Source organism: Stegodyphus dumicola, chromosome 8 (genome assembly GCF_044657685.1).
Source record: "Stegodyphus dumicola isolate Sdum_Otavi_A_Nest chromosome 8, ASM4465768v1".
Lineage (NCBI taxonomy): Eukaryota > Metazoa > Arthropoda > Arachnida > Araneae > Eresidae > Stegodyphus > Stegodyphus dumicola.
In genome coordinates this window covers 11,545,987-11,690,165 of record NC_140775.1, presented here as the reverse complement: position 1 = coordinate 11,690,165, position 144,179 = coordinate 11,545,987, and the positions used below count along the sequence as shown (strand labels likewise).

The following is a 144,179-nucleotide window of genomic DNA, read 5'->3' as shown; positions in this document are numbered from 1 at the left end:
ATCGCGAAAAAGTAATGAACATTTCCACATATAAAATAAATAAAATATCCAAAAACTTTTACCTCTAAATCATCTATTACATTATACACGTCACCAACGAATTCATACCGCAACCATTACAAATACTTATTGTCAGATATTTAAATTATTTCCATGCACGTTTACTTCAACTAAAACGTATACCAAATTCCTACAAACATAAAATTCACAAAATAACTATCATTTAATTAAAATATAATTAAATTCAAGGCTAATCTTTGGAATATGGTAACAGGTAGTTTGGCGACATTTTGGTAAGGCGATAAAGGTTACTAGCTAGGACTTTAGGAGTGTACATGGATAAAGTCAAGAGTGTGCGCAATGCCATTTTTGTGCAATTCTGGGATGTTTTTTTAAGTGAAAATAGGTCGACGTGTACATGGATGATACCGTGTATGCGCAATTCTTAAAAACGCGGCAAGCAGTGGGCGATTCTGCACTTTGTTCCAATTTCGCACCTAATCTTCGTCATGATTAAGCACTTTTGTTCCATAAAAGTTCTAGCATAAGCGTAATTCAGCTAGCCGATTGTTGGGAAAAAATGTTGAGTAGGAAAAAAAAAAAAAAAAAAAAAAAATGCCTTTACTTCGTGAAAACAAATACAAATAGCGTCCAAACAAAAACTAGCCGGTTGCTGTAGCAGGGTTGGTCGCCAAATTTTCGCCAAGTTACCATAATCGAAAGTTTAACCCAAATAATCATTTTAGAGATCTAGTATCAGGTGGCCAAGTTCTATGCAATAGACATTTTTTTTAATGTATATTGTATAAAATAGTAGGTGAAATAGGTGTAACATAATAATGTAGAGTACTGTTCTGTTATCGGGGCCGGATTCGAATATCGCCAAAGCTGACAATCTGGTCTGTCAGAATACTCGAAGCATAAAAATAATCACCAAAATATTTAAATTACGATAAATAATATACCAATACGATTAAGTTAAAGTAAATTCCAAGGGAAAAAATATTAACAGATATTCATAAAATTAGAAATTTTTGAAGTAAATTAAACAACCTGCGAAAGTAAGCAGAAGAAAAAATTCATTTGATAGTTTTTCGTTCAGATTAAATACTTTCTCGCCCTGAAAAAATTGTCCGGAAGATATTATTTCATCTTTAGGCAGGTCCAAATTTTCATATACATGGTAAATACACTAATAATAATAACACAAGTGACCCTTAAATCTTTGGAATTTGCCTTCTCGTTGAGAATTTTTAAAAGACATTCTTTTACTTTTTCTTAAAAAGTTAACATTGTAACGACTTTAGGAGTAAACATTCCTGGGCCAAGCAAGTCCCTTATCTTGGGGTGATCCTCAATAAGTCACTTACATGGTCCCCGCACATTGAATCTATTATCCAGAAGTTTCGAGTTCGTAAAGCCAAACTATACCTCTTAATTGCTCGAAACAGTATATTATCTATTGACAACAAGTTACTTATTTACAAGTCCATTCTACGTCCACTTTTGTGTTATGCAAGTCCAGTTTGGGCATATACCAAGAAAACTAATAGGAAAAGATTGCAAGTCTGTCAGAATACTATTCTACGACAAATTGTAAATGCTGAATGCATGTAAGAAATAATAGAATAACTTAGTCAAAATATTTCATGAAAGGCAGCAAAATATTGATAATCCCAGTATTAAAATCTGTGATTACTACTATGACAGTTTGGAAAATATGGATAGGCCTATGGCCCAACTAAATGTATGGATCATGCAATATGCAAGTCTAATAATTTTACATATGTGTTTATTTATGTATTTATTTTCATTCCTCTTATCTGCTACACTTCAAATTTTCTGTCTGCATTCTCACTTTTGTGTATGTTGTAGATATATGAATATAATTATTTCAAGTTCATGTCTTAATATTTGATGTTGTGTACTTGATAATTCTTAATGGATTCAATCTGCCTATGTTTGCACTACCTCATTGTTGTCAAAGCCACCAGTTTCTCAACTTTTCTGCTCTCACTAATTTAGACAACTCCATTGATATTAACACGTTAATAATACTCTTATCTGACCTTAACAAAAACTATTCGATTTATCTTTCGGTAATTGTATACTACCTTTCGAAATGATGAAACTGTTCTACAAGAGGTAGAGCCTTGGCTCAGGCACCCTGGTGTCTGAAACACCATTCTACAGAGAGACAGCAGTAAACATTGCCGACACCATACGAACCAATTTCTTGGCGAGTTTAGTAAAACATTTTGCATTGATGTGTGACATTCTTCCGTCTACGACAACTTTCACATCAAACATTGGTACTTTAGTTCAAGCCCATAACAGTGATTCATGGACCGGACGTGGTACTCTACTTGAAGCCCAGAACCGTTTTCAATGGAAAATTATATTAAAATATAATCCAGAACATTTCAAGTTCAGTATTTAAGTCTTTCATATCAATGGAAATTTGGCTTATTCGGCATGATAGTGACTGTCTTCCATGGTGTTGATAGTGACTGTCTTCCATGGTCTGACCTATATCGCCTATGCGAATATATTTCACATTGTCTTCCTAAAATTGGGTGCGCGAAACATCTTATGAAAGAGCAATCGGCTAATCATTAGAATATGGTAACAGGTAGTTTGGCGACATTTTGGTAAAGCGATAAAGGTTACTTACTAGCTATGACTTAATCTGAGAAGTACACAGTTCGAATCACAGATTATTTTGTCTCAGAGAAATGAGAAGACCATGAGACATGTAATGTGACATTTTTCGGAAAATTCCAATGGGGATTTTAGCTAATAAGCACTTAGAAACAATTTCGCCGATAAAGTGCAGAATAGCCCACTTATTTGTTTGGCGCTTTTTACAAGAGTAAGGAGAATTAGATTTTTGTCAATTTTCTTTGACTTTTTAAGTGAAAATAGGTCGATGTGTACATGGATAAAGTCAAGAGTGTTCGCAATGCCATTTTTGTGCAATTCTGGGATTTTTTTTAAGTGAAAATAGGTCGACGTGTACATGGATACCGTATATATGCAATTCTTAGAAACGCGGCAAGCAATGGGCGATTCTACCCTTTCTCCCAATTTCGCACCTAATCTTCTTCATGATTAAGCACTTTTGTTCCATAAAAGTTCTAGCATAAGCGTAATTCGGCTAGCAGATTGTTGGAAAAAAATGTTGAGTTAAAAAAAAATGCATTTACTTCGTGAAAACAAAATGGTGTCCAAAAAAAAAAAAAAAAAAAACTAGCAGGTTGCTGTAGCAGGGTTAGCCGCCAAAGTTTCGCCAAGTTACCATAATGTAAAGATTCACTGAGCAATCTCTTTGCCGTGAGGCGGAAAAGAAAAAATTGTGATTAGGACGAAGGCCCGAACCGACGTTGAAGTCTGCAAGTTTCCTGAATAAATCCGCGAGGCTGTGCAGTCGCTTGCTTTGTTCCTCAGTTTTATCTTCTTCGAATTCTATCATGGTCTGGACTGCTTGAAAGCCTGCTAACATTTTCTCTTCTACAGACTTTGCTTGTTTTATTTTCATTGCAGCAGCTTGGTTTGTTTCAGTAAACTGGAAACTTTAGGTTCTCTGAATATAGATAAAATATCTGCAATTTCTTCTGCAAGCCGAAGATTTTTCTTGAGTTTATCACTGTATTTTTCAGTTCTAGGAATGTTGAAGTTTTCTTGATAAGGTAAATGTTATGAAATCTTTTTTAAAGGGATGTGTTCTAATTTCTGTAATTTTTAAAAAATTACAGAAATTACATAATTGTTTGTATACCTTGCACCCTTTGCAGGAGCTAACATGGCTTTCTCGGCAGAAATGATAAATGGGCTTTAAAGTGCAGGTATTTGATTCGTGATTTTTTGAGCATTTACACCAGCATTAATTTTATATTACGCTGGGTAAGGTTGTGCTCTTCAGCCGGACATTTTTTTAGGGGTTTTCTTTTCAATTGTGATGTTCTTCCGTTACTGTACTCGGAAACCCTACTGTAACTTACTATACTTACTCCACTGTAAACCTTACTGTACTCGTGCTTTTTGAAAATAACTTTAACGGTGGTTTCTGAGCTGACCTGATAAGTATGAAAACTTGTGTGGGCTGTTTAGAGGTAATGCAAAATTTGTTTATAGTCGTCTGTTGTTTGGGTGAAAAGAAAAGTGGACCGAGCTTTAATCTCAGCTTCAAAACCGTTTTTGGCGTCCAAAACGAAACTAATAGGTTGCTGTAGCAGGGTTGGTCGCTAAATTTTCGACAAAAAATCGCCAAGTTACCATAATGTAAAGAGTCACTCTTTCTTCTGCTTTAATCCTTTTATTTTCCGAGGTGATCTGGAATGTATTTATGTTTATTTATGAGTTCAGGGAGTTATATATATTTGATAATGGGAATTTCATGTCTTTTGTTTCGGTGCCTGAAGTTTTTTACAGAACTTATAAAGGCGTTTTCAAGCCAGAATCTATCCGATGAGGATTAGCAAGTCTCTTATAATTACCCAATTGGAGTGAACTGGAAATTGCAAGAACTTTACTTCTTTGCTCGTTAACAGCATCGTGAAAGTTTTGAAATGGTTTGGTTTATTTAATTTTGGGGAAAGCCCCCGAGGGATATGTACCTAAGGCGAGAAATACCCTCGTGGAGAACTTTCTAAGGGAAACTAGCTCGTATATACGCTACACATCGCGAAACCAATGAAAAAGCCATGAAGCCAGTCCGTTCGCTAGATTCGAACCTCGGACCGAACTACCAGTGTTCGGCGACTTTTACCGCTCGGTCATCGGTGCGCTGGTTTTGAAATATGTAGTCTATTTATCCGCTAACAAGTCTTTATGTTAAATTATTTGCCTTTTCTTCGAATTCGTCTTAATATTTTGTGGTTAATATTTTGTGGTTAATATTTCGTGGTAATATGGTTTCTGTATGTTTGCGCCTTGTGGAACGCTGGTATTCTGATCATCAGTGATAGGTTGATCTGTACGCGGTTTTTGTTCTGATGGAAATCTTGCCGAGTTTTCCTGAAAGAAGATTGGGAAAATTTGTATTGACTTCGAATTGAGCGTCTGAACTTTTATTATCTTGTAAAGTATCCTGATTTGGGATGCCAACAGAAGCCTTCATCTTTCCGATTTTTCTGATTTGCTGCTTGAGATTTTGGTATCCCATTTTAATTCTACATTTGGTTCTATTTAGTTTAATTAAGTCGCTGATTTTAAGTTTGTGGCTAATTGCTGACCTGGTAGAGAAATTCGATTCGGAATCGTCCATACTGTAGTCACTATCATGGCGTTTGTTTTATTTATTTTTTACCTTCTATACGTAAACCACCTTTTCTTGTACATGACATAAGATCTTAAGTCATTCTCCCTGCGGCTTTGCCGATAGTAGAGCGTTGCTTTTTAGCTGTAATATTTTCCTACTTTCCTGCTTATAACAATTTTTCTCAAAAACAAAATGGAAGAATAAAACTGAAATTTTTCTAAATGAATTTTTTCATTTTTATGATTCTGAATTTTACTTTTATTCATTATCATAGATTTGTTGTTGTCAATGGCTGATAACACGTATTATTAAAGGATAGAAAGAAAATAATTATTCTACTTTTGATTTTTTTTTTTTTTTTTTAATGTAAAATGGTACATAAAAGTAAATTCTGAAATTCTATTTAAAAAAAATAATTCTGATGATGAACTTCAAATACTTATGTAACTGTTTTTTTTTTGTATTTTATATGTTTTGCAATTTAAATTGCTAAAGCTTCATTTAAAATGCTAGGTTCCAGTATAAAGCTTTCGGTTTGCAAGTTCATTATTATTACTTTCTTTTCCATTGTCTCTTAGTTCTGTATGGAAAATGCAGGCTTTGATTCCTTTAAAAATATTTTTTTAAAATTAATTTAAGAATACAACAGAATTCTAAATTAAAAAAAAAAAAAAATTACTTTCTTCTTAAACTAATTTATACAGATATAGTGTAGACCAGAGGTCGGAAACGTTGTTGCTGTGGAGTGTCATACCAATCTACGAATATTATTCAGGGTGCCACATAGCATCAAATATTTGAAACATTTCGTTTCCCGAGGCAGTGTATGCAGAGTATAGCTCTGAAAATGTTAGTTCAATAAGTTCCATTTCAAAATTACCAACTTCCATCCACTCAGGAAATTGACAAATCGGATGGGATTATTAACGGGTCTATTAAATCTGGTTTGATTAAGAAGGAAAATATAGGCATACAAGCTCTAAAGTCTTTGCATCTTTTGGAAAATTCCTCCTTAAGGGCTTCAACGTACATTTTAAGTTCACCTTTGTCTAAGGTCTATATTGATTCAGAAGTCAAACAACAAAAATCAGCGTTAATTCACAAAATTTTCACAGGACTAGTTTCGATGGTTTTACCGAACCATCATCTTCAGCTGCAAAACCGCAAATGAACAAGATAGGAAATAATGTTTAGATAAGATAAGAAAGCCTGGACAAGAATAAGCAAGTGGCGCCATCTGTTGGCGAAACCAGAACTAAAACATAATTTCTCTAAAAGCCGAAGGCAAATTTGGATTGGAATTAGGATCGTTAACTAGAACAGAAAGATTTTTATGAATGTGAAATGCCTCTAGAAAATCCAGTTCTCCAATGGAAGATGTTTTTTGAATAATTTTGGCAGCAGAAAAATTGAAAGTGTGATTTTCGGACCAACAATGTTGAGCAACAGAAGACTTCTGTGTTTCCTTTTTTCTAACATATGCCTCATGTTCTTTGACGCGAAATTTTAAGGCTCTCTTAGTTTGGCCAATGTAAATTAAACCGCACTGGCAAGGAATCCTATAAATACCCCAGGAATTCATATCCGGAATGGGGTCCTTGAGTATAGAAGTTGGAATTTTATTGATGGGAGAGTAAACAACCCGAAAGTTAAATTTCTGCAAAATATGAGCAACTTTATAGCTAATTGATGGAAAGAAGGGAATGACAACAGAATTTTTATAATCTCCTAAAATAAGAGTGTGGCTTTTAGTGTGTTGAGATGAGAATTTTTTAACTGCTTGATTAATAATGTTGGGTGAAAAGCCCCTGTCAATAGCTATTGCTTTTAAATAATTTAGTTCTTCATCAAGGGCTAGTTTGGAGGAGCAAACTTGAAGAGCACGGAAAACATAGGAATAAAATGAAGCTAACTTTTGTTTAGTCGGATGACATGATTTAAAGTGTGGTGGAAGGCAAACCGATGAAGGTTTACGGTAAACTGTAGTACTGAAGTTGGATGTGTTACGTGTGACCAGAATGTCGAGAAACGGAAGAGAATTGCAAGCCTCAAGTTCAAAAGTGAACTGAATAGCAGGATCAATAGAATTCATTGTTGAAAGAACTCTATTTAAATCATCTTTATTACCTTCAAACAGGGTAAAAGTATCGTCTACGTAGCGGAACCATGCCGGGAAGTTTAAAGTTTCAAACAATTTTGATTCATTATAATGCATGTAGATATCAGCCAGGATGGGACTGAGGGGGCTTCCCATGGCTAATCCCTCAGTTTGCTTGTAATATTTATTTTGGAAAACAAAATGTGTTTGTTTCAAACAGAGTTGAGTGAGAGAAATTAGCTCATCAATTTCGATGCAAGAGAAATGAAATTCGTGAAGTCTGGTTTCTAGACATCTTAATGCACCCTCCACTGGGACATTGGTGAATAATGATTTTACATCAAAAGAAACCAATTTTATTCAAATCAAATCTAATCAAAAACCTTCGAGTCGCGTTTCAAAAATTCTGTTAAATTGCAAACTTGCCTTACTTCGGTCCGTGATAAGGGATACACGTCAACAATTGTCCAAAATTGAACATGAACTCTATAAGCTTCATCTGGAACTCGCTAAAACTTATCCAAAATTCACTGCCCTTGAACAAAAGTCTTGGTCTAGAACGGAGAATGCAGTTAACCGTCATAAAAACACCCTTGCAGTTAAATTCGAAAAACTTCTTTTACAGTCTTCCAGTTCAAGTAGTTCAAAAAATCTTCCCATTGTAAACATCAAGCCAATAGTTAATATTTCTAATGTTAGTCTTTCAGAAGAACAAGAGAGAATTCTAAAATATAATTTTAACTTCTCACAAACCCGTAAACCCTCGATTCCAAAGATTTTGGCTCCTATCGAAAAAGCTTTCAAGTTCAGTAAAGTTTCAGATTCACAGAAAGAAATGATTAGGCATCTTATCGCTCATAATGTGAAATTCAATAATAAACCTTTGAAACCAAATCTAACTGCGAGAGAAAGAGCTACAATGCGCGAGATTCATTCTAACCCGGATATTGTCATTTCAAAGGCCGACAGAGGTGGCCAGATAGTCGTCATGGATAAGAGCACTTACATCGATGGTGTCATTAAACTCTTAAACGAAGGACCATATAATCCGATCCCTAAAGATCCTTCACCTTCGGACTTATCCAAAATTAAAACTGCGATCAAATCTTCGCAAATCATTTCAAGCAACTTCAAACATTCGCTTATCTCATCTGTTGCGAATTGTGCCAGATTATATGCTCTTCCCAAAATTCATAAAAGTGGTATTCCTTTCCGCCCTATTGTATCAAATTTAGGTACTGCCTCGTATCCATTAGCTAAATATTTAGTTTCTAGATTTTCCACTCTATTAGACAATAACATTTACACCATAAAAAATTCAATAGAGTTTGTAAAAAAGGTTAAAAACATTTCTCCTCGTAATTTACTGTTGGTTTCTTTTGATGTAAAATCATTATTCACCAATGTCCCAGTGGAGGGTGCATTAAGATGTCTAGAAACCAGACTTCACGAATTTCATTTCTCTTGCATCGAAATTGATGAGCTAATTTCTCTCACTCAACTCTGTTTGAAACAAACACATTTTGTTTTCCAAAATAAATATTACAAGCAAACTGAGGGATTAGCCATGGGAAGCCCCCTCAGTCCCATCCTGGCTGATATCTACATGCATTATTATGAATCAAAATTGTTTGAAACTTTAAACTTCCCGGCATGGTTCCACTACGTAGACGATACTTTTACCCTGTTTGAAGGTAATAAAGATGATTTAAATAGAGTTCTTTCAACAATGAATTCTATTGATCCTGCTATTCAGTTCACTTTTGAACTTGAGACTTGCAATTCTCTTCCGTTTCTCGACATTCTGGTCACACGTAACACATCCAACTTCAGTACTACAGTTTACCGTAAACCTTCATCGGTTTGCCTTCCACCACACTTTAAATCATGTCATCCGACTAAACAAAAGTTAGCTTCATTTTATTCCTATGTTTTCCGTGCTCTTCAAGTTTGCTCCTCCAAACTAGCCCTTGATGAAGAACTAAATTATTTAAAAGCAATAGCTATTGACAGGGGCTTTTCACCCAACATTATTAATCAAGCAGTTAAAAAATTCTCATCTCAACACACTAAAAGCCACACTCTTATTTTAGGAGATTATAAAAATTCTGTTGTCATTCCCTTCTTTCCATCAATTAGCTATAAAGTTGCTCATATTTTGCAGAAATTTAACTTTCGGGTTGTTTACTCTCCCATCAATAAAATTCCAACTTCTATACTCAAGGACCCCATTCCGGATATGAATTCCTGGGGTATTTATAGGATTCCTTGCCAGTGCGGTTTAATTTACATTGGCCAAACTAAGAGAGCCTTAAAATTTCGCGTCAAAGAACATGAGGCATATGTTAGAAAAAAGGAAACACAGAAGTCTTCTGTTGCTCAACATTGTTGGTCCGAAAATCACACTTTCAATTTTTCTGCTGCCAAAATTATTCAAAAAACATCTTCCATTGGAGAACTGGATTTTCTAGAGGCATTTCACATTCATAAAAATCTTTCTGTTCTAGTTAACGATCTTAATTCCAATCCAAATTTGCCTTCGGCTTTTAGAGAAATTATGTTTTAGTTCTGGTTTCGCCAACAGATGGCGCCACTTGCTTATTCTTGTCCAGGCTTTCTTATCTTATCTAAACATTATTTCCTATCTTGTTCATTTGCGGTTTTGCAGCTGAAGATGATGGTTCGGTAAAACCATCGAAACTAGTCCTGTGAAAATTTTGTGAATTAACGCTGATTTTTGTTGTTTGACTTCTGAATCAGTATTTATTCTGCGTGTTATTATGTCTTAATTAAGGTCTATATATTTGCAAGCGCTTTACATTTGGGGAAGAATTTATAGCTAATAGTATTAATAATCACGCAAAAATATACTTAATTTTATAGCAAAGCCGGTTAATCTTTGGATTATGGTAACTTGGCGTTTTTTTCGCGAAAATTTGGCAATCAACCCTGCTACAGCAACCTGCTACTTTTGTTTTCGACGCCATTTTGTTTTCACGAAGTAAAGTCATGTTTTTTTTTTTTACTCAACATTTTTTCCAACAATCTGCTAGCCGAATTACGCTTATACAAGAACTTTTTTTATGGAACAAAATGCTTAATCATGACGAAGATTAGGTGCGAAGTTGGGAGAAAGTGCAGAATCGCAAACTGCTGGCCGCGTTTTTAAGAATTGCACATACACGGTATCATCCATGTACACGTCGACCTATTTTCACTTAAAAAAACATCCCAAAATTGCACAAAAATGGCGTTGCGCACGCTCTTGACTTTATCCATGTACACTGCTAAAGTCCTAGCTAAGTAACCTTTATCGCCTTACCAAAATGTCGCCAAACTACCTGTTACCATATTCCAAAGATTAGCCGCAAAGCCTATCAATACCCAAAAAGTTCAAGCATTGTTTTGGCCCTTTCCTTGCAATCTTTAGTTCATTAGGATGTTTAGTTACATCAGTCAGAAACATCAATTTGCCTTCTTTATCGTTCAGTTCGGAAAAATGTTGATTCTTCTCATTAAGAAAAACTTTAAATGTGTTCCATGTATGACACTAACTTATTAAAGGCATTACCTCACCCAATGGACATGGCTGTATTAGGGGAGATCCACATATTCGTTTTCCATTTCTTTTAAGAGATTTAAATTGCCTGTGTAACCAATAAATAACGAGACGCTATGAAATTAACTATTTTAGCAACAGTGGTTATTCCAGAAATTAAGCGCTGTGACGAAATTTTGGCAACTAAACTTTCCTGACGGCGCAGAGAGTAGAGACATAGCCATTTTATCTTTGTCTGATAACTCTAAACATTTCTAGATGGCATTTTAGAAGTTAATAGCGTAAAGCATATTTCAAATGAGAACTAATTCTGTTAAGTTATTGTTACAGATATTTTTATTGTATCCTCTGTTATTATTGATTCGATTTTGTGCTAGCTTAGCATTCTAGATAAAATATTTATAAAGTATAATATTAAAGTAATTGGCATAAGAAGACCTGCCCCTTTAACCCCCACTTTTGAAAAATTAAATAATTATTTTAGGTACTGTGAGTAAAGTTGTTTTGTCTAAATGAAAATAACAATCTTACATGTATTTATTTAAATGAAATATTGATGTAAGCCTAAGTTACAAAATTATTTTAAAAAAATATATGTTATTATATTGAATCGGGAGAAAAATATGCCAATGTAAAATTTAAAATTAGGCTGAAACTCAAACTTAGATTAGCAAAAATTTTGCCATATATAACCATACACGTTTAAAACTATGCCAATTTAAGGTTATTTTTTGATTAATTTTAAATAGCTGTTATTATAGTTATCTTAGCAGTAGTACAGTTCTCTTAGTTAACATGCAGATAAAGAAATGATTAGAAACAAACAGGCATTTAAAGAAAAAAAAATCCCTGCAAATAAAAAAAGGAACTTTAAGAGTAGCGCATTTTATCTATTATTTTAAAATTGAGTAAGTACTATTAAATTTTGTAATGTTCAGTGTAAAATGCATACTGCAGTAACATTGTCTCTTCCAAATTATAGCTATCTTTCACACACAGCTCATTTTAAACGCTGGTTCTTCAAATTTAAAACGCTAATTTCTATGTTGTCAATTGCATCTCCGTACTCAGTGGCATAATTGCTACGTCATCACTCCTCACTGCCTGTTTCAGGGGGAAACGCTCTATAAGCTAGCCCTTCTCTTTAGTCCTGTATAACATAAAACGTTCCTAACATTATTGGAAATGTTTGTTAAAAATTTTTTTAGCACCTAAAGAGAAAATTCGTATTTTCTATTCTATTTAAACAGATAAACAGCTATATCCAGAGCGAGACATGAAGCATTAAAAAATAAAACTAAAATTATATTTTTTACGGGTATCAAAAAAATCTTATGTCAATACCACATGACTTCCTTGTACGGCCATACACAGTTTTTGTTGCTTCAAACACATTTTTTCCCCCTTTTTCCCGTACCACTCTATTTGATATCGCAATATCAGGGGTATAATTTGTAACTTTTAGTTTGACACATGATTCTGCTCATATGGCAAACTGAATTCATCATTTAAACTTATTTGTTCGAAGCATTCTAACTTAACTTACCGATCACTCGAGACAAATTGAAAATAAGACTGAAAACTGCAAATTTCGAAATTAAATAACACAATCCATTTTTGTAGTACGGAAGTTGAATTTCTTGAACTTTTTATCTTTTCATAACGTATAAAACTTTCCCAAATATAAGTATAGGAATTTCAATGACAAAATCCTACTGCGAATATGGGCATCTGAAAGCCCAAATTTGAAATTTGTTTTATATTATCGATTTCATATTTTGTAAACGAATTTTTGAATTACAAACTCCAACATTTCAAAGCGAGCAATGGCAACGTTGTACAGAAAAAAAAAAAAAAACATTTTTATCTGCAGGGCGTGAGACTGTGAGCGCGTGAGATCGGAAATTCTAAAGATATGCTCAATTTAAAACTATTTTGCGATATTGCTCTTGAACTGAATTTGGTACAGCTTGAGTATAGGACCACATTGGCGACTTTTGGCTTGGTGCACTTTTTGGGCGGTTGTTTTTCTGGTAACCCAGCAAATTCTAGAATACTCCTCTTCGGCAACCCTGTCGCATTCCCGCGTGTTTTAAACTGGAAAGTGACATTTTCTTCGAAGGAGCAAAATATTGTTGTATTCAACAAATTTCTCGAAATTGTAAGGGACATAAACTAGGCAGAGTATAGGATTTCTTTGTAAATTTACCATGATTTTGTAAACTTTACTAACTTTCCAGCATTTCTTCTATTTTTAATTTAAACATGTATTCTGAACTCCTGTTTTCAGTTTTATAACTTAAAACTTGCATTTTCAATATTGCTGCTTAAAATATGCCTCCATGTACTTGTGTATTTTCAAACTTTTCTTTACTTTTAATTTAAACATGCATTCTTAATTCCTATTTTTAATTTCATATTTTTAATTAAAACATGTATTCTGAGCTCCTATTTTCAATTTAACAGCTTGTAATTTGTGTTTTCAGTATGACTGCTAAAAATATGCCGTTATTTATTTTCAGTTTCACTGTTTAAATATATATTCTAAATTTGTATTTAAAATTTTTCTTGTTAAAATGTGCATTCTAACATCTATTTTCAATATTACTACTTAAAATGTGCCCCTACTTACTTATGTACCTTCAAATTTGCTGTTTAAACATATATTCTAAAATTTTTCTGGGTAAAACGTGCTTTCTAACGTGCGTTTTCAATTTTAACGGCTTTTCCATGGCTTGGCGATATTTTTGGTCGCCAAGCCAAAAAATCGCCAATGGGGTCCTATACTCAAGCTGTTCCCTGAATTTTATGGTTTCAAGGCAAAGAACATAATATTTAATAAATAAAGGTAACATACATAATATTAAAAAAACGCCAATTTGGACGTAATTTAAAATCTAAAACCTTTCAGATTTTTTTTTTTAATTTATTAAGAACTTTTTTTTCTTAAAATGTGGATTTACAGTATATTCTTTGCAGTCTTGATTGTTGAAGTATTTATAATTTGTAATTAGTTTTATACTGTTAGAAAAAATGTAACCCGTTTTGGTTGATCTTTACAATATGGTAACTGGTAGTTTGGCGACATTTTGGAGGCGATAAAGGTTACTACCTGGCCCTTTGGTAATAATGTGAGCAGTACTCAGTTCCGATTACGCATTATTTTGTGTGAGGGAAATGAGAGATCATGGGATATGTCATGTGATATTAATGGACGAATTACGGTTCTTTAATCGGAAAAGGGGGGAAATCGGGAAAAAATCTGGAAATTTTGTATTTGGCTTTATTCTGTGTTGTGTGAAACAGTGTTCGTGAATTTTTGGATCCCATGGCCGTAACTAAAGTGAATTCGAAATGGGTATTTACGTATGCATTAATTTAATGTATGTGCTCATTTATATTTTAAGTAGTGTTTTTGAATTTAATTATATTTTAATTAAATGATAGTTATTTTGTGAATTTTATGTTTGTAGGAATTTGGTATATGTTTTAGTTGAAGTAAACGTGCATGGAAATAATTTAAATATCTGACAATAAGTATTTGTAATGGTTGCGGTATGAATTCGTTGGTGACGTGCATAATGTAATAGATGATTTAGAGGTAAAAGTTTTTGGATATTTTATTTATTTTATATGTGGAAATGTTCATTACTTTTTCGCGATCAGGTAATTTCATATATGTTCTTTTTACCGGGTTTAAAGATTGAGAAAATTGTCATGTATTTCCAATTTATGAGAAAAAAGCAGTGTACATGGATATAGTGAAGGGTGTGCGCAATGCCATTTTTGTGCAATTCTGGGATGTTTTTTTAAGTAAAAATAAGTCGACGTGTACATGGTTTAGTGATATTTTAATTAAATGATAGTTATTTTGTGAATTTTATGTTTGTAGGAATTTGGTACACGTTTAAGTTGAAGTAAACGTGCATGGAAATAATTTAAATATTTGATACTAAGTATTTGTAATGCTTGCGGTATGAATTCGTTGGTGACGTGTATAATGTAATAGATGATTTAGAGGTAAAAGTTTTTGGTTATTTTATTTATTTTATATGTGGAAATGTTCATATTTGGAAAGGGAAATACTTTTTCGTGATCAGGTAATTTCATATATGTTCTTTTTACCGGATTTAAAGATTGAGAAAATTGTCATGTATTTTCGTGAAATTTTTCTAATTTATGAGAAAAAAGCAGTGTACATGGATATAGTGAAGGATGTGCGCAATGCCATTTTTGTGCAATTCTGGGATGTTTTTTTAAGTAAAAATAAGTCGACGTGTACATGGTTTAGTGATATTTTAATTAAATGATAGTTATTTTGTGAATTTGTGGTGATGGCGATAAGGAGCGCGCCTTGCGCCCTCCGATAAGTGTGGCAACCCTAGAGGAGAAATTTCTTACGAGTAGCGAGCAGAGCGAAACAGGCAGGCTGTCGGGGAGTATGCGCGATGTTCCTAAATAAAGCTTAATTTTTATTGTGCACTATGTCTTGTTAATATTTATATTAATGCAGTACGAACATAATCTGTGATATGGAATTCGAGGATTGGTGGTAAAAACATAACCGGAAATCACCATAAATTTTATGTTTGTAGGAATTTGGTACACGTTTAAGTTGAAGTAAACGTGCATGGAAATAATTTAAATATTTGATACTAAGTATTTGTAATGCTTGCGGTATGAATTCGTTGGTGACGTGTATAATGTAATAGATGATTTAGAGGTAAAAGTTTTTGGATATTTTATTTATTTTATATGTGGAAATGTTCATATTTGGAAAGGGAAATACTTTTTCGCGATCAGGTAATTTCATATATGTTCTTTTTACCGGGTTTAAAGATTGAGAAAATTGTCATGTATTTTCGTGAAATTTTTCTAATTTATGAGAAAAAAGCAGTGTACATGGATATAGTGAAGAGTTTGCGCAATGCCATTTTTGTGCAATTCTGGGATGTTTTTATAAGTAAAAATAAGTCGGCGTGTACATGGTTTATGTGTATGTGTTATTTTGAAAAACGCGTAAGGAGTATGGTATTGTGCACTTTTTCCCAATTTTGCAGTGAATATTTGTCATGATTAAGCAGTTTTGTTAGATAAAATTTCTAGCATAAGTGTAATTCGGCTAGTAGATTGTTGGAAGAAGTGTTCAGTAGATAAAAAGAAAAGAAACATGTCTTTACTTCGTGAAGACAAAATGGCGGCGGGAAAAAAAAATAGAGGGTTGCTCGCCAAATTTTCGCCAAAAAAACGCCAAGTTACCATAATGTAAAGATCAACCGTAGTTTTATAATGATTGACTTCTAATACGTTTCAATAATTTAAAATTAGAATCTTTTTTTTTTTTTTTTTTTTTTTTTCCCACTGACGTGAAATTATAGTATCCAGTCTGCGATTTTAGCACTGTTAGAAACACTGTTTCTAACAATTTACTACCCTGATGATTCCTGGATATTTTACTTTTCAAGAAGTATGTTTTCAAAGAAATAAATTCCCGTCTACAGGAGTGATTAGCGAAAGAATATGTATTGTCTATTGTCCACAGACGTTCTTTGGATCAGCGACGGGCAGCCGATGCATTACAATGGGTATATATTTAGGTGCCTGGAAAATTTGAGCAAGCAGTACTCACGGAAGAATGTCAATACATACTCTTTGTACTCACGTTCCGCTTTTTCTCAAGAACTGTTCCAAACTATTGTACCTCAGTCAAAGAATCTCTAAAGGGAATCTCGGAGATACTTAGAGATTCTTGCCTCAGTCGTCACGTTTAACTTTTCCAAGAAGTGGTTGTGTCAAGGACTTCGAATTGGGGGATGAAGTGAAGTCAAAGAGTATGAATGGGAGCAAAAGGCAAACTCTGGTACACATAATATAAACCAGCCTCGATCGCTTCAGGAAAAGAATTTATAAAAAGGAATCTACAAATGCTTTGCTTCAGGTGACTTTCGAATGGAAGCCAGTATACGGCGAAGAAAACGCTCAGGGTGCTGGTCAAATTCCGTCTACTTTAAATGAAAAACGAAGCATAAATGTGCTATCTGAAAATTACTTTTTGGTGTTATTTATAATCGAAATTTTTATTTCGCACTGCGCTTTGCATTTTTTTTTTTTTTTTTTAAATTTTATAGAAAAAATTTTCGCATTATTATTAACCATTTTCGTACTTAAATGTTTGATAAATGGTTAATATTATATTAATACTTCTAATGTAATACCATATTAAATTATGCTTTCATTTTAAATGTATTTGGTAATACATTTTCATAAATAAATTCATAGATGTAACATTTATTATCATTAAAAAAATTCAAACTATCGCGTAGCGTAACCGAAGCACTTAGTAAGCCTTCGCACAGTAGTCACCTCCCAAACACTGACCGCGTCTTTAACGTCTGATCGGATATTCTTGTTGTCTACTGATTATTTTATTTATTTACTTATTTGCTAATGCTGAGATTGTTATTTCAGTTTTGTAACCGATTGGAACGTTTAAAATTGAAAACAGATAGTGAAACCTGTCGTCTCTACCACCTAAGACTATCAGTATATTTAAGAACATCAATAAATGACCTCTAGTCCATCAGAGTAAACCTGGAAATGTAAGTGGTCGTATTAGAAAGAGTTCATTATATATGCTTATTTGTTTTTTAAAAACTTTTGTCGGAAACGGTAAAAGTAATCGGTACTTGCATATATAATTATACGTATATGCACCCACACATAAAGGTCTCTCTAAGACGACTAGTAACACAAACAATTTTCTTTGCGGGTCGTCGCCTTAGAGAAGTGATGTTTAATACTAGAATTTCTTAAACTATGTGTCGTGCCTCGAATGGGGTCGCAAATCGATATTTTGAGATCGCGAAAATTCAGTTCGACAGTTTATTTTAAAGAAATTGCCATTCCTAAGAGTTTTAAAGAAATTACATGAATTGACATTCATGAGATTAGACTTTTAAAGACATTACATTAATTGATATTAATGAGATTAACTACCTGTTATATAAAGTGCAAAAGGAATTTGTAAAACTATCTCGCGATTCAAACCTAAAACTTGAGTTTTCACAAAAATCCTTGATGAATTCTGGATCGGAGTTAGAACTAGATTTTTCACTATTTCTGAAATGGCATTAAATGTTCTTCTGCCATTCAGTACCGCAGATATTTATAAAACTACTTTTTTCAGCTTCAATGCTAATTAAAACCAAATGTCGTTCAACGTTGAAACATGCTGAAGATGCTTTATGTCCAGCAGTGTCAAATATCGTACAAACATTTAATTTGTTCTGCAGCAGAAATCAAGCACATCTGTCAAATTAGAATTTTCTTTGATTTTTGTTTGCTTAAAATAAATCCTAAAGCTGCTTTTTATATGTATATTGTTTACCAAAAAGGTAAATTATTTACGGGAGGATGTTTATTTTTATATCTTTATATTTAATATCTGGGGTCGCTAAAAAAATCTGTGATGAAAAGGCGTCGCAATTGAAAAAAAAAAAAAAATTCAGAAGCCCTGTTTGATACCAATATATATTATAATTTTTATCATTTAGAGGTGGTCGTCTTAGGGAGGTTGCCTCAGTGAAATAAGTCTCTCTAAGGCTACCAGCTACACTTCCAGAATTTTCTTTAAGAATGGTTCGCCTTAGAGAGGAAATGTTGAATACCAACATATACTTATGTTCTCAGAAATACTGGTGTCTTTTAGAGGCGGTCATCTTAGGGAGGTTATTTTGTCACGAGTTGGTTCTTTGAATCCAAAACACACACGTAACCTATATGCATATATCAACGTTTCTGAGAATGAAGATAATCTCTTTAACGCGACAACGCTCCCTCACACTTTTCTGACAGCAAAACCATTTTTCACCGTGTTAACGCTGAACATGGAGGTAGGAAGTAACCCTTTTCTACCTCCATGAAGGGAAGCGCTGAAGCGTGGCCTTCGAGAAACAGTGAGGAAAAAAAGTTTCTTTTCCCCTATCCTTTCAGAAATAAAAGTTGCCAAACAAGCAACATACCGCGCCGTTCTTGTTAATGTTTTTGTCGGATGTTTGTGTTATGGTTTTAACGGATGGTATGCCGCAGTAATGCAATAAATGATATTTTTAATATGGTTTACTGTTTTAGATGCCTACAATGAAAAATAAAATACCGGCACTGAATACGCAAGGTAGTAGAGAGTTGCACTTGTAATCGAGTTTAATGTTTTGAGTGAACTTTGCTGACTGTTGAATAATTCTGAAATAGTTTCTCCTGTAAAGAAAAACTAATGTGTGAACTTTTATTTTCCATCTTTAGTTTTACACTCGGAAGCAATGTGTTTAAAGATTGAAAGAAAAGTAATTAATCTCAGAGTTGATAATTTGGATCAATGTTACAGCAGATACACAAAGATATTTTTGTAGTCTATTGAAACTGTATTTTTGAAAACTTTATTATACTTTAGAAATATTAAAACTATACTTTTTTCAAGCTTTGTTGATGTAAATGTTTTATCACTTGAATATAATGTACTAATAAATTTGAGCATACCTTACTTAAAATTAAAAAAAGTTCTTGCATGATTCAATTTTGAATTTTTTGGTTAGTATTAATGAGATGTGGCTGGACAGAAGGAATATTTTATCTTAAAAAATGTGCTAATTATATTTCGCCGAACAAAAAAGTAAGTTTTTTTTAAATAAAGTAAACATTGAAAATATGTGCAATAGTTATTGAATGAATTAGGCAAGACATGGAAGCCAAGAAATCTTTTTTCCATTACTAAAGTACTGTGTGAAAATGTGGATGATCATGTGGTAGCTTACACTATATATTTTTTTTTTGTACAAGTGTGAGACTAGAACCACATTGTTACATTAAATATTTTGTGCTGTTTTGTTAAAACATATATAATCAATCATTTTTATGCATATTTAAATTTTTATCTTATTTTGATGAAGAAACCTTCAAATGATTTTTTCCATAAATTTCTTTTGAAATAGAGTTGCGAATAATTAATAGAGTTTATGTAATATTAAATGTGCTAATCTTGGGAGTATAAGATAAGAAATATAAATTATTTATTTTTAAAAAATTATATGAAGTGAAACTTTATATAGTGGTTATTTCCTTAGATGACCACCTCTGACAGTGACACATTTGTGAGGAAGATAATTAAATAACAGTACTTAAAATCACTGATAGTTCTGTAAGGTTACAAGAAACTGGCATTCCGTGGATTTTTTAAAGGTGGTCATCTTAGGAAGGCTCACGAGCTGGTTCTCTAAATCCAAACACACACACGCATATATCAACATTTCTGGAACCTAATATCATACCTTTAACATGTCCACCCGCACTCGCATTTTTCTGAGAAATTGACTCTCACTCGCATTTTTCTGAGTTAGTTGATTTAGGAAAGTTTTACTGTATAATCAGTTGATTTAGATGTAGTAATTTTTCCATGGGTACAAATTTTGGAAAAGTAATTGAGAAGTTTTATATGGCAATTTAACCAAAGCTTTTGATATCAATGAGTCTTGTGAAATACTTTAGCACTTTACTTTCAAACATAGTTAGACTAATATTTAAACATTATTTTCCTACATTAGTTATACTGTAAAATAGCAGTTGCAATTTTTTGCAGTAAATTTATTTGTTTTTATAGATATTTTTAAAATAGATAAAACTGTTAGTAAACAAATGTGACCATATGTGTTGTTGCTTAATTGGAATGACAGTAATTTTAGCATAAGGCTGTGTAAATTGCTAATTACTGCACTATACAAATTTCATTTGGCAGTGTAAATACAGGAAATCAGAACTTTTAATTTTTTTTTAAGTTTTAATTTTGTTAAATCAATTATTTAATAAATACATACTTATAATTACATGCACTTGAGTTTGACTGTATTCATACTTATTCACAGAAATGGAATTTTTGCAATACAAAAGTTAATAATTGAGCTTTTTTACATCGAAAACTACATATTGTATAAATACCCATTATAGGTTAGATTTTATTTTATGCAGAGCTTACATTGCGCCGAAACCCGTCTCCGGTACTTGTCAGTTTTCGATATAAATTATAATTTCAGCCAAAGCGCACCGGAGCCCTAAATAAAAGGACTCCTTTTATGTAAGTGCACGAAAGTTTTAACACATAAATTTTGTTTTAATAGTAAGCATGCCTTAAAAATCAATTCTAAGTCCTGAATGCAAGTCTGTCCTTCCCTCGCACTCAAGCCTTGCATAGAGGCTAAGTCCTTTAAGGAGAGAAAAGCCCTCAACCATATGTCAAAGACTTATTCTCCAGGATATACAATGAATTTATCAGCGGGCAAATTTTGTACTCCTCAAAGAACTAAAAGTGATAGCCTGGTCGTGCACGTTCCACATTAGTGACTTCCTACTGCAGAACTCCTGTACACTTTCTCAATGATGTAACCAAACGGGGAGGGACTACTGCTGTCACTTGTTCAGAGAAGTCTTATGCTTATAATCACGTTGTATTCAGGGAAAATTTCTGCTTGATGGCTAGAATTATATCGACAGAGCATCACACTCAGAAAGGTCTTGAACCCTTGCCTCTTTATTTTCCAAGCTACATGTTTCTGTTAAATTTCTTTCCATATCCTCATACTGTTTCTAGAATTCTCACTATTCTCTTTAGTGGAGCTTTAAAAATTTTATCTTTTTTCCTTGGTGTGCTGCAAAAAAAGGGAGTGGTATCTGTCATTCCTTGAAATAGTACATTATATGTATAATCAGGCTTTAAACTCAGGCGGAGATTGGTTGAGCTGCTTCTTAGCATTCAAGTGGAATTGTAATTCTAGCCGATGTCCCTACTAAGACAAGGTCTGTTACTTTTTTTTTCTATTTAATTATTGAAAATTAATTTAATAATTTATTAGATTTCTCTTTATCTCTTTACATTTTAATTTATTATTTAATTAATATTAATTTAAATTTATTACTTATTTTAATTTTTAGTTTTTTTTTTTTTTTTTCCCTCCTTTCCTTTTTCAGTCTTCCATAGGGCTCTGGCATTTCTAATTTTAGAAATTAAGCCCTGATTATATGAAGTCTGTGAAAGAGAGATACAGAATAAGATAACATATATTGGTACTTTTCCGTTTTGCCGGCGCAGGCGATAAAGTCACCAGTAATGGTACAACTAATGCCAAACGGAATATCCTCGCTGGTAACCTTTTACGCCTCATTTTCAAAACAAGTCGCAGCCATTTCTTATCAGATTAATTTTTTTTTTCAATACTGGCATAAAATTACAAAGAATATTTACCAGATACTTCAATTTTATGACCCAAGACCATTCTCGGTAATTAAGTCAATTAGGAAGCAATCACACTGCTCACCGAAGACGAAAATATAGTAAAGGCAAAGTCAAGAGTTAAATTCAGCAATTCTAATGCACAAGCGAAGTAAAGCACTGCGGTTTTACATAATTTCTGAGTAAGCTATTCGTACGAATTGAAACAATTCTTGCATTTAAACTTGTATTCCAAGATTTGTAAACAAGATTTAACTTGAAATTAATGTAGATAATTACTGAGAGAATTAGATTTTGGTAGTATAGTTTACGTGAGATGAGATCTCTTGGGGTCACGTGATACGAACCAGTGAATCAGGATGTTGAACAATGAAAGCATAGTAAATTCTTAAATTAATGTCTTTTTTACAAATTTATTGTTTTTATTTATTGGCTTTTTACAAAATTTTAAGCTCTATTGAAATATTTATGCCTTCAAAATAAAAAATTCTTAGAACTAACATTTGTTAATATTTTTTATTTGTATACTGTATGTTGTCGCCAATAACGTCTGCTTGGCGAGATTTGCGCCGGCGAAACGGAAAAGTACCCATATATTAAGTGCTATGAGATATTTCCTTAATTCCCTAACTGGGTTGAGAATTGGCATTTGTTAAGTCATGTAAGATATTATATATTAAATCCTATGAGAATAATATAATAATACTAAATGCTATGAGATACTTCCCTAATTCCCAAACTATGGTTGAGAATTGGTATTTTTTTAGTCATGTAAATTTTTTAAAGTTTGTTTCATTACAATATAATTTATTGTATTTTGTGTATTATTAAGTTTATTACATTTTTATATTGATGTTTTGTTGATATTCTAAGAAATACAGGTAACAATGTGTTGTAAAGATGTGGTCCACACAGTATTTGTATTATTATTTCTTGATAGTATTTGATTATAAAATATAATTTTAAGTTTTAATATTTTGGTAACATTAATATTTTCTTTAATGGTAAAGGACTGACTTAAAAATGTATCTGGCATCTACAGAGATTACTGTTATAAAATTTTCTCTTCATACATTACTACAATGTGTTTTTTTATTAGAAGTAGATAATTAAAGAATATAATTTATATGACTACTCTCACCAAAATTTCTTCACTACATTTTATTCTAGGATTCTTCCTTTCTTCCATGCAAAGCATCTATGTGTATAAGTGTCATAATAAATTGCAGGGTATTGCTATCAATGATAAGAAAGCTTTAAGAAGATAGCAATTGTGCTAAATTTGAACTCTTTGTTAAATTTCTAATTTGCAAGCCCTTTGTTCTTTTTGCTTACTTGTTTGTTTAATATTTTTATCTGTAATAATGTTTCTCTTTCTAAAAATTAGGTTTTCATTTAGTATTATTTAAATTTGGTTTAGTACATTGTAGATAGCTTAAAATTTAAGCAGCTACTAGAAAATACCATTTGTTGCCAATACATTTCCTGTTAGGTACCAAATTGTTAAACAAGCTGATGTGATTAAATCCCATTGTTTAATTTCCCAATAAAAGAACTGAAATACAAGTGTTATACAAATATATGCAATGAGATACAATACTATCTGTGTATATTTATAATCAAATCAATGTATATATATGTAAAATATAAAAAAAAATACAATGGCTTTGCTCTTTGCGAACTAGCAACCTTTAATTAATTTTCTGCAATTCAGCATCTCCCCTTAGACCATTACCTTCTAGAACATTTGCGCCTATTACATAACCTCCTCATATAAATGCTGCGTCATAAGTTTTTCTACATTTTTCTAGAAGCTACTCTGTTACATAACCTTTCATATAAATGCTGCATCATAAGTTCTCCTACACAGATGCCTTCTCGCCTTCGTCCTGCTAACGCTTCACTATGCTCCTCTTTGTTAGAACATTAACACGTAAAGTTTAAAGTCAGTCGTATCTAATAGTTCAATTACTGAATAAGTTATTTGATTAACTCCATCTGGAAAAAGTCATCTGCTCTAAATTAAAATAAAGATATGCTTGCTGTTAAAAGTGAAAAGTCCTGAGTCGTCATTTTTCTCCATGCTTCAATCATCGCAGCTTCGTCAACCATCTGCCGGAACGTGTAATGGAATAACCTCACCATTCACCCACGATGTGTTGGAATAACTGAAAACATTACATATATGTAATAATCAAAGTCATGATTCACAACCATCAAATGATATGTATATAATCATTCAATAGTTGCAAATCATGACTTGATTATTATCTTCTGCTAATTTCATTTTCAAAATTATATAAGGGGAGTTTAAAATTTTTTAAAGAGAAATTATACAAATGTTTTGTAATATATTTGTATTGACATGTTCATTTATTATTACTAATGTTTGTGCTTTATTATTTACCATTGTTCTTATGTGATACTTGGGCTGTAAGTTTAGATTGATCTTTTCAATAAAGCCTTATATAATAACACATTTGTACTGACATGTATACAGAAGGCCTGTAGGCTTCTACGTATTTAAAATTTTATGAAGTTTATTCACATTGGATTTTATTTGAAATTCTTCTATGTGTTCCCCCCCCCCAATAGTTCTGAACACTCATCAGTGCTGACTGTGTACATTTGCTGATGTATGTTTATAATTACTAGTTTTTATGAAAAAATTTGATCTATAGTTCTATTTTTGTGTATTGTTTTTAAATAGGAATTTTGTACATGGATACATGTACTATTGGTGTTCAGTATATGGATTTTTGTCCATTGTTTATTGCAAAGATTTCGCCTAAGAGAATCCATATTGGTCTGTGGAGTTTCTGTGCACTGATTTTTGCATGGATTTGGCTTACAAGTAGTACATCTAAAGGTCTACCTTTTTTATTTATTGGTTTATATGCATAAGGTACCCGCATAGGTCTACATATTTCTGTGTACTGATTTTATGGGTATCTGGATAACGGTTACCTGTACAAGTCTGTTGGATTTTCCTGGTTACCTGTATGCCAAAACCCTGTTAGCAGGGCAGTGATTGCTTTAAAAGTACTTTATGCTATTATAATTTTATTATTTTAATATACTACTGTTTGACTATGTTATTTAAATTTTCATCGATAATGAAATCAAAACACTGCAAAGCAGTAAATACTTTCTGGAATTAACATTTCCAAGCATTTTTATCTAACTGCAGAAGATGAATAATAAATTCATAGTTACTATTAATCTTCTTTAGCACTTGTAACATAAATTCACAGCTGTTTTACAACTCACTATTATTAGTATCTTGATTTTACAGCTTAATAAATGCACAGCATGAAAAACTGCAGAAAATGCCAATTAAAAGAGTATAAAGAGAAAAAAAAAACTTTGGTGAACAATGAATACCGAATAAAAGAGCAAGCAGTAGAAATATCATTTTAATCCACTAACCCGATAATAACAAAGGTTAGGTCCACAGTTAATCTGAGAGCTATTAAAAACATGGAAATGAAAAACAACTCATTTTATAATCAAGAGAAAAACATCAATAACAATCCACTTTCTTTTGCAAGCAATATATTCTGAAGAATAAGCTCAATTGGTTACATCAATACTGTATCCCCTCCCTTTTTAGTAATTTTTTCATTGTTCTTATGTGATATTTGATTGTTCTTATGTGAACTCCCCTTATATAATTTTGAAGATTAAGAAAAGGTTGGATCTTAGCAGAGGCCACACCCTTGGCGCGAATGATTTTGGTTAGGACGCGTATCAATGTGTACATGAACAAAGTCAAGGGAGTATGCAATGCCAAGTTTGTGCAATTCTGTGATGTTTTTTTAAGTCAAAATAGGTTGATGTGTACATAAATACCGAAGTTGTGCAATTCTACTACTTTTATTTTCATGTTGGCGTTTTTGAGAAACGCGCGAAGCAGTGCGCACTTCCCAGTTTGTTGCCAAGTGTGTGGGCTCTCCTAGGATTTTACCAAAGCGAAAAATTATGTGAATAATTTAATTTCCAACGGAAGCAGTTAACAGTAAGAACATAAGAAATGGAAAATAGACATGGATAAACTACAGTTTGCTATCACAATATTACTTCTTAAAAATAAACCTAATTCCAATAAGAATACATAGTAACATTAACAATATTATATCTTAATTTCTACTTGCTTGTAACTAGAATATAGTCTGTTCTTATTGCTGTCTCTGCTACTTTCTGAAAGACCAGAGGTAAAATCTGCTGAATACTAGTAGTTCAGCCCCGAGTCCTGGCAAACGGCCTGGGCTGCGTGGGCATTTTCAAGATTTTCCTCATGTATAACATAAGACATGTGCCATTTTCTTTTCAAAAGTTATCCACTGGGCATCCCTCCCTTTCCGTGTAGTGGCTAATGGCAGAGCACAATAATAATAAATTTATAAATAATTAGAGAAGGTGAATGTGTAGCTGACTCATATCGTAGACTGGATGTCAGTTCATGTTTACTTCGTTATGATGGGTCTGTTCTTGTATTCGGCTAGCTTAAAATTTAACATTTACAAGGGAAAAGCTTGGCGTGATATTCATAGGTAGTTTAAAAGGGATTATGAAATTTTCAGAACAGTGCTATAAAAAGCTGGCAGGAAAACACACGAGAAAGACAGCATTAAAAAAAACATACTACTAATAACAGAAGAATAAACATTAGAAATGAAAAACTTTAAATGGTACTAAAGAACAATATTTATTTAAAAGACAACTTGAATAAAGTCATAGAATTCAAACTCGCCTATCATTAAGAACTTTTTATGCCTTACTTTTCAGTATTTCTATATGCTGGATTACTTTCAATAAAACTGTGCATTGTTGTCACACTCAAAAACAGCTCTCAAATGCTATAACATATCTGTCTGATGCTATCAGTGCTATCCCACACAAACTTTACCTTTTGGTCTTTTCCGTAGACAGTTTTCGGTACTTTCGTATTATTGCAACCACCTAGAAGTCGACAAACTGTGGCAACCATACATATAACAATTCTTCAGATAAACATATCGATAACCGTAAGTTTGAATAAGTGATATCATCATTTTTGTACATGCTGTTTTCGTTATATTAGAAGCTCTAAAGGGAAATTGCAATATTTTTGGTCTTCAGATGAATTTTGAAATATTCACTTGTGGGATTTGTCTGTAAATGAAGAAAGTTCTGTTTTTGCAGGAATATAAGATTTTCTGCAAAGGCGGGAATGTTCAGATTTGCATTTTATGATGATGTACTTTGGAAAACAACCGTTTTTGAAAATGCAACCTGAAAGTGTAATGAACACATCACTATTCAAAATGGTAATTGGTTCAAGGAATAGTCTGCTACTGACTACAAAAGTCAGATTTATTTACTACTGGAGTAAACAATGAGCGTTAAATTTTGCTTGGAAAATTTAGGAGTGGGTTGCAAGACTGTGGTAGACTGGGATAATTACATGTGGGAGATGCCATTTGTAATTAGTTTTATAATTGGGTGATACACATTGAACTAAAATTAAGGGTTTAATCCTAGTATCTGGTGCACACGGGATTTGGCTACTTTTGGCGACTTTATGATGAGCAGTAAAAACGGGACATATACGATGAGTAGTAAACAGTCATTCAAAGAATGTATATTGTTATACATAGTATATACAATGTATATACACTAGTGTATAGTATATACTATGTATATAGTGTATAGTATATATATAGACGTTCTTTGGATCATGTTTGGTGTTGGCGATAATTTTCAAAATCGCGTCAAGGCTGCACCGTATACTAGGATTTTACCATATTAAGATAACTACCTAATAACATGTACAGTATCAAATAAATAACTTTTTTCAGTTTGAAATTAACATTTCTCTTAAAATATCACCCAACTGCATCAAGTGGTTGCAATAATCCCAAAGTATCCAGTTTTGTTTTACACAGATGGTTGCAAAAGAATTTTTTCCATCTTTCCTTGATAAACAAAACTAATTTTTTTTTTTAAGACAGTGGCTGGTTAATATGTAACTTGGTTAATCCAGAATTGGCTGCATGAATGTATTCCAAAAAATGGAACTAAATTTAAATATCTTAATTCATTCAGAGGCTCTTGTAGGCTTACATTTTTTTATACTACTATGAAACACGTAGCTTGATTTCTCAAAAATGTGTATCATTTAATATATCACAAATAAACTTCCTAAACAAAATTCGGTAAAAGTTTACAATTAGGTGCCGCTTGTTTACTGGCAATTTTTTTTCAAGCCAAGATCAGCGCCAGGAAGGCACAATTTCAAGATCGCCGCTACACAAAACCAAAATAAGAAGTCACAGATTTGCACAAGATCTGTGTCCATGTACACATCGATCAGTTTTTACTTAAAAAAAATCCTAGAATTGCACAAACTAGGCATTGCGCACTGCTTTAAATATGTCCATGTACACATCAATCTATTTTCATTTAAATAAAATCGGGAAGCTAAAACAAAGTTAAAACTATCCTGGTAACCAGAAGTGAGGTTTTATTGCCAAAATTTAAAAAAAAATTGTCGCCAATCGAAGGGGCACCCAATTCTACACTAGAGCCCAAAATTCGGATAACAACTAAAATATTTTTAATTTAATAACTGGGAAAATGGTGTTAACATTATTTACATGTGCAGAAATATTGAACACTTTTTTGAGTATAATTATACCCACCTTTCATCCCCAAAAATTATTTTACTATGATTTAATGCAAGAAAAACTCATGAAATAAGATCTTTTGAAGATTTATACAATCATAATATTTTGTAATAAATAATTTAAAAATAAAAACACTTTGTTTACTCAAATATGATGTAATATAAATATTATGTGTTCCCCTAATGAAGAATCACACCACTGCACTTATAAGAATTGCACAAACTTGGTATCCATGTGCATCGACCATTTCCACTTATAATATATATATTAAAAATATATATATTAAAAATATATATATATATATATATTAAAAATGTATATATACGTATATTAAATATATATATATATATATATATATATTAAAAATCTACAATAAATGGGACACAAAACACTTTCAATTAGTGAATTTTACATTACTTTGAAATGTAAAAAATCTTTTTCTTTCTTTTTTTTTACTGCCCAAAAATAAGCAAAAACGGTACTTAACGTATTATACCGTCGACTGGCGAAATAGAGCGATTTAACGCCAATAATGGATGATTGCCTCCTCTAGCATTTCCCAGTCAACATGGAGACTGGTAACCGTTGCCGAAATTTCCGCCAGCAGTCGACGAAATAATACATAAGTACAACAGAAATTAATAAAAGTCTGCATTAAATAGAAAATGAAATTTCCTTCAATTTTCAACCATGTGCTTGAATTTTGATGTTAATGAAATTATTCAATTAAAGGCAGGTAAATTCCATTTTCACGTTCCATATTAAAAAAAGAAATCAGCATTGCTAGATTCAAACCATTTTTATGATTTTTCGTTACTTACCAAGGACACTTTTTTCGGCATATATTAAAAATGTTTTTAAACTGAGACTGGAAAGAAAGTTTAATAAATAATTCCTTCTTCTATTTTCGTTTATTTACCAAATCTTGCAACAGTTTTGCTGCTATGTTATTTTCTACAAATTCCTTCCATTCATGGCTTGAAAATATATCTTCTGCATGCTTATTGGTAAATTCTAATACACTATGGTACAAATCATCATCTGAATGCAAACAGGCTATCTGAAGGACATTGCTTACAGTAGTGGTATTAAGATATCTCGATTTCAGATAGCAGGAACACTTTTTCTTCAGTGCATGTAAATCGTATTTATCGGCTGCAGCATACAGCTCCTCAACAGTTTTGCACAGTCTACTGTCCAAGGAACCAGAATACATGTATAAAAGTAGGTCATCCATTATATCAGGATTGATGTCTGAAATTTCAACAATGTTCTTGTTCGCCTCGCTCATATTGGTCAAGAACATTCTAGAAAACACCGGAGATCGAGCGCTTAGAATAAATTTGTGTGCCGGGAATGTTTTCAAACCGGTAACTATATTTACGTCCGATAACGTTCCACTTCTGTAAAGGTTTCGAAAGTCATTTTTGAAAGAATGGCAATTAATAGAGGATACAAATGCGAAAGATGACTTCACGATCTCCGAAGAATGACTGCCGTTCGAAAATTTAAATTCACAATCGAGTAATAACATGTCGCCTTTTGGTTTTGGAGAAATTCTTCGGAAAAACTGTGCACATTTCCACTTTTTCTTTCTTTCGAATGTATACACTTTCTCAAAAGAAGGCCCGTCGAAGGATATTTTGCTTTTTACGAAAATTCGTTGGGATTGAGTATCATACAGCTTGCAAAGGAAAATATCAAAAAATCTACCATCTATGCCCTCTTTGCGCATGTGAAACTTTAAATTCCACCGGCAAGACTCCAGAATAGTGACAGAAAATACATGACTATATAGAACACTATTTATAGGTAATCTGGAAAAGTTTTGAATTGGCCATTCGAATGATATTTTTTCCATGATAATGCGGGTTTTTGCTGTCTAGTCTACATACGGTGTACACTGCAGACTCGGGAATCCGTACTTGATCTTAGCCAAGTGCAGATTCGCTAAAATTTCAGGTTTACTGCAGTCTAGTTTTCCAGTGTAAATATATTCCAACATAGCCTCCAGGACATCTGCATTCACATCCAGAATTTGTTCGCAAGTTTCTTTAGCATGCAGCGTTTCTAGAAGTTTAGGCCATCGTACTGATAAAATAGCTTTATGCACTTTGAATGTCGAATCACCAGTACGTAACACGACGTCCGCAAACAACTCATTTTTGTACGAAAGTTCAGGCAGTTCTTTATTTGAGTCACCCACAGGCTGAAAAGTGCATGTTAGAATCAGAATATCGTGTCCCAGTGAACGATAATGACGAATTCTTTTAAATGCACAAAGAAATCCATGACCATTAGAATTATCAACCTCCATCTTGTTAGGAATGTTGCGGTATATCATTCCGTTGGAGTCTAGTATTTGAGCACTACATTTCATAGTACATACTTCCGAAATATTATCATCTCTGGTGACATAAACGCATATATCAGTACGTTCATTATAATTCTGAGCAAATATTTCAAGATGCAATTTCATGCCGGGCAATGAATTCAAAACAAAATCTGGACTGCGTAGACTTTTCCCTCTTGAGTCATGGTATATATTACTAAAGTCTTCAATAAACCAGGTGAAAGTAAATTCTCCTTCCTGCTCCATTAAATACAGCGAGTTCCGTTCTAATGATTATATATTCTAATGAAATCCATGCTTCTAAATAACACGGTTATCAGTTTTGCTTTTAGGTTAAAAATGAACAAAGCCTTTATTCTTCGCTTACTACTGATGGCGTTAATAACGAATACACTCAAATGATTAATTGCGTTATTGCTGCCGTTAACTGCGCCAAAATTGGCCACCTTGTATTTCGTAAACTGAACAAGCCTACTTGTTGGAGAAATGTGTTGTCAGATCCTGCGGTCTTTCGCAAGTTTGCTACTTTTCACTAACTTCTGCGACTAAAATTCATAGCTATGGATTTTGAAAGTTTTTGCTACTCTATAATTTCCTTGGGCTATTTTTTTGTCAGCTTTTAAATTTTTTAATACATCGTAAAATGCTTACATGATAAAATAATGTGTTTACTAAAATTAATTTATAATAAATAAATAAATTAATAATTTATTTTGGCTTAAATAGAATTTGGCATCTGGCACTCGTGAGATCACAGAGCAGGTGTTAATAGTTTTCAGCGCCAATCGCTAGAAAGCTTATTTCACATGTTTGATTGATTGTTTTGTTTAATATTTGCCAATGACAAGTGCAGATGTAGAAAGGGTAAATTGAAAATTCACTTTGAGAAACCAAACATCGAAACAGAATGTGTTTGGAACTCCTAGATTCCATACTTCAAATGAAGATGTCATTGGAAGAAAATAAAAATCTGCTGTGTGTACTTCGTACCATCACCATCAAAGCTCATATATAAAAAGAAAGAAATGAGTATTACTCACCAAGAAAATGAACAGAGTGGTGAAAAGCTATTAAATTAAATTTTCTTTTAAATAACTGTAAAATAAAAAATGCGCATTTTTATGATTCCCCCCTTTTAAGCATTAGTCAATTTATCAGGTATGTTATGATAACATGTTCTGTCCTGTATTTTATTTTAAGTACTAGTCGACTTATTTTAAAATGAAGAAGCATTTTATCAGAATTAATTATCTTCATTAGAGCAGAAATTTATAAGCTCTATAAAACAGTTACTTTCACAGATCAAAATTATCTAGAATCAGGTGTCTTAGAGCTTATTTACTGTGTTTGTTCTATAACATATTTTATTTCAAATGTTATATTATTTTCAAAATGAAATATTGATGATCAAAATGAAATATTGAATAAAATGAAATATTGATGAAAAATGATCAAAACTATCATTGATTTAGAACTCGTATATACCGTCTAAACAAAACAGTTAAAACTTTAGGAATTAAGACATCAGTGTCTGTTCATAATTGGAATAAGGATAAAAGTTTACAATTGGGTGCCCCTTGTTTATTGGCGATTTATTCTTTTTTGACGCCAAGATCGGCGCCAGGAAGACGCAATTTCAAGATGGCCGCTACACAAAACCAAAATAAGAAGTCGAAGAATTGCATAAGATATGTGTCCATGTACACATCGATCTGTTTTTACTTAAAAAAACATCCTAGAATTGCACAAACTAGGCATTGCGCACTGCCTTAAATATGTCCATGTACACATCAATCTATTTTCATTTAAATAAAATCGGGAAGCTAAAACAAAGTTAAAACTATCGTGGTAACCAGAAATGAGGTTTCATCGCCAAAATTTTTTAAAAAATGTTGCCGATCGAAGGGGCACCCAATTCTACACTGAAGCCGGAATGAGTAGCTCATTGTATCTATAACATTCCAAGATATCATTCTTTGCACTTTTTTCCTTATTGAAATTCTGTAAAAAAAATCAATATTCAGGGAGACAGACACTGTTATTTATTTATTTAGCATGTATGTCAATAATTTTTCTCTTTTCCATGTTTAAAAATTCTAGGGCGATAGAACTAGTAAAAATAGGGAAGATTACACACACACACACACACACACACTCATATTATATATGTGGTATATACACACACATATTTTATATGTGGACATATGTGGTATCCGTTAGTTCAACACAGCCACCAGAGGACATCACGTGTACGCCGACAGCGAGAGCGAGGACATAGATGTTGATTCCACGCGAAGATGGTAACTAAAGAACTGTATATGAAAGCGGGCGCGAGTAGACGCCGATCAGCTATTTAAAAATACTTAAAAGTGATGCAGAACTGTATTTGTATCTAGCGATCGCGAAAACGGGTAACGGTACTGTTATTTAGTTCAAATCTGTAGCTTTTCGATTATTCATTAAATGTCTGTGGTATAGAAGTGTTATTTAACTTAAGGATATCATCTTCAACTCCCCGCAGAAAATCTGGGGGCTCGGCCGGGATCCGACCAAGAAACAAGCAAGGTAAAGTAGTATTTTATACCAATTAACTATAACCATCACGAGTGTATTAAATAATATGAGAAAACAAGACTTAAAAAAATAATCGCAGGAGAATTAGGCCTAACACTGCCGGCTACTACAACTACTAAGAACATATAGTGAATTTGAGTTTCAGAGAGCAGCGCCTCCTTTTACTCTGTATCACTCGAAGAACATCAGTAAAACAATAAGACGAAAGTGGTACAGGTGGCCGCCATCAGTCGACGAAAAAGGTGAGTTTCTGGTCGAAGGTCCAAATCAGTGAACTGAAGAATCTAGTATGAGTAAAAAATGTTAAGGATGGAGAATGTCAGATGGATATTTGTGCTTTTCTCTGGGAAATGGAGAACATCTAAGAGAGTTGATACAGTTGTTGAAGCGAAAGTAATAGAAATCAAAACTATCATTGAGAATGCTAGTATTTATAAAACTAATCCTAAATTTATTCGCGGAATTATTAAATCTTTTGCAGAGAATCAAAAGAACAAAGAGCAGTCAAAATTAGAATGTGAAAATTTAAGTTAGCTCAGCTTAAGAAGGAAATTGAGCTCCAAAAACTGAAACCAATTGGCTGGCGAGAATGCCGATCGAGTTGTGTTTACAGATTTTGAACCAGCATCGCGAAGTTTAGAAAATATCATTAAAAGCGTTAAAACACTAACTATAGCTGTACGTCAGGAGACCGGAAGCGGATCGCGGATTATGATAAAATAAAAGCACTAATCTTGAAAGAATTTCAGCCGACACCGCGTGAATGTTTGAATAATTTTTAAAATGCTCAGAGACATTCATCTGAATCGCATGTTCAGTTCGCGTCAGGGGCATAGCTAGTGGGGGGGGGCAAGGGAGGATATCTGTCTCCGGGCGCAGAATCCAAAGGGCACCAAACTGATGTTACGACATTTTAGAATTAAATGTTTTTCATCCTTGGCAAGCAGTAGAGGGCGCGAAATCTTCAGTTGTCCCTGGGCGCTGAAAACCCTAGCTACGACTCTGGTTCGCGTCTCGACTAAGTGCAACTTTCGATTATTATTGTAAGTTAAGAGTAGATGACTTTAAGAAATTGTGTGATCCTGTTGTATCTGATAAGTTGTATGAAATGCTTGATTCTAAAACAGAGAAACATATTAGTGTTCGGGAGGGCCAAAGTTGGTTCCCACCTAATCAATTGGGAAGAGGATGTGATTTATTTTATTCATCCAGGGGTAAGTCTTTAGTTGATACCAGTAACACGCAAATCGAAACTCCAGAAAATAAAAAGCTTAATTTTCCCAAAAACAATCTTAAAAAATTGCTGACAGAAAAATTTCAAGGATTCAGGGTATAGGCTGTAAATCGGAATAGTGGTAAAACAGAACATATTTCCTATGTATGCGGGAGTAAGGGTGAATTGTTTCATTTTGCGAGAAATTGCCCCAAACGTTTCGAAAAGGAAGAAAATTTGCCTCAAAAAAAGGTATCTGGGTTAAAGATTGAGTCGGATAATGCAGCTAGAAGAAAGTTAGAATTTATTGAATTGTTGATTGATGGTAAGAAAATAAAATGTTTAATAGATTCTGGGAGTGAACTGATAGTTGTAAAGAAATCTCTTTTCCGGATAAAATACCATCTGGATTAATAGAAATCAATTCTTTTGGTCAAGTGGTTGAAGCAGAAACGGCTAATTTTTTTTTTTTTTTTTTTATTCGAAAGCGAAAAACAAATTGAACTAGAGGCAGCGATGGTTTATGAGCTGATAACAGACTGTATTTTGCCCCCCTCCTCCATGTTTAGCTGACATCTGCTGTGATCGGGTGATGATTACGCAATATGAAAATAATTCCGTCTCTTCAGAAAGGAATTTTTTGTCTTTTATTTCTGCTGACAGCGAAATAGATTTATGCACATAAAGGATAAAGGATTACGAAATACTGTTTCCACTCTTATTAAAGAGTATAAACCACTAGACAAACCGAGCAGTACAGACTTAAAAATGAAAATTAAATTAAAAAATGAAATTCCAGTTTCTCAGCTTTCGAGGAGAATTTTTTTTTTGCTGACTAAATAAAGGATGGGATTATAAAGCCATCTTGCTCAAAATATGCTTCGCCAAAGAACAAAATGGGGTAAGACACGAATTTGTGTTGACTTCCGGCAATTAAATAAAAAAATAGTTGAGGATTCTTTTCCCATAGCACAAGTAGAAGAGGTTTTAGATCATTTGGGTGAAGCAAAGGTTTTTTTCGACGTTAGACTTAAAAAATGTTTTTTTTTTTTTTTTTTTTTTTTTTTTTTTTCATGTTCCGGTGGAGGAAAACTGCACTAAATATTTAGCATTCATTACACATGCAGGTCTGTACGAATTCCTAAAAGCACCTTTTGGTTTGTGCACGTCACCTAGTGTGTTCAAAAGATTTATTTATAATGTGTTTAGATATTTAATTCGGGAAAACACTGTTGTTACTTACATGGACGATTTTATTATTCCAGCGCGAAATGAGAAAGAAGGTTTCGAAAAGTTAAAACGCGTTTTAGAAGTAGCCAAAGAATACGATTTGCAGATCAATTTTAAGAAATGCCAATTTTTGAAAAGAAAAATAGAATTTCTCGGGTATATAATTGAGGATGGTACAAATTGCCCATCATCTGAAAAAACCAGGGCTGTTAAAAATTTCCCGGAGCTCAAAAACCTTAAGTAGATTCAGAGCTTCTTGGGTCTTACTGGGTATTTGAGGAAATTTATTGCCAATTATTCAAAAATAGCGAAACCACTAAGTGATCTTCTTCGCAACGAAGCAGAACTCAGATTTGGGGCTGAGCAAAAAGAGGCATTTAACAAATTGAAAGAACTTTTATCGACAAGTCCTGCTCTTCATATTTTTAAAGAAGGAGCATGATTTGAATTGCATACAGACGCAAGCAGTCATGGTTTCGGCGCTTTATTCCTACAAAAGTCAGATGACGGACAGTTACACCCCATTTACTTCATGATTAAAAAAACTACTCTCCAACAAGAGAAGCTATCTAATTATGAGCTTGAAATTTTAGCTATAGTAGGAGCTCTAAAGAAATATAGGAATTACCTTTTGGGATCTTAGGTCAGAATAATTACTGATTGTGATGCCTTCCAGAAGACTATGTTCAAGAAAGATTTAACCCCTAAAGTGGCGTGATGGGTGTTACTTCTAGAAGAATTTGACTATGAAATTTTCACAGATCTGGGCAGCAAATGAGGCATGTGGATTCATTAAGCCGAAACACTGTCATGTTGGTTGCCTGTTCTCAGGGAGAAGTTACAGCCAAAATTACAGCTGCGCAAAGAAGTGATGAGCGTCTCCAGTTGCTAAAATCCTTAGTCGAGCAAGGACTAAAGAATGATTTCTTAGTGAAGAATGGTGTATTATACAAGTTCGACAGTGGTCACAAGTTACTTGTGGTACCCGAAACATTGGAGCTAGAAATCATACGTAGTATCCACAACAAGGGACATTTCGCAGTGTCTAGAACGGAAGATCTACTGAAAATGGAGTTTTATATTCCTAACCTTGGAAAACGAATTGAACAAGTTATCTCAAATCGTGTAGAGTGTATTTTGTGCGACAGAAAACGAGGTAAGGGCGAATGTTTGCTGAACCCCATACCAAAAGACAGTATCCCTTTCAGGACTTTCATATCGATTCTATAGGACCTCTACCTTCGACAAATAAGAACTACAGTCACATCTTAAGCGTGATTTACGCATTTACAAAGTTCATGTGTCTCTATCCAGTAAAGTCTACATCAGCTCAAGAGGCATTGCTGAAGCTGAAACTACAGCAATCAACTTTCGGTCATCCTTTGAGAATAATAAACAATAAAGGTAAGGCTTTTACCTCTAAAGACTTTGAAGATTATTGTAGTCAAGAGAAGTTCCAGCACATATTTACAACTACAGGCTTTCCTCGAGGAAGTGGGCAGGTGTAAAGAATTCATCTGACTCTGATTCTAGTTCTATCCAAATTATGCATAGATGATCCTTCCAAGTGGTACAAATATGCTGGAGATGTACAACGGATCTTGAACAGCAGTAAGAGCAGAATCACAAAGAGCTCTCCATTTGAGCTACTCACTGGTGTTAAAATGAGCAATCGAGAGGACTTAAAGATTATGGAGATTCTCGAAGAAGAAACAAATAATTATGATCAAAGATCGAGAGGATATGAGAGAGGAAGCAAGGAAAAACACCCTAAAGATTCAGGAAGAAAATAGAAAAACTTACAACGAGAAGAGGAAAGAGACACAGGTATACAATGTGAATGACCTAGTTGCCATACAAAGAACGTAGTATGGAGGTGGTCTAAAGTTAAGGCGAAAGTTCATCGGTCCGTATCGTGTAACAGCTAGGAAAGAGTAAAGATCGGTACCAGGTGGAAAGAGTAGGACACCATGAAGGTCCTGGCTGTACCACTATAGCAGCTGCTCACATGAAGCCATAGATTGTTCATTCTTAGGACTGTGTGCGGTTCTTCCGCACTTCTATCTTTTTTTCTCTCCCTTTTTTTTTTTTTTTTAATTTATTTTCAGGTGCTGTCTGGCAACATACCAGTGTTGCTGATCCGTGTTTTCGAGGGCGAAAACAGAGTCAGAATCGCCAAGCTGTGGTATCCATTAGTTCAACACAGCCACCAGAGGGCATCACGTGTGCGCCGACGGCGAGAGCGAGGAGATAGATGTTGATTCCACGCGAAGGAGTAGCGTCTCCGTTCTGCAGGGCTAACGCTTCACACGTGCGCATTGATATGATTCCCTAGCGTATTAGCCTGACATCTGTTATACACTATAAGATTCGCGATTAAAGTTATTGGCGATTAATGTTTTCCCGTTAACTATTGTCACCCCTAGAGTTAACCCTGATTTACCGGTTTACTTGTGTCTTATATTTAGTGTGATTATTATTTATAAATTTGAGTCACTAAACTAAAAAAATTTTGTGAATTTGTATATGTAGACTAAAAAGTTCTTCAACATAAACAACACCCATTTTCTTTCGCTATTTCCAGCTATTGACAGAATACTTGAAATTTTATTTCACAAGAACGTTTTGAAGGGATGATAAAAATTGTATTGAAATGTACTATTTATGATTTGTAGAAGGGAAACTCACATTATTTAACAAAGCTATGTTGATTATGGAAAGTACAAAAGCAACTCATATTGTCAATGAAATTGGAAAAATTGTGGAGAAAAATGGATGCAAAATTTCAGTCATTTCAAAGAAAACACATTTCATTGCATAGTGCCATTTAATTGATATAATAAATACCTTTTCAAACGTGCGAGACACACTGGCAGCAATCAAAAGAATTTTATCAATTATGAGCATCATAAAAAATTGTTTGAAGAAAGAGGTAAATTGGCTGAATCAACAGTAAAAGCTATACTAATCTGCAAAATTAATAGCCATCTAAATTGCAGTGACTTTTTCGATATTGTTAAAAATAACAAAGTTCACACTAGTGATAAAAACACTAGACACTAATGGTAAATACTAATGAATAATATATTGAATTACTAAAATTTTTTTAACGCATTGTTATTTTTTGTTAATAACTTCTTTATTTAGGCTTTCCGATCCTTATTTATTTTCCTTTTTTCTTAACAGATGCTTTTTTAGGTTTTATTTTCTGTGCGAATATTTTCTCAAAATTTTTCTGGTTTGAGCAAAAAATATTATGGGAAGCCTAGCCATTATAGGAACGACGACGAATAAAGTGTATGTGTTTTAATCAACAAGATATATAATCAACAAGATAACATAATCAACAAGATATATAATATAGAAGAAAATATAGATATATAGATAGATATAAAAACTGCATTGGGAAAAAATTGAAAAATGAGTTTCAGTTAATTGATTATGGCAAAGCACTTAACAATTATTTGGATGAGAGATGCCTTTGGAAAAATAGGAATTCAAATAAATTTCAAAAGAAATTTTATAACAGTAAATATAGGATGGAATATCAAACAAAAAATACATTAGGAAATAAATATGAAATAATGTTAAGTGAAGCGTTACAGAAACCTACACTACAGTATTAATTTAAAGCAATTCAAAAACATCCATACGTCAACAAAGAATAACATCTATTTTGAAGAAAGAACAACGTGGGCTTCCGCAAACGCTTTGAAGTCCCGTGTAAATAAATTCCACATTTCTAGGTTTATCAGAATAACCAATCAGTAATTCTTAATGCAAACAGTACAGAATATTTATCTTTTGGAATATGAATACTTTTAGACATTTATTTATTTATTTTTGTATATGGATAAAAAACACAGCACACACAATTCGCAGCAATTTACAATGCGTGCCTGACGTCTACATTCGTCGCCAATCGGCGAAGGTTGCCGTCAACTATTTAAAAAATACTTAAACGTGATGCAGAACTAGTGATGAGTCGGTACTACCGAACCGGGTATTTTGTAACGGGTACTGAAAATCGGTACATCCAAGTACCCGTTACTTCAGTACCGAAATCGGTACTTTTCGGTATTCGTTACTTCTGTACCGAAACGGGTACTTTTCGGTATTCGTTACTTCTGTTCCAAAACGGGCACTTTTCGGTATTCGTTACTTCTGTCCCGAAACGGATACTTTTCGGTATTCGTTACTTCTGTACCGAAACGGGTGCTTTTCGGTATTCGTTACTTTGTAACGAAAATATGCGTCTCTTCTCGGTATTCGTTACTGGAGGATCGATGAGGGTTCAGCTCACTTCGGTTTTGGTACGAGAACAGTAGTATCTGGTTGTATTTGCGAAATGGTGATATGCGCTCCTTGTGTCCGTGAATGGTCTGCTCCTCAGACACTTCCGTAGTTGACATGTTTTCTGATATTCAAAATCTTACTCCGTACAGATAAAATCAAACACGATGTGACGTGGCAGAGTTCTTTCAGTGCGCAAAATCGTTAGCTGCGTATTTCGGTACTCCAAATCGTTACTAGGGCACTTCGGTACTCCAAATCGTTACTAGGGTACTCCGGTACAGTAAACCGTTACTAGGGTACTCCGGTACAGCAAACCGTTTCTCCGGTACTCCAAATCGTTACTTGAGTACTCGGTATTGAAATCGGTTTTCGGTACTTTTCAAAGTAACGGTTACTTGAGTAACGGATATTTTGTACCGGGTATTTGTCTGTACCCGTTACTCTCATACCGGGTACAAGAATGTACCGAAGTTGCCTATCACTATGCAGAACCGTATTTGTATCTAACGAGCGCAAGAACGCGCAACGGTACTGTTATTTAATTCAAATCTGTAGCTTTTTGTTTATTATTCATTAAATGTCTGTGGTCTAGAAGTGTTATTTACTTGAAGATATCATCTTCAACTTCCCACCCACATATATTATATATAAAATAAATTTATAAAAATTATATAATATTTTATATATGATACAACTTGTAATATAATTTATATATTAAATTTCTGATTATAAATGTGTGATAGAAAAATACTGTAAGTTGGGAATCGTAGAATCAGTAACTGAACAAAATAATACAGGTCAGAATCCGATATATTACCACATCACCCAGTAATTCGAAAGGAAAAGAATACAACAAAATTAAGACTTGTTTTTGATGCTTTTTCGCATCTTCCTCATGCTCCTTCGCTAAACGAATTATTACATCATGGAACAAACTTAAACCCAGATCTCTTAAAACTTATTCTTAAATTTCGAATTAACCAAATCGCATTCATTGCTGATATTCAGATGGCACATCTACAGATTAGTTTAGTAGAAACTGAATGTGATATTGTGCGTTTTCTGTGGATAGCCGATTTACGAGATAATGTCTCTGATATTGAACAAAAATTCTACGAATGACTAGAATTCTGTTTGGTCCTTCCAGTCGGCTTCTTTTAGCTGTTGTAATTAAATTTCACTTGAAGCAATATTCCACTATGTATTCAGATATTTGTTTGATATTATATGAATCAATGTGCGATTTGCTATCATATCTTCGACGATTTGCTATCAGGAGCTCCGGATGGAGAAGAAGCTTTCAGAATATCTGAAGAAGCAGACTACATATTCAAAGGAGTAGGAATGAAATTTCGAAAATGGAGAAGTAATTCTGTAAATCTTGAAAAACCTGCGGTCTAATTATGGCTTTGAAACTGGTACGCCAGACGATACAGTTATGTTCATCAAAGGTATTGGGAACGGACAATGTTCAAAAGGACGGTTTTAAATTTGACATAAAAAACCTATTAAATTTTTTGAATTTGGATGACACTAGACCTACAGTAATAAGAACTGCGGGAAGCATATTTGATCGAGTGGGTTTTCTTTCTGCCTTTTCTGTAAAGCTTAAACTAATTTTCCAAGAAACTAACGTTAAGTTATCGAATAACATCAGAGACAGAACACTCGCAGCGCCACCTAACGGCGGAAGCTATCAATTCATAATATCTTGCCCCCCCATGAACTGCAAGTTCATTAGTTAAATCTAACTAATTAATACTTACTTATCAATAACAATAATGATTAATTATCAGTGCTATAATTAATATCAAAACAACGTAATGAAAATAGTTACTACAAAATCGTGCTGCCGCAACCGGGGATCGAACCAGGGACCTTTAGACTGACCATCCCATCAGCGTAAGTATTAACACCACCGATGAACTTAAACGTTTTGTTTCATCAGAAATTAGTTCCCAAAAATAATTTGATCGAATTAGAATGTGAATTTTATGATGATCACTTTCACCATCTTCATAATCAGATAATTTAATATTTAAAAAATGCATCTGGTTATTCAGTTCCTGGATAGGAATTTCTATTAAAGCATTACAAATTTCTGGTGATACTAATGCTTCAATAGTCAAAGGTTTACTTTCGGAGTTTTCGATGTTACATAACTGGAATTCAACCTGTCCACTGCAGTATTATTACCAAAAGTGCGTAATTTATTATTATTTTTTTTAAGCCTACGATTCCTGTGCGAGAAATAATGGCTCGAAACGTTTGTAGGAAAGCAATTTGTTTACGATTTGTAATTTCTTTCTTTTCTGGTATAACTGATATCAATATTACATCAGAGTTATCAATAGGATTAACCTGTTCACATAAAGAATCATTTACAACTGGGTAAGTCTTACATAATGGCTTAAATGCTAATTGCTATATTAGCCCAGTTGGGCTTTAATAAGCTATATTGATCTAATCCCCTAAGGACAATCAGAATGTCAACTATCAGCTAGTTACCAGCCGGGAAATCGGAGCGGGTAAGGAAAAGAGGGCCCATCGGCCATAGTGACAAAGTCCAATCATCAAAGTAACTTAACTCTCACCCCTGAGACAAGAGTAATAATCCCGTGTATGGAGCTATGAAGATGCAAAAGAAATGAAAATACATGAAATGTGCATAGGATACAGTGTTGAACATGTAATAAACAATTGAAAGTGAAGTAATGTACGCATAAAAATGTGTTATTTACATATTTGAAAACGAGTGGGCTAAGTGACAAAATTGTGATCCCTCATTCTGTGAGCCGTGAAATACCTGATATTGTAGTCCTCAGGAATGCAGACATAGTTCAGTACAGCATTAAAGTTTCCTTTACTGCATTTCAAGCCTTTGTCAAAGAACTTGCTGTTAAGTTTTTGCAGATATTTGTCAATATATTCAACTTGTAAATCATCGTGCAGGAGTTTGTTACGGATTAAAAATGCGCTCCTGTCATGGTGCGTAAATTGTGTTTTGAGTCACCTGCAATTTGTTGATATCTGAGCTCGTAGCAGTCGCCCAGACAGGGGACGCATAACACATAATTGGTCTTAAAATAATTGGACACATAATTGGTCTTAAAATGGAAATATAAATCTGTCTTTTCCTTCTCAGATCTAACTGCGAGCTGCGCCCTAGCAGTACTTGTAATTGTTGAGCAATTCCTCTGGTCTTGTTTGCAATGTAATTGACATGCGTACTCCACGTGAGTCTTCGATTCAAGTAAACACCTAAATACTTGGCCTTGTTTACCATCGGGACACGTTGGCCGAATAGGTAAAGTGGCTGAACTGAGACCAGTATTTTCTTCCTTCTAACAAGAAGTAGCTGTGATTTAGTCGCATTGATGGAAATCTTCCACCTGGAGCACCACTCCTCAATGTCCATAATTATATCCCGCATAACAGAAATTGCCCTGTTAGGCTGAATAGATCTGACCGCTACAGCAGTGTCATCCGCATAACAGGCCAGCAATGTATTTCTGTTGAGTTTATCCCGCGGGAAATTAGCCGCATAGAAAAGATAGAGTACTGGGCCAAGACAGGACCCTTGGGGGGCCCCTGCAGCGATAGTTTTGTATCCAGAATGACTTTGCTTGCAGCTAACAGTAAAGTAACGATTTGCAATATAAGATCTGGTGAGTAAGTTCAGTTCTCTAGGCAAATTCATCATTATCAATTTATATATTAAGCCCTCATGCCAGACACGGTCGAATGCTTTGGTCACGTCCAGCATGAGCACTGCAGTACAACTCTTATGATGCAGAGCAGAGCTGATAAATTCCACAAGCCTAATCAGTTGTTTAGATGTGCAAAGTTCGCTCCTAAATCCGTACTGATCTTCCGGAAGTACCTGTAAATAAGGCTGGAATTTCCTTAAAATTATTCGTTCAAAGATCTTGCCTATATTAGAGAGCAAGCTTATGGGCCTGTGATTCTCCGCCTTAGTGATGTCTTTTGCAGGCTTCGGTAGTAAGAAAACTTTTGCGTACTTCCAGCAGTCCGGGAAGTAGCATAACGTAATGAATATATTAAAAATGCTGGAAAGTCTTGTGATTCCACCGCGCGGGAGGTTCCTGATCATTAAATTTGTAACTTCATCAATACCTGGGGCTTTCTTGGGGTTCAATTTGGAGATAATATCCGTAACTTCTCTTGGATTAGTTAAACCATCGGCATTTAGAACCGTGGGAGCACCTAGCCATTCTTCTACTTTCATTCTGACTTGGGTCTCAAAGTGAATATTACGAGGTGTCTGATTGGGAGAAAACTGCTTTTCAAGATGTGAAGCGAAAATCTGACATATGTCAGTATCTGAATAAGCAGTCACGCCGTTGGCAATAATTGGCCTATCACACTGATGCGTCCTCTTTAACATTTTTGTAAACTGCCAGAAGGCATCACTGTCTAAGTTTAACTCCTCCATTTTATCATTCCAAGCCTCACACTTTAATTTATGCATTTCAAGCTTAATATGCTTACTGATCCTATTTAACTCCGTTTTAATAATTGGGTCCCAGGTGATATTATACCTCCTTCGCAGCCTGTTTCTTTCGGCTATGAGAGATTTGATGTACTTTGGAATCTTAGCGATTTTACAAGACCTTTGAGTAACCTTGGTGGCCTCATAGTAAGAGTCATTAAGACATGTAGTAAACTTATCAATCTCCTTGTCAATATTAGAAGGGCTTTTCATAGCACCTAATTTAGGGAGCCTCACTTTCACCACATTGTGGTACATTCTCCAGTCGGTATGGGTTTTAACAACATAATGGCATACATTATGTAAGACGTAAGTTCAACCTCTGCATAATTTTTCAGTTTGGGAACCTTTTATAACGCAAGAAATGTCTACCATTTCTTTTTAGAATATCTTTCTTTTACACTGTGTTAAATTTATTACAATCATCTGATAAAATGATCAGTTACTTAATCGCAAAAAACTCATAAGTTTCCGACAAGTGTGTGTAAGGCCGCAGCTGTTGACTGTTTTCTTAGATTTTTATTTTTATTTTCGTATTATACGAACCTTTCTTTGTTTTGTTTATATTAGCGAGAATATATTTATATGTATTTTTTTAATAAATATTATAGCAACCCATCGATTTAGTTAAAAAAAAGTGAAGGTTTAATAGATCCGTTATTTCCTTCGTCATCATGCAGTTGGCTAAATTCTAAACCTGTATCAGTTGATAATCCTTAAACAAAAATAGGGAAAAGAAATGCGTCATAAGAGTTTGGCTCAATGCCAAAGCTCGCTAAAGCTTGTATTTCGACATTAACATGGTCGTACTTAACACTGTATATACGGATGTCTATCTGTCATTCTTTTCTGCTAAAGCGCGATTTTAATATCTCGATTGCCTTATTACAATTTTTTGAAGTCTATGATAAACCTCCCATGGAAGTTATTGCATCGCCTTTTAAATATGTTTTTAAATAATTAAACTTTTCCAAATCATTCAAAGCTTCGTTATCATGAATATTTCGCCATCAAATATTTCGATTAGTAAACGTGAAAGTTTAATTTGCGCAGAATTCAAAACCGATATAGTCGAGCTGGGCCCGCTCCGTCAATAGGTGCAGGAGTCAAAATGTCCGACAAATTGCTTAATCCTTATTTTGTATCTACTGTTGCAATCGTAGTACAGCGTTTTTTTTTTTTTTTTTTTTTTTTTTTTAATAATCACTTGTCGTAATTGTTATTCTACATAAAAAAAAAAAGGTACATGCAATTACATATTTTGTTAAAAAACTTACATTAGCTTTTTAATTCAGAAAAGCAATAATTTGAGCATAATTACTCGAAAAATGTTTTTTTACATGAACCATTCATTTATTAAATTAAAAATTATTAGCTTTTGAGAAGAAAAGATTGACATATTACGGAATATCACTGAATTTAAAATATACATATTTGAGATTTGAAGTGAAATAAAAGTATACAAGGTGTCCTGAAATTAAAAATTGACCATTTTCCCATTTTTAGCTATATGGTTTGGTTTGGTTTATTAGATTACGGCAAAGAACTCGAGGGATATCTGCCTTAAGGGAGGAATGCTTTCGTGGAGGACTTTTTAAGGAAAACTGGCTCGTATACACGTTACACATGGGGAAAACCACGAAAACACCCATGCAGCCAGCCCGTTCGCGGGATTCGAACCTCGGACCGAACTACCAATGTTCAGCGACGTTACCGCTCGGCCGCTGGTGAGGCTTTTAGCTATATGAAAAACCGAAGAAACATGTTTCGTTATTTCATTACGTCTTAAATACATACTTTAAATTTGATTTATTTATTTTAACAAACAAAGTAATACCATCAGCTCCTTGAATTATTTGGTATTGATGTAGTAGTTCATATTTTTTTCAGCAGTGGTTTAAAATATACTAAATTTTTCAGAAGAAAGGTAAAATATTTCAAACAGTGACTTTCCGAGCGTTTTTAAAAGAAGTGTTTTACACAATAGTTCTTATAACAGTTTTTTTCTTTTATTTTACTTCCACTTATTCCCCCGTTTAAAAATTATTATTATTATTTTTTTTTTTTGGGTTTTTCATATTATTATGTTAATAATACTTCATTTTAAGTGTTAACCATAAACAATTTCCCTTTAATATCATCGTAACTGCATAAAGCCGCTCACAATACATTTGCACGAAGGCGCCGATTAGGCTTGGCGCGGGTCTGAGTCAAGTTAAAATGCGTAGAATTATCCGACACTTTATTTTCACATAACTTTTTCAGATATCTGTTTACGCGTGTTTTGCTGATTGAAATCTCTTCATTAGAATTTTCAGTACTACTGAATCTTTTCCTACGCGTCTGATATGTCATCTTCTATGTCTTTATTTAATTCTAATATATCTTCGTATATAGTTCTTCGAAAACAATTCTTCAATCAGTTCAGTATCGGAGTAATAACATTTAGTTCTGTTTCTAATTTTTTAATAATTCTTGTTGTTGCTGTTTTTAACGTCGTGTTCTGCTTTATATTTTTTTTAATTCTATTCATTACCAAATAATATTCATTACCAATCTATTTAAATCTATTTATTATCAAATAGAAATCTATTCAAGTCTATTTCATCTATTTAAGTCTGTTTAAATCTATTTATTATCAAATAGAAAATTTTCCACTTAAATCTTCTTGTTCTGGAATTTCGGATATTCGAGCACCACAATTATGTAGGATTAAATTTCAGTTATGTAACATCGAAAACGAAAGTAAATGTGACTATTGAAGCATTAAAATCATAAGAATATTTATGGGAACTTATTTTAAAGGATATATAAGTTATATTATGTATCTTATAAATAAATATTTATAAGAATTTATAATATACTATAAAGAACTAAAGATATAAGAAAACAATATTTACTCGAGTTGATTGCTAAAAGTGTAAAGGGCATTTCAAAAACTTTTCTGTGAATTCATGGAGCAAAGATTATATTGTATTATTGAAAATCGGCGAATTATGTAAAAACTATTGCAATAAAAGGAAAAATCTTGTATAAGAGTGCAAAATAGTTATGCATCTTAATACTAATACTGATGGTTTTATTGCTTTAGAAATTTTGTTTTTAAGTCAGATTTTTCTCCAGTTCTGTGGTGACAACAAATCGATTTCTAGCCTGAGCGCCATATACTGGGCACTTAGAGAAAAAAAATTAAATTCCCCTGATTATAATATTACTCAGTAAAAAAAACAAGATAACTAAAAAGTTCAAAGCAAAATCTATTTTCTAAATAATAACTTAAAATAATAAAGAAATTTAATAATAGAAGATTGGAAATTTTATTAATAATCAGAATCTTATGAGTTAAATAAATCAAGAAAGCAGAACAAAAAATTGCCGAAAAATATTAACAATAAAAATGAGCAAAAAATTAATGAATTAGAAAAATGAACTTCCAACTCAAAATAATTAGTACGAAAGCGCTACAATCCATACATGAGGGAAGCACTTAACAATGGATATGAGCAAATTAATTTTAAAAAATAAAAACTTACATAAACTGATATTTAATTAAAAGAAGAAAATGAATATTTAAACAATGGGTAGTTAGCAGTACCGTTTTAAAATTTTCTCTAAAGCTAAGCTACGGAATTAAAACGACTGAGAATCAAATTACAGTCCGTAACTTACGGAGAATGAATTTGTGATGATGTTAGAGGTCATGTGAACATGCGTAATTGTGACGTCACTAAAAACACGTGATCTCTGAGGTCATGTGTGGAGCTTTTTGTGATTTTTCAATTCTTTTCCAGCCATTTTACATTTCTAGCCATTACAGCCATCTGACAACACATCTGGAGAATCCCTGTTGATAATATCGACTCACACCAGGTCGCATTGATGCAAGAAATAGCTCATTCAGAACATAGATTCTAGTGTAATATATTGTTTCATATTTATTTTTGTGTTTTAATAAAAAAAAACCGTTAATGCTTGTATGATTAATTAGTCCATTAAAATGAACGTTAATTATTTAATAAATAGAGCCCCAGTTTCGAATTAGCCGGTGAAAACAGAAAATATCAGGATCTTCGCGAACTATTACCGCAAAGGTATTAGATAAACTCCAAATCAAAACCAAAAATCCAACCAATAACATTATTGAAGAATTAATAATTAATAGAAGAGAACGTTATAAAGAAGAAAGAATTATTTTGAAAACGAGAACACATGGAATGTTAACTCTTAGCGCTCCGTTGGCTCCGATCCGAAGCGGTCCGTCATTTGTTCCGTAACTCCGTGGGCTCCGCTGCGGAGCCCAATGTTTTTAGCCTGATTAGGCTTAAGATGTTACGGAATCGTCGGCGTTGGCGATTGTTATCTGTAGTTAAAACGTGCTCAGTCTCGCTACTGTTACGATTGAAACATTATTTCACCCATTTTATGGATAGCAACATGGAGAAAAATAATTATTGTGATGAGAATATAGAGTTTAGGGATAGAGAAGATGTGTTTGATTTTTTATTGTTAGAAGATAATGTGGAAGACAATGTTGATTATAATTTTGACACTTCAAGTAGTGGTTCCGAAATTGTACTACCAAAGAGACGACGAATGGTAGTTATTGAAAGTGAAAGCGAAGAGTCTTTGGAAGACTTAGATGATTGGCGCGATGTCACGGAAAAATTAGATATGCCGGATAGAATACATTTTAGTGTATCGCCAAAGGTCATTGGACCACAAATTCCTACAAATATTGTACAGGCGACACAATATTTCAAATTATTTTTCACAAACGAACTGGTAAACGAAATTATAAAAGTACGCAGAAAATGTTCTAAAGAAATATCTAGTAATTCTATTTGGAAAATGTGGCGGTCGATGGAAGAGGATGAGTTTTGGGCTTTTATTGGAGTTATTATCAGTATGGGTACGATACCCCTGGCGAATACGCAGGATTATTGGTCAGTTAAGGAGAATAGTCACATCCCTTTCTTTGGTAAAATATTTACAAGAAAGAGATTTATGGAGATATTCTGGATGCTGCATTCCACTGCGAAAATGTGCCGTGCTGGTAGACAGTGGTACAAATACGTAAGGAGCGCTAAGAGTTAAAAACTACTAGAAAAAAGGCGATCTGTAATTGGAAATCAAAATAATTCAGCTATTAAGGATGAAATGGGTAGAATTAAATTAACAGATATAACTTTGGGCCGACATGTTCTCGCCAGTATTAAAACTGGAATAATTTTAAGTTCAGTTTCAATAAGCATATAATGTCTAACGTTTCTCAATTACTGGAAGTTGAAAAGCTTCAATAAATGACATCATCTATACGTAGCAAGACAAACGGAAACAGAATATGAATGCTTTGAGTCATTATATAAAGTATTAGAAATTCGTTTTGAAACTAAACATTTAAATGTTGACAGAGATTTGAATTCCATTATAAACATGGACAGAATAAATCATGAATCTGCAGTACAGTTTAGAAAGTTACTTGATATTTTTCTCGAAATATTTGAGCTGCGAAGCATTAAATGAGTAAGAGGTACATGATTTTGGATATCATATTAATAAATATAATTCTTCCTAAATAGATAAAACTAGATAAGAAATTTGTAAATTTTCCGAAGTGTATTTAATTAGACAGTCAAGACATGGTATTTCTTTACAAGAGATATCAGGTGCTAGAAAACACAAGTAGAATTATCAACAAAAATACATTCAAAGGGATTTCTTGCTAATTCAAAGCGAACTCCGTCCAAGGTGTAAATCCGTAAGATGTGTAAATCCAAGCATGCAGTATATATTTGTGACGAGCGTTTAGCGACTATAACGAATTTGATCTTTGAATGAATTGCTTTTAAATCATCGCGTAAGCTACGAATGTAGTTCGAATAGTTTGTGGAATTTACGTGAATTACGTAATCATAGGCTGTTGCCAGGGATAAATAGAAGGGCTAGGTCACTCCTTTGTTCGACTCCTCGCCGACGCGAGTCTCATAGAGGGGGGGGGGAACCGGAAGTAATCTGACGTATCTCTGTTGCACCTGCTCTGATTTCGCTCCTTTAAAATTGTAGTTTCATTCAGTTGCGAGACGATTTTCTGGAGATCGCATATCCCAAATTAATTTTAATCATACATATTTGTTTTCTAATAATGCAAATATTTAAAATAATTTGTGTATATCTAGTTTTAGTCAATTTTCCTTTTAAATTCTATATTTGTATATTCATAAGTATCCTTTATGAAATATGGCTTCTTGTGCTGTAGCAACGTGCCGTAACACTTATAGAAATACGAAAGAAAGAGATATTGTATTTCATGCTTTCCCCAAGGACAATTTGCTTTTGGCGAAAGAATGGATACATAAATGTCGAAGACAGGATTCTATTAATGTGAAAAAAGCGAGAATTTGCAGCGAACATTTTCTGTGCAGTGATTATGAAGATGACATGAGAAATCGCTTTCTTGGATTGCCGCAAAAGAAGCTGTTGAAATGCAATGCTGTGCCGAAAGTAAATTTATCGTGTGCAGTACACAAAATAACACCAAGAAATCGGAGACATTTGAAAAAACTAATGCAGAGTGCTTTTGAAAGACTACAGGAATTAAGCCCAAAGAAAATTTATTTTGAGGCCGAGAACGAAATTGAAGCTGACAATAATAAATCAAATGTGAATGATTTTGAAATAAAACTCACAAGTGACAATGCCCTATGTGACAATATCCTTGAGTGCCCTAAGTGTAAAGATAAACAAGAATGTATTGATAATTTGAAGAACAAAATAATATCCTTAGAAAATTGCAATAAAATACTGAAAAATAGAGAAAAGAAAGATTTTAGAATGTTTGCTCAGCGACAAAGAAGGTGGACGACATTTAGAAAGAAATTTGTATCGGAAATTCAGAAATTAAAATCCCAAACAGCGAAATTTAGGAAAAAACAGAACAGGTCGGAGAATTCGGAAAAAGGTCTAAAGCATATTTTTACAAAGACGCAGATTAACGCATTGCTAGAAAAGAAGGAAAAAATCCGGTGGACTAGTGAAGATATTTCACGTTGCATTGTCATAAGAGCTCTGTCATCTAAAAGCTACGATTTTTGGAAAGAAAAAATGGGAATTCCTTTACCTAGCACTAGCACATTAAAGAGATGGTGCGCTAAATTTTCATGTAGTCCAGGAATTCAGAGTGATGTTCTTGCTGTAATGAAGGAAAGATGCCAATATTTGAATTCTGTAGAAAAAATATGCGTTCTCAGTTTCGACGAAATGCACATTCGATTCTAAACTCTGCTATGATTCTAAACTGGACCAAAATCGGTCCTTTTCAAAAAGTGCAGTTTATCAGAGGTCTCATTTCGCAGTGGAAACAACCAATATTTTTTGATTTTAACACTCCAATGAAGAAAGAACTTCTTTTTTCACTCATAAGACATATTCAATCATCTAGAGTAGAAGTGAAAGCAATAGTGTCTGATTTAAGAGGATCTACTACTTTGTGGAAAGAGTTACAGATTTCGATTAATAGTTCTCATTTTCCAAATCCAGTATTCCAAACGAAAAAAATATGGGTTTTTGCAGATTTAGCGCACTGCCTCAAATTACTGAGTGTTGGTGTATTTAATTATGACAAAGCACACTAGGGCTATCTGCCTAAGGGGAGGGATGCCTTCGTGGAGGACTTTCTAAGGGAAACTGGCTCGTATACACGTTACACATGGGGAAAACCACGAAAACGCCCATGCAGCCAGCCCGTTCGCGGGATTCCAACCTCGGACCGAACTACCAGTGTTCAGCGACTTTACCGCTCGGCCTCTGGTGGGCTGAAATTACTGAGAAACCACTTTTTAGATAAAGGATTTGTTTTAAAAGATGGAACTGTTTTAAATGTTTATATTATTAAAGAGAATTAAATTGTGTCACAAACTAAAACCAAATTATTTAATGGTCAAGGGAAACGAGAGACAAAAAGTAAGTATATATAATATGTTTTGATTTGAAATATTTCTAGATTGCATTTTAGAAGTTAATAGCGTAAAGCATATTTCAAATGAGAACTAATTCTGTTAAGTTATTGTTACAGTTATTTTTATTGTATCCTCTGTTATTATTGATTCGATTTTGTGCTAGCTTAGCATTCTAGATAAAATATTTATAAAGTATAATATTAAAGTAATTGGCATAAGAAGACCTGCCCCCTTAACCCCCACTTTTGAAAAATTAAATAATTATTTTAGGTACTGTGAATAAAATTGTTTTGTCTAAATTAAGATAACAATCTTACATGTATTTATTTAAATGAAATATTGATGTAAGCCTAAGTTACAAAATTATTTTTAAAAAAATATATGTTATTATAATGAATCGGGAGAAAAATATGCTAATGTAAAATTTACAATTAGGCTGAAACTCAAACTTAGATTAGCAAAAATTTTGCCATATATAACCATACACGTTTAAAACTATGCCAATTTAAGGTTATTTTTTGATTAATTTTAAATAGCTGTTATTATAGTTATCTTAGCAGTAGTACAGTTCTCTTAGTTAACATGCAGATAAAGAAATGATTAGAAACAAACAGGCATTTAAAGAAAAAAAAATCCCTGCAAATAAAAAAAGGAACTTTATGCTAAGAGTAGCGCATTTTATCTATTATTTTAAAATTGAGTAAGTACTATTAAATTTTTTAATGTTCAGTGTAAAATGCATACTGCAGTAACATTGTCTCTTCCAAATTATAGCTATCTTTCACACACAGCTCATTTTAAACGCTGATTCTTCAAATTTAAAACGCAAATTTCTATGTTGTCAATTGCATCTCCGCGCTCAGTGCCATCATTGCTACGTCATCACTCCTCGCTGCCTGTTTCAGGGGGAAACGCTCTATGAGCTAGCCCTTCTCTTTAGTCCTGGGCTGTTGCGGTTTCCTGACAGAAAAACTTCGCTTCAGGCGCGATGCCGACGCTCTCTTAGGTACCCGCTCATAGTTCATAGTTCCAGTCATAGTTCATCAAGCGATGTATATGAACACGAATGAAACTTCGCTCTAATCAACAAATGCTGCAGCAGGTCCAAAACAGGCAAAAGTACAGAAGGCGCGTGGATGGTAATGTGCGAATCAGCAGTGTAAGCAGGTTACAAAGAAATGCCAATGATTGCGAAACTCATATTTACAATTAGTCAGTGAAAATAACGTAATACATTACAAGAGCAGTCAAGAAAGATAAATGCATATAAGGAAAGGAACATGAGAGGTGTAACAAAATAAAAGCGGGCTTAACCATTCAGCATTTACAATTTGTCGTAGAAAAGTATTCTGGCAGACTTGCAATCTTTTCCTATTAGTTTTCTTGGTATATGACCAAACTGAACTTGCATAACACAAAAGTGGACGTAGAATGGGCTTGTAAATGAGTAACTTGTTTTCAATAGATAATACACTGTTTCGAGCAATTAAGGGGTATAGTTTGGCTTTACGAACTCTAAACTTCTGGATAATAGGTGCAATGTGCGGGGACCATGTAAGTGACTTATTGAGAATCACCCCAAGATAACGGACTTGCTTCGCCCAGGTAATATCAGTGCCATAGAACTTCAGGTTTTTCTTTAAGTTAGCCTTTTTCGCAAACATAATAGCTGTTGTTGTCTTTAACTCTTTCGCATCGAAGTCATGGAGGTAGGAAAGGGAGGAGGGGCCATTCCGCGCTAGAAGTGAAGCACTGCTTTGGAGCTTGGGTCACCAGACGGGGTGTTCTTTGTTTACATTCAGAAGCTCGCTTGACAAGATTCTGATAGTATTTCGACACACGACAGTTCCACTGAAATCGAAAAAGGGACACTCTCGCATGAAAGAAACATTCATAGTGTGATGGATAATAGCAATTTGTATAGTTTACTGACATTTACGCAAAAATCACATCTTGATTATTTTTCGATAACTAACAACAGCGATTTTGATTATGAATTTGTTTTATAAAATTCTAAGCTGTTGCACTACAAAAATATAGATTTTAACAAAATTGCTAAAAGAGATCTGCCAAAATTTATTTTCTAGAAGATTTGAAAAGTTTGAAACTTGATGGCTAAATGTAAATATAAAATTATGTACGTTAAAATATTTGTAATTAGGCACATAGGTCAGATTAAGTTTTTATTAAATGGAGTAACGCATGCAAGGGCTATCTGCCTAAAGAGAGAGATGCCATCGTGGAGGAATTTTGAAGAAAAACTGACCTTTGAGTGGGTATTAAAAATAATACTTATAATTTTCATTCAAATTATATTCATATATATTTTTTATGTAAAACTTTCGGGTGTATGCTAAATTAGTGTAAATTACTTTACATGAAAAATATAGTGAATGCACAGAAATTAAAGATTTGCACATGCCGGAAATGATAAATAGGAAATATGTATGGGTATTTATGCATGTGCTTGCAAAAAGCATGTATCTGCCTTTGACAAAATACTTAAATATTCATTAAATTATTTATAAATGTATTTGAAATGAAGAATTTATTCACTTATAAACAACTGTGAAAGTACTGTGAAGAAATTTAATGATTAAATGTATCTAATTTATAATGATTATAAATGTTATCTAATTTATAATGATTATAAATGTTATCTAAATATATAATAACCTTAATATTGAATTGTAAACATAAATTGAAATCCTGTTGACAAATACTATTTAAGCAAGAATTGTTCGTATTGGAAAGCAATCTGTTAAAAGGTATTGTAAAGCAAATGCTATGAGATGCGCACTTAAGAACGTAATAAAGAGTTTTGGAATATGTATTGTTGAAATGAAGGGTAAAAAAAAAATCTGATAAGTATAATTAAAAGAATTATTCCCTTTACATTTTATAATAACTCAGTTACAAGTTTTAAATAATACTTTAAAAAAAAAAAAAAAAAAAACTTATTTTATTCCCTTTCAGAAATGTTCAGAGAAAGTCAAATACTATTCTCTAATTTAAAATGAACCGAATAGAGCATTAATTATAAATTGACTTACATTTTTCGATTTAAAAGAAGCCAAAAAAATCATGTCATATTTAAGAAAGTATTTTAGGAAGAAGCTCTATAAATAGAAAAGAAATAATGCATAGTTTTAATATTAATAATACAATAAACTTTGATCTTAATTTTTGTCCGAATAAAATCGAATTACCTTAATTTTTTTTTCTAATGTAATTAACGAAAACTTGTGAAACTATTTCATTCAAATTAAACCATTCTGAGAAAACTGTCCTGTGAAAAGTATAGCATTTAATTCCGTTCAGAATGAAATGTTGTTTAAAAATATGTTGTTTTCACATATTTAGGACTCTGAAGTGTTGTAGAAAAAGAAAATATATACATTTATATGTATATTTGCGACGTAATTACAAAATATTTACACCCGAACGCGTCAAATCCCATAGAACTCAATGGTAAATGACCCAATCTTTTGGTCACCACGTAGGGATCGCCGGTGCTTCAGAGCAGGGTACGGAAAAACTTGTTTAGGGCGACTCCATCCGTAGCCTTCGAGATTAGATGGCCTGGACGCCTATTCTATGATCACTGGATCTGTCTACAATTTGAGGGACTAGCGTCTACATCCCAAAACGGCAGCCTATGAGAGAGGCGATTCTATTATTTTCATCGGGGAGTAGGGAATTTAGAATGGTTTTCTGAGGAACGCCAGCGCCAGTGCGCGATGTTTGCTTACATTAGGAAGTTCAGAAAATTGCAAAGGTGGATTGCCTTAGTTTCTGCGGTTACTTTCAGGGAAATATTAGGCAGTTTTTTTGGTTTGCTGATACATGGCAAATACATAATTTACCTTTATAAATCCGCGTTTATCTATTTAAACTTCAGAAGATTTAAGATGAAGTGAATATATTTAACACAACAGAACCAAGCTTAAGACTTGTAAATCTTTTAAAAAAACAATACATCGATAATTAAAAATATTATTTATAGTTCATCACTAAAAACTTTTTATAAATGCATAGTTATCATATAATTAACAACTCATCCATGCATTATCTCATTATTTATTATAATTAAAAGAGAAGATATTTTTTACAGTAATGTTTAAAAATTTGCTGTTGTCTTTTAAAAGATTTACAAGTCTTGAAGATTGCGTTCTGTTGTGTTAAATATATTCTCTTCATCTTAAATCTTCTGAAGCTTAAATAGATAAAAGCGGATTATAAAGGAAAATTTTCTACTTGCCCTCTATCAGCAAACCGAAAAAACTGCCTAATATTTCCCTGTAAGTAACCGTAGAAACTAAGACAATCCAGTTTAGTAATTTTTTGAGCTTCCAAATGTAAGCAAACATATAGTCCACTGCCGTTGCATTCCTCAGAAAACCATTCTAACTCCCCTACTCCCCGATGAAAATAATAGAATCGCCTCTCTCATAGGCTGCCGTTTTGGGATGTAGACGCTAGTAATTTGAGGGAACAATATTGGCTCAAAAGAACCGGTATGGACAGCAATCACAACTTATCGGAGAAAGCCATTCTGTGGTCCTCAGTTGGAGGGCGGGTGGGTCCATTTAACTTTACTGGAAGGGGACAAGGAGCTTTAGACCAATCGCAGTACAGACGAGTGACGAAATTTATAGCGCACGCTGGCTGAAGTTCTAGGAATATTCTCCCATTATTTCACTAACTCACAAGCTGCATTTGTAGTTCGAGAAAAAAAAAAAAAAAAAAAAAAATTGCACAAAACAGTATTATGACCAACACGAAGTAGAATATGCTGCTGTGTTATGTGAAAGAAAATCTCTTTTTTAATGGGAAAGTTAACGCAGGAATTTAGAGCTAAGAAATAAAGAGTGATATGGGATACCACGAAAGCAATGGTAAATAGATAAGAGTAAATGAATTAAGCTTACTTCAAATCCTTTTAGAAATAAACAATTTTAATTATTTAAATTTATAATATGATTAATTTGCATTACAATCTAATAGCAAACTTTTTTTTTTTTTTTTTTTTTTTCATGTTTACATTAAAACTGTTTTCCCGCAATTTATTTTACAGTTACTATTCGAAAAATATTTCTTTAAATAAGAAATTAGAAAGAAAATATTTCTTTCTTAATATTTCTTCCCTTTTTTATTTTCTTTTTCTATGAAAATTATTTCTTTCGGGAAAAGAAATAAAATTCATTCGCTATTACAGTATGGCCGATTGCTGCTGCATTCAATTATCACACACGCATCAAAATGCTTTATTTTAAATAATTTATTCTATAATTAACATGAAAGAAAATATTTTTTCAATATAAAATATATAACCAAAATTAAACTAATCTATTCTGTATGTGTGATTAATTCGTTTTGCAATTTTTGTCACACAATTACTAATACCTTTTTTTTCAATGTTAGATTGCTGTTGTTTTAATTTTGTATATATATAAGAACTGCTCAGTTTAAATATTCTTCCTTCTCAAAAGATTTTGTTCTCTGAAAATAATTAAAAGATAGTAATATTTTCACAATGGAAGTGCTAAAGTAAAAATAAAAAGTCCTTATCAAACTAGCGTTTCGACACATTTTAAATAGAAAACTAATAATAATCAATATCTCTTTTACAATATAAAAATGAGAATGCTATGAACAGTATTTTTATTACTTATTTTTATTTATTTATTTTTTTAAAGTTTGCAAAGAAACAATGATTTTTAATACTATAATAGGTTATAAAAGTACTATTCCATGAACAAACCCTCAGTCTTATAGCATTGTTACTTTATAGCATAATACAATAATAATACAGTATAATTCTGCTAAGAAGCCCACCAGCCGCCGAGCGGTAGAGTCGCTGAACACAGGTAGTTTGGTCCGAGGTTCGAATCCCGCGAACGAGCTGGCCGACGTTTTCGTGGCTTTCCCCATGTGTAACGTGTACACGAGCCAGTTTCCCTTAGAAAGTTCTCACTTAGAAACCAGTTTTAAAACGTATTAAAATTACACACACAAACATACACACACAAAAAGAAAAAAAAAAAAATCTGAAAGCCTTCAGATTTTATATTATTCCCAAAGGGCCATTTTTTTAACGTTTTGCGTGTTACCTTTATTTATTAAATATCATGTTTTTCGCACTTAAACCATAAAATTCAATTCAACAGCGATATCATATAATTTAAAAAAAGCATATCTTTAGAATTTCCGATACATAGTCTCGCGCGCTAGAGATGAAAATGTTTTTTGCCATTGCTCGCTTTGAAATCGTTGGGTTTCTTAATCAAAAACTCATAAATGCTTAAAAAATATGATATATGAAATAGATAGTAATACAAATTCCCAGTTCCAAATTTGGGCCTCCATGTGCCTATATTAGATGGAGGATTACGTTATTCGGTATTTCATGGCTCTATGTACCGTTGTTTCATCACAGTGCGAGAAACATTCATACATTCTGCAGATTCCTCATTATTTAATTTCTTTAAATGTAATAGAGTGCGATAATACTTGATGGCAACGATTTGAAAAGTGAAACGCCATTTATCGTGAAACGCCACAAAATGGCAAAATGAAATTAATAGCCCCTCTGAGCTAAAACTTATTTTTAAAATTATCACAATAGTAGTAGTACAACTACTGAAAAAATATTGTAAATCTATTTTATAGTTTTATTATTATTATTATTATTATTATTATTTTAAATTTTTATTTTACAGTAGTGTGAATTTCGCGTAATAATGAACGACATTTTTGTGTTAACAGTATTATTCATAAGGTATTCAACTGTTAGATTTTAAAGTAAACGTAATTTTTGCTGTACATAAATCGAGTAGAAGCTTATCGGATGTCTATATTTGTATTAAATGAAGAAGGTTTATGTGCTTGATAAATTATTATCTTCTACATTTTTAAAGCGTACAATTACAATTTATATCTATAATTTCAGGAATAGTATAACCTTTCTTTCAGTAGAAATTGCGTTCTTGTTTTCTGAATGTGGCTCCAAATACTCTCTCAGTTCATCTCAAATTAAAATAACTATAAATTTTGGCAGTCTGAAATACGCAATGAAAACATCTTTTGGCAGAGTAAAAGCATCAACATATTTTCTATAAATTCGCCACCGATTCAGAGATCTACGACCGTATTCTTCGTTTAAATATTAAAAAATCAGCGGCGAAAACACATACAAAGTCTACTTAGTATGTCAACTGGACAACCCTGATTAACGACGCGGCAACACTTTTTCACGCGCTCTCGACAACTTCCGTACTCAGAGAATATAGGATGTGGAGCAGACCTGGACGGTTATTCTACGGTACGAGAGTCGACAGCAAGTTGTGGGCTGCCAGATGTCGCTGCTAGTAAAAAACAGGTCTGCCCGACATCCTATATTCTCTGAGTACGGAAGTTGTCGAAAGCGCGTGAAAAAATGTTGCCGCGTCGTCAATCAGGGTTGTCCAGTTGACGTACTAAGTAGACAATGACTTTGTATGCGTTTTCGCCGCTGATTTTTTCATATTTAAACGAAGAATACGGTCGTAGATCTCTGAATCGGTGGCGAATTTATAGAAAATATGTTAATGCTTTTGCTCTGCCAAAAGATGTTTTCATTGCATATTTCAGATTGTCAAAATTTATAGTTATTTTAATTTGCGATGAATTAAGAGAGTATTTGGAGCCACATTCAGAAAACAAGAACGCAATTTCTAATGAAAGAAAGGTTATACTATTCCTGAAATTATAGGTATAAATTGTAATTGTACGCTTTAAAAATGTAGAAGATAATAAGTTTATCAAGCACATAAACCTTCTTCATTTAAGACAAATATAAACATCCGATAAGCTTCTGCTCGGTTTATGTACAGCAAGAATTACGTTTACTTTAAAATCTAACAGTTGAATATCTTACGAATAATACTGTGAACACAAAAAAGGAATGTCGTTCATTATTACACGAAATTCACACTACTGTAAAATAAAAATTATAAAACTATAAAATAGCTTTATAATATTTTTTTCAGTAGGTACTATTAGTGTGATACTATTAAAAATGAGTTTTAGCCCAGAGGGGCTATTAATTTCGTTTTGCCATTTTGTGGCGTTTCACGATAAATGGCGTTTCACTTTTCAAATCGTTGCCACGAAGTATTATCGCACTCTATTATATTTAAAGAAATTAAATAATGAGGAATCTGCAGAATACATGAATGTTTCTCGCACTGTGATAAAACAACGGTACCTAGAGCCATGAAATTCTGAATAACGTAATCCTCCATCCTAATAGAGGCATCTGGAGGGCCAAATTTTAACTGGGAATTTGTATTACTATTCATTTCATATATCATATTTTGTAAAGCATTTATGAGTTTTTGATTAAGAAACCCAACGATTTCAAAGCGAGCAATGGCAAAAAACATTTTCATCTCTAGCGCGCGAGACTATGTATCGGAAATTCTAAAGATATGCTTTTTTTAATTATATGATATTGCTGTTGAATTGAATTTTATGGTTTAAGTGCAAAAAACATGATATTTAATAAATAAAGGTAACACGCAAAACGTTAAAAAAAATGGCCCTTTGGGAGTAATATAAAATCTGAAGGCTTTCATATTTTTTTTTTTTTTTTTTTTTTTTTTTTTTTTTTTTTTTGTGTGTGTGTGTGTGTGTGTAATTTTAATACGTTTTAAAACTGGTTTTTAAGTGAGGACTTTCTAAGGGAAACTGGCTCGTATACACGTTACACATGGGGAAAGCCACGAAAACGCCGGCCAGCTCGTTCGCGGGATTCGAACCTCGGACCAAATTACCTGCGCTCAGCGACTCTACCGCTCGGCGGCTGGTGGGCTTCTTAGCAGAATTATACTGTATTATTATTGTATTATGCTATAAAGTAACAATGCTATAAGACTGAGGGTTTGTTCATGGAATAGTACTTTTATAACCTATTATAGTATTAAAAATCATTGTTTCTTTGCAAACTTTAAAAAAAAAAAAATAAAAATAAATAATAAAAATACTGTTCATAGCATTCTCATTTTTATATTGTAAAAGAGATATTGATTATTATTAGTTTTCTATTTAAAATGTGTCGAAACGCTAGTTTGATAAGGACTTTTTATTTTTACTTTAGCACTTCCATTGTGAAAATATTACTATCTTTTAATTATTTTCAGAGAACAAAATCTTTTGAGAAGGAAGAATATTTAAACTGAGCAGTTCTTATATATATACAAAATTAAAACAACAGCAATCTAACATTGAAAAAAAAGGTATTAGTAATTGTGTGACAAAAATTGCAAAACGAATTAATCACACATACAGAATAGATTAGTTTAATTTTGGTTATATATTTTATATTGAAAAAATATTTTCTTTCATGTTAATTATAGAATAAATTATTTAAAATAAAGCATTCTGATGCGTGTCTGATAACTGAATGCAGCAGCAATCGGCCATACTGTAATAGCGAATAAATTTTATTTCTTTTCCTGAAAGAAATAATTTTCATAGAAAAAGAAAATAAAAAAGGGAAGAAATATTAAGAAAGAAATATTTTCTTTCTAATTTCTTATTTAAAGAAATATTTTTCGAATAGTAACTGTAAAATAAATTGCGGGAAAACAGTTTTAATGTAAACATGAAAAAAAAAAAAAAAAAAAAAAAAAAGTTTGCTATTAGATTGTAATGCAAATTAATCATATTATAAATTTAAATAATTAAAATTGTTTATTTCTAAAAGGATTTGAAGTAAGCTTAATTCATTTACTCTTATCTATTTACCATTGCTTTCGTGGTATCCCATATCACTCTTTATTTCTTAGCTCTAAATTCCTGCGTTAACTTTCCCATTAAAAAAGAGAATTTCTTTCACATAACACAGCAGCATATTCTACTTCGTGTTGGTCATAATACTGTTTTGTGCAATTTTTTTCGAACTACAAATGCAGCGTGTGAGTTAGTGAAATAATAGGAGAATATTCCTAGAACTTCAGCCAGCGCGCGCTATAAATTTCGTCACTCGGTCTGTACTGCGATTGGTCTAAAGCTCCTTGAAGCCTTGTCCCCTTCCAGTAAAGTTAAATGGACCCCCCCCCCGCCCACCAACTGAGGACCACAGAATGGCTTTCTCCGATAAGTTGTGATGGCTGTCTATACCGGTTTTTTTGAGTCAATATTGTTCGCTTAAGTTGTAGACAGATCCAGTGATCATAGAATAAGCGTCCTGTTTTTACAAGTGTCTAGCCCCTCAGATACTAGTTTCCTCCCGATTCCTCCCTGATCATTTGCGCAGATTCACGCGCAGCGTGTTTACTCCAAGGAGCTCGGCGTGGCCAAAGCCGATTTTTTTAAAATGGCGTGCGTTTAAAACGTTACGAACTCGGTGCGCTTTACTGAGTGTAAATTAATTTCTTTTGTTTTTCTGAAATAGTTTTCTTTTTAATTGGTATACATATTTATTTGTTCAGATGTTTTATTGTAAATCTTTACATAAAGGAAGAATTCATGATTTAGTCATCTACAGATCATCGCCCAAAGCTATTAGAGATACAGATATCAAAACTTAGGAGCTTATTCCTTTTGTACCGAAGATGTCATTTAAGAAGCGATTTTTAAGATTCGGTGACCAAAACGTGTTTTTATGCTTTTTCATATAAGGAAGAAACAGATGTACATAAGGTTATTGCTTTAAAATGTATGGAATATGAATACCTAAAAACCAATTTCAAACGTTTTCAAAATTCGGCCCCGAAGGGGGGGGAACGTGTTCTTCACATATTCCTTTCACACATCAGATATCCATAAGACAAACTTATGAATTATTGCTGTAAAATGTAAGGAATACGAATAAATGCTGACATCAACATGTGTGGGGAGGGGGACTGATTGGCTTAAAATACAAGTTTATATAATGTACAAGTAAGCCTTATTAAAGGTACACACCAGGTATATAAAGCTAGTTAGTATAAAAAAAACTTAAGGTTTCTATTATTTAATGTTATTAATAATTCAAACCCCAAAATAAAAATGTAGCAGCATGTGGCAATTCAAAAAAACTGTGATGAGATTGTTACAATGTTCAGTTAATTTTAAACAATTCTACACATAATAAAATGGCTGTGAATGTACATGGGGTTGAATAATTAGAAAATAAAAAACTTGACAAATATTAAATAGTAGAAAATATTGCTTACTGTTCAAATTTGGGATTGACTGAGTTTCTCCAAAATATATTTATCTACATTAAAACGTTTGGTAATAATCTGTTGACTGAGTAGTATAAAAGTCAATGAATGATTGATTATATGGACAATATTTGGTATTGTTGAACTTGGGGGGGGGGAAGGAAGACAGTAATGCAAGGAGGATGAACAAAAATACACTTACTCATTAATCACAGAATATGTCAGCCTATCACGAGGACCTGAGATAAAGGTTCAAAACCCTGTTCTGACCTTCTACATCTGTTCCTGATCATTTTAAGGACCAGAGTTGGAATTATCTTATTATTAAAGAGAAGTTCTGAAGAATGAGAGAGTATTATATAAATAAGAAAAAAATATCATCTGACACATATAAAACACTTACAGGCATTCATTATTTGATGTTCAGATTTTGAGCGTGAAGGTGCATTTGCCCCTCGCTTCCTATTTTAACTTCTCTAATTTTTCTTGTCCTTTATGCTTGATCAGATAGCCTGGCTCAGTAAAAGTAGGCGGCCAGTGCAACTCTGATTAAAAATCCAGTTATAACCACGTGCAGTGCTGATAAGGACCACGTGTTTCTGAGACTCCTCCTTTATTTTCTTCTTTCTAGGTACTATTTCTTTCTCCTGATGAGAAGGGACCTTTAGCTGCCCTCGAAATCGATTGAGTGTTTCATTATACTTACGCTAAATACAAGGTTGTTTTTACGATTTTGATTCACTTACAGGCAGTTGAAAGAAGATATTTTAGATCATAAAAATGGACAAAAGGAATTGTGAATAGGTACTAATGACTATTGTTAAAATACAGTGGCTCCCAAAAGTGTTAATACACTTATGATTTTCATTGAAATAGGGCTCTATCCATTAATCAAAAGTAAACTTTCTGAATGAGACTTTAATAATAAGATTTATAATCTATTCGTAACAAAATTACATGAAATATTTTTAAAATTTAGCAAACATTTATTTTTAAGAAATTAATAATCAAAAAAATACAAACATTTTATCTCACAAAAGTCTTCGTACACTTCAAAAAAAATCTTGACATATTAGTAAATATTTTCATTTTTCATTAAATTAATATTTAGTAGGATATCCTTTAGCATCCACAACAGCTTTTAAACGTCTGAGAATAGATTTTACTAGTTTTTTTTTTTTTTTTTTTGGGGGGGGGGGTAATTTCTGTATCAATGTTCACCCATTCTTTCCATCATGGCTGTTTTAAGTTCGCTTTTCGTTTTGATGTCGTGATTTCGTACTCTAACTTCCAGCTCTTTCCAAATGTGTTCTATGGGGTTTAAATCTGGCGACTGAGGTGGTGTTTTCAAAACTTGTGGACAATTATAGAGACACTACTGGCAAACGTTGAGAGCCGTATACTTAGGATCGTTATCATGATTAAAAATAAAGTTGTTTCCAATACCCAAATTTTGGGCTGATAATTTTAAATTGTCTCTTAAATATTTAAATAAAAAGAATGATTCATTATGCCATCAATAAATACCAAATTACCTAGTCCTGATGCTGTCATTCTCCCCCACAAGAACACCTCCACCGCCATGCTTAACTGTTCCAACTAAGTTCTTAGAATGAAGTTCCTCATTTTTTCTTCTCCATACAGTGATTCCACCATCGGAACCAAAAATGTTAAATTTGCTTTCGTCAGCAAATAGGACATTATTCCAGTACGTTTCGGGTGTATTTATCATTGATTTTTGCGAATGAAAGCCTAAGCTTTCTGTTTTTCTCACTAACAAAATTATTTTTACAGGCAGAACGTCCATGTAATCCAGTTTCTCTGAGAACTCGTTGAACAGTTTCAGGTGAAATCGAAGTAGAAAACTTTGCATTAAATTCTGCAGAAACTTTTACAGAACTCAAATGTGGTTTTTTTACAAATTTTCTAAGAATAAATCTCTCATCACGTTTAGTTAACTTTCTCGGTCGACTTTTTCTTACCTTGTTTTCAATCCGATTTTCTTCTTTAAAGCGTTTTATCACATACTGCACTGTAGAATGGGGTAAATTAACTAATTTATTAATATTGCAAATTTATTTACCACTACTATGGTGAAAAATGATCAATATTCGAATGCTGTAATTTCTTTACTACTGCGACCCATTTTTCAATAATAAATAGAATATTATGAAGTAAACAGTAAACAATTAAAACAAACGATTTTTTAAATGCCACCAGAATGTAAAAATTTAAAAAAAGCGACAAATGATTATTCTAATTTTAATTTTATCGAAAAATATTTCAGTGTATGAAGACTTTTGTGAAATAAAATGTTTATCATTTTTTTATTATTAATTTCTTAAAAATAAAGTTTCACTATATTTTAAAAATATTTCATGTAATTTTGTTACGAACATATATAGATCTTATTATTAATCTCATTCAGAAAGTTTACTTTAAATTAATGGATAGAACCCTATTTCAATGAAAATCATAAGAATACGAACACTTTTGGGAGCTACTGTATATATTTTTCACTAGATGTGTTAAGTTTCTTCAGTGAAATTATGTGTAAAATTTTTGTGGTCCAAAATAATTTTTAGAACTGTATTTTTGTCTTCATTCTGAGAAGTTACTGTAGAAGTTTTTGTCAGTTTCCTTTTCGTTTTGTATTTGAGAATCTTTTGAGTATTATATTTTTATTAGGTGGAATATCTTTATTAGCAGTTTGGGAAACGTATTTCTTGCGCATTTAACATATCAGCAGCTTCTAGTTGTAGTGGTGCTGATTTTAGAATCTTGTTTAACATATCACATTGTTTGGCAGATTTTAATGAATCTACTAATTCTAAACATGTTTGTTATACAGTCAAAAGTCGTTAATCCGGACTCGTTGGGACTTCGGCGATTCCGGATTATAGATCATCAGTTTAAATCTGGTAAGATGGCATGCAGAAATTATAAAATTAAAAATATGAAACCGTAATTTATGAAATAAAGAACAATTATGATCTAAAGGGTATCAAAATTTACAAAAAAAGCTTAATATTTATTTGTTTACTTTATTAAACATTTCTTTCAATATAAGTTGTTTAAGTTGCTTCGTTTTTTATGTGATAATACATTCTCTTTAATTCTATAAACAGACATAATTTCTTGTTCAGTTACACAGTTCCGCTGTTCAAGTCTTATAATTGCTGTGTCGAGAATACCGACTAATTTGTCAATCGAAATTTTTTCGTTTTCAATAACCTCTGTCACTTTCTTCGCTATCGGAAGCGAATTATAATGACGAAGAATTTGATTTAAATCATATCAAAGACGGAGTACATCCAGATGAAATACTACATTTAGTAAGGAATTATAAGCCAAATAAAATAAAAACATCTGCCCTGAAAATAAGGATAGTGCTGACAGATCAACTTCCAATTCATTGCGCGCCCGCCGCGGCGTTAAAGATAAACAAACGTTAAAGTTTAGATAAACAAAGGGTATGCCTTTATCCATATTTTGCAGCAATTCCACTTTTTGTTTAATGGATTTCGAAACATACTTTCGCTTTGTAGATGATTTACATATTAGTAAATATATATCAGAAATTCTATTTGGCATAATCGAAAGTTCAAGCTTACTTTTATAAAATTACTCTAACAGTCTGCAAAAAATAATAAGCCGAATACAATTCGAAGATTAAGGAACAACGCGATCTGCAACATTAACTGAATTAGATAATTTTAGCTTAGCTTATACCGTCCGTTATACATTAAACGCGCATTCGTAAACGTATTTTGCGCACACGCATATTCGCAGCCGTAAAAGTCGAAGTTTCGACACATGCGCAGAAAGTTTGTAGCTTTGAGGTCCGGATTATGGGTGTCTGAATTAACGACTTTTGACTGTAGTTCATTCGGCTAATCTTTGGAATATGGTAACAAGTAGTTTGGCGACATTTTGGTAAGGCGATAAATGTTACTAGCTAGGACTTTAGCAGTGTACATGGATAAAGTCAAGAGTGTGCGCAATGCCATTTTTGTGCAATTCTGGGATTTTTTTTTTAACTGAAAATAGGTCGACGTGTACCTGGATGATACTGTATATGTGCAGTTCTTAAAAACGCGGCAAGCAGTGTGCGATTCTGCACTTTCTCTCAATTTCGCACCTAATCTTCGTCATGATTAAGCATTTTTGTTCCATAAAAGTTCTAGTATAAGCGTAATTCGGCTAGCAGATTGTTGGAAAAAATGTTGAGTAAAAAAAAAAAAATGCCTTTACTTCGTGAAAACAAAACTAGCAGGTTGCTGTAGCAGGGTTGGTTGCCAAATTTTCGCCAAGTTACCATAATCCAAAGATTAACCGTTCATTCTTTCTGTGTTCCACATCATATTGTTTGTCAGATTTTAATGAATCTACTAATTCTAAACATGTTAGTTCATTCTTTCTGTGTTCCAATGAGAGGGTCTGTGATTTTTTTTTTTTTTTTTTTTTTTTTTTTAGCTACTTAATTCAAAACTCATTTTCATCATCTATACTAAGTGGATAAGTCATTATGCATTGTAGTTGTAGTATAAGCAGTAGTATTTCTAGTGTGCTGATGTAAGTAATGTATTTAATAAGTAGCAGTATTTCTAGTGTGCTTGCACATACTCCACCTAACTTATAAGGTATTTCTCCTTCTTGGTGTGGTGGTCTGCACACTGGGCGCATATTCCAAAAGTCTGCGGTTCAATTCCTAGCGAAGCCATTGCTTATTTTTCAATCTCTCTTGCTTCCAATGTAAAATTCTAATGTCTGTACAGTGGCGCTCGAACTAAAAGGGTGTTAGATGATTGTCCTCCACACCCAGGATTTGGTGATTAGGTCCCATAAAAACCCCAATCGTCCTCTAAAAGGGGGACATAAAGTATTTCTCCCACCTTCTTGGCATGCCTTCATGGTGTGATGTGTATCCAGAGGTCCATGGTTTGATTCCCGGCGAAGGCGTTGAATATTTTACATCTTGCTTGCTTCCACAAAAATACCTAATATCTCTACAAATTAATGAATCAATACAGCTGCATACATATCAATGAATGCATATATTACACTCGGTGCACTGTATGTGACATGTACAAGTTTTGTTACTTTCATGTATAGTGTATATTTCTGCATTATGTGTTTATGAAACAGACCACCCATTCTTATTCTGTATTACTTATAAACATAGTGTTTCATTTGTTTTATGTCTGATTCTTAAATCCCAAATCTTACTTGTTAATTTACCTTTATTTGCTGTAATTAAGTGATTAATCATTTTATCTCTTACAAATCTCATAATACCATATATAGTGTTATCCAATCTCTTAATTTTTTTTCCATGAAGATAAATATATTTTAATGTTCGGTGCATTCGTTCGATGTGCATGTTTGTGTTAACACCACTGTGAAGTCTATAACAGTATACCCAGCTAGATGTATTTTGTAAATAATATGTTTCAAAGTAATTTGCTAATTCAATAGTGTCAGGATCTTAAGTAATTTTATTGCTGCTTCTGTCAGTATATGAAAAGTATGAATGTCTTGTTCTTCTAAGAGAGATCTAATAATTTTATATGTTTTTGCCTGTTTTTCAACACCATTGATTTTTTTAAAAATTGTTTCTCCAGGCTCTATGAATATGCCATGCACAAAAAAGACATTTCTGTAGTAAACCCATTTCAGACTCCCAAGCATTAAAAAAGATTCAGCCATATCAGACATAAATATTTGTGGTTGTATTTGCCCAACGTTTTCTTTAATACATGAAAAAAAAAAAAAAAAAAAAATGATAGCACTGGCTGATCACATCGATTAGAAATTAAAAATGCACACAGGAATCTTTGGTGTAAATCATCTATTGTAAGTAAAGTTATGAAATCTGTATGCATTTACCCCATGTGTACCATCAATACATATACAAGTCAGAACAAAATTTTTTCAGTATCTCTCTTTGTGCTTCTGTCATCATTATCAAAACAAAATCATTTCCTTTTAGAAATGAATATTGTGTACAATATTCACTCATGCTATCTTGATCCCTGGGTTTTATAAAATGAAATGCATGGATGTTCAGGATTTTGAATTTGAGGTACCCAAGTATCTACACAAACCTAATCATTTTCATGTTTAACAGAATTAGAAGACAAATTGAAAGATTTTTAATGTTGTAAATCTTGTTTTGCAAGTAAATGAACCCTCTCAAGCCCAGCATCTAATTTCATCTAAAATATTATCCAGAGAAATTTTTGCTGCTATCTTTGATGCAATATTTTTTATTTCATCTGTTGTTAAAAATAAGTGACCTAAATCATTCCAATGGCCAATATGTATTTTCTGATATGACACTACACATTTGTCATCTGTATGTTCTGTTACTTTTAATGCAGCTGGGCAATATGCATTTATTTTATTGCTATTAAGGATTTTTAAGTGATGCAAACCTTTACTTTCTGATATAAAATTTCTTAAACAGTGGCTTTACACCATGTATATTAAATATGCTTACTCCATAAGAAATTTTGTCTTCATATTATTTTCAATTTCTGCCTTCCATGCCAAAAAATCATTAAATGAATTAAATTCTAGCTCAGTATGATTCAAATCAACATCATGAACATTATTGAAATGAAATATTATCTCTCGCTTTTCAAAATTAGCATAACATACAGGACACACATAATTAGCTGTTAGAAGTATGAATTTTATTTTGATGATATATCCAATTTTTTATGTCACTAAATTTCGGATGTCAGTCCTCACATTTGTAGCTTGGTGATCAACCACTTTTTAGAGAATCATTAATGTATTATTATTAGAGTGTAATGTGTTGGTATGCCGTTTCAAACTGCATTTATTTTGGTACGTTTTTAAGCAATCAGAGCATACAAAATTACTCTCAGCCACACTAAAATTATTTGCACAATCAACCATACTATTAGAACTTAGTTTTCAGAGACTCAATTAATGTAGTATTCTTGTAATGAAATTTATATGCATCGCGTTTCAAATTGTATCTATAGTTGAAAGTTTTAAACAATCACAGCAAACAAAATCACTCTCAGCTATACTAAAATCATTTGCACAATGAACCATATCACTCACAACACAACCAGAATTTTCACCCTGAATTATCGCTCATGATTACACCTTCCTAATTTTGATTCGATTTAGAATCAAAAATACCTTCTGAGGAAACAGAAGTACTTGGCCCAGAAATGGGCAATTTTTCTTGATTTTGTGCAGAAGATATAATAGTCGAAGCAAAATAAAAATTACACGCTACAATACATAATCTTTGCTAACACAGCAGGGCAAAGAGCAGAGTAAATAATAGTAAATACGAGGCGCCTTCAGGGAATTGACGACATGCGCAATAATCTGCGCAGATGTTCAGGGAGAAACCAGGAGGAAACTAGCGTCTGAGGGGCTAGACGCTTGTCCTGTTTTTTACTAGCAGCGACATCTGGCGGCCCACAACTTGCTGTCGACTCTCGTAGCGTAGAATAACCGTCCTGGTCTGCTGCAGAATCACGTGATTTGACGTCACGTAAGGCGTCTGAACTTTCACCCTTCGCCCTGCATTGTGTGGACACTGCAAGCGAAGACTTCTTATTACGTTGATCGTGTGCTGTATTGTTTTATTATTCATGTCTTTTTTATTGCTAAATTTAAGTAATGTTGTTAAGGATATTTTCGTTTTTAAATTGAGATTACTAGGTAACTTATTTGTTAACAAGAATAACGATCGACGTCTATGTAGAGCTGTCTTCATCATGCCTGCACGATTTTGCGTTCCAGCATGCAAATCCAATTACGATGGCAGCAACGAATATGTATCAGTATTCAAATTTCCAAAAGATACAGTAAAACGGGATTTATGGATCAAAAGAATTTTAACGAAAAATTTTATTCCAAGTGATCGCAGCGTTGTGTGTGAAAAACATTTTCGAAAAGATGATATTATTCGCTATGATTATTTACCAACAAACGAAGGTACTTTTATTCAGATGTGTAGAGGGCATCCTAAATTAAATAACGATGCTTACCCATGCATTTTTTCTGGTTGTCCAAAATACTTATCTGAAATTCCAACCCCTCAGAGGATGAGCAAGAAGGAAAAAAGAGATAAGATGGAGAAGCATAATTTTAATGAATTTTTGAGAAAGAACAAAATAGCATCATTTGAGAATTTTTCTTCTATGTTACCGAATAAATTAAATATTTCAGATACTTCAAATATTATTTTACACAAATCTGTTGCTGGTATTTATATTTTATTGCTCATTTTTCATCCACATCCTAAAATTGAGAAAAGTATCTTCGTATCGCTTCATATGGATATAACAGTTTATTTAGGAGATGAAGTTGTTCCAGTTGAAAGTAAAGAAGAACCAGTAAAGAAGTTGAACAACATTCTTTACTGGTCAAACTTACCGAGATATATGTACAAAACATTAACATGTTTGATGTTCATGAAACTTGTTTAATGTGTGGAATTCCATTTTCTAGCAGATTAAAAAAATAATGAGCACCATTTCAAATATTTGTTTAAACAATTACCGTACATATCCGCATGAGTCGATACCGCGTATAAGTCGACCCCCCCCCCACACACACTTCGACATAAAAAATTCGTAGAAAATAAGAAACCCGCGTATAAGTCGACCCCCCACTTCCGAAATCGATCGAGAAACTTCGAAAAATTTTTTTTAAGTACTACATTTATTCAAAATCATCTGAGATTCAGTCTCGAACTCTGTATTGTTACAATCACTACTAGAGCCTTCGTCGTCATTTTCACTTTCAAAAACAGCATCATCTTCCGTGCCGTCTAGTTCGTTGCTAATACAACATTTTTTAAATGATTTTATAATAATTTCAGAGGGACTCTGTTATTAGTTCGTCACATAATTTAAGTCATGAAATTACTTCAAGTAAGTGACTTATTTGATAAGTCGTCCAATTTGAGTGCGGGAAGAAAACAACTGCATTATATAAAGAAATTTTTGAACTTCCGCTTCTTTTAATTTTTTATGGCCCCGCGTATAAGTCGACCCCCCCCCACTTTGAAGTCTTTTTTTTGTCCAAAATATCTCGACTTATACGCGGGTATATACGGTATACTAAAGTTCTTCAAAATAATATGCATACAAAAATCGATGAAAGGAAACTTAAAAAAGTCAAGAATACGTGATGGAAAAGATATGAGTATGTAAATGACATTGTTTTATTTTTTAAAAATAGTGTACTAAATATGATGCAGTTCAAATATATTTTCAATAATGTACCTTTTACATTTAAATTTATTAATCCTTTTGCTGTTTCCTTATTATTTGATAATACTTCATAATTTTCAAAATAAATTATCAATTGCGATTAATTATTGCTTCAGTATACTAGTACAACTTGCACAGTATTTGCTAATTAGACAGAAATGATGGTTTGTTCTATGTATAGTTGTTTTGAGATTTTCGTTGGCAAAATTATTGATTTTACGCTTTTGTGGAACATTTTATGGATGGCTTTTATTTGTAAATATATTATTTATTATGCATCTACATATAAGTAATAATGTAAATATTATTAAATGACGTAAATATTATTATAATTATTGCTATAGATAACATATAAATATGTGAAAATTATTCATTTTCTGTAATGTTGCAGGAAAATTGTAATTTATTTAATTTACAAAGTTTTGAGGTTTAAATTTTTTCTGTGGCTTTTGAACTGCTTTTCATTTTATTAGATAGTAATTTAAATGAATTAAAAATGTATTTGCATAATGTTTGGAAGCCCTGAAATATTTATAGTTTCAAGAAAAAATAATTTTTTATGTCTTTTAATTTGCTAAATTATATTTACTATTGTTAGTGAATTATTTATATTTCTAAATTTTTTCATTCCTCTCCTTCTCCAACTGTAAAGACATTTTTATGTTAATAAATAACAGCCTTTTTATTTCCTTATTTCAAAACTTTCTTTTTTGAGTGTATCCTAACAAATTATTACAATACAGTGTAAAAAAAATGCACAAGATAACCTAAAACATGGCATAGAAAATTTCGTGAATATTTCTTAAAAAATAATATTTATTAAGTTATTAATCTTAACTGAAATGAATATACGACCTTTTATATACGTTTTCCCGTCAAGTCTCTGGAAATTTAATCATTATTAAAAACAAAACACTCTTAAACATCGAACGAAACGCTCGCATTCAAATCTGAAGCAAAGAAAGTCACGGAAGGATCGGACGCCTTTCGTGACGTCACTCGCAGCTAACCAGGCCATGTTATCTCGAAGGCCACGCTCCATCTTACTTCCTACCTCCATGATCGAAGTCCCCCCAAACGCTTGAGCATTCAAACATCGGCTGGACGCTCGAATAATTTCCTACCTAGTGCTTTTCCCCCATCACGTTACTGCATTACTCATTTGTCTCAGGTGTTGTTAAATGACATGTCTATCATTCTTTTGAAGCTACTAAAAATAGTTCTATTATTTTAATGCACCTTATCTTTCCTTTGTTTACTGTCACTGTTTAGCTCTTGAAGCCCGAAGTTGCAATCTCGTCCCAAGGGGGAATTTCACACAGGGTGAAAGCGTCCAAGAAAGAAGTTCTCGCTTTACTTAAGCCCTGTAGCATTCAATTTGTCATAGGGGGAAGGAAAAGCATTCCAGGAGAAATTCCTTTTAGCTGCTATTGTAAAGTACTACTATTTTGAAACCTTTCCTTTAGGTCGCCTTTGTTAATTTTCAGATAAGATACTAGGATAAGATAGGAAGGAATTTTTTCTCTCTTCTGCGTCTCTTTACTTCAAACTAAGGAAACATATAATGGTGAGATTTCGTAGCTAATTAATTGTCGAATGGTGAAATATTAACTTTTGACACTGCCTTAAAATGAAAATTCGGCTTAGCAACAAATTCTTCCTAGGTACGCCTAACACCAGTACATAGTCTAATCAGTTTTTATTTGTTTTCAAACTGAATTTAGTTTAGAATTACATGTACTGATTAACAGTTTTAACTTATACTCGAAAAGGATGTTTAACTATTTGTTTCTCGCATAAATCTCTAGTTCGCGTTCACTTTGTTGCAAACATTGTGTGACAGCTTATATTTATATTTATATATTAAACAAATCCCATTGTATTTTTGTGAAATTAGTTTCGTTTACCATTTTCTTTGGTTTATTCAATTTTTTTTTTGTTTTTTTGTTTGTTGAATCCCTGCCCCCGCATTGTATGGTAAATATTTCTCATCTTCCTACAACATTATTGTTCATTGTTCTTTCTTACATTTTTGTCATAAAAGCTTCCCCCCCCTTCAACGCAGTTTATATATATATATATATATATATTCTCTTTTAGAATAAAAGAAAGACTTTATTGATTATATTTTTATTGCATTTTGCATGCTTGAAACAGCACTATTAAATACAAAAAGTACAAAAAGGGGAGAAAATACACTTTTGACGACACTGGAAAAATTGGTGAAATTAAAAACCATAAAATTCCAAGTGGATTTATTAACTTTATTCGTTTATTTATTCGTTACTCACCAGAGATCGAGCGGTAAAATCGATAAACACTGATAGTTAGATTCGATTCACATTTCGGTGAACTAGCTGGGTGTATGTGGCATCATGTGTAATATGGGTACCAACCCAATTTCCCTTAAGGGGGCTCATACACCTGAAACCCCTTATAATCTTCGAATATGTGATTGTTGCAAGAACTGGGATATTTTATTCATTTTAAAAGCAATTACTTCCAACCTTTTACAGCTAATTATATAATATAGCTGCTTTGGGAACTAGTAACCAGAAAATTTGTGTTGCCACAAATAGTTTTGTAATTTAATCCTCTTTGTGATAAAATGTTTCGTCATGTTTCCACCTTGCACGCAAAGCTGTGAGGCACGAAGGTCATCGTACAAGTGGCAGGGAAAAGTTTTGCGACAATGACTGTCTCCGCACCGCACTCTAAATGGTGGGTAGCCGAAAAAATTTCTCTAGCCGAAATTTTGGCCACAGCCGTCTTTTTGTGACTCTGAAGCTCTGGCCTATAATTAGGTCACATGTATTTTAAGCGTTAATTAAAACCGAAAGAAGCTTACATTTTCGAGAATGACAGCAGTCTCGTCTGCTGGAAATTTATATTGAGTAGAATGCATCTTCTTTGTGTGTTTCATCTTTATCCAGCACCGTAATTTGCTCTTATTTGCATCCTGTCAGTCTAAATATTGGTGACTAACTACTAGTTTATCTCTGTTTTAATCTCGAAAGCCTTTTTTTTTTTTTTTTTTATCACAATAAACATTACATTAAATTTGACATTAGCCACTAATGAACAGATTATAAATTTTATTCTTTTACTTTTTCTTGAAAGAAATATATAAATCTGAATCTCTTTCAATTATTGGACTTTTTCCAGTAGAAATATCTGTATTAAAAAAAAAAAGCGTTCATATTATTGGGATGAAATTATTTCCCAGCAATTTCAAATCTCTTTTGTGAATTTATCCATGCTCTGCGCTATGCTTTTAAAGCTTAAATTTTGAGCATGAATATCTAGAATCTGAGTTTCATTCAGCTCAGTACTCATGGAACTTGAAACGTCTTCTAAGAGTACATGTTATTTTTTCATTCCTTTAGAAGTAATTGTACGCTCTTAGATATTTATCAACTCAAATATATAAAAGTCTGATTTCTCTCTAATGAACGTTTAAAGACGTCTTCTGAGTGCAAAAACTTCTGAGCTAATTAAAAAAATATAAAAGAATTTCCAATTATCACAAAAGCAGCATACAAAATACCTGACAGGTAAGGTTTTCTTTTGTTTGATTATGGCAAAGCACTGGAGGGCTATCTTCCTAGACGGAGAAATGCCTTTGTGGAGGCCTTTCTAAGGGAAATTAGCTCGTATACACGTCAAACATAGGGCAAAACTACGAAAAAAAACAGCCATGCAGCCGAGCCTGTTTACCGGAATTTGAACCTTAAATCGAATTACCAGTGTTCAACGACTTTACCGTTCAGCCGGTGGTGGCCCCTAGCAGGTAAGGTAATTAGTCTAATAAATAGCGTCAAATAGGTTAGGTTACTTAAATATGGCAAAATACAAGATGGCTATCTGTCTAAGAAGAGAGATGACTTTGAACTTTGAGAAGGACTTCTAAATAAAACTGTATGTTATTCACGTAACATAGGGGGAGGTCCTAAAAAGCCAACCATGCAACTAGCTCGATTGCCTGAAATCGAATCCGGTTGAACTTTAAGCATTTAGCGGTCTTAACCACTCGGCTACTGGTTACAGTAAAAAAAGAGCAAAGAATCAACATGCTTGAAATGTTTAAAATTCAACATAGATCTATAAACACACACACACGTAAAGATAAAAAAAAAAGATTTTAAATCTGAAAGGTTTCTGATTCTAAATTACGTCCAAAGGGACGTTTTTTAACGTTTTGTGTGTTACCTTTATTTATTAAATATCATATTCTCTGCACTTAAACCATAAAATTCAGTTTAATAGCAATGTCGCAGAATAATTTTAAAAATAAGCATATCTATAGATTTTCCGATACACAGTTTCGCGCGCTGGAGATAAAAATGCCCCTCCCCCGTAGAGTGTTGCCATTGCTCGCTTTTTAAATCTTGAGTTTGCTACTCAAAAATTAGTTAAAGATTTACAAAATATGAAATCGATGAGAAAACAAAGTCCAGATTTTAAATTTGGTCTTCCACATGCCACTATTCGTAAGAGAATTACGTCATTCAAAATTCGATGGCTCTACGTACCGTTGTTTTATCACAATGCGAGAAACATGCATACATTTATGCAGATTTTGCCGTATTATATTAAGCTGATTTAGTTTAATAAATTAAGTTAATTTAATAAAAATTTTATATAAAATGTTTTTGTATACAATTTTATACAAATACAACGTTACGCATGAGATATTAATTTTAAGAAGGTTTTGTGCTGACGAGATTCCAAAGCAATTTCGTTTTCCATTTAGATTTCATAAAAATGTCAGTTTCTCGCTTGCAGAGTGATTTCTCTGAACTAGCCGATTAAAATTTCAAGAAATGTTGTCTAATCATGTAAATAATTGTACCAGCATAATTTTAAAATCGATAATATAACTTCTGTTATATCACAAGTTTAGTCCCAGTTCTCTTTGATGCTGATATAATTTTCTAACTATGTGTAATTTCTTTATATCTCATACTTGTAAACAATATATATTACAAGCAACCTTTATTAAGTGTACAAAAAGTAAACAGAATTATTAAAGTAAATAAATTTAATAGGAGTATAATATGGCAAGCTGTAATATAGTCATGCAAATGAAAATATGTCTTGAAGGCGGAAAGTTCTAGACCCAGTGAGAACGATACTTTATACTTGGCGGTCTCTCGTTGGCTCTCTTCCTTCACTGCAAGCTCTACTCGCTATGCCCTTGCTGTTCTTTTCAACAATATATAACAGAAAATCTCCTGATTTCGCTACCTGTGATGAAACAAAGGCTATTAGTCATTCAAAATAAAAACGTACATCAGAATAATATTCGATAATTTTTTTTTTTTTTTTTTTTTTTTTTTTTTTTTTGTACATGCATATCTGAAAATCCGGGTAAACTCCCTTTCAGTTTATTTGACGACGATTTATCCTAGCTCTCCTAATGAACTTGTACCCTTTCTTTAGGAAATTGAGTTTTCATTAATGCCCTAAAATTTTTCGATCTTTTAGACGGAACTTCATTTACGGCACCCACCTGAAAAAATTATTGTGAAGGATTTGTGGCTGAAATTCCGTGGAGAGATCAGTTTACAGCCTAAAATGTGCGGTGACTTACTAGATGAAATACACACCTGAAAGCATCAGGTCTTGCTTAGTAACTCAGAACATGAAAGACCCCCCCCCCAAAAAAAAAAAAATTTTTTTTAAGCTACTTATTTATATATCTATTGTTTGGTCTGGTTTTTTTTTTTATTATAGCAAAGCATTCGACGGTTATTTGCCTAAGGGTAAGGATTTTTTTTTTTTTTTTTTCCCCTACTTCAAGGCACTTTTCGGTTCGTACGGTAATTTCAAATATAACAGATAAAGAATTGGTTGTCCAACGCAAGTTAGAAAAATGGAATAGGCTGTACAGCCTATTTCATTTTTCTAACTTGCGTTGGACAACCAATTCTTTCCCTACCTAAAAGTGAAGCCATGTTGCTAGTAGAGAAAGCTTACTAAACTTAAATTATCAATAACTTTGAAAAAAAAATCTAAAAATATGATTAAAAAATGAGCTGCTAAAATGTCGTAGGTAAGCAAATAAAGATACTGTTTTACTAGCGTAATAGTAGCACTTTTTTTGTTGTCAAAATCTAGGTGCGACTATAATGCGGAGAAATCTATTACACATTATTATACACTGTCATGCTAAAACATTACTGGTATAAGAAAATACATTACAATAAATTTAGTAACTTACTAAATGTTTCCAGATTAGGTGCTGTTTGTTAAATAGTCTTTTCGTCAGTTGCACATAAAAGAGGCATTTTTTATGGTAATATTTGGCGTCGAAACACTATAAATGGCTGTATCACTTTTTAAACTGTTGCCACCAAATATTATTGCCCTGTATTATATTTGAAGAAATTAAATAATGAAGAATTTGCATGAATGTTTGTATGTTTCTCGCATTGTGATAAAACAACGGTACAGCCATCGGATTTTGAATGCCGTAATCCTACTGAGAATATGGGCATCTGAAAGCCCAAATTTGAAATTTTCAAGGATTCCAAAGTGAGAAATGACAACGTTGTACAGAAAACACATTTTTAATCTCCAGCACGTGAGATTGCGTATTGGAAAGATCGAAGAACATGATATTTTATAAATAAAGGTAATGCACAAAATGTTAAAAAAAACGTCCCTTTGGACGTAATTTTAATTCTTTTTTTTTTAATAGACCTAAAATTCGCAAATAAATCACTGTTGTAAGGTAAATTGATTTTCAAAGACTCTCCGTCATTCTATAAAATGTCATGTTTGTGGTGATCCACGGTTTGAAAATGGTTTCTGAATCAGAAGAGATTCGTGCACTAACCTAGTGCTTCGCATTAGAGAGTAAAGAACATCTATGATATAAAAATATACTTTTATTTACACAGCGAAAACGCGCAGCAACATTATTAACGAAAGCTCATTCTCCTAATAACATACTTCTTTTTACACTCCGCTTGCGCATGCGCAATGACAATTACCAAAGGAGCTTGGCAGATACTGCCATCTGTTGGATAAACTATTCGCTACATATTCCTCCCACCTGAATTTACTGGGAGGTAAATTCACACATCTGTTAAGTATAATATATGCATAATAGTACAGTATACAATATTGAAGTATAAAATTATGCCTACCAAGATGTTCTAATTAAATTGAAATACAAATTTACCTGGAGATGCAGCATTCCATAATTTTCTAGACATATTAACAGATAATACTAAACCTAGAAAAATAAAAATAAATCAAATTATTAAAAAGTATTCAAACAAGTACAAAACATTTCACAGACGTATCACTGGTTTCACAGTTCTACCACTGCTGGTAGTCATAGGAATATTTTCAGTCATATCCTTTTGGACTGGGTTATCCAGCTCAAGTCTGTACAGTCTTTGCACTGGTCTCAGAAACTCAGAAGTCTCTGTTTTTATGACAGCAAGTCTTATTTGTCCATCACGACCAGGTAGCAGCTTTATGACACGCGCCAGGTTCCAAAAACCACGTTTTTTGTTGTTATCTTCAAGTAGAACAATTTCACCCACCTGGAGAGGTTTAGCTATAGAGTTTTTAATGGACTGCTGACGTAACTGTCCTAGATATTCCACACGGAATCTTGCTCTAAGTTGTTCTCTCACCTTTTGTAGATACTTAGCTCGTTTACTCAGTTTTTCCTTATCCACTGTATCGATATCAGGTACTCCTGATTTGGAAATCTCCCGCAAGAACATTTCTGGAGTTCATGGGGATGAATCTTCAACGTCTTCCGACACGTAGGTAAGTGGCCTAGTATTGATTACTCTCTCACAGTCGCATAGTACTGTAAGCAACTCCTCGTAATCCAGGGCAGCACGACCTAGAACTTTTCTCAGAATCTGTTTCACCATTTGAACTAAACGTTCCCACCAACCGCCCCACCAAGGTGCGGAAGGAGGAATAAATTTCCACTGAATTCTTTGCTCAGCGGCTTTTGATCGCAGACTCTCCCAATCAATTGTATGCAGAAGGCTCTCCGCTCCTTTAAAATTACTGCCATTTTCTGAGTATATTATAGATGGTCTTTCGCGACGAGAAATGAAACGTCTCAATGACTGGAAAAAAGCTTCATTTGTCAAGGATGTTACTGACTCCAGATGAATGGCCCTATAGACCGCACATGTGTAAAGAACAATATAAGCTTTTCGACCATCCTTAAGGTAGAGGGGTCCTGCCAGATCGACACCCACTATCTCAAAAACATTTGCATCACGTACTCTATCTTTCGGCAAAATTCCTGGAGTTACATCACAACTTTTGGATTTAAATCTTTGACATTTAACACATTTTCTAATGCAGTTTTGTACTGTCTTACGAGTTTTGAGGATCCAATACTTTTCCCGCAAATGAGACATCACCATAGAAGTACCAGCATGCAGCAGCTCATTATGTGCATTCATTATTAGTAAGTTTACTACTGCATGATCAGATGGCAAAATGACAGGAAACTTAAAGTCATCAGTATCGTCGCGATAAGAAATATTGGTTTTAGCTCTGATCAAACCATCACGATCAACTATAGGTCTGAGGTCTTTAATTTTATCATCGTTCACACTCTTAAATGATTCTCTTTGAACCAATAACATAAGAGTTATCTCAACTCTTTCAATTTCCGAAACTGACAAAATTTTGGAGGTTTCGTTTGTAATTCTTCGTAATTTAAAGTAAAACCTAAGAATCCAACCTAACATGCGTACAATTTTCTTTATGGATGAAAAGTACCTGTAATACCAATTGTCAGGTTTAGAATCTTTGTTAAGAGTTGTCAATACTGATTTACGCCTTTCTGAATTTATGATCTCTTCGTCCGGCAAATCGGTGCCTCTTGACCATGACGATTCTGGTTCTAACAGCCATGATGGGCCCTCCCACCATTTCGACAGCAAAAACTGTTTAACTGAACAGCCTCTAGAAAGGAGATCGGCGGCATTCAGCTCCGAAGGGATGTAATGCCAATCTTCTATTTCTGTAAGTGTTCTGATTTCTTGGACACGATTCCAAACGAAAGTTCCCCACCGTACGTCTCGCTGGATCCAGCACAAAGCGGTTGTTGAGTCAGTCCAGAAGAATGTTCTTAAATTTGGCATGTTCAAATCTGAAAAGACCATACGTCCGAAGCGTGCTCCGATTAAGCAGGATAATAATTCCAAACGAGGAATGGATATACTCTTTAAAGGCTTAACTCTAGTGCGTGCTTGCACAAAATTTAAATAAACCTTATTTTCGGTCTTCACTCTTAAGAAAATGCAGGTAGCATAGGCATGCTTGCTGGCATCGCTGAAAACATGAAGACTTACATCTTCGTTAACCGATCTGTCAATATTAAGCCATCTAGGAATTTTGACATCAGACAGCAGTTTCATTTCCTTTACCCATTGTATGGACTTCTTTTCTAAATGTTCTGGCAATTTTTGATCCCAATTTAATCGTAATTTCCAACACTCTTGCAATATCACCTTTGGGAACAGGGTAACGGGAGAAAGGAAGCCTACTGGGTCAAATAACTTATGCGCGCAAGAAAGGAGTGTTCGTTTACTCGCGACAATCTCCTCTTTCTTTGGTGACTCAATTTTACAGGAAAGAGTATCATCCTTCAAATCCCAGTTTAACCCTAAAACGCAAACGAATGTATCTAATTTAGAGTTGGGAATTATTTCGGTTTCACAATTCGACTGCCATCCTCTAAGATTAAACTTTCCCAGTGACAATAACATTCTCGATTCTAGTACAAATCTATTCAATTCTTCAACATTCTTAAAACTAGTCAGGCAATTATCAACATAGAAGGACTCCTTCAAAATGTTGGCTGTAACTGCAAACTGATCAGGGGCACGATTTAAATGATAGTTCAACGTAGCGGCTAACAAAAATGGACTACAGTTAAGCCCAAAAACCACGCGACAATGTCTGTAAATTTTAGTATTCTCTTCTTCTGCACCTTTCCAAAAGAAACGCAAATAATCTCTATCCTTCTCTCTTATACCAATCTGCAAGAAAGCTTTCTCAATGTCTGAAATTACTGCAAGAGGATATTTCCGAAAACGATTCAACAATGTTGGAATTATTTCTATTAGGTTGGGACCTTTCTCAAGACAATCATTTAAGGAAAGTTCTCCTTTGGCGTGTGCCGAAGCATCAAAAACTGGCCTTACTCGCGTAGTTTCACTAGATTCTTTAAAAACCGGCCTATGAGGCAAATAGTGCTCTCTATCTACTTCGCCTTCATTTACCTCTTCAATAATTCGTTCCTTCAACCAAGTTTTAAATACTTCCTGATAAACTTTAATTTGATTCGAATCTAATAATTTCCTTCGCGTATTAGTCAGGCGTTTTTCTGCCAACGTTTTATTATTAGACAAGCGAGAGGGGTCCAGTACCCAAGGTAATGCAGTTTCATATCTCCCGTCTGAATCCAAATTCAAATTTTCCTCAAAATATTGCATGGTCTCCTCATGAATTTCAGCTTTCGTTTTAGACTCAACTGGGTCATTTATACCAATAACGTCTAACTTCCACAAGTTTTCTGCTGATCTTTCGTTTAGCAATAAAGAAACACATGCAAGAGAATCATTTATACCCGAAGATTCCTTCGCTGGAATTTTACCCATTAAAATCCATCCCAAACTTGTTTCCATCGCGACCGGACCACTTTGTAAACATTTAATATTTCCGGTGAATAATTTTTCAGCAATATCAGAACCTATCAACAATTTAATGTCACTTTCGTTTTCGAGAGCATTACCCTCTACATCTGACACTTGAATATTTAATTTACGAAGTTCTTTCAACCAAGGACCTTTAGGTATTTTCTTAACATCAGAACAGATAACAGATTCACTTAAACAATGCACACTACATACATATTTATTATCAAGGCTACTCAAATTAACTATATATTTAGAATGCAATTTTTCTTTTGTTTCTACACCTCCGAATAATTTATGAACTAATTTCACTTCACCAACACTGTTACATTTCAAAGAATCTGTAATATCTTTCGTTAAATAACTTCTCTCGCAACCCATATCTATAATCCCTCTGACTATCCTTTCCCTGTTGCCATTTTTTACCCTTACGATTAATGTTTGTAGTAACACATCGGAGCTCGCGGATCTGCTAGCCAAAACATTGACCTCGTTTTTCGCCACAGGCTCTACTTGTTTAGTCTCTTTCAATTGAGAAGGAACTTGTTGACACATTACTGCCAAATGCCTTTTCTGGCAAATTAAACACTTAACCTTGGACTTACAGTTACGAGAAATATGGTTTTTCTTCAAGCATAATAGACATAAACCCTTCTTAAATATTAAATCTTTTTTATCCTGATATGTAAGCGTACTAGCTTTAAAACATTTTTCTGTTAAATGTGGCTTATCACAAAATAAACACGATTCCTCAACTTTCTTAATAGGAGCATTTTCTTTAAATTTGTCTCCTGTATACAAATCATTACAAGTAGGAATATTAGACTCATCATTAATGTAACTTTTAGATTTTCTACTTTTATCAAAAGAAAAACGCGCTAATTTAATTCTCTCTTCAGATATCGCTTCATTTTTCAAAAACAGAAGAATAGATTCAAGATCGCTCTTACCTTGTTGTGACGAGCTCTCCCGTTCCCTCTCCCACACGCGTAAGATGTCAGGGGGCAGGCAAGATTCAACTAACGGAAAAATAACACTAGCGTATTTATCTTCAGTCACACCGAGAGATTCCAGAGCACGCAATTTTGTTTCTAAACTGTCGTACAACGATGATAGCGCAAAGTCCTTTTTGGTTGCATTATTATTTATCAACACAAGATTCAATAAATCCCGAACGTACACTTGTATAAGAATATCTTCACGTCCAAAACGATTCTTTAAATGTTCGATGACTTTCGGATAATTTTCTTTAGTTGTCGGGAAACTCTGCACTATTTCCCGTGCTTTCGATTTGGCAGCAGTAGCCTGGATCAGATATACGAATTTCAAATGATCATCTAGCACTGGATCTTCGTGTATCTTACTAAAGGTATTCCAGAAATTCAACCATTGTCATGGATCACCTGTAAATTCAATCAAATTTATTTTCGGAAGCTTCAAATTCGTTGCCGTTGTTCTTGAATCAACAGTTCTGGTTTCATTTACCGATGCATGAGTCAGCAAATTTTTCTCTAGTTTCACAGTGATTTGCTTCACTTTCATCCTGGCTGCTATTAATTTCTCCTTGTAAGTCTCACATGACTCAAATTCTTTAGTATATTCTTCTTGCGAGACTTCTTTCGATTTTGATAGGAGATCCAATATTTCTTCATCCAACTGTTGTAGTCGAATTCCTTTATCTTCCAGGATTTCCAGGAACGATAATAGAACATCACTGTTCAATTCTGACTCATTCAAATGTCCATGTAGGCTATTATATGCTTTCGTGAAGGCTGCACGCAGTGGTATTCTTCTTACTTTCAAGGCTTCCATTTCTGCTGTTAAACCATCAAAAGTGTCCTTTACCCAACTAATGCGTCCTGTTAGACGGACGCCACTTTTTATTGTGGTGATCCACGGTTTGAAAATGGTTTCTGAATCAGAAGAGATTCGTGCACTAACCTAGTGCTTCGCATTAGAGAGTAAAGAACATCTATGATATAAAAATATACTTTTATTTACACAGCGAAAACGCGCAGCAACATTATTAACGAAAGCTCATTCTCCTAATAACATACTTCTTTTTACACTCCGCTTGCGCATGCGCAATGACAATTACCAAAGGAGCTTGGCAGATACTGCCATCTGGCTGATAAACTATTCGCTACAATGTTCGTTTTCGCCCAAAGCATTGGATGTGCCGCACATACATCATTTCGTAACGCACGAGCGCTGCGACTATTACGCGAGTTAGCACGGTATGCAAATAAGAACGACGCATGACAATGCAACGTTTATCAGAGATTTTCTAGGATTTTAAAGCTGTTCTTTTCTAGACCCTATATAACAACCCACTAGTGTCCGAGCGATTAAAATCGCTGAATATTGGTGTTTCCCACGTGTAGCGAGGAATCAGAGAATTTCCTTAAAATATCCCTTTCTCCTCCGAAGGCATTCCTTCTGTTAGGCAGACAGGTCTTTCGCGTTTTGCCATATTTCAATAACCTAAATTAGCTAATTAAATCTCGGAAGCAAACTATGAAATAAAAAACGAGCAAATGCATGCAGAACCATATGCATGAGTTACATACGTCCATGCTTTGTTTATTAAGTATAATTAGCAATTTTTTGTTGTCAGCCAGTTTTGTTCACACATTTACAGCAGTTCATGTAAGAAGTTTTTTTGGTCCAAAGGAGCAATGAATACCGCACATGAATAAATATAAATAATTAAAAATATTGCAATGAAGGACTATTAATTTCGTTTTGGCATTTTGCGTCGAAAGCTTTAAAAGGCTGTATCACTTTTCAAATCGTTGCCACGATATACTATGAATACAGCTCATAGACATCGCAGAAATTTATGAAAAGTTTTAATTTCAATCTCATAAGGAAAAGTAGAGAATATTCAACTGAAATAATTCAAAGGATTAACGTTAAATATAATTAATGAAATTTCGAGAAAACTGGAATTAGATGTTTAAAATTTCTGTGAGTTCTTAGAGCTCTTAAATTATTAGCAGTATCAAGCTTTTGACATATTTCAGTCTGACAATATAGGTAACTGATTTCACATTTTTCAGCACAAAATACGTTTGAAGAAAAAAAAAAAAAAAAAAAATTTTTTTTTTTTTTAAATCCAAAGGGGCAATTTGCCCAGAAGGATTATTAATTTCGTTTTGCCATTTTGCGTTGGTTCACTATAAATATCGGTTCATTTTTCAAATTCTTGCCCCCAAATATTAGAGCCCTGCATTATGTTTAAAGAAATTAAATTATGAAGAATCTACATAGATGTATGTATGTTTCTCGCATTGTGATAAAACAACGGTACCTAGAACCATCAAAATTTGAATAACGTAATCTTCCATGGAATATTGTCATGTGGAACTCCTAATTTGAAATTTGTTTTATTATCGATTTTATATTTTGTAACACTTCAACTAATTTTTGATTAACAAAATAAACGATTTCAAAGGGAGCGATAGCAATACTGTACGGAAGAAAAAAAAAAAAAAAAAAAAACATTTTTATCTCCAGCGCGGAAATTCTAAAGATAATTTATCAATGACAATAATTACATGTTTTAATTTTTACTTTTACAATTGTAATATTATTCTTCGTGATGATTTAACTCCAGTCCCCGTTAAAACATTATTAACATTTTGCTTTCAAATTACTTCAAAACATCTTTTAAAATATAACTTACCAGTATGGATGCACACTTTTAAAACAATTCTACTTTAATTAAACTTAGGAGATAATATAATCAATTAATCAATACTGTTTAGGAAATAAATTATTATTAACTAACTTTGCAGCAATTGCGCAAGTAATAATAACTTGTATTCGCACTAAATGGATTTAAGTTCATACAACATTTTATATATATATATATATATATTAGCTAATGTAAGGTTTGAAAAATACATTCAGAATTCAGCGAAATTCTGAATGTCATTTTTTTTGGATGCTGCAGTTTCATAATGTACAAACGATGTTTGTACATTATGAAACTGCTGCATGGGATGATCTATATGTTGATTACGTGTTCGAACGTATGGTTTAGCTTATTTGCCGCAAAGCTCTGAAGGGCTACCTACCTAAGGAAGGATACCTTAGTGGAGAACTTTCTAAGAAAAATTGGCTCGTATGCATGTTGCACATGGGAAAACCCTGAAAATGCTCAAGCAAGCAGGTTGTTCGCCGGGAGTCGAAGCATCGGACCGAACTACCAGTGTTAATCGACTACCGTTCGGCAGCTGGTGCACCCTCAGTACATTCATTGAAAAATGATCAAAACCATAATTTATTTTATAATACTTAGAGTATAATGAATTAAAAAAAAGTATCAGATGACGAAACCTTTAAGAAACTGCATTTTGCTTACCAAACACAAGTCAGTTGTTTTAACAACAATTTGTTTTTTCATATATAAATAATTAACGAACACTTATCACTCTATATAAGTAACTAATGAGCAATTACTAACCTGGGTGCATATGTTATTTGCTGCTGAAACATTAAGGAAGCGATTGTTAGTACACAAAGGGCACGATGAAAAAATTATCGAAACGATAATATAATCTTTTACAATTGCACGTACAAAACCAAATGAAACTATCAGATTAATTTTTTTTTTTTTTTTTTTTTTTTTCCCCCAATGGTTGTCACTAACAATTACGGGTGTTGGCCACCACTAAGGCCGGAAGCCTGAACACTTTATTACGGAGGCGGGGAACGGGCTATGAAGGAATAAAAAATCTACACCTATGCCTTCTCCGGTATTCCAACTCGGACCCTTGATACGACAGTCTGAGTCACTACACACTTCCCCGTCTGAATGTCAGATTAAGTCAAAAACAAAGTCCATCATTAAGATTCAGCGTAAATTTTTTATAAATTTACACTGATTCTTAGCTTTGGACTTTGTTTTTGATTGTTATTCAGCGTGATATTTAAACGAAATTATCAGATTAAGTATTGAAAGAAACTGCTGAAGGAAAATTAACTGCAAAAGGAACTTGCTTTATGTGTATAAGAAACCAGTGAGTAATTAATGGGTACTCATTACTATATACATATAAATCACTAATGAACGCGAAATGATCTTTTTTTATTTAAATTATAATTATTACATACAATTAAATAACCGAAGCAAAATATACATTACCTTTTCAAATTTCAGGTTGTATATTCGTTGAAACACCAAGGGAGCAATTTTTTTTTATCAGATTAATGCAAGGAAACATCATTAACGTGATAGAGTTCATAATTAATATGGCAGTAAAAGCAAACATTTCTCATAAGAGCACAGGCTAACATAGAATTAATTTTTTGCAGAAAATATCTGAAAACAATTATCAGTTCAATCATTCAGGCCTTATTCTGGCTTATAATTTGTGCTTAATTTAAGAAGTACTCCAGATTTAAAAGTATGGGTATCAGCTTGATTCCGAAGTGCCACTGAGGATATAATTTAGAACTCATTATTAAAACGTGAAAGTTCTAGAACGTAATACACATATAAGGAAATAAAGACTATAATAAATATAAAGAATATAAGAATCATAATTGGTGTTTAATTTACAAAAAGAATATAAAGCTAATAATTTGTGTTTCATTTAACAATTAATTTCAGATTTAGAAGTGACGGTGTAATATCAGCTTGATTTTCAAATAGGTGATGATAAAAATCAGAATAATTTATTAAAATGTGAAACATCTAGAACATAGGTGTGTGTGTGTGTATTGAGAATACGGCAAAGCACACTAGGACTATCTGCCTAAGGGGATGGATGCCTTTCTGGAGGACTTTCTAAGGGAAACTGGCTCGTATACACGTTACACATGGGGAAAACCACGAAAACGCCCATGCAGCCAGCCCGTTCGCGGGATTCGAACCTCGAACCGAACTACCAGTGTTCAGCGATTTTACCGCTCTGCCGCCGGTGGGCCTCATCTAGAACATAATACACATATCAGCAAATAAAGAATAAAATATACATATAGCGAATATAAGGTTTATAATTTGTGTTTAATTTAACAGGTACTCCAAATTAAAAAATATAGGTGTAATATCAGCTTGATTCTAAAATTCCGGTGATGATAAAAATGAGAATAATTTATTAAAACGTGAAACATCTAGAACCTAATACACATATCAGCAATTAAAGAATGTAATATGCATATAAAAATATAAGGTTTATGATTTGCGTTTAATTTTACAGGTACTCCAAATTTAATAATATGGGTGTAATATCAGCTTGATTCTAAAATTCCGGTGATGATAAAAATCAGAATAATTTATTAAAACGTGAAACATCGAGAACATAATACACATATCAGCAATTAAAGAATGTGATATGCATATAAAAATATAAGGTTTATGATTTGCGTTTAATTTTACAGGTACTCAAAATTTAATAATATGGGTGTAATATCAGCTTGATTCTAAAATTCCGGTGATGATAAAAATCAGAATAATTTATTAAAACGTGAAACATCTAGAACATAATACACATATCAGCAATTAAAGAATGTAATATGCATATAAAAATATAAGGTTTATGATTTGCGTTTAATTTTACAGGTACTTCAAATTTAATAATATGGGTGTAATATCAGCTTGATTCTAAAATTCCGGTGATGATAAAAATCAGAATAATTTATTAAAACGTGAAACATCTAGAACATAATACACATATCAGCAAATAAAGAATGTAATCTACATATAAAGAATATAGGGTTTATAATTTGTGTTTAATTTTACAGGTATTCCAAATTTAAAAATATGGGTGTAATATTAGCTTGATTCTGAGATGCCAGTTATAATAAAATTCAAAACTGATTATTAAAATGTTTTCCTTTCTCTCTCTCTTCCAAAGAAAGCGGTTGGAAGAGGTTAAATTGTTTGTTAACCTCACTCTTACGAAATTTCATAAGCAGTATATGATTAAAAATATTATGGATAAGAGATGGAGGATTCTGAGGGAAGAGACAACTCTCATTCCCAGTTCTTTAAGAAAGACCGTGGCAGCTGTATTTAGACATTTGAGGGGACATGAATGTGTGCGAGACCACCTCTACAAAACTGGAGGGGTGGATTCTTCAAATTGTATTTTCTGTGTCTCCAGTCAGCCGATGATTTTTGAACAGTTAAATAATTATATTGCACTTTCTTGGTATGATTTTGTTAAAAAATACTGGAAAGCCCGTGAACTAATGGCTTAAGCGCTAATATTTGGCTTTTGTCAAATAAAAAAATTATTAAAACGTGAAAGTTGCAGAAGGCAATACATACTTCACAGAATAAAAAATATGGTATTGCAAAAGCAATACGGAATTTCAATAACAATCATGTATGCAATATTTAAAAAAAAAGAAATGTTTTTCATAAAAAATTATAAGCAGAAAATAACAAAAAATCTGCAAAAAAAGGAGTGTAGTAGAATTGCAATAACAATAAATCCTGCATTATTTAAAAGTGTACAAAAATTATTTTCAAAAGCAAAACAGTAAGCTGAAAGTATTATAAATCTGTATTAAATGCTAAAGGAAAGCACTGCAAAACACATAATCTTTCATTGTTTAAAAAGTATTTCCCAAAAACAAAGTAATTAGTAGAAAACGTTAAAAATCTGGATAAATGGAAACAAAAGCATTGCAGTAACAATGAATCATACATTATTGAAAAATGTAAAAAATTATTTCATAAAAGCAAACCAATAAACAGAAAAGAATTAAAAGATTGCATTAAGTGGAACACAAAAGTTCCTCGTTTTCAGGTATATGGTTTAATTTTGCCTTCATGAAATCATTCAGTTAAAGAAAAAGTTCATGATCATGTATTTAAATATTAAATTAAAACTGCAAGCTTTAATTTTTTTTCTTCAGTTTTGTTAACCATTCGGAATTTTTATAGTATTTTATTATCATAGTTTAGCTGCAAGCTTTAAAAAACATTAATATATATTTTTTCTTTTTTTAAATTAGAAAGATAGAAGTAAATTGTAATTTTAGAAAATAGACTTGTGTAAAATATTAGCTAAATATATATATTAAAAATCTACATAACTGCCAAAGAAAATTAATTGCAAGGAAAATTTTTTTCTTTAGCGCACAAAAAAATAAGCAGAAACTGTACTTACATACTATTCCGTCATCCGGCTAGATAGAGAGATTTAGCTGGAATAATGGATTAGAAATCTTCCTTTAGAAAGCCGCAGTAGGTATGGCGACTGGCAACCATTGCCGAAATTTCCGCCAGCGGTCAACGAGATAATACATAAGTACAGCAGAAATTAATTATGTCTGCATTAAATGGAAATAAAATTTTCTTCTATTTTCAAGCATGTGCTTGAATTTTTATGTTAATGAAATCATTTAATTAAAGGCAAGTAAATTCCATGGTCATTTTTCATGTTATCATGTTAACCAAAAAATCAATATTGCTAGAGTCCATCCATTGTTATGGTTTTTTATTATTTACCAAGGAAACATTTTTGGGCATATCCTAAAAAGTGTTTTAAAACAGAGGCTCGACAGAAATTTTCATAAATATTTTTCTGTTCTGTTTTTGTTTATTTACCAAATCCTGCAACAGTTTTGCTCCTATGTTATTTTCTACCAATTCTTTCCATTCAAAGGTTGAAAAAATATCTTCCGCATGTTTATCGGTAAATTCTAGTACAATTTGGTACAAATCATCATCTGAATGTAAACAGGCTATCTGAAGGACTTTTGTCACAGTGGTGATATTAAGATAATTCAATTTCAGATAGGAGGAACATTTTTTCTTCAGCGCATGTACATCGTACTTATCGGCTGCAGCATACAGTTCCTCAACAGTTTTGTCCAATGTATTTTTCAAGCAACCAGAATACATATATAGAAGTAGATCGTCCATTATATCAGGACTGATGTCTGTAATTTCAACTATGTTGTCCTTCGACTCCCTCATACTGCTCAGGAACATTCTGGAAAACACCGGAGATCGAGCGCTTAGAATAAATTTATGTGCCGGGAATATTTTCGAACCGACTGCTATATTCACGTCCGATAATGTTCCACTTCTGTAAAGGTTTTGAAAGTCATTTTTGAAAGAATGGCAATTAAGAGAGGATACAAATGCAGGAGATGACTCCACAATCTCCGAAGAATGACTGCCGTTCGAAAATTCAAATTCACACTTGAGTAACAACACATCGTCTTCTGGTTTTCCACAATTATATCGGCAAAACTCTGCACACTTAAACTTTTTCTTCTTTTCGAACGTATACTCTTTCTGAGCAAAATAAGTTTCATCGTAGAATATTTTGCTTTTTACGAAAATTCGTTGGGATTGACTATCAGAGAGCTTGCAAATGAAAATATCGAAGATTGTACCACATATGCCCCGTTTTCCCATGTGAAACTCTAAATTCCACAGGCAAGACTGCAGAATATTGGCAGAAAATACGTGACTATATATAACAGTATTTCTATGTAGGCTGGAAAAATTTTTAATTGGCCACTCGAATGATATCCTCTCCGTGGTGATTCGGGTTCTTATTTTTTGGTCTACATAGGGTGTACACTCCAGATTCGGAAGCCCGTACTTGATTTTAGCCAGGTGCAGATTCGGTAAAATATCAGGTTTACTGCAGTCTAGTTTTCCAGTGTAAACATATTCCAGCATAGCCTCCAGGATATCTGACTTCACATCCAGAATTTGTTCGCAAGTTTCTTCAGCATGCAGCGTTTCCACAAGTTTGGGCCATCGTACTGATAAAACAGCTTTATGCACTCTGAATGTCGAATCACCAGTATGTAAGACGACGTCTGTAAACAAAGAATTTCTGTAGGAAAATTCAGGCAGTTTTTCTTCTTTATTTGAGTCATCCATAGGCTGAAAAGTGCATTTTATGACCAGACTATCACGTACCAAGGAACGAAAAGGACGATTTCTTTCAAATGCATAAAGAAATCTAAGACCATTAGAATTATCAATCTCCACTTCGTTAGGGATGCTGCGGTATACTTTTCCGTTGGAGTCTAGTATTTCAGCACTACATTTCATAGTGCATATTTCTGAAATATTATCATCTCTGGTGACATAAATGCGCACATAATTTAGATCATAAAAACCCTGAGGAAACACTTCCAGATGGAATTTCATGCCGGGCAATGAATTCGAAACAAAATCTGGACTGCGTAGACTTTCCCCTCTTGATTCATGGCATATATTACTAACGTCTTCAATAATCCACGTGAAAGTAAATTTGTCGTCTCTTTCCTTCTCCATTACATATAGCGAATTCCGTTCCAGAGATTATGTGTTGTGATAAAACTAAACAACACAGTTATCAGTTTTGCTTTCAGGTTAAAATGAGCAAAGTCTTTATTCTTTGCTTACTACGGAGGGTGTCAGTTGAAGTACTCTCAGACGACTGACTGCCAAAGAATGCTGTTGCATTCAGCCAAAGAATTTGTAAGGGATCTTTGCTTCAACTGCGCCAAAATTGGCGAACTTGTATTACGAAAACTGTGTCGCCGACAGGGCTGGACAACTGTGTGGTCAGATTGTGCGGTTTTTCGCAAATTTGCAACTTTTCACAAACCTCTGCGACTAAAATTCATATATACGCAATTTTTGAAAATTTTTGCTGCTCTGTAATTCTCTGAGGCTACTTTTGCAGCTTTAAATTTTTTAACACATAGTAAAATGCTTATATGTTAAAAAATGTATTTACTGAAATTAATTTATAATAAGTAAATAAATAAATAAACAATTTATTAAATAGAAGTTGGTTCTTGCAGTCCTGAGATCGCGCCAGTCGCTAATACTTTCGCATGTTTGATTGATTGCTTTGTATAAAGTGTAGGCTACGAACTGCGCTAACTTTAATTGATGGTGTCCTTCTATGGCTTTATTTTCCTTTTTTTATCTTTTTCATTTAACATATGACGTATTATACATTATTGTATGTTTTTTCTTTTTCCCTAGATATGAAAATTCTAATTTTATCATATGATACTTTTTGATATTTATGATATAACATTTTACGATATTTATATATCATCTTACATTTTATGTATTATTCTTTATTTTATTTCTGTGTACTTTATGTGTATCCTTCATCTCTTGTACTTACGTATTTCATATTTATTCTTATTTATGTATTTTGCATTTATGTAATTATGTATTTTTATTTACAAAATTGATAAATGCTTGTGATATGAATGAGAGGCCTGATTACCACTGGAGGAGGCAATCCAGGCGATGTAGGCTATGTACATCCGCTGCTTGGTATTAAATATTCTTCCTTTTTGACGTCTTCGTATTCAGTGCTTCTCTCTTGATAATAACTTATGTATTTCCAAAGAATTGTCAATAGCTTTCTTAATTTCCTGTGGCCGGTTAGTGTTTAGGAGCCATGCCTCTTCCGTCTTTGAAGTTTCTGGTGCTTCTAACATTTTTACCTGTACCTGTACCTGTCTAGATAAATAATAACATATCTCCTTAGTTATTAAAGACTGGTTTTTAACTTTCAAATTTACCATTTTAGGTAAATAGTTCTAATTTAATTAAAAAAAACTCTTTTAATTAAATCTAAAAATTAGGTTATGAGCTATTTTCTCCTTTCTTTCTGCATTCCTTCGTGGTTTAACGGTTAGTACACTCGACGCGTATTCGAGAGGTCCAAGTTTGAGTTCTCGTGAGGGTCTTGCTTGTTTTTCATGTCTCCTATTTCAAAATAACTTAATGACACTACAGCGGCGCCCCGAACGAAAAGGTGACGGATGATGATTCTTCACCACCAGAATTTGGCGATTGGGTTCCTTAATCCCCACTCGCTCTCTAAAAGGGGGAGTATTTAAGGTATTTCCTCCCTCCTTTCTGCCCGCTTTCATGGTTAGCACACTCGGCTCGTATTCGAGAGATCCAGGTTCGGCCCAAGGCCCAAGGCGATATTTTCCGGAGTACCTTTGCAACTTAATGCAATTACCTCCACAACTTCGTTAAGGAGAACTGAGGTGATTAAGACAAAGCACTGGCTGAAGGGTAATGAAGGAGACCATTATGGGTTTACGGGGAAGGAAGTGAATAAGGAGTCCACACTATGGACGATAAATTCTTTCTGCTTTCAACCTGTTTTACTAGGTTGAAAGAGAGAGAGGTGATGAATAAAGGCGAATTCCTGAATGCGTTGCATTAATGGATTCGGAAAGATTGGAAGACAATCAGCCGGGAAACATAATTTTCCAGGGCTTGGGAAAGGTAAATTAGGTAATACGGAAAACCGCAGTAATTGCTAATGCCTTGGGGATGGGCTGGGGGGGGAGAGAGTCTTGCGACTAAAGCTCGGAGCAAGGGAAGGTGGAACGAAAAGAAGGGGGGGGAAAGGATTCAAGAGGCGAAAAAGTTCTCCTACCGCCCGTGGCGAGAAGAATAGGAGCAACTTTTGAAGCGGAAAGAACCGTGAAGAAAGTTAACTGTAGAAAAGACGGAGAAGTTTTAAGATAGTTAAAGGGAAGGCAAGCGAGGAAAAGTGAATTAAAAAGGGGAAAAGAAATAAAAATAGAGACAGGATTAATTTGGATTACCTGATTGCAGATGATGACTGAAGATATGCAAGCTTGTACATTTGTGCAGATTGCTGGAACAAAAATTCATGGAATAAAAGTGTTATGAGTAGCATATGGGGGAGTTAGATTTTAAAGATTAGAATATTAGTTTAAATTTTAATAATTAAACAGTTTAAGTTAAATAATTAAGTTAGATGATAAAATAGTAACGAAACGTTAAAACTATTGCAAGTCTGATTTTTAATTGTCTGGGCCGTGTTTTATGAAAAGATGAAGTCTTGGCAAGTGGAGGAGCATGTTACCTATAGCAGCACGGATATAAAACCGAGAAACGAGGCCGAATTAGGTCCGGCGGGCATGTGGAAATATAGAAATAGTTAAGGGTCGCCAGGTTAGGCCCGTGAAGTGCTTGTTAATTTAAAAAATTTTTAGAAAGAATTCCTAGTCAAGCAGACACCTCCGCTTTGGCTTCCTAGGAAAGATGTTATAAGTTCTATCAAGAACGCTCCTAGGTCGCTTAGCTGAGCTGGGCTCAGCTGGATCATAAGCAGGAAGTGAATGCAAGACTGGGTTTTCGATCTGTGTTAATCTATTAAAGAATTTGGCCGAATTTTGCCGGAAAAAGGCATCCAGGGGTAGAATTTTGAGATCGTTATGAAGCACTTCATTACGGACGAAATAATGAGCATTTGTCAGAATACGAAGCGTGACGCTCTGGAATACTTGAATTTTCTTCAGGTGGCTATTGGCAGCAGTTGACCAGACGACAGCATCGTACGTCAGGATCGGTAGAATGGTACTCTTGTATAAAAGGATCTTATTATTGAGGGAGAGGTTGCTTGTTCTTTTGAGGAGAGACATCAGTTGGGTTCTGGTAGTTCTTGCTTTGGAGATGGCATAATTGATGTGGGTATTCCAGAGCAGCTTCGCATCTAGATAAACTCCCAGATATTTGTAGGATTCCACCCAGGGTACATTTTCTTCAAATAATCTGAGTGGAGGGAGTTGACTATGGACATTCCTCTTTCTGGAAAAGAAAACTGTGGCGGCACTTTTTGCGACATTAATTTTGATTTTCCAGGTAATGAGCCAGGACTCCAAGTCTGTTAAATACAGCTGTAGGTGATTGAGAGTGGCATGTAATGTTGGGTGCTGTGAAATGATGGCTGTGTCGTCTGCATAGAGTGCTAGATCGACACTTGGTGTTTGTGGTATGTCATTTACATACAAGTTGAAGAGCGTAGCGCTAAGAATTCCTCCCTGAGGCACCCCAGCCAAGATAGGGCGAGGAGAAGAGACAGAATATTTTACTTTGACAGAAAAGGTACGATTAGTGAGGTAAGAGTGCATTATGTGCACAAAATTAGCCGAAATTTCAAGTCGCATGAGCTTGAATAAAATTCCGATATGCCAACATCTGTCGAAAGCCTTTGCTACGTCTAAATAAACAATAGCTGTAGGCTTTCCACTGCGAGATCCTGTATGAATGATTTCAACTACCCTCAGTAGCTGGGCCTGAGTTGAGTGTTTAGCACGAAAGCCGAATTGCTGAGGAATAATAATATTTCGGTTTCGGCAGAAATCATTCAGGTATCTAAGCAGTATAGCTTCGTAAATTTTACTAAGTGAAGACAGAAGGCTGATCGGCCTATAATTTTGAGGGACCTTTGGGTCCATTCCAGGTTTTAGAATAGGAATGACTAATGCATTCTTCCAGCTATGGGGATAATATTTTAGCCTTAGCATTGAATTTATCAAAACTGCTAGGTAAACAGTTTAAAATATGAATTTAACTGGTAAGTTTTTAATCATGCGATTAGAAATCCTATCCAGGCCAGGTGCTTTTGCGGGGGTGAGATTTTTGATAAAAGCAGAAATCTCAGTCATTGTTGTGGTGATGGGTTCCTCAGAATTTGTATCTGAGGAGAGAAATTCTTCAACTTGGTGTTGGACTTCATGCGTGTGCTCTGCACAGGAATCGAACATGAGTCCAGTGTTAGGTGAAAATTGTGTTTGAAGGCTGTCTGCTATGCGTTCAGCCTTTTCGGTGTCTGTTAGTGCCATCCGGTCGTTGACCGTGCCCATTAGGGGGGGAATGTCGTGCTTTGGTTTGCGAAGCCGTGCGCTAGCAACCCAGAGGCTATTATCAGAAGTCTTTAAGGACTTAAGATAGTTTGCGTATTTTTCGTCTGTGTATTTCTTAATGTCAGACTTGATCTCATTCTGAATCCTTCGCAGTTGCACTCGAAAGTTTTCCAAACGTGTATTTTGCCAATCTCTGCGAAGGCGGTTTTTAATTTTGATTTTATCTTTAATGTGATCAGGTAATTTATAATAATTTTGCCTGAATTTGGGTTTGGAAGCGGCTGTAAATGCGCTTCCTAGGGTTTGGTTGAGCCTGTCAATGGCTAAGTCAACCTCCTGATTATCGTGAATTTTGATAGGGGGGAGAATACCATTTTCCAAGACATACCGAAAGTTGTCCCAATTTGTGGAGACTTGCGCCTGTAAATTTTGGTTGATTTTGGATGTTTTAAGGGTGAGGTGAACCGGATAATGGTCAGAGGACAATTCCGGAATCACTTCGATCGAATAATCTACTGGGATATTTTTAAATAAGGCCAGATCAATAATGGAAGGAGCACCTAACCCCCCAGGAAACTGGTAATGGGTAGGTATGTTTGGCGCAATAATTTGGATACGGGCGTCCTGAGCCCAAATTTTGAGTTTATCGCCATAGTTGTTGGCAGTGACACAATCCCAACTTCTATGACGGGCATTTAAATCTCCTGCGATAATCAGATTATTTGCAACACCACTTAATTTTCTGAGATCAGAGATAAATGCGGGTCCCTGTCTCGGAGGCATATAGCAGGACGCTACTGTTATTGGGGGACAATTTGGAATATGAATTTGTACTATAGTCGCTTCTAAGGCCTCCAGTGAGCGTTTTACATATATGCTAGTACCGCCACTAGCACGAACAGTGTCACTGATGCATACCTCTCTGTCATTTCGGTAGCAGAAATAATTCGCGATGTTCGCGCTAAGTCCCTCAACCAGATGTGTCTCCTGAACGAGGAAGAGGTCCATGTGATGCTCATTAATAAAATCCCGGACTTCGTGAATCTTCTTCTTGATTCCATTAGCGTTCCAGTAGGAGATCAGGAGAGAATCTTCACCAGTTGCACTATTGAATGTGAAGCTTTTAGTTTAGGAGGCCACAGTATGCCTCGTAAATGTAAAATGCTCTCTCAGGCCCCGTGGAGACATATCGGAGCCTTGGGAGAGCATTTCTAAAAGCCTCTAGGAGAATTTTGTGCTCAATTCCAAATTCAGATGCAATTTGGAAGACACTCCTAAGAGTGTCCGTGCAACTGCCATCATCTGCGGACTGGGCTGGAGCCTGGGCTGGTGGTGGTGGCGGAAGGAGAGGACTCTTCTTCGGGACTTGCTTCGTCGCAGGAGCTTGCTTCGTATCTTTCGTAGATGATGGTAGTCCGGGATTTTTCCGTCCGGAAACGACATCACTAAAAGAGGGGTCCGTGCTGCTGATTGGAGCTTTAACCGAAGCCGGTACGAATTTTAACATCCCGTTATCCGATCTAATAGGGGGGGTTTTATTTTTATTTGCCGGGTTTCTGGGGCAGTGAAACCAGTTGGCTGCGTGCCGCCCAAGGCAGTTCGCGCAGGTGTTGGCTTCCTCCGGGTCTTTGGTACATTGGTACGCGTAGTGCGGGCCGGCGCACCTCAGACACCGGATTGGCAGTGTGCACACTGCGGAACTGTGGAAGAAGCCTTGGCAGCGCCAACACTGGCTCGGCCCCTTCTTCCCGATGTGTTTCTCAAATTTGATTTCGATGCCAAACATTGAAGTCTCTTCAAAAATATCATAGACATTCAGAGACGGATTTAGCTGGACTAAGAATAATGGCATAGGATAACGGGACCTGTGCCTACGGAGCTGAGTGACACTGATAACAGAGTATCCTAAAAGTTGTAATTCGGACTTAATTTTCTCAGCTTTTGCAGAATTAGGTAAGCCACGAAGTATAGCCTTTACGGGCCGATCCTGTTTCAAGTTAAATGACTTATATTCGGCGCCCTGATTATTTAGAATTTGGGCCACCGAACGATAGTCCTCTTCGGACTGCATTTCAATGCGTAAAAACTTGCCTTTCATTCTGCAAATAGCCGTAGGCACAGTTGCTTGGACTAGAGATGTAAGAAACTCAAAATCTTTGGGTTCAACAAAGAAGAAAGGTATTTTCCTTTTAGCTTTGTTAGAGCTTTCAGTAGGGGGGGGAGTACCGTCTCCGGGTTGCTCCACGAGATCATTTTTCTCTTCCGCCCTAACCGCAGGTTGGGTGGGAGGCAATTCCTCCTCTGGTTGTTCGCTCCAAAATGGAGGCAGGCTATTGTTCGGGACCTGTTTTTCTGGGGAAATCTGCGCTCCTCGTGAAACAAGATGGCGAGGAGGCCGCTGAAAACCTTCATCATCTATTTTTCTAATCTTTTTAGTTTTTGGTAATTCCGAATTTTCTCGTGAATTTAAAGTTAGTTTCTGGATTTTTTTGGTGCTAGATAGTAATTTTTCTGCTTGTAATTTAGCCGGTTTTAATATTTGCTTAGAATTTTGATTTTTGGCCGAATTTTGATTTTTATCCAAGGTATCGGATTTTAGTGAGATTTCATCATTACTAAGTTCCTTAGCCGATTTCAATAATTTTTTAATACATTCTTCCTCAGTTGGGGGAATGGCAAAGAGAGGCAGATTCAGGCGTTTAGCAAGAGTGGTAAGATTAAAAAGCGTTACCTTAGATTCTTGTTGCACGCACTTGAGGTCGAAGCTTGCCAGCGGTGTTGATCTCCTCGCTCTGGATAAATTCTGCTCTAGGTCAGTAAAACGGGCCTTGAGTAGGTACAGCTGCTTTATCTGGATCAAGAGGTCGTCCGGATTCATCTGATGGTCAAGATTGATGTCAGAGACAGGGCCAGTCGAGTCTGTAGACGTCGATGTATCCATCTCGGCGCTTGCTTCGGAGGGGTTGCCGGCCATGATTTCCGGCGTCGCGTCGCTGCAGGTGGCTTGTGGGGAGCTCATTGTCATGCGTCCGCACTCTACGAGAGACACCCTGCTAATCCAGGTTCGGGTCTCGCCGTGGACATTGCTCATTTTCATGCCCCTGCATCAAAAATCCTTATGTCTCTAAAAGGTTTGTGAAATGGTTCTAAATTCACACCAGTGTTATTGCAATATATGCCTTATTAAGCTTTCAATTTTTAATCATTCAAGTGATTTTAAAGTTATTTAATTTTTTTACAAATTCCGTATTTTAATATTAGAAACGATTAGATATTTTTTCTGTTTTCCAATTTCTCTAACTGTACTTTACTATTCATTTGCTTTGACATACATTTGATTTATAATACACATGTAATGAACACTAGATTAGAATTATGAGCATCTGCAGCACTTTCATAGTTCATAAAAAGATTTTCGAACACCCTTATATTTATATCTTGGGATTTCAACTTCCTCTTCATCTATATCTTTTTCATATATTGTTGTACTGTATTCAAGTTTTCATGTGTCTAGAAATAATATATTGTTATATTGTATTTATGCCAACTTATATTTAAATGGTAACTTTCATAAACTCTTACATTATTATTCCAGTTAATAGAAAATGTTTCTAACACCTTGGTACAAAGTAATCCTTCAATATGCAACTTAGTTACCAATCTAGTTTAACTTAGCTGCAATGCTAAGGTTTAATTATCTGTAAAATTAATTATTTGAAATTATTTGTAAAGAAAGATGGCAGCTAAAACACGCTCGCTGTTGTAAATTATAATACAACGAGTTCATGCAATGTATAATATACCTCATCTATAATTTTTATTAAATTTTCCAACAGTATTGGAATTAACGGCAGATACTTCTAATATTTTATCTTTAGACTACAATGATTTAAATTGCCATTTCCTTCTTCACTGATGCTTTTATGTTATATTCCTGATATTTCATAATGGCATACAAATAAGTTTGACTTATTTCCCAAACATGTATATCTATCACTGAACATACTTTTATTTTTACGAATACTGTATCTTCTCTTTTCTTTAATTTTTATATTTAAGAATACTGTATTTGCTCTTTCCTTTAATTTTATTTTTACGAATACTGTATCTTCTCTTTTCTTTTAATTTTTATATTTAAGAATACTGTATTTGCTCTTTCCTTTAATTTTATTTTTACGAATACTGTATCTTCTCTTTTCTTTAATAAATTTTTCAACATATAGCATCTGATCAACCTAATTTCAAGAGGTCTTACGATCAGGCGGTAAAGTCACTAAACATTGGCAGTTCGACCGAAATTTCAAATCCCTGTGATACCTCAGCCAAAGAATATGTATTGTACATAGACTTTCTTTGCTTCAGCTCTTTGTTTGTCTGTACTCAATTAATGTGAAAAAAAATGCGTTGCAAAAACTTCAGTTTATGAAGATCTTTTTAAATTTCATCTTTAAAAACGACAAAGTTTTATTCATTGATAAATTTTACATTTATCTTAGCGTATCTCTTTACAAACCCCATTAATAAAAAAAATAAAAAGTAAAGAAATAAACTCGGTTTCTACGACTGATACCTTGGTGCAAATTATACGTATGTTTTTACAAAAACATAGACTTACGGATACGGGTATCATAAATAATAAATTATGGATTATTTCTCCATCTAATTTGCTTAATATGTTTAATCCGGAATTTTCCTGAAAGTACCAAGTACTATCCTTTAACATATTTATTTCTGAACTATACTTTAGTACGCAATAAGCGGACGTATGCTAGTTAACTGCATTAAATTTTCCAGTCTAGTTTAGACCCCATGACGGTTGTTGTCAAAGAAAGTTATTAAATCAATAATAATTGAGAGATATAATCTAAGAAATATTTACTTAATATTTACATAATTTATAATAATATTATAACAATATTGGCTTTAGTATTGTAATTAATGAAATGTGTTTCCAATGCTAATATGCGTATTTACTGCTACCTTTTTTTTTTTTTTTTTTTTTTCTGCTAGCTCTTGCTTTATCACTATTATTCAAGTAATTTGCCCGTTTATTAGATATTCTTTACTTGTTCTTGTAATATTTAATCCTATTTGCTATTTTTTCTTTCCTCTTGGCTGCTTTTGGCTTCGAAAAGTAAAATTAGATAGTAACCCTCAGCTTTTGGAAAGGAAGGGGTCTTCTTCGGAATGAAGTTCTGAAATTCCTTGGAAGGCAGCAAAGGGGAAAACCTTTATTCCTGGAATTCATTGGAATGTGTTTAGAGCATGGAGGTAGGAAAGGAAGGAGGTGTCAGTCAGCACTAGAAGTGAAGCACTACTTTGAAGCTTGGGTCACCGGATGGGGTGTTCTTTGTTTACATTTAGAAGCTCGCTTGACACGGTTCTGATAGTATTTCGACACACGACAGTTCCATACAAATCGAAAAAGGGACACTTTCGTATGAAAGAAACATTCATAGTGGGATGGATAATAGCAATTTGTATAGTTTAGTGACATTTACGCAAAAATCACATCTTGGTAATTTTTCGATAACTAACAACAGCGCGATTTTGATTATGAATTTGTTTTACAAAATTCTAAGCTGTTCAACTACAAAAATATAGATTTTAAGAAAAATGTTATGCTTAAAGAATGAAAAATGCCTTACGGTACATTTAAAATTGTATACGTCTTTCGATACCCTTGATGGAGTATTCGCTACTTTTATTTTATTTTCCAAACGCCAAAATGTTTAAAATAAAACAAATTTTTTTCACATCCATATATTATTGTTGCATATTATTGCAAAAAGCATGTATCTGCCTTTGACAAAATACATAAATATTCATTAAATTATTTATAAATGTATTTGAAATGAAGAATTTATTCACTTATAAACAACTGTGAAAGTACTGTGAAGAAATCTAATTATTAAATTATCTAATTTATAATGATTATGCATGTTATCTAAATATATAATAACCTTAATATTGAATTGTAAACATAAATTGAAATCCTGTTGACAAATACGTTGTAAAACTATTTAAGCAAGAATTGTTCGTATTGGAAAGCAATTTGTTAAAAGGTATTGTAAAGCAAATGCTATGAGATGCGCACTTAAGAAAGTAATAAAGAGTTTTGGAATATGTATTGTTGAAATAAAGCGTTAAAAAAATCTAAAAAGTATAATTAAAAGAATTATTCCCCTTACATTTTATAATAACTCAGTTACGAGTTTTAAATAATAATTAAAAAAAAAACTTATTTTATTCCCTTTCAGAAATGTTCAGAGAAAGTCAAGTACTATTTAAAGTATTTCGCTAATTCCTAATAATTCTCTAATTTAAAATGAACCGAATAGAGCATTAATTATAAATTGACTTACATTTTTCGATTTAAAAGATGCCTCAGAAGCCAAAAAATCATGTCATATTTAAGAAAGTATTTTAGGAAGAAGCTCTATAAATAGAAAAGAAATAATGCATAATTTTAATATTAATAATACAATAAACTTTGATCTTAATTTTTGTACCTTAACCGAATAAAATCGAATTACCTTAATTTTTTTTTCCTAATGTAATTAACGAAAACTTGTGAAAATATTTCATTCAAATTAAACCATTCTGAGAAAACTGTTCTGTGAAAATTATAGCATTTAATTCCGTTCAGAATGAAATGTTGTTTTCATATACTTAGGACTCTGAAGGGTTGTAGAAAAAGAAAATATATACATTCATATGTATATTTACGACGTAATTACAAAATGTTTACATCGGAACGCGTCAAATCCCATTGAACTCAATGGTAAATGACCCTTGGTCAAAGAATCTCTAAGGAGATCTTTTTAGAGATTCTTTGCTTTGGTTACCACGTAGGGATCGCCGGTGCTTCAGAGCAGGGTTCAGGAGAAACTTGTTTAGGGCAACTCCATCTTACTTCCTACCTCCATAGTTTAGAGGGGGGGGGGGAGACCTTGATGCGCGCAGTTGTGTTATACCGGTTTAAAGTTTGACAAAAAGCAATTAAACTGTAGAAAGTTTATCTTCAAGACTCGTTTTGACCAAAACCAAACATCAAAACAGAATGTATTTGGAACTCTTAGATTCCATACTTCGAATGAAGATGCCATTGAAAGAAAATAAAAATCTGTTGTGTTTAGTTCGAACCATCACATCCAAGCATATATAAAACTCAGATATTTATTTAAAAAAAAAAAAAAAAAAAAAAAAAAAAAAAAGAGTATAACACAACAAGGGGGAGGGAAAAAAAACAGGATGTTGAAGAGCTATTAAATTAAATTTTTGTTTGAATATCTGCAAAATAAAAAATGTGCATTTTTATATGATTTTTTCTGCTAAATATGCATTTAATGCTTAAAAGCAGAAAAAATCATATAAAAATAGATCTTTTTCTGCTTTTAAGCATTAAATTATAAAGCATTAAATTTTAATCATATTTTAATTATTTTAAGCATTAAATTTTAATCATATAAAAATATATCTTTTTCTGCTTTTAAGCATTAAATTATATATTTATGAAGTATGTGTCAGTTTAATGTATTCTGTAATGTATTTTACGTTATTTCAAGTACTGGTAGATTTATTTTAATATGACGAAATGCTTTATCAGAATTAATTTTCCGTATTTATAAAAACATGTATTTGTATGAGCTCTATAAAACAGCTACCTTCAGGTCAAAATTTCCTAGAATCAGAACTCATAGAGAGTATTAGTATTTGTTCTATAATATATTTTATTTCAAATTTTAGATTAATTTTTAAGAAAATATTTTCACAGCTGGTATATACAGTCTAAGCAGAAGTGTTAAAAACTTAAGGAATTCAGACATGAATGTCAGTTCATAATTGGAATAAGTATCTCAATGCATGTATAATATTCCAAGACATCATTCTTTAAACTTTTTTCCTTATTAAAATTCTGTTAAATATAAATCTGTTAAAAATTCTGTTATAAAAACAAATCAATATTCAGACACTTTTATTTATTTATTTAGCACATATGTTATTTTATTTATCACATATGATGTAATTTTTCTCTTTCCCATGCTAAGAAATGCTAGCGAAGTAGATGCAGGAAAAGTAGAGAAGATTACACACACACACATATCCATATTATATATAAAGAACTAAAAATATTATAAGAAAACGATGTTCACTCGAGTTGTAGGCCTTTTGTGTATAGGGCAATTTAAAAATTTTTCTTTGAATTAATAGAGCAAAAAGTATGAAATCCACAATTTTGTTCCCTTCCCCCTTGTTGTGCACTTGATGTAAATCAATTCGGACCATGTGTGTGTGTAAAGGTCAAAGGTGAACAAGGTGAGGGGTCAGAGGAGAAGGGGGTGACCATGCTTTACAAAGGCTCCAGAACCAGACAAGCAGCTAACAATGCAGTGGCTTGATGAGCTAGAATCTAAGTAAATTCCTGAAAGAGGTGTCAGTGACTGTTGGGAGCGAGAATGTGAAATAAAATACACAAATAATAGAACACCAAAAGTCTTAGTACAATAATACTAGGTAATCTAAATACAAAATACGAACAACTGTGCAATGATGCTAAATCAATAGTATGAAATACTGGTAAATAATACACAAAACATATAATACAATACTATATAAATGTGTTATTTTGCAAAAGAGACTTAGTTGGGAAATTAGAATCCCTTGTCACGTGATCTGCGCACGGTCTCACATCGCTATCTTCCTATGCTATTATGTAGTGAATATTGAAGTACGTGCAATATTGTGCTTTACAGAAGAAGTTTTCGCTCATTTTTTGTGAAGGAATTTCCCTACCTAATCAATTTTTAAATCTTAATGCAGGGTTTCGTTTGAAACATAAAAATTCGCATTCGTAATAGTGCGTAAAAATCTATTTGGCATTATTTGTAATTTTAACATATCTCTTCTAGAAGAAGCTCCCAATGCGGGCGAGGCATATGAGAAAACAATAGAAATGCAAATGACCAAACAATAAAAATGCAAATGTGTCTTTTCTTGTATAATTCGAGACATGAAAAACTTCCCAGCAGAGGGGTAAGACTGTTAATCACTCCCGAAGCCTTTTTCGTAACACTTTTAATGTCGCCTGTCTACGTAAATTTGTTATTAATCACTGTTCCCAGATATTTGGCTTTTTTTTTTTTTTTTTTTTTTTTTTTTTTTTTTTTTAAATTGGAATTGCAACATTGAAAAGTCGCAATTTCACATTTAGCGGAATCTTCTTCTGACAATTAAGAGCTGCGATTTTTTAACGTTGATAGCTATTCGCCATTTAACGCACCAGTTTTCAACGTGTGGCAGGTCTTATAGCTTCTGAATAGCAATTTCTGCTCTCATAGACTTTGTTGTTAGCACGGTATCTTCCGCATAACACCCTAGAAAGAAGTTATTATTTATTTGCACTCTGAGTCAGCTACGTAATGCAAATAAAGTATCGGCCCAAACTATCCCTGGAGCACGCCAGTATTTAATCTTTCTGTATTCAGAAATATCTTTACCCACCGAAACAAAGAAGTTCCTGTCTTTGATGAACGAGTATATTAGTTGAGTGATTTTCTTACTGAAGTTGAAGGAAATTAACTTGTAGATAAGACTCTCAGCATGAGTAGCGCCATACATTGCTTATTACGAATTGCATCACCGATGATTTCGATCAACCTAACGAGTTGTTTCGTGGTAAGTAGGCCTCTTCTACACCCAACTTGCTCAGGTGGAAGTTTGTCAAAATATGATTGCATTATATTTAGAACAATCCTTTCATAAATCTTTCCTAAGCCAGGGAGAAGGCTATTAGACCTTCTGTTAGTGGCATGTTTTTCCGGTTTTGGCAGTAAAATTACTTTAGCCTGTTTCAGCTCTTGGGAAAATAAAAATTCTCTAAACAAGCATTTATTATCCCGCTGTATCTGCTAATAATATTTCCAGGCAGGTACTTCCTTGCGAGGTTTGTAATCTCATCGTACCCGCGGGCTTTTTGAATCTTGAGTCGTTTGACAATATGTATGACTTCCTTTGATGAGGTAAATTCAGTGTGATTTCGAGCCGTGGGTGCATTTGTCTAGTTTTTAATGGAAAATCTTGCATCCTTTACAAAATTATAGTCGCAGGGACTGTCATTCCGTGAGAATTGTTTCTTCTCAAGTATCCTTTCTGTGCTGAGTGATGCTATTTTTGATGTCCTTATTTGATTCATTTAGTATTTTTGAGTAGCGGATCCCATGCAAGATTCCATCTTTTTCTAATTTTATTTCGTTCTTTGATTTCGACTCTGATGTATCTAAGAAGCCTTCCTGCATGCTGTTCTCCTGGTACTTTTCGAGTTGCTTTATTGTAAACGTCGTTTATATTATATATTATGAGTGAATAAATGGATATCAGAATCAAATCTCACGTGTAGACTTGAGGCTAGAGTGATATGAAGTGCGCTGAGTAAGTAGATGATAAAACTGATTCCAGTCCGTAATTTTCTTAAATTTAGGTTCCACATTTTTTTGTCATTCCAAGAGTTACAATTACAGGTACATGGTCTGGATGTCATTTCTTGTTTCACTTCCAGGCACATGGGAATAGAGGTGGTAGAAATAACAACATCTAAGATAGCTGTCTTTCGTGGATTATTTGGCAAATAAGTGTAATCGGACAGAACGTACAAATAAACAGTGTGGTTCATTATAAAATCAAGTAGTTTCTCCCCTTTCCTATTTGTTCCGTCTAATTACTCCATTCACACTTCTTAGCGTTTAGGTCGCCAAAATAATGGGCTCATCAGGTGGAAGAATATCGACAAGCATAGGCCCGTCAGGCATATTTTTTCGGAGCATTAAATATATACAAGTAAAATACATAATACGATAGACTGGAAGCAAAAGTGAAACAGTGACTAAATTGTGTCCATTTCTTTGGTCCTCATTTATTAGGCAGGATTGCAATGGGTTTTTGACATAAATTGCAGGTCCCCCGACTCGATGACTCAATTTATCACATCTACACCACTTAAAATCAGGAAATTTCATCTTTCAACTTGGGGTAGCATGTGTCACAGATATTAATGCAATGTCTATCTCGTATGTATCCAAAACGTTTTGAAGTTCTTAAATTTTACCTTGAACGCTTCTAGCGTTCCACACTGTTAACTTAATGGGGGCTCTGTTTAGGTTGTTCTTGCCCATTATCATTATTGTTTTAATTAGTGCTATGGTGAATCGTGTTGTTTCATGTGTTGTGTAAGTTGGAAACCTGCATTTTTGATAACTGCGACTAGTTCTGCCAAGTCGGCAAAAAAGTTTTTGGCCTCACTAAGAGTGTCTGAGTAAGTACCGGTAGAAAGAGCCTGTGAGTAACTTTTATTTTCTACGACACTTTTGGAATAGAGCTTAGCCTGTTCGACTTTCGTTTCGGAGAATTTCCCATACCCCTATCAGTTCTTTTGACAAAACTCGCATAAATGCAACACACAATGCTGTCATCAATTCCTTGAATAGTTTTGAACATATAACAAATAATTTTCAGAGAAAACCTTTTCATTAAAAAAAGCATTTCAATACCATTGAACAAATTTTGAAGTAAAATTCACTTTGTATGATCCTCTACAAAGTCTTACTTTTGAGCTAATGGACGCAGGATATGATGATAAAACAAATACTGCATAAGTCATTTTTTTCTGTTTTAACTTGTGATTTTGGAACAAAAACTTGTGCTTATTACCAAATTAATGTGGAATCTAGATGCATTGTTTGGTTTGAAATTATTTTCTAAATGCAAAATGCTATGATGATGCTTAAAACAAATGTTTACAAGTATCTGCAGTCTTACACATTTTAACTTTATGGACATTAGACAAGCAATTAAAACAAAGTTTATTAGTTTTAACAAAGTCTATTCGTTTTTGCACTGGTAAGTTTAAAAAATTAGAACACCTGTGTAAAAAATTATCTTTACAAAATAAACAAGTAGAATTAGTAATCAGAGAAGTAACCTTATTATACACTGGTTTATCTGATTTATGCGTTTTACTAATTAATTAAAGGTTTACTGTTCTGTAATGTTCTAGCGTAATTCTCCAAAAATTCTATCAAGTCATTCAACTTTGGTATTTCGTCTTTTTTTAATTGACGCTCCCACCACAACTTTGTCGAAACATCATGTTTTTGCAAAATAATATACATCAACAAAGGATCACTAAAATGATCTATCTTTTGATCTAATATTATCAATGAGCGAGTTATTTCGTTTACATTATCTACTAAACTTAATATCGAGGATGCAGATTCCGTTTGTATTTGTGAAACGTTAAGTATTCTTTTAAAAAAGCAAATATCTGTTCTCTTTTATTAGAAAATCTCTCTTCTACTAAATTCCAAGCAATACTGAAATTTTGATCAGCTATGGGAATTGACTGAATCAGCTATGGGAATTGACTGAATAATGCGATAAGCGTCATTTTTCAAAGAACTCTTTAAATATTGTAATTTTTGAGCTCTGGAAAGATTTGGATTGTTGCGAACACTAGCGTTAAATAAATCTTTAAATGTTATCCATTCTGTTAAATTTCCGCTAAATGTGGGTAAAGATAATTTTGGTAATTTTAAACTTTCAGAGATTGATTCAGGTACGACAGGTTTGTCGCCATTTGCATTTACGACCTTGGAAATCTTTAACTTACGAAAAAGTTTTAAGTGAACCTCCTCAATTTTCTCTAAAATCGACTGTTTTTCCTCAGCAAAAGTCTCTATTTTCATCATCACAATTTGTATACATTTCGCTAAATAGAGATTTGAAATCTTCCTTAAAGATTTTAGATTTTTCTAAGATTAATTCACTTTCAGCATTATCTAAGTTATCATAATCTATTTTCTCGATGAATTTCGTTAACTGTATTTTCAAAACTTTCTTTCACTTTTTTTCTGTATCTGACATTTTAAAAATATTCTAAATTCTCGATTTTACCAATACTTTAATTACAATAAAGTAGCAATAACGAAATGTCAAATGCAATTATAATGCGTTAACTTTTCACTCACCTCGAACACTGTATCCATTGCGTAACTCTTGAGAATTCTAAACCGAAAAGTGCATTCTTTAACAACTGCATGAAGACGTAGAATTCTTTTTCACAAGCGCGATTTTTCTTCTAAGCTCCGGCGTATGAGGACCAAATTAATGTGGCGCAGCGGTATCTTAAATTTAAATTAATAAACATAAGAATACATCAATACGAGGGGACTGTAGTTTAACTTTTATTCAGCAGTTTCAACTTTAGAACACAACGCAGCACAAAGTAAAGCGAGGAAGTTGCAATTAGCGTTTGCAATAATTCAAGAACAAAATGCGAGCTGCGCATATGATCTGCGTATTGCGAAATAATATCTCACAGACAGGCAGAGAGCTCTGGTGACCAAAACAACTTACAATGTGTGAAAAATCTTAACAACTATGTAATTCAGGTAAGTCAAAGTTCTGAATATATCTGTAGTATTAGTAAGATATTAACGCATTTACCCTATGTAACTAGTTCAAATAACGTTTTCTTTCAAATGCCAATTTTCAGAATGAGTGGGCTTTCATTTACAGTGTGTAAATTGAATTATATTTTTAAATTATTCATAAGACTTCTGTTGGATGGTGACATAAAATTTGCATTTTAATTTCTTTTATCAGATCAAGTCATGTAATAAAAGAAGTTGGCAGTCGATCTTAACATAGGAAAACATTTCCATTTTTTTTTTATACTTCTTATTCTTAACATAATAAATTTCACAGTGCTTCAATCTCCTACACATGAGTGTTGAAGAAATTTTTGCAAAATGATGAGAAATCTCAGTGCTCAGTATATAAAAATGATATTATTGAAATTTGATTAGTCAAAATTTTATAACAATAAGTGATATCTCCCTAGAACAGAATACTTTCCTGGCTGTAGTTAAATTAAGTGCATCCCTAAAATTTTCACAGTATGCTATTAATTTTGAAGGTAAAATTACATGACTTTTTCTACAATTACTCACATGTAAGCTACATGTAAAATAAATAAATAAAAAAAAAAAAAAAAAAAAAATCCTTACTTTAAAATTTCTAGTGTCTGTATTTAAAAATGCAAAGGTGGTTAATTTGATTGTCCTAACACTACAAAATTGAAAAGTATTAGAAGCAAAATATTGTTGTAAATAAATATTATAATAAGAGGATAGAAGGTATAATTTACATATCTGAAATACTTTTTCAGTAACTGCTGAAGGGCACTGGAAAAAAATCTATTCGAATGTGAGTGAGGTGATATTGATATTTACAAATCACAGGTGGAAATATAAGGAATGTAGGTAGTCTAGAAGTTATTTAAGGCAGAAAAATAAATTAATTAAGCATAATTCTCAGTTGTGAGTTTATATAAACATTCTTTTCATAACATTTATATCCATTAAATCATCCTCTGAATATGTCTCTTAGTCCACGTAAAATTTTATTAGAAAGAAAATGTGTTTAAAGCTATAAATTACACAACTAATAAAGCTGTAATGACATGTTTCAGGATCTTTGTTTTTAAATTTCATTAAAATGTTGTATGCAGACATCATATCTTGGTTTGTGAAGAACTGATCAAAAGAAACATTGAAAATGATGCAGATCAACATGATACAAACGTATTTGTTTCAGATGACTATCCAAAATCTTATATCTAAAGGTAAAGGAAGAAATAATTTTTTAGCATCTGTGTTTTTCGAACGGCAGAGTCTTTTTATAACAATGGCAAGAAAATTTTCTCTCAGTCTTCAATAATAAAAGATGAAAGCAGTGTAAAACAAAGTGTTTTGCTAGAAAATAGGGATTCATCATCTTATGCACATCTATTTGTCAGGTACAGGGCAATTATATGCCGATATTTAATATTATTTCATATACAAGAATGCTAAGAAGCTGAAACCCAATATATATCTGTAATATATGTAAGAAACTTATGAGAGAAAATTAATATTTGCACAGATAATTAGAATTCTGAACGCTATTTTCCATTGGAATTCCTTGTTCTTTATTAATTTTATTTTCTCGTTTTGCATGAAAATTTCTATGATGACATATTTTTAAAAATATATGCTGATGGCTTATATTATTTTTATCCCAGATTATTATATTCTTCTCCAAGTGTAAAATATTAGTAATCATTTATTGAAAGCATTTATTTGGATATTTTTTATTACCTCCACATATTGTGAAATCAAATAAAAATGCATATTTACCAATTTAGTCATTTTTAAACATTAAATTTCTTATTCGTAAAACTATACTTTTTGCAATTGTTTCCAGAGATAAAAAGTTTGTTTAAAAGTTTTAATTGAATGTTTAAATCAATTAAACTTTATGTTTTAATGTTCAGCAGTGTGTCAATTCATGTTCGTTTTTCACATACGTACAAATATATGAATACATACTTCTATAAATCAGAATATTTTTTGATGATTTTAAATTCATGAAATGTATTTATAATGTAGTTTAATTTTCCTTCATAATAGATTATACAAAAGTGCTTTCATAATTTTTAAACATGAAAATAAGAATTTCGTTAGTGATTAAATCGATTGCTGTGATTTTATGTGTAGACAAGTTTTTTGTAGTTTGAGTAATAATTAATTCTAATTTAATAGACTCATAGTACATTCAAGAAAAATCCATAGAACCAAACAATTCTGATACTAAAAATCCAATCCTAAATCAAGCTAGCAGTGTTTTATGGTCTAAGCAATTTGTTGCTGTTATCCCTATAAAGAAATATGATTAGAGATTATCATGTGTTTTTATTCGATCTTAGCACAGAACTCATATATTAAGATTAGCATCCATTTTAGGAATGCTGTAGATTTACCACGGTTTGTTTTACAGAATTTATAACATTTACTTTCTTTTACCGTGTTTATATTGTTTGTAATACATTCAAGGTAAAATGCTTTATAAATCACTAGAGGAAATTAATATAATTTCAAAAAGAACATCCATTTAAACTCTGCATAATTTATATAAAGCAGCAGTGTCTCTCCTTAATGGTGTAAAAACTGGTGACAAGTATTACTGTCGCCAAATACTTTGTTAACTTGAATATATATCAGATGTAATGTACTTGGATGGATGGATTTCCAGGACACATAGCTACAAACTCTTTACGGTATGAGTTTATTTTAAGATTGCGTCAAAAAGAAAATTATTTATTAATGTATCTCTATGCAGATTTCAGAATACATAATCGCACTGAAAGTTACCCAACATACGCTGGTGCAGACTCTGAATTTCAATTTTTTTTTAAATGTTTCTTTATTTGTATAAGGTAATGTGGTATGCAAGTTTACACAAGACTCTTTCTAACAGAAATGAGGTAAAGATACATATACCATGTAAACACGTTTTTTGAAAAACAATTACCGTATTTTTAACAGTTCAGATTCATTCTTTCAACCAAATACAAATAAACTTATTCACAAGATCAGTAAGTTATTTTAAATATATCCCACACTCCACACAATTCTCCATAACTTTCATTCATCAAATAAAAATTTATCTAATGAAAGAAAGGATGTTTCTCCTCGCTTTTCTGAAAGCCCACAAGGTGTGTTTGGCGTTCGTTACAAAGCCTACAAGGCGATAAGTCGCCATTCCGTAAATGATAGCTAAAGAGACATTTAGACGTTTCATCCAATGCGAGCAGGTCGTAGGATAAACGTTCTGTAGGCTTTGTGAATATGCGTGTCGACTAGCCAAAGAATCTCTAAGCCAAAAAAGAATCTTCCTTACAGATTCTTTGGTCTAGCTTCCCTAATGGCAGTTAATGATTGTTCACCAAGTGAATGGGACACCTTGGAACCTGTCTTCAATCTGTGTTGGTTCTGCCTTGTGAAAGGGGCTTAATAACCAATCAAAGCATTCGCTAAGCGGAAGTGAATGCAGGTCACAGAAGTTGCTCAAATGCAAATGTTTATTTTAGCAGTAGACGAGTAGGTAACATAGCTAGGAAAGAAATAACGTTTGTGCAATGGAGAAAGAAATCGACTGCGATTTTACATTTGTGTGGATTATTAAAAATTTCAGCATGTGCCATCAGACTAAAGAGCAATATATTTGCAGCCCTTTCTTTGTCGTCGACTCTTTACCTGGCAAGAAATGGTGCCTTTACTTATATCCTCGAGGTACATCATGTGAAGATGACATAGGTATCTTTCTGTTCAGAAACGATGATTCTCCAGAAGATTGCAAGATAAATTTCAGCTTTCAATTCCTAGATAGTAATCAAAGGAAAATTCTCTCAAGTGGCAGAATGGAACTTACTTCCTACCTCCATGTTTTTCACAGGGGGGGGGGGCTGAAAAGTAGGGAATAATCTTGCTCGTGGTCTTGGGGGTCGTTTAAACATCTAACTTCTCTACATTCAGTTTTATACAGAGGAAAATACAAATTGAATTCTTCGAATGAATGCAATTTTGTACAATGAAAATGTATTACTTAATGATAAACTCTAAGATAAATAACATCTTTTTTTAAAGCCATAGGTGTAGAAAGACAGATATTTGTTACACGAATGAATTTGTAGTAAATATTGAGTTTTTCATTTCGAATGCTATGTTCCATGTATGCGAAGTAGCTGAGTATGTGAGATAATAGTCATAACCGAATGGCTTTCAACCTTTTCACGGCTAAGGACTGTTTCTCAATTACATTGTGGTCGCTGCTTTTTGGTTAATTTTCTAATGACATATAAAGAATAACTGTTTTTATTTGAGACTTAATAAATGAATAAAATAACGCAAACTAGACTGCAGAAAATTCTTAAGATTGAAGTTAAATAATACTAAAAAATACATTATTGATGCACTTTTGTGTTTTATATGTAGTAGTATTAACTACTACTATAATCCTTAAATGGAATCCTTAAATTATATCTATCTATGTATAGGTATATATAAATGGAATCAAATATAGAACAAGGTATAAAATATCTTTATTATACAATGTTCATTACCATACGTATATTTACGTAATATCAATATAAATAGTTAGTTAGGTTTCGTACATATATAATTTATTTTTATATTTTGTATTTGTTGTATTAGATTCAGTATTGTATACGTATCTGAAGTTTAATTTGTTCTCTTTTTGGGTTACGACTTTAAGTGAGAAAGAATTGTTAGGGCCTTCATAGGGATTACATTATTATACAATCAGTTAGGATCCTACTTTTCCTTTCTTTTAATCATTATATATATTGAAATACTACTTGATAAGTATACTTAAAATATAGCAGTTTTTAAGCTACTTATTTATATATCTATTGTTTGGTCTGGTTTGTTTGATTATAGCAAAGCATTCGACGGTTATTTGCCTAAGGGTAAGGGTGCCTCGTGGAGAACTTTCTAAGCAAAACTGACTCTTATGCACGTTACACGTGGGGAAAACGCCAACACAGCCATCCCCGTCGATCCGGATTCGAACCCCGGATCGACCTGCCAGAGTTCAACGGTTTTACAGCTCAGCCGCTAGTGAGCCACACACACACACACATCCACACATATACATTAAATAGTATTTACATGTCGTTTATAAAGTATAATTGAGTGCAATTTAATCATAAAGAGAAAATATTCTACGGAATTACTTCACTTCGTAGACTTTTTGCTAAGCTTCACCATATTTCTTAAAGAGAATCGCAACGCTGATTCCATTTCCTAGACCTTTATGTATCTTATTTTTTTCTACACTGAATTATATTTAGAAAATTATTTCACTTGGTTATAGCTGAAAATGCAGTTTTTTTATTGAAGAATTTAAGGGTGAGAAGAGAATTATGCCCTTTTCTAATTATTCTTGAAGCATTTAATTTTTTTTTAAAAAAAAGCGCACATTAATACGGATCACTGAACTAAAGTGCTCGATACAGGACAGATTAATTAGCTACTAAATTTTGATTTTCGTTGAGTAAAAATGAATTCATCTGCATTCTATAAGAAAGCAAATATTCAAAAAAAAATTTTTTTTTTTTTTTTTTTTTTTCTTTTTTTTTTCCCCCCGATTCTTGCAGTCATAATATTTTTCTTAAGTATTCAGCTAATTCATATTCAAATATTCCAATCCATTACAATAAGTAATAAATCGCTACAGTAAATAAATAATTAAAATCAATTAAATGGAATTTTAATTGATTTTAATTGCCATTTTCCCTCTGATAAACCCCTCTTTAGAGTTCAATAGCAGTCGATCAGCTTTTGTTGGGGGTTCATTTTTATTTATGGGTATGCTTACGCTATATATGTATGTATTATGCATTGCTCATACTCATCAATTGCAGCTTTTAATATTTTTTGGAAAAAAATCAATATGAGAATCCAGAAGATGATTCTTAGCGACGCTAAAACTATTATTACTAGGCACTCTCATGCCAGAGAGTTTAAAAAAAAATCGCATTGTTTAAAGGTAGATTCTATGCTCATATTTTAGTCTAAAATTAAAAGCTGAAAGTCAAAATTAAGGGGGTTGCTCTTAGAAAGCCTCAATTAGAAGTAGTTATAGGAAATGTTAATCAATACTTATAATCTTATGGATTAAACACTTATTCCTTATTTGATCAGGTGTATGGCAAACAGATATTCGTCATTCATAAAGAAAAGAAAAGTGAATCAAAATGAGTTATATTCTTGTTTTTCCGACTGCAAAAACATCTTAAGATACTATCGGATTTAATCTTTAAATTATTCCAGTAATAATCAGAACAATGGGGGCCATTATTCTTAACTATAATTTACTAATGCAAATCCTATTTTGGTTTCAAATGGCTTTCATTAATTACGTTAATGATATACTGGTACTGAATGAGACCTAGAAACACTTATTTTTTTTAATATATCTCCCCTTATGATCCCCGACACAGCCGTTTACTTTCCCCTTCCGTAATTAACGTCAGTCTCCTGCTGTTGACCGCATTTGCCAAGCCACCAAGAAGAGAAACTAACTTCCTACCTCCATGGGGAGCTGAGAGGGAGCTCTCGAGAAGAATGGTCAGGCGTGGGAGGGAGGCTTATCTGAAAATGGGGACAGGGAATCTTATCGAGTAGGGTTAGTTGCTACGTCACAGAAAAAACACGTGTGCTTAGATTATTTTCTTTTTTAATTTGGTGATTTAAGCATTTAGTAGTTATATGGTAATGTGTAAACTTGGTTATTTATATTGAATTCTTAAAAACGTATACCAAGTAGGTGTTTTAAGTGACTGATACAGTTAATTTCCTTAATCAGATATTAGCATATAATAAAATGTTTCCTTAACAGTATAACTTCTCTGGAAAATAATTATTTTCTTTCTTGCATTTACCCGAAGGTTGAATGTCTATAATATTACTACATATAATGGGTTTCATACAGACAATAAATTTTAAACCAAATTATAAGTTTATTAAAATACAAATAATACTGAGTACTATACTATTTCTTAATTTGGTGATTTAGACATTTTTATCCATATGATTGATCACTTACTTACTGAGTTTTTAAAAACATACTATCAAGTACGTGTGTTAAGTGACTGATACAGTTATTTTCTTCAAACAGAAATTACTATACAATAAAATGTTTCCTTCACAGTATAATCTCTTTGGAAGATAATTATTTTCTTACTTGTACAAAACTGCTATATGTCATCACAATTATATTTATTAATTTGCCGGAGGTGATTTCCTTCGTTAATAAATTTTTAGCCTTTGTGTTTTTCTTACGTAATACAACTATTTTACTACGTATATGATGATTATTTCCTAGATACCCTTAACGACATTTATTTGCGAATTTAATGACAGAGTGATCCTATACAGTCAGAATTTTACCTTTTTTCTTAAATCTTCTTTTCATAATATCATATATACTTTCCGTATCGTTACTACTTTCATTTTTTATTATTAAATTCATTTTACCCAGAGTTTTTCATACTTGTTAGCCATACTTTGAACTTATTTGTTATATTTTACGAGTGTAATTACTAAAACACGCGTTTTTGTGTGTTATATTATTCAATGTTAGATGCAATTTTTTAACTTTTTTCGTTTTTTTTAACGTTAGTGATCTTCAACATATTCTGCATTTTAACTTATTTCATATATTTTCTGATCATATAGATGACTTGTATTTAATTTTAGATGTAATATTTCTAGCTTGTTTTGTACATTTTAACCTTCATTATATTTAATATACTTTAATTTTTAACCAATTTATATTTTCACACTATATACATGACTTTTACTTGATTTCTCTCATACATTTTAACCTTCATAATTTCCAGTATTGTCCTAATTTTAACATAATTCCTATATTTTCACATCATATACCTGACTTTTATTTAATTTTAGGTGTAAATTTTAACTTCTTTTCTATATTTTAACGTTTTTAGTTTCCAACATTCTTTGAATTTTAACTAATTTGCTATATTTTCACGCTATGTGCATGACTTTAATTTAATTTATAGCTACTTTCATACGTTTTAACCTTCGTAATTTCAAATTTTTAACCGTTAAGGTACATTTTAAACATTCGTAATTTTAAAGTACTCTAATTTTGAACTTGCTTATTATATTTTCTTACCATATACCTGACTTATTTAATTCTAGATGTAAATTTTCACTCCTTTTCTATTTTTCATCGCTTTTAGTTTTCAACATACTAAGAATTTTAACTAATTTTTTATATTTTCACATGACTTTCATTTAATTTGTAACGACTTTCATACGTTTTAACCTTCCTAATTTTAAACAGGCTCTTAATTTTAGCTTAATTCTCTATTTTCTTACCACGTATATGAGCTTTATTTAATTTTAGATGTTAATTTTTAAAGTATTTATACTCTTAGTATACTAGTAATTTTGAACTTGTTTATTACATTTTTCTACCATACGCATGAACTTTTAATTTTAGATGTAACTTTTATACTTTTCTGACACTGTTTTTCTGTCTAGTTTCCAACATATTCTAAAGTTTAACTTTGTTTTGTAGTTTTTGATTGTAATTGCGCTTTTGATTTTACTATTTCAGCTAAATTAGCATGCTTAAATTTCTTAAACATAGACTTCAATTAAGCATTTTATTTTACAGTCTTTAACTGTTATTCATATCCAATTCGTTGAATAGTCGTTACTTAGTCAATATTTTATAGTACTATTTTAATTTGTCAATTGTACAATTTATCATTCTGTAGTACTCTTACCATGACTTATGCTACTATTTTACTTCATCGTTAACTTCATTCAAATTTTCAAACTTTATAATTTCCTGCATATTCTGGTATTTTCTTTTAATTCTTAATACCCTTTATATCTGAATATATGTTTTTAAGCTCTTCAATGTGACCAATGTTCAGTTTTGAATCTTGATTCTCATTAAGCTACTAGTTTGATAGATTCCGAATTTTTAGAATGAAATCTCAACTTTCATCCATAATTTTAGAACCATATTCATTCTTTTATCTACTCATACAAAATTCTTTCTTATTATTTTGAACGATCAGTACCTTTTAATTCAGTAATTTGTACTAATTGAATGCATTCTATATCACTTTAAATGTCTCGACTATGCAAATTTTCACTACCTTTTCCTACACTAAGTACGGATATTTCTGCCTTCATGAACGACTTTCATGTGAAATTGACGAAATTTGACGTTACATGTACAAAAGAAATTTCTAAGATAGACATTTCCAGTATTGAATAAGAGATGAATGACCATCGATTTTACCCAGTGGTTACAATTTCATCTCTTGAAAGTTTGTTTTATTGATATGCATTTATTTCTAATGCATAATGATAACACATTTTTTTAACTTAAACCAGTTCCAACTTAATTCACTAGACAATTTCATATATAGACTATTTTTTAATTTCTTAGACTAAAGTGTTCTTTTCGCAAATGTCAGTTTGCGTTAATTTATTTACCAATTTATTTCCTTATGAACGAAATCTTGTGAAGTACTTTACACAACATATATCATTACCAATATACCTATATTTACAAAAGGAACCAAAGCGAGAAAGAGTAAGAGACATTTTATCCAAATCTCCACTATAATTTCGAATATTTGAATCTTCTTCATCACAAATACAGAAATTTCTTCGTACAATACTTATCATAGCAGTTAAATATTCCTTACTAATACACATTTAATGAGGAATAACTCATTTTCAATACAAAATTACACCCAAATAAGTGTTACGTTTTTTATAATTGTACATATATGTTTGCATTATAGGAACTTTCTATCCATTTTCGAGAACTGTAATTTGCTATATATTACCTCTTTCTGAGAAAAAACTCCAAAGACCATATAAATCATTTGACTTTTCTTGCAGTATTCCCACAATACGGAATAACTATCTTAGAACTATTTTCTTAATATTAAGAACTAAATATGAAAATTTTTCACTATAGAATATTTAAGGTTTTACCCAAATGAGGATATAACCTTTGCCGAATTAAAGTTATTTCCCAGAATTCCTAACAAATGTTTAGAAAATGTGCGATAGAAAGCAATATATTTACCTAAAAATGAGTCTTAACAGATTATTATCAGCTTATTTACTATCAGAGGGAAAAACCTGAAATTCACTTTATCTACCCTTGTCAGTATACATAGAAAAGTCATGAATCATTCTATAGTACAAGTAGGATTTTACATATATATAATACTAATCCAAATAATTTTAATTAACTTTCAATTAGAATTTTTAAAAGAAAAGAATATTTATGCGATACATTATATAATTACCCTCGAGCGTTGTTGAGGAAAATGCAATTAATATCCACTTACACGCAATGAAAATCCCACTCATTAGAAACAGTAAAAAACCTTACCGATACTTAAACGAAATGTAAAATCTCGTAATGCATTAATATAAAACCTGAGTAACAAATCATTTCCTATAAGCAGTATATGGTTAAAAAGAGTTTTCGTATAACTTATCAATTTTAAGAAGTAAGAGTAAGGTCATGAACTAACGTTTTTAGACATTTTCCTTTATTTTTTAAATCTACCCTTTTGCAGGAACAAGAAAATTCAGTGATACTTCTATTTTATTTTTATGTAGGCATACGCATTTTTCCTAACAGACGAAAATGTGAATATCTCACTTTTCCAAAGATTTAGCTTTAAATTTACTTTCATTGGAAAAGGAAACTAAGTTTACTAAAAAAAAACAGGATATCTTCTACTAAAAGACATTGAAACAATCACGATCACATCTATATGTAGCACTCAGTGATTTAGTTTCAAACCAAATTTTGATATTGTTTAATCATGCAAGCAACGATTTTCATTTTTGAATTAAATTTTATACGACTGCAACAGATTTTTCAATGGCTTTCATACTCACACTGTGTAAAAGACTTCTAGTTTTGACTATTTTAATTTATAATATTGAGAAATACATTGATTATTTTCAGAAAACGACCTTTCATAATCATATTTTACCGCTCTGAAACTTTTGAATAACACTTTCTACCATAATGACAACCAGATACTACATTATGTTTTACAAAAACATGAAATTTTTTTCTAATTCCTCTTCTAGAGATACTAATAAATTCTGCTATAGAAAGAAGGTTCAATTCCTATTATAACTCTATACACTATTTGCAAAGAGAAAAGACACTCTAGATGATAACATAGCATCATTATCACCCATATATTTTTTAAAATTTAGAACAATTTCAGTAAGGCAAATTATCTACAGAGTTTTCAAATACGGATGTATTTCTGAAAGGAACTGCCTAACATACCGTTCATTTACTTCTAAACCATTTAAATAAAGCCAACCAATTAATAAAATATTTGAATTTTCGATAAATTTAGTACATCTATACAGTTATTTGATTCATGAAGTACCAAATTTTGAAAATAATAAGAGTAAAAATATCACTATTTTAGAATTTAGGAACAGATCTTCAATAATGAGAGTGAACATATACTTCATGCAAGATTTTTATCGTTTCATACCAAACATTTCACTATTTCATATATTCTAAGAACATAGCCAATCGTTTTCGAAGAATATACATCATTTCACATTAATTAGAGAGCGCCATATGAATTTAATTGCAGGTGCTTACTAAATGACACTAAAACTTTCAAGAAAAAATTCAAATATTTTTCATCCTTCATGAAAATTTGTGAATAATAATGATATCTCAGAGCAAAGAATGACATTTTATACCCATATTACTTAACATTTTTTACTGCACAAAACTATTTTAAGTCCCATATTCGAAGCTCAGCATCCATAAATTTCACATAATACTACAGTTACACAGTGCAAACTATAAGAAAAGCTGGATACTCTATATTACATACAGACATAGACTACAATACTCAAGGACCTACTTAAAAAATACATTAAACTGTTCAAAAATTAATCACATTTATATAATTCTATGCATATTTCATAAATTAAGGAAATTTGACGTTTTTAGAAATGTAGCATCACGTTTTCCAAGACAATGGCCAATATAGAATCCAACCTTATAAAAATGAATCATCTAAGGTATGATGGGGTAGTTTCAGTTTAACAGGTTGTCACTTTCCTAATCACTTGTTTACCAGTTTAAGATAATAAAACTACTCCATCATACCTTAGATGATTCATTTTCATAAGGTTGGATATATTGGCCATTGTCTTGGAAAATGTGATGCTACATTTCTAAAAATGTCAAGTTTGCTTAATGTATGAAATAGGCATAGAATTATATAAATGTGATTAATTTTTGAACAGTTTAATGTATTCTTTAAGTAGGTCCTTGAGTATCGTAGTCTAGTATTATGTGAAATTTATGGATACTGAGCTTCGAATATGGAACTTAAAATAGTTTTGTGCAGTAAAAAATGGTAAGTAATATAGGTATAAAATGTCATTGATTCGTTGTAATAGTTTGCGTATGAAAAATATAAACTTCTATTTTTGGGGAAAAAAATACCGGCAATGTATCAAATCATGTGATAAATCTGATTGGTCTTCTAGCTCGACTTAAGTGACATAACTCGACATAAAAATATCTACACTTTTCTATGGGAATTGACATTTTGAAAATAGTTTTCTATTTTTGATACTGTTTCATCGCGCTAAGTGTTCAAGCTCTTATGAATTAAATTCTTATGGCACTCTCGAATTAATGTGAAATGATATATATTCTTCGAAACCCATTGGGCTATGTTCTTAGAATCTACGAAATAATGAAATGTTGGGTATGAAACGATAAAAATCTTGCATGAAATTCGGTATATGTTCACTTATTATTGAAGATCTCTTCCTAAATTTTAAAATAGTGATGTTTTTACTCTTATTATTTTCAAAATTTGGTACTTCATGAATTAAATAACTGTATAGATGTACTAAACTTTATCAAAAATTCAAATATTTTATTAATTGGTTAGTTTTATTTGAATGGTTTAGAAGTAAATGAACGGTATGTAAGGCAGTTTCTTTCAGAAATATATCCATATTTGAAAACGCTGTAGATAATTTGCCTTACTGAAATTGCTCTAAATTAAAAAAAATATATGGGTGATATGATGCTATGTTATCATCTAGAGTGTCTTTTCTCTTTGCAAATAGTGTATAGAGTTATAATAGGAATTGAATCTTCTTTCATAGCAGAATTCATTAGTATCTCTAGAAGAGGAATTAGGAAAAAATTCATGATTTATAAAAAATAATGTAGTATTTGGTTGTCATTATGGTAGAAAGTGTTATTCAAAAGTTTCAGAGTGGTAAAATATGATTCTGAAAGGTCGTTTTCTGAAAATAATCAATGTATTTCTCAATATTATAAATTAAAATAGTCAAAACTAGAAGTCTTTTACACAATGTGAGTATGAAAGCCATTGAAAAATCTGTTGCAGTCGTATAAAATTTAACTCGAAGATGAAAATCGTTGCTTGCATGATTAAACAATATCAAAATTTGGTTTGAAACTAAATCACTGAATGCTACATATAACTGTGATCGTGATTGTTTCAATGTCTTTTAGTAGAAGATATCCTGTTTTTTAAGTAAACTTAGTTTCCTTTTCCAATGAAAGTAAATCTAAAGCTAAATCTTTGGAAAAGTGAGATATTCGCATTTTCGTCTGTTAGAAAAAATGAGCATGCCTACATAAAAAAAAAAAAAAAAAAAAAATAGAAGTATCACTGAATTTTCTTGTTCCTGCAAAAGGGTAGATTTAAAAAATAAAGGAAAATATCTAAAAACGTTAGTTCATGACCTTACTCTTACTTCTTAAAAGTTGATAAGTTATAAGAAATCTCTTTTTAACCGTGTACTGCTTATAGGAAATGATTTGTTACTCAAGTTTTATATCAATTCATTAGAAGATTTTACATTTCGTTTAATTATCGGTAAGGTTTTACTGTCCCTAATGAGTGGGATTCCGAGGATGAACGCTGAGGAGGTAGGACACGGTGTCTGACGCGCTCTCGCCGACGCAGCCGATTTCTGGGGATTTTTGTCACAATAATATCATGGATACTTCGAATAATGCGAGTGTTGTGGATTTAAACATCGTGGATACTTCATCTGTGCAATTGGATGATAAATCGAAGCTGATTGTGACTTTTCAATTTTTTGAAAGAAATTCAATGACAAAAGCGGCTTATGAAGCGAGCCTCTACGCCGCTGGACGCAGCTGGATATGATCAACTGGGCCGATCTGGTAGGACATTCCTTTTCGTAATTAATGATATTGCAAATGCCCTTGATGTTCAAATTTTCCACCTTCCCCCGAGTAGGATGATTTTTTGAAAATTCTTGACCAGGAGAAACTGGATAAGATTCATGTAGCTAAGGAGAAAGAAGTTCTCCGTAAGGAGAGATTAAATAAAGTAGTTAGAGCTCGAAAGCCTAAATTAGCGCGAAAGCGCAAAGGGCAAAGCATTGATGAAGACGGATTTATTACCGCTGCTTCTGGCAAGCAAGGTAAACCCGTCGTGAATTTAGACAGTGATTTTTCAGATAATGAAATTATATATGTGGATCCTAATGTTAAATCTGATGCAAATACTAATCTTAAATGCAATGAAATTAGTAAATCTAATGAAAATGTATTTGAAAATGCTAAAAATAATGCAAATTGTAATGATAATGTTCTTAAATCCAATATGGCTGCCAAAATGGCGCATAGTAATAGCATTTCGGCCGAAAGGTCAGAGGTCACGGTAGTCACCAGGAAAATGTCCAAGATGAACCTTTCAAAGAATAAGTACGAAGCCATTAAGGAGTTTTTGTTAGGCTCGGAGAAAGAGCAGAGTATTCCCAACCCCGTTTGTACCACCCCTGGCAGCCAGGAGGTAAAGTGAAGAGAAACAAATTCTTCTAGGGAGCATGTGAGGAGAGTCCCCCCCCCCCACCGCAGCAATCACGTATTCCGGCAAATCATGTTAAATCAAACAAGCAGTGGTAGACGCAATTAAATTTTTTGCGTGAGATTGCCCCTAATATTCAGAGCAGGCTCAGTGGACCCTATCTAAAAGTGTTCGTTGAAACCGAACTTGAGTTCCGGGAGGTTACCCGCTGAATGAAAAAGGCTGGCATCCAGTACAAGACATTAGACTTACAACAGGACCTGCAGATCAAAATTGTCATTATAGGCCTCCCGGCTGAAACAGAAATTGAGGACGGGAAAGATGAAGTCGAGGCGATGGGCTTTAAAGTGCATCAGTGCGTTCGGCTTACTCGGCCACGTCCCAAACATCCAATGCCACTTGTTTATTTACAAGTACTCCCACACCCCTTCATCAACCATCTGTTTGCTGTCCATGACATGTGGGGCACAGAGGTCAGCATTAAGCGTTATCGCGGCCGCAATGGCCCTACTCAATGCTTTCGGTGTCAAGGTTTCTTCCACTCTTCGGAAGTCTGCACCTTACAAATCCGTTATGTGAAATGCTGTTGGCCACACTGGGCTTCTGAATGTACCAGACCCATGGATATTCCTGCTACTTGCTGCAACTGCGGAGGAGATCACCCGGCCAACTTTAGATCTTGTCCTCGTTTTCCAGGCGATCAACAGACTCGTGGTAAAAAATCCACTCCTAATAGGGCCGCTGCCTCGGCAGCTCCATCTCAGGGCACGGAAACCACCCTGGCAAACGCCGAACCACCAAGATATCCCACACATGCTCGCCCCAGTGGAGTTAACCCGCTGAGTTAGGCAGCGGCGACAGGAAGTGCAACCAAGGAGCCGGGACCTGATTCCAGACATCCAACACTGCCGGTTACAGCAAAACCCAAATCTGTAACCCCAGCAGTCACCTCAGCAGAGAGTGCCGAATCGGACGATATTTTCGCCTCGACTCATTTCAAAATGCCTGATTGATATCCCCCGCGACCCAGCGGTAGACAAGCATATTCTGCTACTTGCTTTGAAAAAGGCAATGCTTAGGCAGCCTGACGCCTTAAAGAGAGCATTCTATATATATGAAAGTTATATTGAACTTTCAGACTGAATTGGCTAAACTTTCGCATATGTCTCCTGTTATAATTGCACAACCTACAATTTACGGTCTAAAATTCAACTCTCAACCTGCAATAAGCCCTGTCACAAAAAACTCACTTTCCATTTGCACTTGGAACGCAAATGGTATTTATAAAAAGATCCATGAAGTGAGAGATTTCATTGCAGAGCACGATCTTGATGTACTTTTGGTCAAAGAGACCCATTTTATCCAAGGGCGAACTCCCAGAATTGGAAACTATGACATTTACTCGACTGACGGGAGTAGCATGATAATGGGCGTTCTGCGACAGGTGGGTCAGTGGGTCAGGGGGCGTGGTCAATGACATCACAGAGGGCGGGGCCAAAGGCAACGTCATCACACTAGGAGGCGTGGTTTCGAGTGGAGTTGAGGTGTTCGTAGACTACTGATTGAGTTGTAGACCTCCTGCTTTTCATTTAAAGTTAGTTTTTTAAAAATTGGCAACGGGAAATATTTTCTGCATCTTAATTTTGATGAAATGGCGATGCTGCCCTCTCTTGACGAAAAAGTGAATTATATGTTTTAGAAATATATTTTTAAGTCTAGTGTTAAATTATTTAATGCGCGACTCTGAAAACAATGTAAAAGAAACAAATATAAAAAAGACTTTCCTTTAATGATAGTTCATCATGTCATGAAAATGAAACTACAAGATAATTTGTTTTTGTTACTCAATTTTATTCTGATACTTTTATCCTTTCTAGTTTTCCATGAAACTTTAACTTATTTCTTAGGTTTTCTGTTCATAATAACATATTCATTTACTGTCATATTTTTTTAATACTTAACGTTTCTAATTTGTAATATTTTATTTAATTTCCACATACTATTTTTTTTCCCACCTTTCATAAATTTCAGTATACCCTGATTAACTTATATGTTATTTTTCACAAACGTTCCCACACATGCTGTTTATTTGTTACACTACTTAATTTTAGATGCAATTTCACACTTATTTTAACGTTATAATGTTCAATATATTCTGAATTTTAACTTCATTTACTTTTTTTAAACCATTCTAGTATTCTATACACACTTTAACTTAGTGGTTTGAAATTCTATTTAAAAAGAAACGTTTATTTTTCGTGATCTTAGTTCTTTTGCTAAATTTCCTACAGAATTTCTAATTTCTTTCACATGTTCAACAATATTTTCCTTATATTACCGAATATTTTTTTAAAAACTTAAGTCTATAACTCTTAATTGCTTTTTTTACGTTCACGATTTCCCTCCTGTGTTTATATTTCTTAATTCTAGTTTAACTTATTTATTATAATGTTTTTATTTCCGTCTCATCACTCGTAATTCCAACATTTTATCCCTTTTTATTCATTTTGACGATATAAATTGTTTTCATTTACTCCATATTCAAATATTTCCTTACAATTTTTATAATACTTGTTTTATTCCTCGATCATAATAGATCATCTACAGGTTTTACTCAGAAATTTCCATTCATAACTTTACAGTTTAATACCATTTATATCTAAATGCATTTCTTTCTCATATAGTTTTATGGTCTTCAAAGTTTCTAACATCATGTTTAGTTTTAAATCCCGATTACCTTTAAGTGTGTTGATAATTTTCATTTCTAATTTTACAACCACGTTCAGTGTTTCATCCACACATACCAAAATATTTCTTACATTTTCTGATATTTAGTCTATGTCATATTTCAGTACTTCAAATGAATTTACACTGCTCACACTATTATTTTTTCATGTTTTAGAGACACTAATTATACTAATTTTACTATTTTTCCTGCACTAATTGCATCTATGTCAGCACTCATGATAAACTAGCAACTGTTTTGCATCACATGCATAAAGAAATTCTTAAAACCAACTTTTTCAATATCGTACTCAAATTACTGTTTTCCAGATGGGAATTACCAGTATTCTTTGGTTTTACTCTGTTACATCTTTTTAAATTTTAACATCTTACTTTTAATTCTAACATACATCTTTTAAACAGTTTTTTCTTTTAATGATAGCCTTACCTTATTTGTTCAAATTAATTCTTTCATTCACCTTCTTTACTACCTTTCAGTACCTTCATAATTCACTATGCAAACGCAATGTCTTTCACTGACATTCTGTTTAATAATACCACAAGTTTCCTTAATTGACAAAAAGCGAATTATTTCTCATTTCAAAATAGAACTACTATATTTTTGCACAAACATTACCTTTATCCATTCAAGCCACCCCTTAACCTGTAACTGACGTAGCGATAGGAAAGGAGATTCTTATCATATGCTCTTTCGACATTTGAGGTTTCTAGAACTTCTTTGACAAGTATATCAATACCATCAGAAAATATACTTAACACTTTTACCCAGTTTAAAGGCAACATACTGTTATAAGAATGGTTTTAGTTAAATTTATAACACAAATAAACGCATTTTGTGCTAAATAGGCATAAACATTTAGATTCATAATATTTCTTTTTAATCCGATGTAAGACTTGAATTTCATTCATGATACGGATTCTAATTTCATTCATGATACTAATTTTACTATTTTTCCTGCACTAATTGCATCTATGTCAGCACTCATGATAAACTAGCAACTGTTTTGCATCACATGCATAAAGAAATTCTTAAAACCAACTTTTTCAATATCGTACTCAAATTACTGTTTTCCAGATGGGAATTACCAGTATTCTTTGGTTTTACTCTGTTACATCTTTTTAAATTTTAACATCTTACTTTTAATTCTAACATACATCTTTTAAACAGTTTTTTCTTTTAATGATAGCCTTACCTTATTTGTTCAAATTAATTCTTTCATTCACCTTCTTTACTACCTTTCAGTACCTTCATAATTCACTATGCAAACGCAATGTCTTTCACTGACATTCTGTTTAATAATACCACAAGTTTCCTTAATTGACAAAAAGCGAATTATTTCTCATTTCAAAATAGAACTACTATATTTTTGCACAAACATTACCTTTATCCATTCAAGCCACCCCTTAACCTGTAACTGACGTAGCGATAGGAAAGGAGATTCTTATCATATGCTCTTTCGACATTTGAGGTTTCTAGAACTTCTTTGACAAGTATATCAATACCATCAGAAAATATACTTAACACTTTTACCCAGTTTAAAGGCAACATACTGTTATAAGAATGGTTTTAGTTAAATTTATAACACAAATAAACGCATTTTGTGCTAAATAGGCATAAACATTTAGATTCATAATATTTCTTTTTAATCCGATGTAAGACTTGAATTTCATTCATGATACGGATTGTCTCTTGATTTTCTTTTTGTTTACCTTACACTAATAGAAAATTTTTATTTTACAAGTTCAGCTTTTAATGAAATAGAAATAAAAACTACGATACACCTGCTGTTTTTAAGAAAAGGAACTTTGATATATTTCTGGAAATGTAAATGCTTTTAGAGTTTTCTTTCAATAACGTTGATTTTCATTACTTTACTAACTTCAATAATTCTCTTATTAGCTAATATGAATGAAAGAAGATTGTCAAAAATGTGACACAGTATAATTCTTACGAACATATGTACCTTTACCAGCATACAGATATTACCGATTGAAATGAAGAAAGATACAGATATTTTACTCCAATCTACATTAAATTAAAAAAAAAATATTTAAACTTTCATACATTCCAAAGAATAAACGAAAACTCAATAGATATTGTCATGTTTGTATATATGAGATAAAAGTTTTATGAATGGTATTTAAAGTAATGCTTAGAACTTCATAAAAGCGAACATTCACTATGTTAATACACATATCATCAGTTATTTACATTAATCAATGTAATATTAATCATTACATGTACTATATGCATATATATTTAAAGTTTAATTGTCTTACAATTGAATAATTAACTATTGAGAGAAAGAGGTTCATATCTTACACTATTTAATTCACATGGAACAAATTTTTCCATCAACCACATTGAACCAAGTTTATTAAATTCGCCAAAGCTCTTTTATTTCTGCATTTTCACACTCACGACACATTTTAAATGTAACTATTGATTACCATTTCAAACACCGATATCATAACTCAGTGTTAACTCAGTGTAACTACATCATAACTCATTTTTTCCCTACTAACTACAATTTTATATATTCAAGAAGTACATCTAAGACATGATCATTTTCTATCTTCTAGCAAATCGATTCAATTGCGAACATACTATTAAGACTTGCGATTTTAGAAGACTTGCATGTATTAACGATGTCAACGTTTCTTCGTTTTTATAAGATTCACATCAAATCATGTCGCATTCGAATGTGGTGTAAGAGATCACTTTTTCTTTTAAACACTTGTAAACAATGGATGCAATTTATAAGAAGAGAAGTATCATGCTGTTTCAAAACATCATCATCAGCATATTTCTGTTTCTTTTGACACCGGCAACATTTAAAAAAAACAGTTTCGTGAGATATTCTTCAAATTCTGTTTTACTTGAAAAAATGTCCGAACTTTCAATACGATGTAAAGTTTCATATTGTTTTAAATTCTTATGCTCACTAAATATTTTTTATCACGATTTACTCTTAAAAGTAACTTTATAAGTTTTCATATCCTTTTTACATGAAAAGAACTTGTGATTATTCACTACAAAATTCTAAGGCGACTTTTCAAACTACAAACTTAAATTTCTTAGGACATACACTACATCTGATGTTTCTTTCATGAGATTTCAAATATCTCTTCAGATTACTCGTATTCAAGAAACCTTACAAATATATCACATAAGTTCAGCGAATAATTGCTTCATAAACTCTTAAATTTTCAACACGAATGAATCACTTGAAGCATATACTGCACTGTAAACATACAATACTTAAAAAAATTGTTATAAAAAATAAAAATACATTCATTTCACCAAGAAGCTTTTCTATTTAAAAACATTTATTTATTTCCAAAGAACAAGTTTCTGTATTATACATAAAATATACTTAGAATTTTCTTTCATTAGTTAATATCAAATTAACAACAATATCCATTTACTGATATTTGATATACATGTTTGCTTTAAAATTAAAACTAAAATTTCAATATATTTCTATTAAAAAAAACATAAGGAAAATAAAAATACTCATAACATCAACCAAAGACAGAAATTTAATTAGAATAGCTGTACTTATATTAGTGCATTTTTATAATCTTCATAACATTTCGATTCAAGAAACCTATTACAAAATAAATGAAACATTTTTTTCTGCCTTAAAGAATCTCTTATATTTTTAAAATTAATACATAAAAATATATCTTCCCCAATATATTTAATTCTATCCTCAACACTTATTATAATGCAATCATGTCTTGTTTGTGAAGGATGATTTACAATACAACCTTCGCATTTAAATAGTTTTTTAATCACTGAATTTAATTCAGTTTTGATAGAGTTTATGAGTTCTTTAAAAAGTTCATCATCATCACTTACCATATCCGAACAATTGTTTTTACATTTGATTTGCAACGGTAAAATAATTTCAAAAATACTTTTATATAAAGTATTAGATACATCAGGAATAATTTCTTTCAATTTTTTTAAAATATCACAGTTTACTTTTAGGTATGTAGGTTTTAGTTTAAAAGAATTTTCATCTTGTTTAAAAACTTGTTGAAAAATACACTCACCTTCTTTGTTGAAAACTACCAACTCATTATTGCAAATGATGCTGGCAGTCGTATAGACAAGATTAAATTCATATATTTTTGAGGAAAATTCTTGCCATGTTGCAGGAGTTATAACAGTAAGGTTTCTTGAATACGAGTAATCTGAAGAGATATTTGAAATCTCATGAAAGAAACATCAGATGTAGTGTATGTCCTAAGAAATTTAAGTTTGTAGTTTGAAAAGTCGCGAAGCTTCTCGTCTTAGAATTTTGTAGTGAATAATCACAAGTTCTTTTCATGTAAAAAGGATATGAAAACTTATAAAGTTACTTTTAAGAGTAAATCGTGATAAAAAATATTTAGTGAGCGTAAGAATTTAAAACAATATGAATCTTTACATCGTATTGAATGTTCGGACATTTTTTCAAGTAAAACAGAATTTGAAGAAAATCTCACGAACCATTTTTTTTTTTTTTTTTTTTTTTTTTTTTTTTTTTTTTTTTTTAAATTTTGCCGGTGTCAAAAGAAACAGAAATATGCTGATGATGATGTTTTGAAACAGCATGATACTTCTCTTCTTATAAATTGCATCCATTGTTTACAAGTGTTTAAAAGAAAAAGTGATCTCTTACACCACATTCGAATGCGACATGATTTGATGTGAATCTTATAAAAACGAAGAAACGTTGACATCGTTAATACATGCAAGTCTTCTAAAATCGCAAGTCTTAATAGTATGTTCGCAATTGAATCGATTTGCTAGAAGATAGAAAATGATCATGTCTTAGATGTACTTCTTGAATATATAAAATTGTAGTTAGTAGGGAAAAAATGAGTTATGATGTAGTTACACTGAGTTAACACTGAGTTATGATATCGGTGTTTGAAATGGTAATCAATAGTTACATTTAAAATGTGTCGTGAGTGTGAAAATGCAGAAATAAAAGAGCTTTGGCGAATTTAATAAACTTGGTTCAATGTGGTTGATGGAAAAATTTGTTCCATGTGAATTAAATAGTGTAAGATATGAACCTCTTTCTCTCAATAGTTAATTATTCAATTGTAAGACAATTAAACTTTAAATATATATGCATATAGTACATGTAATGATTAATATTACATTGATTAATGTAAATAACTGATGATATGTGTATTAACATAGTGAATGTTCGCTTTTATGAAGTTCTAAGCATTACTTTAAATACCATTCATAAAACTTTTATCTCATATATACAAACATGACAATATCTATTGAGTTTTCGTTTATTCTTTGGAATGTATGAAAGTTTAAATATTTTTTTTTAATTTAATGTAGATTGGAGTAAAATATCTGTATCTTTCTTCATTTCAATCGGTAATATCTGTATGCTGGTAAAGGTACATATGTTCGTAAGAATTATACTGTGTCACATTTTTGACAATCTTCTTTCATTCATATTAGCTAATAAGAGAATTATTGAAGTTAGTAAAGTAATGAAAATCAACGTTATTGAAAGAAAACTCTAAAAGCATTTACATTTCCAGAAATATATCAAAGTTCCTTTTCTTAAAAACAGCAGGTGTATCGTAGTTTTTATTTCTATTTCATTAAAAGCTGAACTTGTAAAATAAAAATTTTCTATTAGTGTAAGGTAAACAAAAAGAAAATCAAGAGACAATCCGTATCATGAATGAAATTCAAGTCTTACATCGGATTAAAAAGAAATATTATGAATCTAAATGTTTATGCCTATTTAGCACAAAATGCGTTTATTTGTGTTATAAATTTAACTAAAACCATTCTTATAACAGTATGTTGCCTTTAAACTGGGTAAAAGTGTTAAGTATATTTTCTGATGGTATTGATATACTTGTCAAAGAAGTTCTAGAAACCTCAAATGTCGAAAGAGCATATGATAAGAATCTCCTTTCCTATCGCTACGTCAGTTACAGGTTAAGGGGTGGCTTGAATGGATAAAGGTAATGTTTGTGCAAAAATATAGTAGTTCTATTTTGAAATGAGAAATAATTCGCTTTTTGTCAATTAAGGAAACTTGTGGTATTATTAAACAGAATGTCAGTGAAAGACATTGCGTTTGCATAGTGAATTATGAAGGTACTGAAAGGTAGTAAAGAAGGTGAATGAAAGAATTAATTTGAACAAATAAGGTAAGGCTATCATTAAAAGAAAAAACTGTTTAAAAGATGTATGTTAGAATTAAAAGTAAGATGTTAAAATTTAAAAAGATGTAACAGAGTAAAACCAAAGAATACTGGTAATTCCCATCTGGAAAACAGTAATTTGAGTACGATATTGAAAAAGTTGGTTTTAAGAATTTCTTTATGCATGTGATGCAAAACAGTTGCTAGTTTATCATGAGTGCTGACATAGATGCAATTAGTGCAGGAAAAATAGTAAAATTAGTATAATTAGTGTCTCTAAAACATGAAAAAATAATAGTGTGAGCAGTGTAAATTCATTTGAAGTACTGAAATATGACATAGACTAAATATCAGAAAATGTAAGAAATATTTTGGTATGTGTGGATGAAACACTGAACGTGGTTGTAAAATTAGAAATGAAAATTATCAACACACTTAAAGGTAATCGGGATTTAAAACTAAACATGATGTTAGAAACTTTGAAGACCATAAAACTATATGAGAAAGAAATGCATTTAGATATAAATGGTATTAAACTGTAAAGTTATGAATGGAAATTTCTGAGTAAAACCTGTAGATGATCTATTATGATCGAGGAATAAAACAAGTATTATAAAAATTGTAAGGAAATATTTGAATATGGAGTAAATGAAAACAATTTATATCGTCAAAATGAATAAAAAGGGATAAAATGTTGGAATTACGAGTGATGAGACGGAAATAAAAACATTATAATAAATAAGTTAAACTAGAATTAAGAAATATAAACACAGGAGGGAAATCGTGAACGTAAAAAAAGCAATTAAGAGTTATAGACTTAAGTTTTTAAAAAAATATTCGGTAATATAAGGAAAATATTGTTGAACATGTGAAAGAAATTAGAAATTCTGTAGGAAATTTAGCAAAAGAACTAAGATCACGAAAAATAAACGTTTCTTTTTAAATAGAATTTCAAACCACTAAGTTAAAGTGTGTATAGAATACTAGAATGGTTTAAAAAAAGTAAATGAAGTTAAAATTCAGAATATATTGAACATTATAACGTTAAAATAAGTGTGAAATTGCATCTAAAATTAAGTAGTGTAACAAATAAACAGCATGTGTGGGAACGTTTGTGAAAAATAACATATAAGTTAATCAGGGTATACTGAAATTTATGAAAGGTGGGAAAAAAAATAGTATGTGGAAATTAAATAAAATATTACAAATTAGAAACGTTAAGTATTAAAAAAATATGACAGTAAATGAATATGTTATTATGAACAGAAAACCTAAGAAATAAGTTAAAGTTTCATGGAAAACTAGAAAGGATAAAAGTATCAGAATAAAATTGAGTAACAAAAACAAATTATCTTGTAGTTTCATTTTCATGACATGATGAACTATCATTAAAGGAAAGTCTTTTTTATATTTGTTTCTTTTACATTGTTTTCAGAGTCGCGCATTGAATAATTTAACACTAGACTTAAAAATATATTTCTAAAACATATAATTCACTTTTTCGTCAAGAGAGGGCAGCATCGCCATTTCATCAAAATTAAGATGCAGAAAATATTTCCCGTTGCCAATTTTTAAAAAACTAACTTTAAATGAAAAGCAGGAGGTCTACAACTCAATCAGTAGTCTACGAACACCTCAACTCCACTCGAAACCACGCCTCCTAGTGTGATGACGTTGCCTTTGGCCCCGCCCTCTGTGATGTCATTGACCACGCCCCCTGACCCACTGACCCACCTGTCGCAGAACGCCCATTATCATGCTACTGACGGGTTGTCAGTGGCAGACACGCAAGTGGTGGCACCTGTATCTATGTGAAAAATTCGATTAAGCATCTCATGATACCTCCCCCTGATTTGGAACATTTGGAAGCGAGTATAATAAAAATTTTCATGCAAAATTCTCCCCCCTCTTACTATTGTTTTGGCCTACCTTACCCCAGAAGGAGCTGCTCGTGGAAGAAATGTTTTTCCTGTCAGTAATTTTGATAAACTTTTGGCAATTTCAAATCACCTAATAATTGCTGGAGATATAAATTCACGCCATACCGCATGGTTTTGTTCTAGTAGGAACAGGTTTCGCATTCATTTAAATTCATGCGCTAAGAGCACCCATGCGCAGATCATAGCTCCTACTGCCCCGACTTAGTACCCTGTAAGAGGGTCCCCTGCAGTTCTTGATTTGGCTGCTTTCTATAATGTTTACTTTCGGCATGAAATTAAAGTGATTCAAGAGTTAGATTCTGATCACTACCCTGTTATGACTACACTAGATATTCAAAATCGATACTCAAAATTAGAGGAGCAAGTCTCAACAAATTGGGACGATTTTCGGTTTATTTTGGAACGTACAGCTACCCCCCTATCAAAATTTCCAGCAGTGGACTTTGACAGGTGTATCAAAAACATGGAGTCTTTACTGAAAGAAGCACTCACGTGTTGAGCATTTCTTAACACAATCCATGACGCCTGATCTCAGGCCGACTGATCCAACTGAGGTGCTAGAGTTCATTGATAAAATGAAACCGAAGAAGCCCCTGGCATAGATCAAATTTCGAATCGCACGATCAAAAATTTCCCCAAAATGTATATTGTATGGATTACGATCTTGATTAACCTTATGTATTAAAGGTGTTACTTCCCTGACTGTTAGAAAATCGCCGCAGTCATTTCTATTCCAAAATCGGGTCAAAATTTAAATCTCTCCGTCAATTACAGGCTTATTAGCCTCTTATCATCTCTCTCAAAAATTTATGAATATGTTTTACTTAAACGCTTGAATGAATTCTGCCGTGATAGATTACTAGTTCATGCGGCTTGGTTTTTCGGCGCAACTCATTAAAATTATCAACTCGTGCCTGATGGGTAGAACCTTTCGTGTGCGGGTTCGCCACGAATACTCAACTCCCCGTCCCATCTGTGCTGGGGTAACGCAAGGAAATTTGCTCGGACCTCAAATGTTCACCATTTTCATAAATGACATACCGATGTCACCTAATGTCGATCTACCTTTATATGCGGACGACACAGCCATCATGACTCAACATTCGAACACCTCCACGGTAATTTCGGCACTGCAGAATTATCTTTCAAGCCTAGAGCTTTGGCTCGGACTGTGGAAGATCAAAATTGATGTCGCTAACTGTGCTGCCACTTTATTTATCCGAAGTACTTTCCCAAATTTACCTAACTTGCAGTTCTTCGGAGAATCAATTCCCTGGGTTCCTACTTATAACTATCTAGGAGTGATACTTGATTCAAAATTAACTTGGCAACCTCACATCCAAAAACGATTTCCAATGCGAAGGTTGTCAAAACCCAATTACTGCCTTTTTTCGCTAGTAATAGCGATCTGTCCTCGAAAAACAGGGTTTTGCTCTATAAATCAATGATAAGGCCAGTTCTGACATACGCTAGTCCTGTATGGTCCAGTAAGGTCAGGTAGGAATACTTGTTCACATATTAATAACAATGGAGTTGCTGTCTAAATTAATGCGAGCAGAAAAATCGAGGAACAGGTGACTGTAACAAGAATGAGGTAGTGCAAACATAGGCAAATTGAATTCATTAAGAATTTTTAAATACAAAAACATCAAATACTAAGACATGAACGTGGAATAACTATATACATATACCTATTATATGCACAAAAGTGAGAATGCAGACAGAAAATTCGAAGTGTAGCAGATAAAAAGACTGTAAATAAATATTTATATACACAATTATTTATATTATAGCCTACATCAGTATTTGAGATAGTAGTTAAAGCAGAAACCAGTACTTATTAATTAGACGATAGAATGGAGGATGGCTTTAGACCTTTTTCTGTTTGCTGCAGAGTTTGTATCATAATTCAAGATTGGAATTGAAGGGTTATTTGGTGTTTACGTTCCTGTGTTAGAATGGCGCCGAAGTGGATGATGTAGTTTCGATTTTAAATATCCTTAATAAATTCAACCACTCTCAGTCTATTTAAACTAAAATGAATACGTTTAATAATAAAACATTGATACGTAAACATTTTGTAATAGTTCAGCAATACAGATAAGCTTTAAAATAAGAATTACAACCATTACAGGTCAGCTACGCTTTTAGCGACCGAATTCTACGAACGACAAATCTCAAAAGGCGTGTTGCCAATGCAGGGCAACGAAAAGGTGGAAATTAATTTGATAGGCGTGGAAGTAAACATACTCCCACCCTATCAGGTTTAGTCCTGATACACAGGCAAAGGTGAAAATTTATTATTGAAGACACCAGTTTTAGTTTGGACTGTAGCTACGCGAACTAAGCCGTCCTTGCCCGGATGGACATCGATGATCCGCCCTAAAGGTGGAGGTCTATCTTCAATGACAAGAACCACCGTGTCGACCTTCAAGTTGGGTTTGGTGTGCTGCCACTTGGATCTCTGCTGAAGAGAAGTCAAGTATTCCCTTTTTCAGCGATTTCAAAAATCCACGTCGTAGATTCTGTGCAAGTTCCAACCTAGAACTGCTTCTGCGAACGGACTGATGTGTCTCTGGAAAGGAAGTCAAAGTATCACCTGTAATAAAATGAGAAGGGGTTAAAACATTAATAGAGTCAATATCAGAATCGTTCACATAAGTAAGTGGACGTGAATTCAAAATAGCCTCGATCTGGGTAAGTAGCGTTAACAATTCTTCGCAAGTTAAAAGAGTCTCTTTCAATACTCTTCTCAGATGAAATTTCGCTGAGCGAATGCCGGCTTCCCATATTCCTCCGAAGCGGGGTGAAGCAGGCGGTATAAAATGCCATTCAATAAATGACTTAGTTAGTTCTCGGGAAACCGATTCTGTTGCATACAAGGAAGACCAAATCTGGTTTAGTTCTTGTAGTTTTCGGCATGCTCCCACAAAATTGGTACCGTTGTCACTGTAAATGTGCCGCGGTGCCCCGCGACATGAAATGAAACGTCTAAGTGCAGCGATAAACGAGTCTGCCGTCAGGTCACTGACTGCTTCTATATGCACAGCTTTAGTCGGCAGGCAAACAAACAGAGTCATATAACCTTTCGTTGTTTTAGAACCACGACCCTTATTAAATTTCATGGTAATAGGACCAGCGTAATCCACACCAGATGCGAAAAAAGGTCGTTCCAAAGTCACACGATGTTCAGGTAAGTCATCCATCAATTGCGGAGTTGAAGCAGCTTTAAACCGATGACATATTAAGCAATGGTTGACACAACTGTGTATCAGTCTCTTCCCTCCAATTATCCAGTAAGATTGCCTGATGAGGTGCGATAATAAAGAAGGACCAGCATGAAGGTAAGTAATATGAAGTTCTTTCACTAGTAATTCACTAAATTTATGTCGAGAAGGAAGTATGACAGGATGTTTGATGTTAAATGCTAAAGATGAATTTTGAAGACGTCCTCCCACCCGTAAGATACCATCTTTATCTACGAATGGATATAGAGAACGTAGTTGGCTCTTCTTGGGTAAAGGTTTCTCTTCCTTAATACATTGCTGCAAATCATCTATGAAATAATGATTTTGAAACCAACGAATAATAAACTTTTCTGCTACTCGAATCTCTAGAAATGTTAGCGGCATAAGGCAGCTGGAGTTAATACCACTACGCGAAATTTTCTGAGTAACAAGATGCTTCTTGCAATTAGTAATAAATCTTTGGCAGTAAGCCAGAATACGAACAATTTTACAACGAGAAGAATAATGCTCGAACAAATTAGCTAATAAATCATTCGATTCACGTATATGAGAAATAAAAATAAGACCAGATCTTTGTTCAGCCTTTACTTCAGTATCATCTTCAGATCTTAATTCATATTTAGGCCATTTTTTCTCTTCCTGAAGCAACCATGGTGGACCATTTCACCACAATGTACAATTTGGTAGGAGTTGAAGTTCAATACCATGAGAAACAATGTCTGCAAGATTTTGTTTAGAGGGAACATGATTCCAAAGTTTAACAGGTATCACTTCTATGAAAACAACACGAAGAAGCAAACGTCACTTGAAAGGAAGCGTAACTTTTGCCAATCTGAGCGATAAGTGATTCTTGTTTGGCTTTCAGCCTGTTTACCAAGTGAAGATGGTAAGCCGATTTCGCGGAAAAGCGGTTCTTAGAACTGTTCCTTCAAACGTTTTGTTCCGGCAACAAATATCGTATGTGATAACAGCATAAGGGATATTCATAATCAAAGGTATTGTAATTCTAAATACAAGGTCACATAGATTCTAAAAAACGATCGTTATCTACCGAATCTTCGCAAAGTTTGCACGTAAAAGTATGGAATATTTTGCTTAATTAATTAAAATATAATGAATGATTTATAAATTAAAAATTTGCCTCGATGAAATTCGTGTAAAAATATATTAGTGCCTTTATTAGTTTTGCACGGGGAGAGTGTGTAAATAATTTCATAATATTATATAGTTATATAAATTAGTATTAACTGCAGAAAGTCAATATTTCGAACTGTGAGATTATCTGCTATGCCGACGATATATTGGTTACGGTGGAGGGAAAAAAATGGAGAAAATGTTTTAAAAAGTAGAAAATAATTTGAAAGAATGGAGTGAAAGAGAGAAAATATATTTTAATAACTAAAAAACTTGTGGACTTTTTCCCTCGGGGTAGGAGAAAGACTAGACCCGCCCCCAGAGTTGAAATTTAAAGGTAATCGTATCAAATTTGGTGAAAATATGAAATATCTAGGAATTATTATTGATAGAAAATTAAATTTTGCTGAACATTTTATTAGAATCACAGATAAAATTAAAAAATTTTATAACTTTAGTGATACTTTGAAATAGAAAGAGTGCCACCCTGAGAGAGATATTTAGAAATATGGTCGTTCCTAAAATATTATATGGAGTCGGAGATTGGGGTTGCCAGGCAGAGGAGGTACTTAAGATTAGAATGAAATTGGACACCCTACAAAGAGGCTGGATGCTTGCCATTACAAGAACCTTCAAAACCGTTTCGACTGAAGTTGCCTGCGTCCTTGCGGGTGTTCCGCCCCTCTCGATTTTATACAAATTATGCAACAAAAAGTTTCTATTAGCTAATAAAATTTTTAAAGATACTGAAACTGGACAAAAAGTAGTAACGAGTAAGGCATTTCAACAAGAGAATGAGGCTATTATTCACCCAATGACACGAATTTGCATTATTTTATGATTTTGATTTTCCTTCTGTTGGCGAAATAGACGTTTTTACAGATAATTTGGAATTGATGGGGGAGTATATAGCGCTGTGGTACTTTATTTTCATGAAGAGGATATAGACAATGTGAGAATAAAACTGAAACCAAGGAATTCGGCTTATCAAGCAGAACTATACATTTCGACAGAGGCTTCGAATTGGATTAATAAAAAATGAACAGTTCGATGTTTTATAAATATTTATACTGATGCCTTATCTACACTACAGGCACTCGCACAACCAGATCATAAAAATCGACTGATTAATGAAATAAAACACTTGCTTGAAAAGGCTGAAAGAAAACATATTGTTAAATTAGACTGAGTGAAAGCACACAGTGGAATTGTCGAAAATGAAAGGGCGGACACAATTGCTAAAATGGCGGCACTTGATGAAATGGAAAACTGGATTTATACAGAATGGAATTTTTGCTGGGAGTTGTCTAATAAGAAAAATGAGTTAATGAAAAATATAAAATTAAATAAGAAGATTAATATTATAAATAATGTTGATATAAATCAGGAACTGACTACCCATAGGCGTTTTTTCCGGCTTATTTTAATCGGTTTCATCTACAGAATAATGATTAATGCTTAATATGTGGCAAGTTTGGGGACGCCAGGCACTTCGTCGATGAATGTACGCTTACCTGGAATGCAAGAAAGAAATATAGAAAGAATTTTTAGGAAGATTTTAAAGGGAACTATTCAAATTTGAAAGATTTTGTAGAAACAATAATGAAAATTATAAATACGAACAAAGATAGAATTGGAATTCGGCAATGAAACTCAGATTTTGGACTTTTTTTGTGTGTGTGTGTGGTTAGTCCTATTATTTGATCATACGGTCGGCTTGTGCCGGCTAGAAAGAATGGGGTTGTGCCCTTATAATGATAATGATAAATTAGTATATTATACATTC

General features: G+C 32.9%; 3 protein-coding genes across 4 annotated transcripts; all 3 read right to left on the bottom strand.

Moving 5' to 3' along the window:
* Positions 1-25,533: 25,533 nt before the first annotated feature.
* LOC146995657 (speckle-type POZ protein B-like) lies at positions 25,534-30,727 on the bottom strand. The gene has a single exon (XM_085821582.1). It carries the CDS (start codon positions 30,719-30,721, stop codon positions 29,762-29,764), a length of 960 nt encoding a protein of 319 aa, XP_085677708.1. The 5' UTR covers positions 30,722-30,727; the 3' UTR covers positions 25,534-29,761.
* A 15-nt stretch (positions 30,728-30,742) lies between these two features.
* LOC118193472 (TD and POZ domain-containing protein 3-like) lies at positions 30,743-31,459 on the bottom strand. The gene has a single exon (XM_035364568.1). It carries the CDS (start codon positions 31,457-31,459, stop codon positions 30,743-30,745), a length of 717 nt encoding a protein of 238 aa, XP_035220459.1.
* A 46,983-nt stretch (positions 31,460-78,442) lies between these two features.
* LOC118193471 (speckle-type POZ protein B-like) lies at positions 78,443-112,058 on the bottom strand. 2 transcript variants are annotated; one of them, XM_085821580.1, is made up of 3 exons: positions 111,809-112,058; positions 101,518-101,887; positions 78,443-78,705 (listed from the first exon to the last, which is right to left on the bottom strand). In XM_085821580.1, the coding sequence occupies exons 1-3, from the start codon at positions 111,877-111,879 to the stop codon at positions 78,595-78,597; spliced, it is 552 nt and encodes a 183-aa protein (XP_085677706.1). In that variant the 5' UTR covers positions 111,880-112,058; the 3' UTR covers positions 78,443-78,594. The 2 variants fall into 2 exon arrangements, with proteins under 2 accessions (XP_085677706.1, XP_085677705.1); XM_085821579.1 differs by lacking the exons at positions 101,518-101,887; positions 111,809-112,058 and adding an exon at positions 92,282-94,694.
* Between the last annotated feature and the right edge of the window lie 32,121 nt (positions 112,059-144,179).

Excerpts from the sequence above, each read along its gene's own strand:
- LOC146995657 (XM_085821582.1), bottom strand. The coding sequence starts at position 30,721 with ATGGAAAAAATATCATTCGAATGGCCAATTCAAAACTTTTCCAGATTA.
- LOC118193471 (XM_085821579.1), bottom strand. The coding sequence starts at position 94,416 with ATGGAGAAGGAAAGAGACGACAAATTTACTTTCACGTGGATTATTGAA.
- LOC118193472 (XM_035364568.1), bottom strand. The coding sequence starts at position 31,459 with ATGGAGCAGGAAGGAGAATTTACTTTCACCTGGTTTATTGAAGACTTT.